At 44.7% G+C, this 144,179-nt stretch overlaps 1 long non-coding RNA gene across 1 annotated transcript; it reads right to left on the reverse strand.

Annotated features, from left to right (window-relative positions):
* Nucleotides 1-10,942: 10,942 nt before the first annotated feature.
* LOC132436642 (uncharacterized) lies at nt 10,943-99,279 on the reverse strand. Its single transcript, XR_009521825.1, has 3 exons — nt 99,177-99,279; nt 70,542-70,604; nt 10,943-11,016 (listed from the first exon to the last, which is right to left on the reverse strand). It is a non-coding gene; the product is annotated as an uncharacterized lncRNA (long non-coding RNA).
* Nucleotides 99,280-144,179: the final 44,900 nt, after the last annotated feature.

The raw sequence follows: 144,179 nt of genomic DNA on the forward strand, positions 1-144,179 counted from the left end.
TGTACGTAGAGCTGAATCACCTTGCTGTACAACAGAAACTAGCACAACATTGTAAATCAACTATACTTCAAGTTAAAAGAATAAAAAGCTAACGACCCCCGGGTCGGTATCTCCAGAACAGACTTTTCTTCTACTCTCCAAATATCAATGTCCACCTGCCCCCTGGACATCTTCCCCTGATGTTCTTCAAGCCCTGCTGTGCCAATGTAAGGGTCATCTTCTCTGTGAGGACTTTTCTGACCTTTCCCGGACAGATCTGCCCACCTGGTATCTCCACTGTTCTCTGTACACAACTTATCACAAGCCCAGTGATATGGTGCTACCCAATTTGCTTACATGCCTGCCTCTCCTTACCATTCCGGCAGCTCCTTGGAGACAGGGACTGTTTCTAGTGTGTCTCTAAGTCCCTAGGACGCTGAGCAATGTCTGACACAGTAGGTGCCCTGTGGGTGCTTATTGAATGGGTGAACAGATGAATCAATGAATAACTGAGTAAATATATGGTCCAACTTTACTTACCACTTTGGCTATTGTGTTTATTATAATTCACAACCAAGCGTCTAGTACCATTACATGACCCAAGGGAAATGAATTCCGAAAGTGCGAGGACAGCGTTCCTCTTTATTTCCAAGCTTGAAGTCAGTCTGAGCAGTAAAAATACAAAGAACTAGATCACAACAGGGTATGATAGTTATTTGTTTCAGTTCCTCGAATCAATTCAAACCCTGTTAATACTTAATTTAATTCCTTGGCTTCCCCCCCCACCGACCAGAACATTAACAGATATGTTATTAAGCTGTGGGGTCATCTATAATTAGTCATCTCTCTGTGAATTAAATTTTAAAAAGGAAAAGTAAGATCAAAGAATAATCAGATTTCCTATTTATACAGGACAACTGAGTTAAATTATATTTACTTTCTAAAAATAGATGATTTTCTTAAGAATCAAACATTTATTTGTATCTCAAGCAATCTCCGTACATCTTATGTAGAGTTAACAAATACATTCCAGGTAATAGTGTTACACATTTAATAAATGTAGCATGTACTGGATGGCGTTTGAGTGCAAAGCATCGAGCAAGCTCTTGAAGGCAAACAAAGATGGATTGAACGGGCTCTTCCCTAAAAAGGAGCTTGTGAACCATAGAAGGGTGTGAGCCTTGAGGGAAAGGCTGAGCAAAGCTGGCCACAGAACTTATATTTCAAAACACCAAACTGAAGCTTTGAGGCATTTTGAAGTCTTGGTCTAGTGGCATGGTTAATGGTGGAGAGGTCTGTTGGGTCTGAAGATAAAGGAACATGTGGGATAAAAGGCATCTTTACACCACACTTGCCTTATTAATTCCCCTCAGGCACCTGGAGTGTGTCCTTATTACCAGCTGCCACAAGCAACACTGTGCTGAGCATCGTTGCACCTGTTACTCTATGTGACATCACTGGCATGTGTACCCAGGATTGCTAGCTCACTAGAATGGCACTATCCACCCAGATAGCACAAAATGTATGAGATAGGACAATGGTTCTCAACAAGTTTTGCCCCCCAGGGAACATTTGGCAATGTCAGAAGACATTCTGATTGTCGTGCCTGGGAGGGGTGCTACCGGCCTCTAATGAGTAGAGGCCAAGGATGTTGCTAAACATCTTACAATGCACAAGACAGCCCTCACAACAGAGAATTATCCAGCCCCAAACGTCCATGTGCTGAGGTTGATACCCCAGTCAAGGTATCTTAATCTTTGGTCCATATTCCTTTCTGATGATCTATTGATAGACTTGAGTGACTCCGTGAACCTCCTGAAAATGTAGGCCCAATGTTATGCACGTGTGTTTATGAGGTATGGCGTGGTGTCAATCGTATCTTCCCTACCTCCTCAATTCATGTCCACCCAGAACCTCAGAATGTGATCTTATTCAGAAATAGGGTCTTTGCAGATGAAATTAGTTAAGGATCTCGAGATAAAATCTTCCTGGATTTAGGGTGGGATCCAATGTTGGGTGTCCTTAGAAGAAGGAGAGATGACACACAGATACACAGGTATGAAGGCCACATGAAGATGGAGACAGACAGAGACTGGAGTTACGCTGCCCCCATCAAGGAATGCCAGGAGCTGCCAAAAGCTGGAAGAGGCAAGAAAGGATTCTCCCCCGGAGCCTCCAGAGGGGGCGTAACCCTGCTGGCCCCTTGAGTTCACATTTCTGGCTGCCAGAACTCTGAGAGGAAAAATTTCTCCTGTTTTAAACCACGAAGTTTGTGGGAATTTGTTGCAGCACTGCTAGGAAACGAACACAAAGTATGTGCATTTTTACTGGGCAAAGAGTTTACTTTTTGCTTGCCCAACACTCTTTTTCTTTTCTTTTGTAACAGTATCCCAGTTTTCCTCCGACTCGTTTCGTCCGAGAGGTTTGGGGTGGGGTTGACCCCATCCCCGGTCACGTGACCCAGTGATGTTTCAGGATTAGACGTGGGGCTCCTCCTTTCAGCTCAAACTGCCACGCAGCTACATAAGGCTGCCTTTGTTGGTGGCCCTCTTACCACCGTGCAGAGAAAGCCTGCTGAGAATAAAGTCAACACAGAGGACAACACAGCCAACAGAGAAAAACGATATCTATTGATTTCATTGGAGACCCTGGGTCAGTCTGTTCTTAAAGATTTCATCTCTTAAACTTTCCTGTAACTACCCTCAGTCCCATACTTTTTTGGTTTAATCCAGGAAAAATTGGGTATTGGTCAACTGAAAGTAACTAAAAGGGTTCTGACAAATAGAATTCCCAGCTTTCATTGAAATTGCCATAGAGAGTCCCCTCAGATGTTTAGGAACCCCTAACCTTTTTTTATTATTGTTAGCAAAGTTTGTAATTCTGTGCTTAAAAGGACACTGTATGACCATAATATTAACTGGACATTCTCAAACCCAGGAATAGGGCCTCTTTGAATTATTGAATTTGGGATTCTAAAAAGTTTTCACAAGTTCCTAGGATCATGGAATATTAGAACTGAAAATGATATCAAAGATATCCTGATTTTTTTCTAAAGATAAAAGCATGGAGGAAGAGCTATTATACACCAACATTCCAGATCATTAGAAATATAATTTATCTCAAAGGTCCTTTAAATAAGCAATTTTCATTGCACATCTAAAATAAAATTTATTTAGAATGATATTTCTCCTTAGAACTTCTTTGGAATGCATCTATTATGTAAAGAAAGATGAGCTTGTAAATGGCACAATCAGATATTCAAATGAGAAGTGAAGAGGAATATTAAACACCTGCTTATTTTGGTCAACGTTCCCTTTCTGAGATGTCTGTCTGACTTCCCTGTGGTTTGTGACTCCGCCAGTGCGCTCAGAAGTTCCTTAATAAACAAGGTCAACACGTCTCCATTGCTGCCCTTCCTCTCTCCCCTGAGCACCCCCCTCTGGAGGAGTGCCCTGAAAACATTCACTGGAAAAAATGAAAATGACGGTGCTTCGGTCTTTAGCGCAGTTATGCACAGAACCAGTCCTGTGGATTCGGGGAGCACATCTCCAGGTTGAGCCACTTGTTCTTGGTGGCTTGGAAGGTGCAGCATTTTCACCCCTCACTCGCACACCTACATGAGGTCTTGGTAAGGGTCCCCATCGTGTGTTCCAGGTATTGGCATGATGGTGTGACCTCACTGATCCCCCCGACCCCTTTAACATTGTGAGGCGGAAGTAGCAGCATCTTTCTCTTCTGCTGGAATGAGGAAATAAGATGGTATTGGCTAAACCCATCCATCCCTTCTCCCCGACATTTCCCTAACTTGGGGGATATCTGATGCTCTCTTGAGCAGATCTCAGAGTTGACACTAAAGTAACACTGAAGCAGCTGTTCTTTTGTTCTGCTTTCTTCTGAAGAATGACCTTTAGATTCCGAGCAAGCTGCTGCACAATTGTGTCCTCATGCTGGGCAGGTCTGAGGGAGGAAATGGCGGGATAACTAGGCCTGTATCCCAATAGTTGAGTTCACCTCCACAGCCTTCTTAGGAACTCAGGGGGATTTCTGAAATTGACCTAAAACTGCAGCCAAGCTAAATAAGCCCCACAAGGACATGGATTTCAGGCGTGTGTGAAGGAATCTCAATACAATATTAACCATTGAAGAACCAAGATAAATCCTACAGAGGAGTTTCCCTGCACACACATTCTCTACCACTCCTACTGGTGATGTGTAGACATAGAATCAGAGGTCCTTAGATAGTAATAGTACCCAACCTATTCATCTTGCTTAAGACTGGACAAGTAAAGGGATCCTCCAATATGACAGAACTAATTGCAAAGGCGGGTTCATGCCAGGCATCCTGATTGTGATGGTTTTAAAACATGTCCCCCAAATTCTTTGACATTCCTACCATTGAGAGAGTGTCTATGTCCCCTCTCCTTGAATCTGGGCCCCGTGACTGACTGACTAATAGAACAGTGGCAGAAGTAAGTGATGCTGTAGTAGTTTCCCAGCACAGGAATTTAAGAAACTGGCAGCGTCTGCCTTCTGTCTCTTGGAACTTGCATTCTTGGAATCTAGCCACCATGTTGTGAGGAAGCCCAAGCAGCCTGCGGAGAGGCCCATGTGGAGAGGAATGAAGTCCCTGGCTGATAGCCCCAGCTGAGCTCCCAGCCGACAGAAATATTGACTTACCAGCCTTGTGAGTATGGTAACCTGGAAGTAGATTCTTCAGCCGCCCATCCCAGTTGGTGCCACATGGAGCAGAGATGGGCCTTCCCTGCAGATTGGTGGGTTAAATAAAGGTTTGTTTCTAGCATTTAATGGTTTTAAGCCACTATGTTCTGGGTGGTTTGTTATACGGCAATAAATGACACGAACACTCCCTGTCTGATACAGTCCCTATGAGCCCATCAAGCAGCATCTTTTCGGGCGTGGGAGCTGGGGCAAATGGCAAGGTGCTACACCGGTGGTTGTCACACTTAACCAGAGAGCAGCATGGCATGGGGAGCTTGTTCAAAATGCAAATCGCCTATTTCAGTAGCTCTGGTTTGGGTCCGAGTACCTGCATTTTGAACACACACCCCAGCTGGCCAAGAATATCGTAGAGTCATCAGTTAATTAGATTATAGTTACTCTAACGAAAGAGCAAGCTGGCTGGACAAAAATGCTTTGGGAAAATTACAGCTGTCCTGATCTACCCTCTCTCCCGCCTTCGTTATCTTTCAGCTTGAAGAAGACTGGTAGATGGCATTCTAGAAAGAGGGATAAGATATTACTTTAACCCACCTAATCACACTTGGTGAGACTTCATGGATTTGAATTCTTTCATTCAAACCCTGTGTGTTCAGAGCTGCCAGCCCCCAGCTCTGCCCTGTGTCCTCCCAGCTGCCCATCCCTTACTTGGGGCAGGGTATTCTAGTGGTTAGAACACATGCCCTCAAATCAGACAAACCCAGCTTCAAAGCCTGGGGGGCTTATTAGGCACGTGACCTTTAGCCAATGACTTCCCCTTCTTAGATCTCCAATTACTCATCTGTAAAATGATCATAATCATGTTGCCCGTCTCACAGGACCTCTGTGAGGAGTAAACGACTAATGCATGTTAGATGCTCAACACGGTGCCCGGCTCAATACGTATTTGTCCTATGACTGGTGTGAACCAGGGTCAAATCCCTTGGGCACATCTTTAAAAACACAGATTCCCAGGCCCCAGTCTCACAGATTCTGATTCAGTGGATATGCATGGGCCTCAGAATCTGTGCAAGTAATTCTGGGGTGCTGTCGGGTTTGGGATCCAGTGGAACACTCAGGGCCCATTGCTCTTGAACATGATGACTACCTTATACACTAAAATAATATGCAAGATGCTGTTCCATGCCAGGAGATTTGCATGCATTTTATGCACCCCCTGCGAGAACGAGGCTACCGTGCTCCTTAACCAACCTGAAGGACACAGGCCTCTGTGGACCACTCCTGTTTCTGTCCTCCAAAGAGGCTGGACCTCCAGCATGTCCAGGGCGCAACCTCAGGGTGAGAGATGTCCCTGGGCACCTCTGCTTCCCTAACCTTCCAGAGGCTTCACAGTAGCCACCTGCACACCTGACCCAGTTCTCGCCCACAAGATGGAGGTAAATGTCACTGCTGGAGATCTTAATTAATCATCTTTCTGTTTTTTTTTTTTTCCTTTTGGGTCAGACTGTTAAGTGTCTATCAAGTTGATGGTGCTCTAGGGAGTCTTTTGTTCTGAATAGGTGAAAAATTGTACCCACAAAAAGAGTTCCTCATCCAATCAATTCTCTCTAACAACTTTATTGATTAGCTGCAGGAACATTTTTCATTTATTAATTATGAAGAAGATGTCTCCGAGATTTTTTAAAGTTAACTATTGTAAGATTTTTTTTAATACTGAGTTAACATTGACTTGCCTCAAACTGCTTACCAGGGCACAGAGTCCTAAAGCAGGTATTTGGGGGTCCTGGCAAAGGAAGATATTAAAGTGCCTGTGAGCGTACGTAGTGGTCTGAATCTTCATTTGGGGCTGATTAATTGATTCCTTGAAAAAAAAAAAAACAAAAACACGGCTTGTCCTTTTCAATAATGTGTTAGCATCAAAATATCATCCCATTATGATGTCCAGGCTAGTGATGGTTAATTAATTAACTGCTGCCAGTTAAAAACACTGTTCAACCCAGGTAAATCTTTCATTTATTAAAATCAATTTTGATAATGGCTTTGCGGAGGGATTCAGGGGCAGAGTCAGGAGTCTTGACTGGCCCCTCCTTCCCTCCCTGCCGCTTCCCTTCCTTTCCCCTCTTCCTCCTCCCCCCATCCCTCCCCCTTCTTCCTCCAGGCCCCGCCCCCGCCGACCCGCCTGAGGCAGGTGTCTGTTACAGCCCCATTCTGCAGCGCAGTGCAGCGGCTCCCTGAAGTCTGCAAGCTGGCTTCCTCCTGCTGAGTTGTTCAGCTGAAAGCCTCTGATGGTGGGCAACCTTGCCAGCTTGATTCCCCAGGCTTCCTGAGGGGGCCGGCTGGGCTGCTAGGAAGTGAAGGAATTTGTACCTGGAAATAAAATTCTTGCTGCCCAGCAACCAGTAGCATCCCCAGCCCTTTCCCTCAACACACCAGTGCTGGACAAGGTTCATGTAAGTAACCCTCATCCTGGATGCAGGAAGGAAGGCATCCAGTTATCCAGTTTCATTCCACAGAGATCCTGCGTACATCAGGCTGGATGAACCAAGCGTTGTGGTGGCACAAACATGAATACAGGTCCACCCCTGCCCTCAGGGTGACTGCAGTCTACAGAGGGAGACTGAAACCTTCTCACAGTTCTAGCACAATGGAAGAACCCTCAAAGAATATATGTAGGTATTGGGTTGGCCAAAAAGTTCGTTCGGGTTTTCCATACGAGGCTACCAAAAACCCAAACAAACTTTTTGGCCAACCTAAAAATATATATTTATATATATGAATATATATGTATAGCTGAATCCCTTTGCTGTACACCTGAAACTAACACAACATTGTAAATCAACTATATTTCAATAAAAATTTTTAAAAAATAAATGAAGGACCCTGAAGAAGATAGCTGGTGGTTGGTGGGCAAGATCAAAGACAGGAAGAGATGCCCACCTCACCTCAAGTACTTCGGAGGGAAAATGGGTTTGATCCCAAGGTAAAAGATTATAAAAGGGAGTATTTCTCATGGGGAATAGGAGAGGGTAAAAATGAATCGTATTCTTGAATGTGAATGATCCCAGCGAAAATGAAAAGAGCGTGAGAGGCACAATAAAATAAAACAAAAAGCAAAACCCTGGGTGCGGATCAGGGAGCTCCGCACACTCCGTGGAGTGTGAGGTTAGGGAGCTCTGGTGAGAGTAGGTTGATCCACCATGGGATGGGGTGGGGTGGGGACTGAGGCAGAAGGAGCCTGGGTTCCCATAGGTCTAAAGAGAATCTCAAAAGCTCTAAACCATGTGTCTGGTGTAAGAAGAAAACTGGGGAAGGGAGGGAGCCAGGTTTGAGAAGGGTGATGGGGGATTATGGGGCTCTGGGGCCCATCTGTGTTCTCAGGCAAGAACCAGCCTCCCTAGTGATGGGAAGCTCAGCAGTAGGGAGACAGTGAAGGATGTAGGGAGCGTGTGACCATTTGAAACGGATTGATGTCGCCAGATAAATCGCACGTCAGGCTCCAAAAAGTACTTGCGAATGTGACCTTAGTACTGCTTTCCGTTGCTGAGAAATTAAGTAAGGAGGATAGGAAAATAGGGATTGGTAAAAGTCCTCATTTTCAAATAAAAAAGAAAGGGTAGATTCTAGAAACCTTAAACTTGAACCCTGGTAAAATTCCAGAACAGATTATTAAAAGGAAGATTGGGGGCTTTTAGAAATAAAGCCAGGGGTTCTCAGTAGTTAACATGAATTTGTGAATAACAAGTCAAACTAACCGCATTTCCTTTTTGATAGGGTTCTAGACTTGTGTATCACAAGTACAGCATAACTGTGGACCATCTTGATTCTAGCAAAACAACCAAGCCGTTCATGCTCCACATTCTTATGGGCAAATCTGTAAATTCTGGGTTCAATTCGGGCAGTTAGTTTGAATCACTATCAGCGGGGATTCTTAGGAAAAAGATCTTGATTATTCAACCCAAGGAGGAATTTAGTTTAGAATTCTGTTCCTAACCCTACCTAGTTCAACATTTTTCTAAAAGAAGTCAATGAAGGCACAAAAGACGTGCTTATCAGATTTACAAATATGACTCATGTCTGGGAGGGATAGTTAACACAGCCAAAGAACAAATCAATATTCAGAGTTATTCTGTGAGGTTGGAATATGGAAATAAACCAAGGGTATAACAGGACTGAACACAAAGTCTGAGTTTAGGTTAAAAAAATCAATAGGAAAAAAGGCACAGCATTAGGTAAGTATGACTTGGCAGCAGCCGACGTGAATACAAGGTCGGAGATTTATCTGACTGTAAAATCAGGACCAAGCGGCAGCGCAATGTGGCTGCTAGGAGAGCTGATGCAGTATTAGGCGCTGCCTTAGTCTGGGGACCCCCAGAAGCAGAGCCCAAGATAAGGATTCCAGTACAAGTAATTAACTGGGGAGGTGACCCCACGACACCTCGTCCTGTAGGGGGTGGACAGGAAAGGAGCCAATAAAGAGTGAGTATCAAGCCAGTAGCTATGCAGGTGACAGGGGCTTGACGCTGCTGGGACACTCGGTGAAGCATGGGGAATGTGCATCTCAGGGCCACCCCGGCTGAGAGGTGAGAGAGCTGTGGCATTTATACTCCAACTCCCATCGGCCGTTGACGGAAGGCCCCTGTGGGGAGTGCTCATTCCTTGGCACTTCCAGCTGGGCACAGTCCAAGTGGACTCTGGTACCCAGAGAAAGCCCTCAGGTGAAGACACACAGGTGCTGGCAGTGAGAAGTCAGACGGGCATGTACCAGCATGGTAAGGCTCAAGGGGGTGTGAGCTGTGCACCGGGAATATCTGCTACAGTCCCTAAGACTCATACAACAAACAAGTGTCTTTCTTGTTGGTCAACCATTATCTGGAACACTGTGTTTAATTCTGGTGCCGCATTAAAGAGGAATCTTGAAAAATGGCGTATTTCTCAGAGTACGGTCCCAAGACAATAAGGAGTTTGAGGACCATGACATCTGAAATGGAGCTATGGAGTCCCAGTTTGGACTTAGGGGTGGAGGATATATGCTTGACAGCTCCTGTTGGCTGTCAAACAGACATGTCCAACTCCACATGTCCATGTGGGAATTCAATTCCTCCCCTGTCTCCCAAAAAACTAGAACACCATGTTTGAAATAATTGTGCACAAATACAGAAAATACAATATGACCTGTATTTCCCACCAAAAAAAAGTGGTGATACTCTTGTTCTAAAGGGGTGTTGAGGAAGGGGAACTGAATAGATATGGAAGGCCGAAAACCAAATACCAAAATGTCATATATATATATATATATGTATGTATAATTTTAAAGAAGCACCACATTTTGATATTGAAGCAATTAGTTGAAAGAATATACAGAACTTGGACAAATTCTTAACCTGAGACCATAAAAGAACATGGGAATTCATTTACAAAAACTAAAACACCCCTATGGATGAACAAATAAAAGATTATTTACTATTTATGTGAGCAGACAGTATATGAATAAAGATCCCCACATACAAACATATAGACATACGTATAGATACAGTTAACTGTTAAGTATTCACTCACACGTATACACATACAGTAAATTATAGCTGGGTATGACACTATGGTGGTTTTGATTTTAATACCAGTTTTCACCTGATTGGTGAAAATAAATTATGACACACCCATAAATGGAATATGAAGCTGGGGAAGTCTCTAGGTATTGATGGAGAATAATCTCCAAGATACAGTTTGCTCTGAACAAGCAGTCTCCCTGCCATGAACACTGGTCCCGTGTTTTATTTGGTTTCAGTCCTGAAGGGATCCTTCCCTTCCTTTCATTGCTCCTGGATCCTGGTCAGACTACTTACTAAGCATGTGGCCTTGAAAAACATCCTTTAACTTCTCAGGATTCTAGTTTCCCCAAAATACCTTTGTCATAGGCTTACCGTGGAGAACATTGGGAATAAGAATGAGCTTTTGGGATTGAGAATTTGATTTTTTTTTTTTTTTTGAGTTGACCTGGGGAATAGAGAATCCAAAGCTGCCCCTAAAGCTTTTGTGGAAAGGAGCATTTATTCCTCTTTTCATTTACTGTTACTCTAGCCAAGGGACAAAATGTTTGTTCCTGGAATCCTTGCTTCCCCTGAGGAGGTTGTCAGGGATACAGTGACCTGGGCCAGTAGCAATGGACACGTAAAAATCAGAACAAAGGCAGGAGAACGGTACAGAGAAACAAAGAAAGCATCCAAGTCACCTGGGTTGGTACAGTTCAGGTCAGAAGCTGTGATAATAGCACTTTGGGAATCCCAAGGCAGCGTCAGGCGGGGAAGCTGTCAGCTCTCATCTAGGCTTGTTCCAAGACCTCCTGTGACAGTCAGGATGCCACTGCGAATTGAATGAACAGAAAGACACAGCGTGAAGACCAGACCCAGGAAACATCTTCCAAGAACGAGGGAGAACTGAGCCCATGCCAAAAAGCACACTTAAATGTCTAGGATTCACAAGGACAAACTCAAGGAGACCATCTCCCTATAACCAGGAAGAATTTGTTACTGTGCAAATCTAAGAAATTGAAGTCAATGTCTGAGGCAAGATGAAAAAATTAGAGTTGACCCTGATGATGGAAAGATTTTCACAAGGGTTTCATTGTTTAATCTGTTGCTGTCTGTACTTTCTAGAGAATGAGGTGGAAACAATATAGAGCAATTTGGTCCTCCTTTCTTGCCAAGTGGCTGCCTCGCACAGGGCTGGCGTTCCTGGCGGCTCAGCACTCTGGACTTTGGGGGATGCTGGTGAAAGGGTAACAGTACCTTGTACCTTACAAAGTACTTCCACATCAGTTATGTTAGTTGACCTCAACACCACTAAGAGAAATGTAATATGAGGAAACTTGGGCTCTGCAAAGTGACGTACATCGCACAGTTCGAAATGGACCACACCATGGACCATGCTACCTCTACCAGCCACCCCTCCATTCCTCAAATCCTCCTTGACCTACTCCCGTCTCTGTAGTGCCATTCATTCAGCAAAGGGATCTCAGGAAGCCCCATCCCAAGATGAAAATACCTCTAGGAGGATTATCACATGGATGACATTATCTGCCAATGAGGATGAGTTTATCCAATAGGACCCTTAGGAGATGAAAGACAAGACAGACACGTTCTGAAATAAGGCTGGAGAGAGTAGAAGAAATTTGGAGCACACAGCGCTGTTAAATACAGTCAGCGAATCCAGGCAAGAAACCCAGAGGAAACTCTGGGCAGCTGGAGAGCATTTTGAAGGCATGGAGGGACCCAGAGAAAATGGACAGAAAGGTCCCAAGACAAGTGTCACCTACGCTGAGGTTATATCTGGAGATGGTCCAGATCCCGTGACTTGTGGTAGGTCTTCAGTTTCAACACGGCCGGCCAGCTAGAAGGAGTGAAGAGTTGGGTTTGATTGAAGCAGACAAAAGGGAACCTGGATGCACAGAGATGACTACGGAAGAGGTCAGTTAGCACTGGAAAGAGCTCTCGGGAACTTTAAATCTAGACAGAGGCCATAATCCCAGGGTCTGGGGAACAAGCCCAGGCAGAGAGGAAGATGTCTGCAACCGTCTGTAATGTGGAAGCCTGAGTCTCAGAGGCTCAGCTGGGTGCCTAGCAGGGAGCACACTGGGCAGGTGAGGGTGAGTGGGCCACCCAGACCCATTGAAATGCCCCTGGAAATCAGGGTCCTGGGGTAGAGACTTGGGACGTAAATGAGCAGAGGTCTGGGCTCTGTTACCCAGAGTGCCAGGGATTAGAAGCCTGACTCAAAGTGGATGGGAAACTGGAGTTAAGATGAACAATATACCCTCTGACTTACAATTCCACTCCCATGAATTTTACTCTACAGATATTCTCATACATGTGGGAAATGGCATACATACAAAAATATTCACTGTGGCATTGTTAGTAATAGCCAGAGGTTGGAAACAACCTAAACATTGTCTATGCCATCAACAGAGGATGGCTAGAACAAACTATGGCCTACTCTTGTGAAGGAATTAAGCTGCAGAACTTCTATGCATGGATCTGGAATAATCTTCAAGGCACAGTTTCCTCAAAATTAGCAGAGCAAACCACTATGTACAGCAGGCACACAGCACTGTATTTCTTTTTGTAAAGCATGACTGGGGGAACCCTCTGGGCGCGAGACCTGGATGCCTGGGTTATAGGGTAGGAAGGAGATATTTATCAATACGTCCTTTTGTAAATCAGGGGATTTGTACTGTGTGTATGTATTACCTATTAAGAAAATACAGGCTTGGAAGGATTCGATGACAGGGAGTAGAATATCAGAGCCAGAGAAAAGAGTTAGCAAAGATGGGAGCTCAGGCAGAGGCAGGGCCAGTGTGTTTACTGTGGTGTGTTCCTAGCCAGGGTCAGAGGGAGCCAGAGAGGGCGAGGGTGAGGCAGCTCAGCCCAGGAAAGGGACACCTGACAGTAAGGAGTAAGGAGAGGGCCAGGTGACGAGGCAGCTCTCCAAATGCCCTCCTGCCCTGGAGATTTAGTTCTGGAAGGGAATTTTCAGATCACTCAGTCTAGTGGTTCCAAAATGTTAGTCTGCTATTTGACTGTGTCAGAACCAACCAAAGCCCTTGTTAACAAAATTCAGACAGGTGGCCCCATCATAGACCCCTGAGTCTAAAAGTTTTAGTTGCGAGTGGGAGCTGGGCCTTGGCATTCCTGCAGATTGTAAGTTCAGCCAGGTTGGGAACCACTGACTTTGACCATCCACCTCTCTCATAGCTCAAGGGGATTTCCAAGCAAGATAATTCTGGTGTAGTGACCACAGGTCAGTCAGGAGGCTTCACGTTAGTAACCACAAGCAGTGTAGTTCACCATCCATTGCAAAGAACACGGGTTCATGGTCACACAGACTATGTGGGAATCCCAGGCTTGCCACTTGATAGCTATGTCCTTGGAGATGACTTAATATTGTTATGCTTCAATCTCTTCTTCTCTACATGGATTTAATAATACTTAGCCCATAGGCTTAAAATTTAAATAGGATTGTATATAAATATACACGTATATCACCCACTTGTTATTACTATTGCTGTTCTATTACTGCTGTTGCAATCTCACAGGAAGATAATGACCTTGCTGAAAGACAAAGGACTGTCATCACAGGAAGAGTCAGAAATGGACCAACCAACTTCTGCAGCATCATTGAAGCCCAGCATCAAACCATCAGAGGAACCAGAGTGAAAAGTGGGCCCGACATGACATCAGTTTTCTGTGAGGCTCATAATCCCATGACTGCCTGAGCCATTTACAACTCCATCCTGGTGAACATTTAGTGCTTAATCACCCTCAAAATATACCATTCTATGCTGGTGGTGGGATTGTCTTGGGCTTATGCAGTGAGCCGCACTAGAGGGAAAAACAGACGGGTTCTGGATCTCCAGAGTACTTAGAGCGCTCTGTACTTTTTGTTGTATTTAACTGGGCTCCTGATCAGATCACTTTCCTAGGATTACAGAACGGAAGCCTGAGGTATTCATCTGATCTCTTTCTCTCCAAGCACCTAATTCCATTAATGAGCACAGAAGCACCTTCCCGGAGCGTTTAATGGGTTTGGGCTCAGAGTCACTTCAATTTCGCATCACGCCTGGCTGGCAGAGGCCCCGACGTGCAGGGAACTTGGCAGTGTAGGGCTTTGAGAAGCTCATCTTGACCCCTCTTTCTCAGGCAGAACTAAATTTTACCCAGAGGCCAGGCTCCAAGCAAATATTTCTTCAGATTTGGAACTTTCAGGAGAGACTTTATGTGAAGTGTGGTAGTTTGGTTGCAGTTGGGTTTTTTAAACTTATTCCTATTTTTTTAGGTACTGAAGAGGATGGAGAAATGGCTGAGGGGCTCCCTGAATCTGGCTCCGAGTGTAACTGGAGCATCGGGATGCCCTGTCAGGGTCCTCCTCAGAGCTCCTGTATTTTCACTTCATTTCTTTCCTCCAGAATCTGCACTTCATAAATATTGGAGCCTTTATATCTGAAGTGAGGGGAGAGAGAAAAATGAAGACTAAATGCAAGGAGACGAGGTGAAGAGCTCACCCCTGAGAGGCACAGAGAAGAGGTCACTGGGAGCAAGTCTCTGGGGATCGTACCCCACCCTGTCTTCACAAAGGGGAGGCAACAGACGCCGAGAGAGGTAGGGGATTCTGTGGCCAAGCAGGGACCAGGACCCAGATGTTTGAGACTGACTAGTTTGGCAAAGTCAGGAAGAAAGCCCTGGGCTGGGGAAAGGGGAACCAAAGCTGAGGAGTTAGAGCTAAATTTGTTGGCAAACCTGTCCCTAGGACTTTTTTCAAAAGCAATTTCTAAAATATCATTACATCAGTGTCTCACTTTCTATTGCTGTGTAACAAATTAACACAAAGCTAAACAGCTAAAAATAACACACAGTTATTATCTCCCAGTTTTTGTGAGTCAGGAATCCTGGCACAGCTGAGCTAGATGCCTCGGGCTTAAGGTATCTCAGAAGACTGCAGTCAGGACTTCAGCTGGGGCCATGGTCTCATCTGCAAGTCCGCCTAGGGGAGGACTCACTTGCGTGTTCACTCATGTTCCTGGCGAGACTCAGTTCCTTGTGGATTATTGGACTGAGGGCCTTAGTTCCTTGCTGGCTGTTGGTCAGAGGCCCCCCACAGTTCCTTGCCGTGGGGACCTCTTCATAGGGCAACTCATAACATGGCAGCTGGCTTCCATTGAAGCAAGTGAGGAAACAAGAGAGCATGGGAGAGTGCCTAAGACAGACGCCTGTCTTCTTACACCCTATTTTGGAAATCACATCCCATCAACTCTACTGCATCCTATTGTCTAGAAGCAAGTCACTAAATCCAGCCCACATGCAAAAAGGAAGCAGTGGTTCAAGGACATGAATAACAGGAGATGGGGATCATTGGGGGCCATCTTGGAGACTACCTGCCAGTAACTTGTGTTTTTGGTAGAAAACCAGAAAATGCAGACATGCTATACTTCATAGGCAATTTTATCATGAAGATTTTAACTACTTACATATTCTTTCATGATGTTTTATCTACACATATATGCAGTTTAAAACATGTATCCAACAATATAGACTCTTTGGGAACATATTCTGTTAACTCACGAATATATCATTAAATCTGTATCAATAAATATTGTTCTACGTCATTTTCAATGGTTGAACTTCTTTCATCATATATTCCATCATATGAGCTGTGATGGTTAATTTTCTGTGTCAGCCTGATATTTGGTGAAGCATTCTCCTGCGTGTGTCTGTGATGGCATCTCTGGATGAGGTTAACATTTGAATTCACAGACTGAATAAAGCAGATTGCCTTCCTTGGTGTGGGTGGTCCTCATCCAATCCTTTGGAGGCCTGAATAGAACAAATGGCAGGGTAACAGAGAACGCCCTCTCTCTGCCTATTTTTGAGCTGGGGACCAGTCTTCTCCAACATATGGACTTGGACTGGAATTTACACTATTGGCCCTCCTGGTTCTCAGGTCTTTGGAATTGCAGACAGTTGATCATGGGACATCTCAGCCTCCATAATTATCTGGGCCAATTCCTTATAATAAATCTTGAAAAACAATTCTAAAATTTGTATAGAACCACAGAAGACCCTAAATAGCCAAAGCCATCTTGAGAAAGAAGAACAAAGCTGGAGATATCACACTTCCTGCTTTCAAATTATATTATAAAGTTATAGTAATCAAAATAGTATAATATTGACACAAACCATATCCAAAGATTGGCTACACAGACACACGGATGAATGGAACAGAATAGAGAGCCCGGAAAGAAACCTTGCATTTATGGTCAATTAATTTACGACAAAAGGAGCTGAGAATATGCAGTGGGGAAATGATAGTCTCTTTAATAAATGATATTGGGAAAACTGGACAGTGACATGCAAAAGAATGAAACTGGAGGCTTATACCATACACAAAAATCAACTCAAAATGGAGTAAAACGTTAAATATAAGACCTGAAACCATAAAACTCCTAGAAGAAAGCACAGGGGATAAGCTCTCTGACATCAGTCTTGGCAACGGAAGAAGGAAACCATGAACAAATTGAAAAGGCAACCTATAGAATGGGAGAAAATATTTGCAAATCTGATAAGGGGTTAATATTTTAAAAAATAGTCATTTCTTGGTATCTCCAGGGGGGTGGTTCCAGGACCCACAGCAGATACGAAAATCCACAGTTATTCAAGTCCCATGGTTAGCTCTCCATATCTGTGGGTTCTGCATCTGTGGAGTCAACCAACCACAGATTGTAAACACAGTACAAAATGTTTACATCATGTAAACCTGATGTAACGCAGATATGAAGTGTTGACTACATATATAAAGAACTCACACAACTCAATAGAAAAAAAACAAAACAATCTGATTTTAAAATGGACAGAAGAACTGAGTAGACATTTTTTCAAAGAAGACATACAAATGGCAGACAGGTACATGAAAAAGTGCTCAACATCACTGATCATCAGGGAATGCGAATCAAAACCGCAGTGAGATACCACCTCTCATTGTTAGAATGGCTATCATCAAAAACTCAAGAGATAAGAAGGGTTGGTGAGGATGTGGAGAAAAGGGAACCTTTGTGCCCTGTTGGTGGGAATGTAAATTCATGCAGCCACTATGGAAAGCAGTTTAGAGGTTCCTCAAGAAATTAAAAATAGAACTACCATATGGTCCAGCAATTCCACTTCTGAGTATATATCCTAAGGAAACTAAATCAGTATCAAAGACATCAGTATCAAAACTAAATCAAAGACATAACTACACCCCCATGTTCATTGAAGTATTGTTTACAATAGCCAAGACATGGAAACAACCTAAGTGTCAATCAGTGGACAAATGGACAAAGAAATTGTAATATATATATACAATGAAATATTATTCAGCTATAGAAATAAGGAAATCCTACCATTTGCAACCACATGGATAGACTTTGAAGGCATTATGCTAAGTGAAATAAGCCAAACAGAGAAAGACAAATACTTCATGGTAACACTTATATGCAGAATCTAAAAAAAAGTCAAACTTATAGAAACAGAGAGGAAAGTGGTCGCCAGGGTCTGGGGGTTGGGGGAAATAGGGAGAGGTTGGTAAAAGGGTACAAATTTCCATTTATAAGAATAAGGATCTAATGTCTAACATGGTGACTATAGTTGATAACACTGTATTGTATAATTAAGAGAGTAAAACTTAAATGTTCTCACCAAAAAATAAAATAAAAATAAAACCATCAGTTGAATGGTAGAAAAATAGGAAGAAAGAGAGACAGACAATGAGATGGCTGGTTTTGCGGAGATTGTCCCCATTTGGGGCTTTGTAGGAATTCCCAGTTCACATGAGAAGTATCTATTGCAAATACGCACATTTAACTTCATGGCACACCCTGGAAAGTGCCACCTAAAGGCAATGGACCAAAGTCAGCAATTTCAGTTCAATTTCTGGTTCTATTAACTAGTCTTGTGACTTCAGGCAAGTCACCTCATCTCTCTGGAAATGAAATTGTGGAACCAGATCAGACTGAGTAAATATACAGCCCATAATTCCATCCTTGCATCTACAGCAGACACTGATAATTAATTGTTGCATTCTTGATGACCAGTCTACACAGCAGCCTCATGAACCTTAACCCAGGTCTCCGGGCAGACACTACCAGTGGCTAGAGTTGGCCCTCCAGAATGCCATCTTGGAACAAAATGATCCAGTGCCAATACTCCATGATCGGGGCTTCACCTCATTCACCTTCTCCACAAGAAGCTGGGATGATTTCATCTGCAGGGGAGGTAGCAGAGGCTAAGAGTGGAGAGGGCTCTTACATAGGACACAGAGTAGCTGTTCTCCTTCCCTCCTCAAAAGCCAAGCTGTTTTGGCAAAAATACTCTGACAAGGCACCAAACAGACCTGTGAAAAAGGAACCAAGAGTACTTTCAGGGGGCTAACTTCCTTCATGGGTTCCTGTCACATCCCAGGGGAACATGCTTTTGTTCTCTGTGCTGTTTGGGGTCTGAAGGAGCCATCAAGAGGAATAAATGATTGCCTCTTGGTCAACCATGTGGACCCATGACCAGGTGCTTGTCTCGGGGGAATGGCTGAATCCCTTCAGTCTTGGGGTCTCCAAAATGGGACCCCTTTGAAGGTAGAACTTGGATTTGGATCTAGGTCAGAAGGACAAACATGACTACCTCGCTGGACAGACGGTAGAGAAAAGCAAAGTTCTGAGGTTGATCATGGGCTGAAGATAGCTCTTCCACACCAGGCATCTGAAGGTGGTGGCAGGCACTCAGGAAGCTGACCAGACAGCCAGGTTAGGAGACTCAAGGTGGAGCCAAGGGAGGCAGGCAGGACCCAGGCCCAGGGAGAGGAGGGGCTGGGATCTGAGGGCTCGTGGACAGGGTGGGAGTGGTGAACAGGGAGAGAAACCAGGCAGGAAGATGGGGGGATGTGAGGCCAGGAAGTCAGAAACCAGGCCCAAGGGCAGGAGAGCAGGGAGGAGACCTCAGTGACAAGGACAGCGGCTCCACAGAGGGGCAGTTTCCCACTCAGACAGAAAACTTACTACATGCTTCCTCCCGGGATGGGACAGCTCCTGGTTGAGGGAGCCCTGAGCATGCGGTAGGCAGGGGCTGGGCAGGTAAGCGCCTGCCTTGCCTAAGTGGGGGAGCCAGGCTGGGGATGGGGGAGAGTCTGACTGCAGTGATTAGGGGTGGTGATAGCAACTGCTCTGCTGCTGCTCCTTTTTCAAACCTCTTCACAGGAGTACACTCAGTTTCAACCAGTGTGTATGACATAATTTTCGTGCCACTAACTAATGCTTCCTGGGTGTCTTTCAGATGGAAGCTGAGTGGCTCTAACACTATGGGGTACAACTGGGTAGAACTTGTTGAGAGAAATGGGTTACTGGCATAGCCTAATGCCAGGTTGATGCTGGAGGGAGAAGGTGTGTTCACTGGAGCAAGTAAGAACTTGGCCTTGAGAGTATCTAAGAGGGTTCAGACCGGGCCCAGGTTTTCTAACCCAGTGGAAAATGGCGACTCACGCAATAGCATATACAGCCATTTATAGAGACACCGAAACAATCTGTCCTGTGCTAAGTGCCAGCTGGTCGGTGTAACTTCAAGTCTTTGAATCACCACAGGTGGGCTGCCAAAAATCTCAGAGTTGAGTGTGACACGAACACAGAAAGCTTGACAACCACTGAAATGAAGTGACAGAGCCAGTGAGGGAAAGAAAAAGACCCAACAGGGGTCTTGACCCCACCAAGTTGGGTTGCTGGAAAATACAGATCAGCAAACGCAGCAGTTCTCAACTTGGCTGCACACTGGAATGACCTGAGCAGTCTTATAACTTTTGCTGCGTGGGTCCCACCCTCAGAGGCTCTGAATTTAATTGGTCTGGGTGGGAGTTTTCAAAGCTCCCCAGATGATTATAATGCGCAGCCCAAGTTGAAAGCCAATGAGCCAGCTGCACAGCACTGACTTAATCAGGGGTGGGAGGAAGGAAGGGGAACAGCAATCAGTTTTACCTTAATTTCCCTTTGCAAACTACTAAAACTGAGCGGCATCGCTGAAAACCCCACTGCTCTGGGAAGAAGTCATTATTGACTGGAAACAAGCATAGGAGGATTTCAGCTAAGTGGAAGAACTGATTTTCCCATGCTGGTACCTCCAAGAAAGGCCTTCTATCTGCCCAGTTAGGGAGCAGGCATCCCATCACTTCATAATTTAAACTTAAAGCCATCCCAGGAAGACGTGTACCATTTGCCCTATGTTGGTGGGGCTTGGCTCAAGTCACCAAATGGGTCTTCCCCATCTCACTTTTATATTTTTTATGGAGAAACTCAGCATTATCCTCCAGCCAAATGGTACCAATGGAGCATGTCCATGCCCGTACCCTCTTAATTTCTCACCCTTCTGTCTCCTTCTCAGAGCTTCAAAGACCACTAACTGGCCCCCTCTGATGTCTCTCCCCATCCTGACCTCACCTTCCCAGGTGACATAGCAGACGGCAGTTTCTTTCTCGAGTCATCAAAGTTTACTTGTCCCATTTCCCATTTCTACAGAGTCCTGATAAATGATTTCAAGTTGATGGGCTGGGAAGTGATAGTAGCTTACTGAGTAAGATATGGCACAGAACCTTCTGGACCAGGTGTTTCCCAAGAGGTTGGTACTAATTGAGAGAGACCAGGCAGTGGGATGGGACAGGGTAGGGAGTGATGGGGGACAAACAAGACTTTTTAACATGCCTCAGATGTCACAAGTGGTTTAACCTGCCCATGAGCTGCAGGAAGAAACTAAAGAAGGAGAAATGGGGAAAAGTTGTATGCATGGGGAGGGGGTGGGTAAGGGAGAATATGGGAAAGAAAGAAAACTGGAAGGCCAGTTTAGGCAGTGGTTGGAGTTTCTTGGTTTCTTCATGGAAAGAGAGTGAAACCATTTCCTCTAATGAGTGAGAATTATCCAATTAATCTATAAATCTAAGGGCTGCTGTGGGAAACGAGATCTGCAAAGAAATGCCAGGTTGGCATCTTGGGTGATGGGTGTAAATGTGTATGATGAAGCAGAAAATCTCTTCTACACTAAAATATCTGCAGAATAAATCAGGACAAGAATTGCCAAATTCTAATGGTACATTAGGAGCAATTTACTTTATCTTGATTCATTTCTTTGGAGGAAGAAAATTTAGATTTGGGGTTGAGTGCAAAAGTCTATGATCCTTAGTAGGCGTTGTTAATGAAGAAGAGAGAGGCTTTGAAAAGCAGATTTCTATACCTGAAGGAATTTATAAGAAGTTTCTTACTACGTCATGGAGGAAAAGGCTCAAGGAGATAAAGAACTATGGGGGAAAACAAGTGCCCTTTAAATAATCAGCTCAGGGGACTCAGGAAAAACACTGGAATGGAGAAAGGACAGGAAGCGTAGCAAAATGGTGCTGTGTTCTGGGACCTAACAAGGGGGCAGGTGGGAGCCGATGGAGTGAGGAGAGGAGGAAAAGAGCAAATCACTGAGGAACAAAGAAGTGGCCTAAGCACCAAGGCACAGAAGCAGAAAGGTTAGACAGGCTTCCATGAAATTTTACCAGAAGTATTCTTCATTTACATTGCACAGAAGAAAACCCCAGGAAAATACCATTCCTGATGGGCAAAGAGGGCAAGCAGGTAACCGGAGGACTCAAAATAGCAGAGGTTTTAATGTGTATATTTACTTCTGTCTGTACCAAAAGATGCTACATTTTGATGTAAGGTCTGCGGGTTACACTCAGAAAGCAGCAGCAACCAGACATTTTGTCTCGTGTGGAACCTGTTCCCAATAATTCTCAAGATTTCTGATCTGTCAGCCCCACCGTGGCTGCTGAGTACAGTAGGTTTCTTCTTTGAGTCTTCCTTCTTTAACCCTGGGTTTGTTTTCCAGGCATGGAGTCCCACCCTACGTGACATGGCTGGGACCAGTGTACCTGAAATAGAGTGGAGCATCCTTTGCAATAAGCTATCTGAAACTAAAACCACAGAGACTCACAACACTCAGTTGAATGGATATGGGGAATTGGCAGGGACCATTGGGGAGGGACCAGCAATTACTCTGAGCGTTTCCCAGGGAAGGGGCGTTACCTTGGGAGCTTCACAAAGAACAAACACGATGCCCATCATTTAGGAAGCAGAAAAAGATGACCGCATTCCTTACAGCCTGATAAGCTTAACCTGGTTTCCAGGGAAGATGCTAGAACAAATCATCAAGCAATCAATGTGCAGTCAGCCAGAAGGGGGCAAGGCCTGGGGAGCTTATGGACACAGCCGTGTGAAGAGTAAATCAAGTCGGACCAATTTAATTTCCTTCTATGATAGAGTGACAGTCCATGTAGATAAGGTGGAAGCAATAGATGTAATCGACCTGAGACCTCAGCAAGGCATTTGCTTCTGCCCCACGTGACAGGCTCAGTGACAAGTCCTCTTGCTACGGTTCAGGCCAGGGGTCAAGAACCCCAGAGCTGTCACACACGACGGTGGGAGAGCCAGCTCCTGCCAGGCTCGCCTGTTCTTCGCTCCGTTGCCTGAGTGGGTTGAGGTTCGTTGTCACACAATTTTATTTGATGAGCATTTGTTTTGTGCCTCCTGGGTCTGCATACTCTGGCATTTAATAAACGTTTGTTGAATAAATGAATGAATGCATTCTTAGGCACATGAGCTATGACCTTAGGAGACTGGCACCAGGGAGCCTAACCGCAGTCCACCTCCTCCATGGCAAACAGACAAGCAGAAAATACTCAGCTAATTGCTCCTCCATCCATTCAAAATACCAGAACACATTTTTATATTTATACCATATTGACATTGGGTATGTGCAGAGTAGAAAGCAGGATATTTCCTGCTGCCAATGGTTGCCATTTTTTTCAGAATTGAGAGAGATAGAAAGAGAGTTAGTTCCAGAATGGATTAGATGATCTTCAGATTACCCACCTTTGCCTGTAGGCGAGATGAAAGAATTTTAATAATGCAAACTATCCATGGGTCATAACAAATTAGCCTAAGTTGAAAAGTTGAAGCAGGCACAGAAAACAGCCTACTGCAATGGGGGCCCATGAGACAAAATTCGGGAATGAAACTGAACACGATTGGTCTTTGTCAAGATTGTAGGTAAGGCTAGAGCTAAATGGGACCTAAATGTAGTTTTCAACAGACCCCCGGATGGCAGGAGAAGCCATATGGCTTCAACCAATGGCATAAGGTGAATGCCATCCAGCCAGGAAGCAAACCTTCAGTGCCCCACAGAGCAGATCGCATGTGATTTCCAGCCCCATTTCTTTGGAGTGAGTGCAGAAAAAAATGGCTGAAAGAACTAAATGGTTGGGGAGATACCTGAGATACGAGAGAAAGGGCTAAAGCAGTTAACTAAAGAGAAGGCTATCAGGTTGTCAAGGGTCTAAAAGTGGTAAGTGAGGCACAAATAATTATTCTCTCCCTCCTCGTTGGGTTAGGAAAAAGGAAATGGAATATTTTATTTTTAAAATTTATTATTTTAAAAAATATTTTATTTTTATACAATTTTAAAGGTTACACTCTATTTACAGTTATTAGTAAATATTGGCTATATTCCTCATGTTGAATATAGATCCTTGTAGCCTATTTTATACTCAACAGTTTGTATCTCCCTTATATTGCCCCTCCTCCACCACTGGCAACCACTAGTTTGTTCTCTATATCTATGAGTCTGCTTCTTTTCTATTATATTCACTAGTTTGTTGTATTTTTAGATTCCACATCAAGTAATAGCATACAGCATTTGTCTTTCTCTGTCTGACCTATTTCACTTAGCATAATGCCTTCCAAGTCCATCCCTGTTGTTGCAAATGGCAACATTTCACTCTTTTTATGGTTGAGTCGTATTCCATCGTGTGTGTGTGTGTGTGCGCACGTGTGTGTGTGTGTGTATGCCACATCTTCTTTATCTATTCATCTGTTGATGGACACTTAGGTTGCTTCCATATCTTGGCAATTGTAAATGATGCTGCTATGAACATTGGGATGCACATATCTTTTCAAATTAGTGGTTAAAAAAAAAAATCTAACACCGTAAAAAAGTAAACTCAAAATGACTTAAAGACCTAATTGTTAAGACCAGATACTATAAAACTCCTAGAGGAAAACATAGGCAGAACACTCTTTGACATAAATTGCAGCAATATTTTTGTGGATGTGTCTCTTAAAGTAAAGGAAATAAAAGAAAAAATAAACAAATGGGACCTAATTAAATTTAAAAGCTTTTGCACAGCAAAGGACACCATCAACAAAATGAAAAGACAACCTATGGGAGAAAAGATATGACTGATAAGGGATTAATATCCAATATATATAAACAGATATATAAACAGTTCTTAGAACTCAACATCAAAAAATAAACAACCTGATTACAAAATGGGCATAAAACTGAATAGACATTTTTCCAAAGAGGAAAGGCAGATGGCCAAGAGGCCCATGAAAAGATGCTCAACATCACTAATTATCAGGGAAATGCAAATCAAAACCACAGTGAGATATCGCCTCACACCTGTCAGAATGGCTATCATCAAAAATACAAGTAACAAGTGTTGGTGAGGAAAAGGGAAACCTTGTGCACTGTTGGTGGGATTGTAAGTTGGTGCAGCCACCATGGAAAACAGTATAGAGCTTCCTCAAAAAATTAAAAATAGAATTGCCATATGATCAAGCAATCTTACTCTCCTCAAAAAACAAAAACATTAATTTGAAAACATATATGCACTCCAATGTTTACTGAGGCACTGTTTACAATAGCCAAAATATGGAAGTTAGCTAAGTGTCCATCAGTAGATGAACAGATAAACATGTGGTATATATACACAATGGAATATTACTCAACCATAAAAAAGAAAACTTGTCATGTGTGACAATATGGATAGATCTAGAAGATATTATGATAAGTGAAATAAGTCAGACACAGAGAGATACATACCACATGATTTCATTTATATGGGGAATCAAAAAAACAAACAAACAAAACAAAATGAAAAGAGACTCATAGATACAGAGAACAAATGGGAGGTTGCCAGAAGTGAGGGGGTAGGAGGTAGGTGAAATAAGTGAAGGGGATTAAGAGGTACAAACCTCCAGCTATATAATAAATAAGTCATGGGGATGTAATATACAACATAAGGAATAGGGTCAATAATATTGCAATAATTTTGCATGAGGACAGATGGTTATTAAACTTATCAATGTGATTATTTCATAATGTATACAAGCGTAAAATTATGTAGTACCTGGAACTAACATAATATTGTATGTCAACTATATTTCAATTCAAAAAATTAAAGAAAAAAACAAAGAAAGGAGAAAACTGTTGACTCCAAAATACACACAAAAAGGAAATACAGTTATAGCACACTACTCGGCTTGGCAGTAATCATAATCATAAAAATGTACACTTTGAATGTTGACTTAATCAAAAGTTGTGATGTAACTATACTGGGAGGATGGAAGAGGGGAAAGGGGGAGCAAATGAGAGCTAAATTGTCTTATCCCAAAATAAAAATCAACAGACAATATAAAAATCAGTCAAATCAAGAAGTGTAGTATAAGCATTTCATTTGAAGGTAAATAACTGAAAACAGCTAAAAGACTTTTAAAAAATGGCTGCCCGGGGAGCAGGACTTGAGGATAAGAAGGATCAGGGTCAGGGGCCTGCTGTTTTTTGATACAAGTTTTTGAGCACTCTTTAAAGTGTATGCATGTCTTATTTTTAAATGTTAACTCTATTTTTAGTGTTTTGAGAAAACTCCATACCGTTTTCCACAGTGGCTGCACAAATTTACATTCCCACCAACAGTGTATGAGGGTTCCCTTTTCTCTGCATTCTCACCAACTCTTGCTATCTCTTGCGTTTTTGATGATAGCCATTCTGACACTCACTTCCAACACTCACTCACTTCCCACAAAGCTGGAGACATGCCCTGGGAGAGGGCTGCTGTTAGAAACTTCCATAACCTGCTCGCCAGCAGGAAAACATCCCAAAGTACCAGGAAGATGACCTCTACCCACCTTCCATCTTCCCAAATTGTCCAAGTGCTTCTTATTGGTGGGACCAAATCTCTTCTCATACCCTAGCTACAAGGGAGTCTGGGAAATACAGGTTTTGACTTGCTGGGTTCCAGACAACACGAGGCAGAGACGGAGCTGAGTGCTGACCCATCACATCCAACACTCTGGTGATCTTTGAAAGTGTGGCAGGAATAACAGATTATGTGGGAACCTTGCCTTTTTATTTGGGGGCAGCTCCCCAAATGTTATTAAAGATGGTCTTTTCTCTGGGCCTTTCAGTTTCTCCATAGAAGAAGCCCTCAATCCCCATCCTGGACGGATAAGCCAGTTCTCAGCATCCTGGGGGCTGGAGGGGTCAATGCTCGGCGTGCCTCACCCTGTTCTCCCTCTACCTGAAGTCCCTGAGTTCAGAGTTTCAGTTTTTAACCTAAAAATTCATGTGGATGAATCTACTCCATAATAAATCTTAGTTTGTTTTAGTAAAAAATAATAATATTTGTTTTAATATAAAAATATTCTCTGCTGAACCTCTGGGTGAAATAATGCTCCAGAAAGCTATTCCATGTTTAATTTGTATTTTAAGAACTACTCCCTGATACATGGCCACATATCCCCCAGAGATACACATCACCCAGTTTGAGAAATACGGGCCTGGATTATTTCTCTAAGATTCGATGACTATTTTTCTCTTCTTAGTAGGTAGGTAAAAATGAAAAACAACAAGAGAAAGGAAGGGAAGCTTGAGAAGGAATGACCTCCCTCCTGTTTTACAAATAAATCATAGAAGGACAAAGCTGGAATGGAAAATTCAGAACAGTGATCAATATTTGGAGAAAAGAAACCAAAAGGCCGTGGTTTATTGCACGATCCATGCACGACGTGCAAGAAAGAAGCTAACTGTGAACACAGGTTTCCAGGGCTGGGAGGAGGTAGAGACAAATCCTTTTTTCAATGAAAGGAGCCAGTGAGAGCCTGCTGAAAGTAAATTCACTGCTTCTGGAAAAAGCCATAGTTCTGCTTTGGGAAGCTCCCAGCATGCCTTTTTTTTTTTAACTTCCGGGGCACTAAACACAGCAAATCATACATTGTTTTCTTCCAACCCTTAGACTGGCTGATGGGGACATGTCCAAGACACTACTCACTACCTTCTTTGGGTGTCAAGCTGGGCAAAATCAGTTGGTATAATTGGGTGAAAGAAAATGAAAATCAGAGCAGTGTGTAGTAAAGTGAAAAGAGAAGATGTACAGTAACTCCTTTGAGTAGGAGAGAAAAGGATGGAAATGTGAACGAGGAAGCTTAGGTCTGTGGTACCCTCTGGGGGCAGAGCACCTGGACAGACATGAACTCATCCAATCCTTTCAATGCTGTCTGATAGTCCCATTTTATAGACGAGCAAATGAAATCCGAGCAAGGTCCAGAGATTTGCTCAACATTACGAAGATAGAAAATAGTAGACCCTGGATTCAAACCCAGGACTATGGGCTTCCCTGATGATGATCATTTAACTACACTCCTATGTCTGAAAGGGAGGGGCTAGGAGGCTGGGATACTGTCCCAGCTCTACCACTAACTGGCTGTGTAACACTGAGCATGTTACTTAAATGCTTAGTTTCTTCATCTGCACAATAGAGATAATTATAGCATCTGCCTCACTGGAGAGTCAAGGGGATTAGATGATATAACATATGTAAAGTACTTAGCACAGGGCTTGGTGCCTATCAAGCGCTCAGGAAATGCTAGCTACTGTTGCTGTGCAAACACCTGGGAACTGTAGAAGAAAGGAGCATTCCAGGAAAGTACCAAGCAGAAGAATTCAGAATGTCACTCCAGGCAAGAGACTGTGCTAATAACATTTCCCTGCTTTGCATGGAATCACAGGGAGCTACATTTCTCAACCCAGCTGGCTTCTGTGTAGTTTGGGCCAATGCTATCAGTCAGAATCTCTAGAAAAACAGAACCAGTAGGAGGTAGATATATAGTAGATAGATAGATAGATAGATGATTGATAGATTTATCTCAAGGAACTAGTTCATGCAATTGTGGGGCGGGGCTGGAAGGTCTAAAACTTGTAAAGCGGGCTGGCAAGGCTGGCAACTCAGACTGGAGTTGATGCTGCAGTCTTAAGGCAGAATTTCTTCTCCTAGAAGTCTCAGGTTTTGCTTTTAAGGCCTTCAACTGATTGGATCAGGCCCACCCAATTTGTGAAAGATAATCTCCTTTACTGAAAGTCAACTGACTGTTAGCCACCGTTACTAGATGCTAGCCATGTCTACAAAATATTACCATAGCAACACCTAGATTAGTGTTTGATTAAATACCTGAGTACTCTAGCCCAGCAGTCCCCAACATTTTTGTCACCAGGGACTGGTTTCATGGAAGACAATTTTTCCACGGACCGGGGATGGTGGGGGGGAGGGGGTGGATGGTTCCAAGATGATTCAAGTGCATTACCTTTATTGAGCACTTTACTTCTATTATTGTTACATTGTGATACATAATGAAATAATTGTACAACTCACCATAATGCAGAATAAGTGGGAGCCCTGAGCTTGTTTTCCTGCAACTATATGGTCCCATCTGCGGGTGATGGGAGACAGTGACACCTGAAGCTCCACCTCAGATCATCAGCATTAGATTCTCATAAGGAGAGCGCAACCTAGGTCCCTCGCATGTGCAGTTCACAGTAGTGTCCCCACTCCTATGAGAATCGAATGCCTCCGCTGATCTGACAGGAAGCGGAGCTCAGGCTGTAATGTGCGTGACAGGGAGCGGCTGTAAATACAGATGAAGCTTCGCACACTCGCCCACCGCCCACCTCCTGCTGTGCGGCCCGGTTCCTAACAGGCCACAGGCCGGTACCGGTCCATGGCCTGGGGGGTTGGGGACCCCTGCTCTAGCCTAGTCAATGCGACCTAAAATTAACCATCATAGAGGCACAGCCAGTGTTGGGAGGTAGAGGAGGGGAGAAGCCAGGGCATGCCTCCCCATCTCCCCGTCTTGCTCTGTCTCAGGAGCGACTCCAGCAGCGACGGTGGGCTCAGCGGGCAGCCTTTCCATCTTGGACCCAGGTCCCTCTAAGCAGCCCCAGACAATGGTTCTAGCTCCCACCAGATGGCCTGGCTTCTGGTGACAAGTCTTCCTCCATTGCCTCCGTGGCCCTTGGTGGTAATGGCTTCCTGCTCTTACCAACCTCTGGGCTGTCTCCTTGTCTCTGCCTGGCTTACTTAGCCTCTCGTGTGTCACTGATGCCCTGTGTGGGATCTAGAGTGGCTTCTGCCTTGACCCTGACCGCATCAGAGGCCCTTCTTGTTAGTTGGGATGCTTGCCCAGCCTTTCAAGTTGCGCTGGTTTCTTAGGACTCTGTAGATGAGTTGTGGGGATGAATTTAGAGAAGTGAAGAAGACAGAGACAAAAGAACTTGTCCCATGACCTCACTCACAGCTGCTCAGTCAGAGCAACGCCAGATGGTGAGAGAGGATAAAACCATGGCGCCAACTTCCTGAGGGCAGAGGGGGGGAGATGGCCCTGGTCCAAGGGATTCCACTTACTTGTGAGTGTTGGCATCTGCTTCTCTCACATCAAGAGGGTCATCACCAAAGCCCTGCACGTCTCAGAGGGCAGCCCCACATTGCGCAAGCACCGCCCCTCCACTGCTCAAGACCTGGGTTATTTTGGGAGTAGTCTCTAAATGGCTGAGGCAAGTAAGCAGCTGCTGATCATGGCGTCTCTGGGCACCTGGCTGTTTCATTCTAGAAGCATCTGTCTGAAGACGTTGGGGCTGCCAGTGAGGAAAGTCCAAGAGCCTATGTCCCCCACACACAAACCCTGGCCCCTTTCCGTGCTTCAATGTTCTCCCAAACACTTAGCAATATCTGACGCATTGCACATTATGATTATTTATTTGCTTATCATCTCTCTGCCTGCTCAAATATAAGCTCCACCAAGGCAGGCAGTTTTGTCCCTGTGCTCTCGGCTTTATTTCTAGCGCAAAGAGCAGTGCCCAGCTCAGAGCAGGCACTCAGTGGGTGCCAGATGGAGCGACATCATTGCCTCTTTGATCCAAAGGACAGGACCCAGAGACCTGCATCCTCTATTAACTCTTAGCAGACATCCTGATAGAGTCCAGGGCACGGCCGTTCTTCCAGCGTGCCCCCCAAACACAGCAGCGCAGAATGGTAGGAATTTGGGAAAACATCCCCAATTCCATGCTGGGCAGAGACAAGGAGGGCGTGGAGAGAAGGACAAGGAAGAAAAGTAGTTTCTGTGGCAAGAAACACATAAGTCAGGGACCGAAGGAGGTGGCTGTAGACCCCAAGTCCCCTGCCCAGTTCACACGCCTACAAAGGGCTCGTGACACTCCTTACCCCCCTTCCCACCAGATAGAGCTGAAGGATGTCTGATGGCAAATACCCATCGCCTCCCCTCCCTCCTTTCCCTCCCCTTCCCCCTTCCTTTCCCTCCCTTGCCTTCTCCCAGCTTTAACGCCATCTGAGCTCTGTTCCCTTTCTCCTCATGTCATCTCTCTCGTCATCTCTCTCTCTCAGGCACTGTCCTTTCTTCAGAGTTAGTAGAGAGCAGGGTGGAGGGAGGGACCGAAGCCAGTGGGGTGGCCCACCCTTCCAAGCCCCTTGCTTCCCATACCTAGCAGGGCATTGCCCCTTGTGAACCACCAAGCCCAGAGATTTTCTAGTGACAGTTCCAGCAGTCACCGTGGCCCCAGGAGCTCCGCCACTTCCAGCTGAATGGAGTCCTCTTTCCCCTCTCCAGTCCAGACACCCCAGCTCCCCTGTTCAAGCCCATATCAGTGGCTCCAGATCAAAGTGCTCGACTTTTCATGGCAACCTTTCCACTCTCCAAGGTCTAGATCAAGTCCCACTTCTCCACTGACTCCAGCCCCCGCAGACGGATCCCTTCTCTGAAAGGGTGAATGCCACACCACCATAGCTCTGGGGGTTTTGTTTGTTCGTTTGTCCTTGAAATATATTTGACCTATAACATTGTGTAACTTTAAAGTGTACATGTTGATATGCTACATTTATGTATTGTAATATGATTGCTAGTGTAGTGATAGCACCTCTGTCACCTCACATAATTATTTCTTTGTTCTGGTGGAAATAATAAAGATCTAGTCTCTTAGCAAGTTTGATGATTAAAATACAATATTGTATTCACTTTGTATTTACTGTATTTATAGTCACTAGACTGGGCATGAGATCTCCAGGACTTGTCTATTAGTTGCAAGTTTGTACCTTAAACAGCATCTATTCCCCCTCCCTCAAGCCCCTAGTAACCACCAGTATACTCTCTGTTTTTACCAGTTCAGTTTTTTCGATTACACAGATAAGTGAGACCCTACAGCCCTTGTCTTTCTCTCTCTGATTTATCTCATTTAGCATAATGTTTTCAAGGTCCAGCCATGTTATCATAAAGGGCAGAATTTCCTTCTTTCTCATGGCTGAGGCTCTGTTTTTTTTCTTAGCTGCTTCTCCCTCTCTCCAGCCAACCCTAAAACCCTTTGCACACTGCCCGTCTGCCCCCAACCCATCACCTTACCCAGAGGAGGAAGCGCATTGGGCGCTCAACACATCATTGCTTCGTGCACCTCACCTCGGAGGAAAGAATTTCCTCCCAGCTCCCAGAGAGAAGGACAACAGAATAAAAGGCATGATAATACCAATAATATAGCCAAGGCTACCAGCCATCTGCACTCCTTTTAATCATTGTAAAAGTAACACATGTTTGTTTTAGAAAATTTGGAACATACAGAAAAGAATTTTTAAAAGCCACATCTATCCTGGTGTGTTTCCTGCCAGTGCAAATATGCACATGTTTTCAAGGAAATTGGAATCATAACACAGTTTTTTTTAAAATTGGAATATGAATATATTTCTATATTAGAATGCTCACAAGTGTAACATCATTTTTGATCCTTCTTTCCCTTTATTATTTTAGGGGGAAATTTTCCATGTTGTTAAATAGTTTTCATGTTGTTAAATATCTTTCAAAAATGTGATTTTTCACAGCTGCAAAATGTACCACCATATGGATGTGCCCTGCCCTATGGCCCTGTTGTTGGGTATCCCAGACATTGCCCGTTCCCTGTCGCCTCCAGGCCTGTGCTCCACCGTTTAGCCCCATGATGTGCCCACACAAAACAGACCCTGCCTGACGTTGACTAGCCCTTCCACCAGGCTCCCAAGCTCTCCCCCTTCCTCATTTATTCTGTCTTCCAAATGAAGCAGCTAATCCTTAGGACGTCCTCTGTCACCACTCACCACCCGCCACTCTCCCCCCACCATGGTCAGACTCACCCACGATGCTTTAATCATTCAGCCTTCTGGAAGGTTCCAAGTGCCCTAACACCCAGAACTGGGGCACATTTCTCAGTCTTGTCTTCCTGGCCCTCTTTGCCTCTCTGGGACCTTTGATCCCACCCTCCTTCCTGAATCCCTCCCCTCCCTGAGCCTCCAGGATGGGGCACTGCCTTTCTCCCATCTTTCTTTCTCTCCTGCGCTGCCATCTCCATGTCCCCCTCCAAATGCGGATGGACCCCAGGCCTTGTCCTCAACCCTCTTTTCTCACTCTCTTTTTCTTTTTTCTTTTTTTTGGCTGCACTGAAATGCTTGAGGGATCTTAGTTCCCCAAACAGAGATCGAACCGGCCTCGATCACCCCGTTGGTACGTGATAATGAGAGTCATTAAGCTGGGGGAATGGGAATCGCCTACTTGTCTACATGTGGCCCAAACTCAGCTCCTGGGCGCTGTCTCTAAGAGGCCTGAGCGGAGGCCTTCAGAGCGCCCTCTTCTGTTTTGGGAGGACTCACTCTGGACCTTGGCCGAGCTTGCTTTTATTTATGGGAACTCTCTCATAAATGAGTTTGGCTCTCTCCCTCGAGGGCTTTAAGGGGGCTGAGCAGAACGAGCTGGCACAACAGCAGACAGCCAGAGCACTGATTTCCACAAGGAAATGGTGTCTGGGTTCACTTTCTAGCTGTGTGACCTTGGCACTTGGCCAAGTCACTTACCTCTGGTGCCTCAGTTTCGTCGCCTGGAAAATGGAGACGGGATAAGGATTACATGAGTCATGCACATACATGTTCTAACATGCTTAGAACAGAACCTCGTGTGTAGTAAGCATTTACTAAATTTTAGCTATTATCAATGTTCAGATCCTTCTCTCAGGGAGATAAGGAGGTGAAAAAGGATCCTTGCCCCCTCTACTTCACCTCTGCCTCCAGAGTGGAGGGACCTGGGGATCAGAGAAGGATGTTATAGTCCAGATACATCAGGGAAGAGGGGGTCGGGAAGGTTTCTTTCCAAATCTTAGTTATTATCCTCCTCTCTTACGTGCATATCTGGAGTTATAGATATACAACTACGTCCCTGGTTCAACTCTCTGGGCTGTGAGACCCTTGTAGACCAGAACTTGCTATGCTCGTCTCTGTGTCTCCATGGCAACCTGCATACAATAGGTGCTCAACTTATGTGACAAATGGAATAAGTTAAGAAAGGTATTAGAAGAAAGAAAACTAAGGCCATAGAGGCTGAGGCTGAAGTCATCAATATTTGAAATTATTGACCAATCTAGGAAGTTAGCTTCTGAGTAATTATGAAGCTACAGCTGCTCAGACTGAAGAGAACAAAGAACTGTGCATTCTCAAACAATAGGCATTTTGGCTATTACCCCCCAGTGTTGATTATGAAGGAAGTAGAGAAAAAAAGAAAATAAAAGGGGAACGTTTTGGTGGACATGATTTTAAGATGGTAAAAAGTGGGCACCACTGGCTACTCTTAAATTAAGAACAAGGTTCAAGGACTCATCGGGCAGTGAGTCGAGTATTAGCTGGACAGAAAGCATCCGAACATGGTAACAGGCGAGATGGCGTTTGTGGAAACTCGTTTCCTGACTCAGGATTAGTGAGGTGGGAAAGAAGATATACCTTGTTATGGGCATCAGAGCAGGTGGCCGTCAGTGAGAGTCACCTCAGGGTCTTCTGGGGGGGCGGGTGTCCCTTCCTTTGTGGGTCCCTCTCGCTTGATGTTACCCCATCCCTCCAGTCCACTGGAGCCCTCGTGTTAAGCAAGCTTCCTACGTGGGGCTTCAGCTGGACAGTTAACTGTGCCCCAGATTCCCCCTCAACCTCCCTCGCCCCATTCCTCAGCAACCTGGCCAAAAGATATATTGCCAGCGTAGTGGGTTAAAGCATGCCCTTCCCTCAAAATTCATGCTCACCCAGAAACTCAGAATGTGACCTAATTTGGAAATGGGTTCTTTATAGATGTAATTAGCTAAGGACCTTAAGATAAAATCTTCCTGAATTTAGGGTGGGTCCTAAATCCTATGACTGGTACCCTTTTTAGAAGAGGAGAGGATACACAGACAGACACAAAGAAGAAGGCCATGTGAAGATGAAGGTAGGCAGAGATTGGCGTGATGCTCCCACAGCCAAGGAATGCCTGGGACTATCAGAGCTAGAAGAGGCAAGGGAGGATTCTTTCCTAGTACCTTCAGAGGGAGCACGGTCCTGCTGCCACCTTGATTTCAGACTTCTAATCTCCAGAACTAAAGAAAATAAATTCCTGTTGTTCTAAGCCATGAAGTTGGTGGTACTTTTTTATGACTGCCCTAGGAAACTAATACAGCCAGTGGGATGCTAGTGACTGAAAATGGGTAAATCTATTACCCCAGGAGTATTTACATTTTAAATCTAATTTAACTGGACAGCAGATGACTTTAAACACAAAGGAATGAATCTCAGCTGGTGTAGTGTCCAGCAGTATGGTGGGCCATAGGGCTTTTAGGTAGAGGTCCTTTCCAAGTTCATCATAAATTACTCCATGAAAGTAACCAATGCTCCCATCTCTATGGCCCGAGCAAGTGGATGTGAACCCGTTCAAAGGGTGGTAAAAAGTTAATGGACAATAATATTCTAGTTTCCCAAGTCATTGACTCATGTTTGCTTCAGATGAAAATTTAATTTCAAAGTGGAACAATTAAGGAAGTACGTAGAAATTGTACTAAAAATGGTTAGAATTATGTTAGGCAAGAAATCCGCTCTGTGATCTGCAAATATTGACTGATCTATTTTCAAAGCATTGAGGAGTAAGATATGAATACAAATGTGATGCAAAGCAGAGAGTTAACTCTACTTATGAACTATTCTTCCTCCCTTCCCCCAAAAATCAGCCCTAACTCCGATCAAACCTTTAGATCTAACTATGAATTACATTAACTATAGAGAAGAGAGGACCATATTCAAGGATACCTTGAGAATGCGATCAGCAATGCTTTTTCAACTTTAGCTGCATGGAAATCACCTGGAGGGCCTCGGGGGTGGGGTGGACAATTCTGATTCAGTAGGTTTTGGGGGGTGCCTGAGATTTTGTATTTCTAAAATCTCCCACGTAATTGATTGAGACCACACTTTGAGAACTACTGCTATGGAAGGTAGTTTTTCCTTCTTTTTTCTTTCCTTTCTTTTTTACTTGAGATATAATTGACCTATAACATTGTTTATTAGTTTTAAGTGTACAACATAATGATATACATAAATATGGCAAACTGGTCACCACAGTAAGTTTAGATAACATCCATCACCACAGAGTTACAAATTTTTTTCCTCGTTGAGAACTTTTAAGATCTACTCTCTTAGCATCCTTCAAGTATACCATACAGCATTATTAACTATAGTCACCATGCTGTAAATTAAATCCTAAGGGCGTATTTACCTTATAACTGGAAGTTTGTACCCTTTGACCCCCTTAACCCATTACACACACATATACACACACACATACCCCGCCTGCCGCCTGCCTCTGGCAACCACCAATCTGTTCTCTTATCTATGAGTTTGGTGTTTTGGTTTGTTTAGATTTCACATATAAGTTACATCATATAGTGTTTGATGCTGCTCTCTCGCTCTTTTAAAGAATTCTTACCTTTTAAAGATACTGCAATATTTATGGATGAAATAATAAGATGTCTGGGATATATTTAAGTACAACTCAGGGAGGGGGTAGGCAGAGGGTATAAATGACACAAAATCTATGACAAAGGAGGCAAGAATATACAGTGGAGAAAAGACAGTCTCTTCAATAAGTGGTGCTGGGAAAACTGGACAGCTACATGTAAAAGAATGAAATTAGGACACTCCCTGACACCATACACAAAAAGAAACTCAAAATGGATTAAAGACCTAAATGTAAGGCCGCACACTATAAAACTCTGAGAGGAAAATATAGGCAGAACACTGTTTGACATAAATCGCAGCAAGATCTTTTTGACCCACCTCCTAGAGAAATGGAAATAAAAACAAAAATAAACAAATGGGACCTAATGAAACTTCAAAGCTTTTGCACAGCAAAGGGAACCATAAACAAGATGAAGAGACAACCCTCAGAATGGGAGAAAATATTTGCAAAGGAAGCAACTGACAAGGGATTAATCTCCAAAACATACAAATAGCTCATGCAGCTCAATATCAAAAAAAAAAAAAAACCACAACAAACCTCCCAATCAAAAAATGGGTGGAAGACCTAAACAGACATTTCTCCAAAGAAGACATACAGATGGCCAAGAGGCACATGAAAAGACGCTCAACTTCAGTAATTATTAGAGAAATACAAATCAAAACTACAATGAGGTATCACCTCACACTGGCCAGAATGACTATCATCAAAAAATCTACAAACAGTAAATGTTGGAGAAGGTATGAAGAAAAGGAAACCCTCTTACACTGTTGGTGGGAATGTAAATTGATACAGCCACTATGGAGAACAGTATGGAGGTTCCTCAGAAAACTAAAAATAGAACTACCATAAGACCCAGCAATCCCACTCCTGAGCATATACCTGGAGAAAACCATAATTCCAAAAGACACATGCACCCCAATGTTCATTGCAGCACTATTTACAGTAGCCAGGACAGTGGAAGCAGCCTAAATGTCCATCAGCAGAGGAATGGATAAAGATGATGTAGTACATATATACAATGGGATATTACTCAGCCATAAAAAGGAACGAAATTGTGCCACCTGCAGAGATGTGGATGGACCTAGAGACTATCACACAGAGTGAAGTAAGTCAGAAAGAGAAAAATAAATCATATATTAACGCATATATGTAGAATCTAGAAAAATGGTACAGATGAACCTATTTGCAAAGCAGAAATAGAGACACAGATGTAGAGAACAAACATATGGACACCAAGGGGGAAGGGTGGGTGAGATGTATTGGGAAATTAGGATTGACATACGTACACTACTATGTATAAAATAGATAACTAATGAGAACCTACTGTATAGCACAAAGAACTCTACTCAGTGCTCAGTGGTGACCTAAATGGGAAGGAAATCCAAAAAGGAGGGGGTATATGTATACATATAACTGATTCACTTTGCTGTGCAACAGAGACTAACACAACATTGTAAAGCAACTGTACTCCAATTTTTAAAAAAATGGCCAAGAGTTGATCATTACTGAAACTGAGTAATGGGGACATAGGAATTCCTTATGCTATCCTCTCTACTTTTGTATATATTTGAGACTTTGCATAATAAAAGGTTGAGAATAAATAAATCAAGCAGAGGGTCATCTTTAGATTCATCTATATGTATGCAGGGCCCATTGTGTGCAGCAGTTTTACACGTATTTTATTTAACTGTCGCAACACAGTTAGCCCCTTATTATGGAGGTTCAGATGGACAAAACAACTGGCTGGATGTCAGGCCGCTAGTGAGTGGCAGAGTCGGGAACTCACATTCAGGCTTTCGACTCCAAGTACGGTGCTCATTCCATTGCGTCAGTGGTCATCACCTAAGAAGGCAAAGGAATCACCTTGGGAGCTTATTTAGAATGCAGATTGCAGTACTCCCCTGAAAGTGTCTCCTATCCAGAAGATTTGGGGTGAGGCTCAAAAATTAGTGTTTTCATAACTCTTCCGGGTGACTGTAATGCAGGTGACTTAGAGGCTGCATCTAGAGAACACAGTCTTCAGGGTCGAGCCAAATGGAATGAAAGATGATAGGAGATGCGGCCTTCCCAGAAAGACAGCTGAGTTCTGAAGCCCCAAGAGAGGATTCTACCCATCCTTGCCTCCTGTAGGTATTGGGGTGATGAATCCTACTTTGGCTGGGTTTCTAGGCCCTTCCATAAAGGCTAAATGATTAAGGCTGTACTAAGGTAGAAAAGGCAGGATTCGAATCACCTAGAATAGTCTCCTCAAGGATGTAGAGCAGAAAGGCACGTTTAACTCAGAAACAAGCACCAAGTACCAGGCATCTCTTAAAGGAGCAGCTTCCCAAGGTGGTAAATGCCAGCTGCTTTCCTCCTTTGCCACACAGAGGGATGAGTTCTTGCCTAATTCTAATCTTGTCCGCTGATGCCTGCCAAAGCCTCGAATGAACATTCTGGAGTTCTCTGTCTTCTCTTGGAAATGCTGATAGAGCATCTGGTGGGGCGAGTGCTGGGGGAGGATGTCACGAAGTTTCTTTTGAGACTTGGGGAGGCAAAGTTGACTCCCCTTCCAATACCCCACGTCCCAGTCAGAGAAGGCTCCTGGGACCCAGTCTCATTTTTGCTAATGAGAGGGGTTTAGAAGGCCCAATTACACCTTCTACCTCAGTGGTTCTGCCCGTTAGCTACATATTCGAATGATCTGGGGAAATCTAAAAAGCTCTGAAATAGATAACCAACAAGGACCTATTGTATAACACAGGGAACTCTACTTGATACTCTGTAATAACCTGTATGGGTAAAGAATCTGAAAAAGAATAGATACATGTATATGTATAACTGAATCACTTTGCTGTACACCTGAAACTAACACAACATTGTAAATCAACCGTACTCCAATATAAAATAGAAATTAAAAAAATAAATGCACTGGGAAACCAAAAAATAAAAATAAATAAAAAGGGGCATCCCTGGTGGCGCAGTGGTTGAGAGTCCGCCTGCTGATGCAGGGGACACGGGTTCGTGCCCGGGTCCGGGAAGATCCCACATGCCGCGGAGCGGCTGGGCCCGTGAGCCATGGCCGCTGAGCCTGCGCGTCCGGAGCCTGTGCTCCGCAACGGGAGAGGCCACAACAGTGAGAGGCCCGCGTACCGCAAAAAACAAAAAACAGAAAACAAAAACAAACGAACAAAAAAACCTCTGAATGCCTAGACCCCGTCCCCCACTCCAGACCATCATATCAGGATAGAGGCAGCGGGACCCAGGTGTCTGTATTGTTTAGGACTTCCCAGGTGATTCCTACGTGCAGCCAAGGTTGAGAACCACTTCCAGTAATTTTAACGATGCCACCCGCTTTGAGACATGGCTTCCTGACTCTTGGTACCTAAGTTCCTTGAGGATGAGGACTACACATCCCTCCACTCCTGTATTTTCCTCAGCATCCAGAACCACTGGGTGTAGATGCTATCCTCAACAAACACTTCATTGATTCAAGAAGTATTCATTGGATCTACTGTGTGCCCAGATGTGGGGAATATAAAACCATTCATAATACACAGTCCTGGCTGAGCAGAAACTGGCAATAAAGTTGGGAAACAAGATACGCCAACATAAAAGTTAAAATAATAATGAAAGAATTAAAGAGCAATTCAAGATATTTTGCTGCAGTTGTTTGTGCCCTGGCTGAGGGGTTTCAGAAGAGAGAGCAGTTACTGGGGTGATCCCAGGAAGCTTTATCTACGAGGATATGAAAGATTTGGGCAGTGGAAGGAGAGAAGAGAGGGAGAGAAGGCTTGAAGATAAAACTTCTCCAGGTAGGTGGAAAGGCCCACACTCAAGACTCCATGCCGAGCTTCATGAGGCCAAGTCCTCCACTTCTAGAACACACTGGCATTTTAGGAAATCTTGTTTTTACTTCCTAACTGAGAACCTAGAGCATGTATTGGAAAGAACACTGTACTGTGAGTCATGAAACCAAAGGTAGATGGTCACATCTCAACCTCTCTTGTCCTCTGTCTCTATTAAACAAGAGGTGGAAACTAAGAGAAGTTTAATGCCCTCTTTCCATATGAAATTCTGTAATTCAGTTCCCAAGACCGTGAGGCATAGATTCTATTTTTATAATAAACCTTTCTAAGGTATAACTTATACACAGTAACTGCACCTAATCTGAGTGTATATTTTGATGAGTTTTCAAATATATATACCCATGCAATCACCACCATAATCAAGATGGAGGACGTTTCCATCACTGCCAAAATTTCCTCTATGTCCCCTCCCAGTCAATTGCCACTCCACCCACTCCAGCCCCAAGTAACCACTGATCCACTTTCTGTCACTGTAGATTAGATTTGTTTTTTCCAAAGTTAAATGTAATCACATAGTCTTTTGCGTCTGGCTTCTTGAATTCAGCATAATGTTTTGAAATTCATCCATCAGTATGTATCAGTAGTTTCTTCCCTTTTAATGCTAAAGAGCATTCCATTGAATGGATATACCACAATTTGTTTACACGTTCATCTATTAACAAAAATTTGACTTGCTCCCAGGTTTTGGCTGTTATAAATAAAACTGCTATGAACTTTCATGTACAGTTGAACCTTGAATAACGTGGGAGTTAGGGGCACTGACCCTCCATGGGGTCAAAAATCTGTGTATAACTTTATAGTTGGTCTCCTGTATCCACAGTTCTGCCTCCATGGAGTAAACCAACTGTAGACTGTATCATACCATAGTACATATTTGTTGAAAAACAGCTGTATACAAGTGGACCCATGCAGTTCAAACCCATGTTGTTCAGGGGTCAACTGTATAAGTCTGTGTGTGAACATATATTTTCATTTCTCTTGGGCAAATACCTAAGACTAGGATTGCTTGCATGGCTGCATGGTGAGTATATACTTAACTTTAAACTTTTCCAAAGTGGTTACACCATTTTGCATTCTCACCATTTATGTATGAGTGATCTACATGCTCTGCATTGTTGCCAAATTTGGTATTGTCAGTCTTTTTAATTTAGCTATACAGGATGTGCTTTTTTTTTTTTAACATCTTTATTGGAGAATAATTGCTTTACAGTGTTGTGTTAGTTTCTGCTTATAACAAAGTGTATCAGCTATATGCATACGTATATCCCCATAACCCCTCCTTCTTACATCTCCCTCCCACACCCCTGATCTCACCCCTCTAGGTAGTCGCAAAGCACTGACCTGATCTCTCTGTGATATGCAGCTTCTTCCCACTAGCTATCTATTTTACATTCGGTAGTGTATATATGTCCATGCCACTCTCTCACTTCGTCCCAGCTTACCCTTCCCACTCCCCGTGTCCTCAAGTCCATTCTCTACATCTGCGTCTTTATTTCTGTCCTGCCCCTAGGTCCATCAGAGCCTTTTTTTTTTTTTTAGATTCCATATATATGTGTTAATATACGGTATTTGTTTTGCTCTTCCTGACTTACTTCACTCTGCATGACAGTCTCTAGGTCCATCCACCTCACTATAAATAACTCAATTTTGTTTCTTTTTGTGGCTGAGTAATATTCCATTGTATATATGTGCCACATCTTCTTTATCCATTCATCTGTTGATGGACACATGTCCTGGCTATTGTAAATAGAGCTGCTATGAACATTGTGGTACATGACTCCTTTTGAATTATGTTTTTCTCAGGGTATATGCCCAGTAGTGGGATTGCTGGGTGATATGGTAGTTTTATTTTTAGATTTTTAAGGAACCTCCACAGTGGCTGTATCAATTTACATTCCCAGCAACAGTGCAAGAGGGTTCCCTTTTCTCCACACCCTCTCCAGCATTTATCGTTTGTAGATTTTTTTTTTTAACATCTTTATTGGGGTATAATTGCTTTACAATGGTGTGTTAGTTTCTGCTTTATAACAAAGTGAATCAGCTATACATATACATATGTTCCCATATCTCTTCCCTCTTGCGTCTCCCTCCCTCCCACCCTCCCTATCCCACCCCTCCAGGCTGTCACAAAGCACCAAGCCAATATCCCTGTGCCATGTGGCTGCTTCCCACTAGCTATCTACCTTATGTTTGTTAGTGTATATATGTCCATGCCTCTCTCTCGCCCTGTCACAGCTCACCCTTCCCCTTCCCCATATCCTCAAGTCCGTTCTCTAGGAGGTCTGCGTCTTTATTCCTGCCTTACCCCTAGGTTCTTCATGACATTTTTTTTTTCTTAAATTCCATATATATGTGTTAGCATACGGTATTTGTCTTTTTCTTTCTGACTCACTTCACTCTGTATGACAGTCTCTAGGTCTATCCACCTCATTACAAATAGCTCAATTTCGTTTCTTTTTATGGCTGAGTAATATTCCATTGTATATATGTGCCACATCTTCTTTATCCATTCATCCGATGATGGGCACTTAGGTTGTTTCCATCTCCAGGCTATTGTAAATAGAGCTGCAATGTAGATTTTTTGATGATGCCATTCTGACTGGTGTGAGGTGATACCTCATTGTATTTTTGATTTGCATTTCTCTAATGATTAGTGATGTTGAGCATCCTTTCATGTGTTTGTTGGCTATCTGTGTATCTTCTTTGGAGATATGTCTATTTAGGTCTTCCACCCATTTTTTGATTGGGTTGTTTGTTTTTTTGATATTGAGCTGCATGAGCTGTTTTTATATTTTGGAGATTAATCCTTTGCCCATTGCTTCATTTGCAAATATTTTCACCCATTCTGAGGGCTGTCTTTTCATCTTGTTTATGGTTTCCTTTGCTGTGCAAAAGCTTTCAAGTTTCATTAGGTCCCATTTGTTTATTTTTATTTCCGTTCCTCTAGGAAGTGGGTCAAAAAGGATCTTGCTGTGATTTATGTCATGGAGTGTTCTGCCTATGTTTTCCTCTAAGAGTTTTATAGTGTCTGGCCTTATATTTAGGTCTTTAATTCATTTTGAGTTTATTTTTGTGTATGGTGTTAGGGAGTGTTCTAATTCCATTCTTTTCCATGTAGCTGTCCAGTATTCCCAGTACCACTTATCGAAGAGGTCTCTTCTCCATTGTATACTCTTGCCTCCTTTATCAAAGATAAGGTGACCATATATGCGTAGGTTTATCTCTGGGCTTTCTATGCTGTTCCATTGATCTATATTTCTGTTTTTGTGCCAGTACCTTACTGTCTTGATTTCTGTAGCTTTGTAGTATAGTCTGAAGTCAGGGAGCCTGATTCCTCCAGCTCTGTTTTTCTTTCTCAAGATTGCTTTGGCTATTCAGGGCCTTTTGTGTTTCCATACAAGTTGTGCAAGTTTTTGTTCTAGTTCTGTGGAAAATGCCATTGGTAGATTGATAGTGACTGCATTGAATCTGTAGATTGCTTTTGGGTAGTACAGTCATTTTCACAATGTTGATTCTTCCAATCCAAGAACATGCTATATCTCTCCATCTGTTTGTATCATCTTTAATTTCTTTCTTCAGTGTCTTATAGTTTTCTGCATACAGGTCTTTTGTCTCCTTAGGTAGGTTTATTCCTAGGTGTTTTATTCTTTTTGTTGCAGTGGTAAATGGGAGTGTTTCCTTAATTTCTCTTCCAGATTTTTCATCATTAGTGTATGGGAATTCAAGAGATTTCTGTGCATTAATTTTGTATCCTGCTACTCGACCAAATTGATTGATTAGCTCTAGTAGTTTTCTGGAAGCATCTTTAGGATTCTCTATGTATAGTATCATGTCATTTGCAAACAACGACAGCTTTACTTCTTCTTTTCCAATTTGGATTCCTTTTATTTCTTTTTCATCTCTGATTGCTGTGGCTAAAACTTCCAAAACTATATTGAATAATAGTGGTGAGAGTGGGCAACATTGTCTTGTTCCTAATCTTAGAGGAAATGGTTTCAGTTTTTCACCATTGAGAACGATGTTGGCTATGGGTTTGTCATATTATTATGTTAACCCCTTTATTATGTTGACGTAGGTTCTCTCCATGCCTACTTTCTGGATAGTTTTTTATCATAAATGGGTGTTGAATTTTGTCAAAAGCTTTTTATGCATCTATTGAGATGATCATATAGTTTTTCTCCTTCAATTTGTTATTATGGTGTATCACATTGATTGATTTGTGTATGTTGAAGAATCCTTGCATTCCTGGGATAAACCCCACTTGATCATGGTGTATGATCCTTTTAGTGTGCTGTTGGATTCTGTTTGCTAGTATTTTGTTGAGGATTTTTGCATCTATGTTCATCAGAGATATTGGCCTGTAGTTTTCTTTTTTAGTGGCATCTTTGTCTGGTTTTGGTATCAGGGTGATGGTGACCTTGTAGAATGAGCTTGGGTGTGTTCCTCCCTCTGCTATATTTTGGATGAGTTTGAGAAGGATAGGTGTTAGCTCTTCTCTAAATGTTTGAAAGAATTCGCCTGTGCAGCCATCTGGTCCTGGGCTTTTGTTTGTTGGAAGATTTTTAATCACAATCTCAATTTCAGTGCTTGTGATTGGTCTGTTTATATTTTCGATTTCTTCCTGGTTCAGTCTTGGAAGGTTGTGCTTTTCTAAGAATTTGTCCATTTCTTCCAGGTTGTCCATTTTATTGGCATAGAGTTGCTTGTGCAATCTCTCATGATCCTTTGTATTTCTGCAGTGTCAGTTGTTACGTCTCCTATCTCATTTCTAATTCTGTTGATTTGAGTCTTCTTCCTTTTTTTCTTGATAAGTCTGACTAATGGTGTGTCAATTTTGTTTATCTTCTCAAAGAACCAGCTTTTAGTTTGATTGTTCTTTGCTATTGTTTCCTTCATTCCTTTTTCATTTATTTCCCATCTGATCTTTATGATTTCTTTCCTTCTACTCACTTTGGGGATTTTTTGTTCTTCTTTCTCTAATGCTTAGGTGTAAGGTTAGATTGTTTGTTTTAGATGTTTCTTGTTTCTTGAGGTAGGATTGTATTGCTATAAACTTCCCTCTTAGAACTGTTTTTGCTGCATCCCATAGGTTTTTGACCACCCTGTTTTCACTGTCATTTGTTTCTAGGTATTTTTTGATTTCCTCTTTGATTTCTTCAGTGATCTCTTGGTTATTTAGTAGTGTATTGTTTAGCCTCCATGTGTTTGTATTTTTTACAGTTTTTTCCCTGTAATTGATATCTAGTCTCATAATGTTGTGGTCGGGAAAGATGCTTGATACGATTTCAGTTTTCTTAAATTTACCATCTTCATCTTCATTTATTTGGTCTTGTAGGTTTTTACCTTGCTCCTTCGTCTGTGACATATTTTTTTTGTCATTTCTTTTTTGTTGTTGTTTTTTTTTATGGGTGGTGCTGTATTCCTTTCTTACTGGTTGTTTGGCCTGAGACATCCAGCACTGGAGTTTGCAGGCAGTTGGATAGAGCCAGGAATTGGTACTGAGATGAGGACCTCCAGGAGGCCTCACTCTGATTAATATTCCCTGGGGTGTGAGGTTCTCTGTTAGTCCAGTGATTTGGACTCGGAACCCCCACCACAGGAGCTTGGGCCCGACCTCTGGTCTGGAACCATGATTCCGCAAGATTTGTGGCATGGTAAAAAAGAAAAAAAAAAAAAGAAAAAGAAAGAAAGAAAGAAAAGAAAAAAGGAGCAGTACAATATCAAAGAATAAAAAACAAAATAAAATTAGGAAGATAAAAAATATATTAGGAAAAATAAAACTTTAATTGAAACAACCTGTTGCTGGGGGTTCCTCCCGTTCCCTTAGGGGTCCGTGGTCCCCCACCAGTGTCTGGTGGGTGTCCTAGTTGTGCAGAGACGCGAATTCCCTCTCCTCTTAGTACACTGTCTTGACTCCGCCCCCTGCAGGATGTGCTTTGATCTTAGACTTTAGGTTATCCCTACATAGCAAGGGACAGAAAGGCTTTTCAGCAGGAACCCTGTATTATGTTGCTTGGTCCTAGGATTAGTTTAGCCTTGCAAAATATAGGTGTCTCAGTGTTCTTCCGGGATCAGAGACACTGGTCAGTTTCACTGGAAGTTAAAGTGATCCTGTTGAGTTGACTCAATCTTCACCATCCATAGTGGATAATGCTTTAAGTTCCTCTGCATTCTGATTTCAGAGGCCCAGCACCCCAGCCAGGGCTTCCCTGGTCTCTCCCAGAGGGCTCCTGACACATTTTTAAGGAAGAGAGGCTGCCTTTAGCTACCAGGATGCTTTTGTTCCCATTTGTGCCAACATCTTCATTTTATGACATGTTTTAATGAGGGAGGATAAAGGGAGAAAATGACTGCCAAATGTTTCTGAAATGGGTCTGAACAATAATTACATTCTGCAGTGAAATGACAGAAACTCTCCACCCAATATGCTTTGGAAAGGCCTGGCAGGAGAGAAATATGTGTTCCAGAAAGCACAATTGAACGAGCACATTTTAAAGTTCTAACATAAAAAAAGATGTCTAAAACACCTAAAGAAAACCAAAGTTTAACACTCTCCTTCCACTTTTTAAAAGGAATGAATGTGGATTGAACCTCAGTAAAGAGTGTGAGTGACCAGCCCTGTCGAGAAGTGGATTCCTCCCATGCTGGATTCTAAAACAGTAAGGGAAGATGACATGGCCTATCCAACCTCCTCAACCCTGGGGGAATTTGACTGAGGGACTGTGGGTTGGATACTGTGGAATCCAAAGATAATGGTGCTCCATAGGGCAGCCCACTCCCCCACAGCCAGACCACAGCTTGTCTGCAACTAAAGGCAAGTGCTGGAGGAAATATGAGCTGTATCTCTGGTCTTGGAGAGTGGTCCCCAGGAGGGACAGTGCTGCTGACACTTTCATGGAGAGCTACTGCACACATCCAGGGGTCCAGATGCTCCCCTGAGAAGGCATGGCACCTGCCTTAAAAGTCCAGCATTGGGCTTCCCTGGTGGCGCAGTGGTTGAGAGTCCGCCTGCAAGTCCAGCATTTTCTCTTAAAAGTCCAGTATTTGAGTCCCCACCTCTTTGAGCCTTATGCAATTTGAAGCCAGGGCCTAGAAAGCACAGCCACCCACAGAGCCCATCTCATTTTGCTGACAGTAGCCATTCTCCCTTCATTTACTTATTTACCACCACACACACACCCCCAGTAAGATAAGGTAGTTCATGGAAAACACACATTTTAAAATATAAACATCAGATATAGGCAAACCATTTTGTAATAGGAGGCCAAGTGTGAATGTGTTCACAACTACAGGTCGAACTTTCGTACCTTTCACTGAAGTTCAATTCATATTTTTTCTTTTGAAAAACTATAGAGGGTACATGGGATCCCTCTATAATATTTCATACAACTGCATTAGAATCTACAATTATCTTCAGATACAAAGTTTCATTTAAAAAATACCAAAAACAAATGGAAGGGGCAGGATCCTAAAGAGATTAGATGATGTACGGATTTGGTTTGAGATTCGGGAATGGCGAAGTGAAAAAGGAAATGGGATTATTATAAAGTCTTTGCTCACATGATTACGGAGGCCAAGAAGTCCCAAGAATTGAGAATCAGGAGAATTCATGGTGTAGGTCCCAGTCTGAGTCCTAAGGTAGGAGAAGGCCCCAGCTGAAAGTCAGGCAGAGAGCAAATTCTCTCTTGTTCAGCTTTTTGTTAGACTAAGGCCTTCAACGCATTGGATGAGACCCACTCACAATAGGGAGGGCAATCTGTTTTACTCCCTCTACTGATTCAATCTCATCCAGAAACACCCTCACGGACACACCCAGAATAATGTTTAGCCAAATATCTGGGCACCCCATGGCCCAGTCGAGTCGACACAAAAAATCAGTCATCGAAGTTACTTCACATCTCCGTGCCTCGGTTCCTCGTCTGTAACGTGGGCACGATGAGAGCACCTTCCTCACCCAGTTGGAGAGAAGTTCAAGAGAGACAGAATATTCAAAGTCCTTAGTAGAATGCTTGGAATATAGTATGTGCCCCAGCTCCCAAGAGGGGAGAAGTTGGCAAGGAGCAAGGAGAAATTGGACACAGGCTTCCTGAGCTGACTCACCTCTAACTTGCCTCCAGGGCCCCTTCTCTCCTTCTTTCTCTTCCTCTTTTTGCAGCAGTTCTAATACCAACATTTGAAAAGGTTCTGATTGCTCAGAGTGACACTTCCTTTGCATCCCTTTGCCGGCAGCCTCTCTTCATAGAAAGTCTAATTGTTCCACCAAGGACTTCTGATCGAGACTCAGGCAGAGTGAGGGCTGGGCGGGTCTCAGGGACTTTATCAAATGTCTGCTACCCTGACATTTGATATTGTGGAAACGGATTAGCTGCCTCCCTCACCGTAATTGCTGTTGACAAAACACAAGAAGCCCGAAGGCATTCCCCCCATGCTGACCCAGCTCCCCCGCACTGCTGCGCTTATTCAAATGACCACGGCATAAAATATCTCCGTGGAGACAGCGAGGCAGCAGCATTACAAGGGGGGATTACATCTTACAGCGCAAACGCAAGGAGGCAGGAGGCGGTGGCAATGGTTTATGTGAAAGAAGCCTCCCCTTTACACACAAATATCTAAAAACTATTAATTTGGGGGCAGCAGCAAGGAAGAAATACATGAAAGGAAAATTGATTTCTATTTAAATGGTATGTTTTCGTCACCTTTCTTCAGAGCCTAAGCATCCGTTTTTGAGGACCTGTGCTAATTGATTTCAAATGCAGTTCAACGCCATCGCTGTAGAATAATAAATCTCAGGGCAAAGAGGCTAAGGGGGAACTTGAGCGGAAGGGGAGGGGGATGTAACCTGTGGCCTTTAATAGGCGTGTCTCTGTCATCCTGGGTGAGCTCGAAGCAGTCCCCTGACGGGTGCCGGCAGCAGGGGTTGCTCAGTTGTTTGTGTAATGGACAATCCCTCGAACTTGAAATCCTCCTACTGATCCAGGGAGTGTCCATTTCTGGGTTACACCTGGGGCCCGGGTGGCCACACCCAGGCACATGCCATCCCTCTTCTGAAGGACTGAGGCATTCTTGAAGCCACTATTCCACTCCTCCTTGCAATGCCTGATGCCTTCTTTCCCTGGGGCCCCCTCATGGGCCTGTTCTTCCTGGCAAGCCTCTTTCTTATGACCCTCTCCTTCCTAAACTGGTGTCCCTTCCTCCCCAGGGGGCTGTCACTTTGAGATGCAAGCAGCTGAGCTGGTCCCTGGAAGGTACAGAGACTTGCTAGAGACCCAGACGTCTACCCCGGGTGGAGGGATGAACCTCAGAAAGAGGTGGGTCCAGGCTCCATGGCTGGTCATAGAGGGCAAGTGGAGCGTTTGGGTTTCATCCTGGTGATTCCCTCCCTGCCTGTGCTGGAGCCTTGCTGTTGCTCATCCCTGGGAGAGGTGAGGACCGAGGGCACAAGGGCTGGGATGCAAGCCTGGATAGGAAGGACCAACAAGGGCTCTTGCTTACTCAGTGGCCACGTGGCAGCTTTAATGTTGTTTTCCTGAGCAAGAATCTAGCCAATAAGGAAGAGAACCACTAACCTGTCAAAACGCCCTATACAAAGGAGCTGAACAATCACAAGAAAGTGATGCACCCATTCCAGAAAATAATTCATGGGGGACAGGCCAATCCCCAAGCCCTGTGTCAGCAGGTACCCTTACTAGGAAGGAAGGAGCAGGTAGTCTAGCGAATCTGCAGGGGCCAGAGAGGAGCTGGGGCTACAGACCTGTGCCCACCTGTACAACGGTTGTGACCTGGTGGGGTTGTATAGGGGAGAGCAGTTAGATTTGTGCAGGGCATGATCCAACCTGCATCAGCATCAAATCCTTGTAACTCCCCACTTTGCATTCCAGGAACTCTGCTGGGGCAGAACTACTCCCAAGAAGAACTGAACTCTCTCCAAGGGTTTTTCTCCAAATGACTGAGATCAGGAGTTGATTTCTGAAAATGGACAGCCCTAGCCAGGATCTATGCACATAAACCAGAAGCAACATCTATGTAAGATCAAAATACAGCATCATTTCATTCAGTTTGGGCACAAAGGCAATTAATCCAAATTTCCACTGCATAGACAAATGATCCCAAGACAGACTAAATTATTGATGGACTTAATGGTATCTTTTTTGTACAGATATGACTTCATTCTTTATGATAAGCATTTCAGTAGTTATATAAGTACATTTAATCTGCCATGTTTTCATCCCACTGAATTCTCAGCCCACATAAATCACTTTTAAAATTTTTACATTTTTTTCTTCCAGTTTAATTGAGATATAATTGACACATAGCACATAGTAAAAGTGCAAGGGGCACAGCAAAATGATTTGACTTGCATACATCATGAAATGATTGTCACAAAAAGTTTAGTGATCATCCATTATCTCATAGAGAGACAAAATTAAAGAAATAGAAAAAACTTGTTCTCCTTGTGGTGAGAACTTAGGTTTCCCTCTCTGAACAACTTTTATATGTAACATACAGCCTGCTCATTATATTTACCATGTTGTACATTACATCCCTGGTACTTCTTTATCTTAAAAGTAGAAGCTTGTATCTTTTGACTGCTTTCGTCCAACTCCCACAGTTGCTTCTGTTTACGGCATCAAACGAGCTAGGTCCTCATGTCCCACGTCTCTGTCTCTCCCCATTACTTTCACATTCATTCATTCATTCACTCATTCATTCAGTCTCAACCCTCACTTAGCTCACTGTTTGGTGGGTGAAGCCAGACATGAAACAGATGAACGTTTCTTCCTGTGTTGTGAGGATATGATAAGGGGGATTTAAAGCAAAAAGCCCTGGCGACTGGCTAAGCCGAGTCAAGCTCTCATTTCCCCTCAGTTTGCCCATCTCCCACCTGCCAACCCCCCATGGGGCCTATTGATTTCTGACACGCCTTGATGTAAAATTACACGTCGTGATATCATTCAGGATAATGCTGACAAAGGCAAAAGGGGCCCCTCTGGCTCCCACTGAGAGTTCCTTCCCTCAAACCCACCGCCAACCAGAGCCAGTTCCTGAATTACATTTACAGCTGGGAGGATGCAGCAGCAGCAAAGACACCCCACGGAGGGAGGAAGATAAATAAAATTGCAATCGGGCCCATTGATCTCCCCTCTGATGAATTTAATAGGGAAGTGGAGAAACGGCAGGAAAAGCCCTGCCATGCTGCTGTTTAACTCACTTCTGAGGGCAGGGGACGTCCCTAAGTAAATTGGCCACACTCCCGCTAACAGTCCCTGGGTGAGAAACTCCTGACTCTGCAGCCCCAAAACAGAAGAAAAGGAGGCGGGAAGTAATCTGGAATAGGAAAGAGCAGGCATTAACAAGCCGGACTTAAAATACGCACTAGGTGATTAAGGGGCTTAGGCTGGTATTATCTGTGTGCTCTTCCTCTGAAAGCTACGAGGGAGGCTGAGACCCGGCAAGGCGCACTCCCTGCTGCCTGGGTAGAAATGCACAATGACTCATCTTTCTCCAGGCAAGAACTAGCTGGCACCGAGGGAAGGTCTGTCTGCCTTTCCTCTGTACTGGGTAAAGTACAGCTTCTCATCATGAGGACCAACCTTTTCCCGGCAGAGCACAAGCCCTGTTGCCTTTCTGCTCCCAGTTCTGTGCTATGACGGGGTGGCTGAAACTCTGAGTCTGTCTCAGGTGTCCCCAGTTCCAAATTCTATCCCACTATTGTCCTGGTGGGAAAATCCTCCATCTTGGTGTAGGCACCCCATGATAGACTAAACATGACAGCAAGTCTGGGGGTTCTCCATGATGAACTGAGGCAGGAAGGAACTTGGACCAGATGTCGCTGAGTTCATCAGAGGCAGCTCTTGGTCCCCACCCAGGACTACTCAGAGGAAGAGCCCACGGGTGTCTCCCGGTTGAGCAGCGTCCGCGAGTGGACAGGACTGGGCCTCGCAGAGAGAGAAGGAGAGGGCTTTGACCTTGCTTCCTAGGGTCTGCTGCTCCCCTAGCCTGGCCACCTGCACTCCTCACTCCCCCTGGCTGAGGCCCCCAGCGTCTTCCTGCAGTTTCCTGACACACGCTCCGGGAGCCCCACCTTGGACCGCTCACTCGCCCTCTACCAGGCACCCATCCAAAGGGCAGTCAGCATCGTAACCACAATCCAAGCCTTGAGCTAAAGGGAGGGAGCTCTAACCAAGGTGGACGGGGTGGGGCTTTCAGACATAAGAGGACATTTTTGGAGGCCTGGGCCTGCTGGTGCTGCAGGAACCACACCGCATGGCTAATCCCCTGTGTGAGGCCTGCCTGGAGGGACCTGATGTGCACGGAGCTTCGCTGTGGTTGGACTCTGCCCAGTCGCCTAACCCTTGACCCCAGTGTGGCAAGGTGGCACTGACAGTACAGGCAGCCAATGGACACAAAACTCCAGAATGGTACAGCATTATAGGAGGCCCCCTCCTGGGTGCCCCGAACTTGTTTTGGGTTCAGGAAATCCCACACTGAACTGTCCTCAGTAGGTAAAACTGTAAATATCTGCACACAGCTCTCCTGCCACCCCTGGGCTCAGGCCCTCAGTCCTTCCACTGTCTTCATGGGCTCCAGACCTTTTTCACCCCAGACCTCAGGTTTGCTTCAGGTTGTCACATTCAGAGCCAAGTGTCCCTCCCCAACATGCTAGAGAGAGAGTTCTTTGGGATGAGAGTTAAGAGACTTATGGCGCTGGTCTCTGCAATTTGTTCATCTGGAGAGGAGATGCTTCCTATTTTTCAGGGATGGGCAGCCATCCAGGTGAGTGTTTTTTTCTGTATCTCCAATGTAATCCAACTCGATTATATCAACAGGTATTTACTGGGCATCTATTAGATGCCAGGCGCTGGGATGACAGTAATAAACAAGCTGAATTAGTCTCCACCCTCACAGAACAAATAGTCCAGAGGATGAAAGGGGATACAGACAGGGTAACAGAACACTCTAGGACAGTGTGATAAGGACATTAGCAAGAGAAGCAGAGGCTGCAGCCAAGCTCCTGAGCTCTTGATGGAAGTCAGGAATGGAGATGAGCGGGAAAGAAGCAACGTCTGAGCTAAAACTTAGAGGATGAGCTGGGGTTAGCAGGCAAAGGGGATGGGGGTGGAGAGGGCCACAGGAGGGAGGACGAACACGTGCAAACATGGAGGCAAGAGGTTACTGGGCATAGTGGGGGCTTGGATGATGGATGATGGGGGAAATGGGGAGAGATGAGGCTGGAGGAATCAGGAAGGTACAATTCACAAGGGACTTAGCAGACTGACTAGGGGTTTGGGCTTCATCTCTCCTATGGGCACTGAGACGCCAGTGGGAAGTTTTAAAATGAGGAAGTGACAGACTCAGATCTGCGCTTGAGAAAGATCTTTCTGACCCGAGGGCGTGAGCAGAGGGCGGAACTGGAAGCAGGGAGATCAGGTTGAAGGCAACTGCAGAGCCCAGGCAAGAGAGGCGCCGGAGAGCATCGGTGGGAACAGAGACAAGGAGGGACACGGGAAAGTGACTGGGAAGGACAACTGACGCCCTGATTGAGAGCTGTGCTGCCATTCGCTGGAAGAGGGGACCCAAGAGCTGAGAAAGTCTCTCAACTGTAAGCCCAGATGCTGGTGTACCCGTGTGACCTGTGCCACACCAGGCCCTAAGGGGAGTACACAGACCCTGAACTCCTTGTCATTGGTTGTTGCATCATGCTCTCTTTTGGGTCCCCAACATCTGGCACATAACTGGTGGTGAAAAGCATTTATTAAATGCATGCACGAATGAATGCATTGATACATGAATATAAGACAGAATCTCTAACTTCAAAGTTCTTTGAGTCTTATTGCAAGACAAGGTGATCCTACATCAAACAATTAAAGAACAGCACAAGATAGAACATAATTAAGTTCTAAATCATCTGGTTCAGGCTGTAAGTGCTGGAGTTTCAGAGAAGAGAAAGATCCATGTGGGCTGGAGGAGTTAAGGATGGCTTAAATATAATTCCCCAACATTACAGTACCCTGGAAACAGCAGTGCCGGTCTTAAAACTGAAGAGAGATGAAAGCCAACACAGACAGCCTTATTTACCCAGTGTTGTACAGCAGACCACCATGATATTGGGGGACTGAATTAAGATCACTGGCCTTGGGAGGTTAACACTGTTCAAGTGGACTTATTCCTGCACGATTAATAATGGGCTCTGACGTAGTCCGTTCTCATTGTATTCTTTTTTTAAAGATGCTTTTTAATTGAGGTAAAATCCATGTGACATAAAATTAACCATTTTAAAGTGTACAATTCCGTGGCATTTAGTACATTCACATTATTACGTAACTACCTCCTCTCTCTGGATCCAAAATATTTTCATCACCCCCCAGAAACCCTGCTCATTTTATACCTGAACCAGCAAAGCAATATGGCGGACTGGAAGGAGCCCTGACATGCAGGGCCTTGAGTTCCCACTGGGGTCTATGATTAAGTTACTCAAATCTGACCCAGGGCAAGTCACCAGTGATTTCTTTCTTTCTGACCCAGGGCAAGTCACCAGTGATTTCTTTCTTTCTTTTTTTGTAAAAAAATAAATTTATTTATTTTATTTATTTATTCTTGGCTGCATTGGGTCTTCGTTGCTGCATGCAGGCTTTCTCTAGTTGTGGCGAGTGGGGGCTATTCTTCGTTGCAGTGAGCAGCCTTCTCATTTCAGTGGCTTCTCTCGTTGTGGAGCACGGGCTTTAGGCAGGAGGGCTTCAGTAGTTGTGGCTCGCAGGCTCTAGAGCACAGGCTCAGTAGTTGTGCTGCAGGGGCTTAGTTGCAGCACGTGGGATCTTCCCGGACCAGGGCTTGAACCCATGTCCCCTGCATTGGCAGGCGCATTCTTAACTACTGTGCCACCAAGGAAGCCCACCAGTGATTTCCAGACCTCAGTTCCATCATCTCTAAAATGGGGATATTTGATTAAGATGATATCCAAGGCCTCTTCTAAATTTACAACACAGTTATTTTAAGTACAGTTGTCTTTCACATTTGAAGATAGTTGGCATAAAAACAGATTTGTTGGTTGACTGTATTATGCAAAAAAAAAAAAAGAAGCATGGTGAATGTCTGTAAGTATGTGTGCATATTTTAAAGGGCAGAGATGGGAGGAGGGTGGACTAGCTGAGGCTAAGATGGAACCAGAGCCACGCATTGGTAAAGAGAGTGGAGTTTGGGGAGATTATCTAGCTGGCTCTTGCATTTTTTGTTCACTTGGGTATTTTAGTGTTTAACTCGTGGTCGACTCTGAACTGAATTCAGCAATTGGGTTTGTTCTAGAGTTGCGTTAGGTGCTACCACTGAGCTGTGTTTGTAGCCTGAATAATTTTATATCTAATCCCAAGGCTAAAAATGTTTTTGTCTTTCTTCCTGCCCCAAACCTTTGATGACCACTTTTCTTTACCAGCCTCTCTGTGCACGCCTCATGGAAAGAACATGTTTCCAGTCTTCTAAGTAATTTCAAACTTATGCGGAGTCCAAGAAAATGCACAGAATCTCAAAACTAATGGCGCGAGAAAAGAATGATTATATGCGGAGTCTCCTGGGTTCACGGGGAGTCTTCTAAAATTCAGTAGCTATCTGGAGGTACTAGACCATTGCCAACATTTGAAGTTCAAGAATGGAGAGGTTCCCTGAGCGTGGGATTGCTTCCACACGCTGCTTTGGGTAAAGATACTAAAGGTAAGTCTAATAAAGTGAGCCTAGAAGCCACAGGGTTGTTATTGCGAGGGTCCTCCAAATCATAAGAACAGTAAGTACAATCAAAGGCAGAAGAAATAAATACATCGGTGGTTAATAGGACAGATTTTGGTGCAAGGCTGACTGGGTTTGAATTCCACTTTATCTACTTACTAGCTGGGTGATTGGCAACTTACTTAACCTCTTTGGTGTCAGTCAGCCTATGCTAAATTATGCTGCAGTAACAAACAATTCCCAGATCCTAGTAGCATAAATAAACAAAAAAGTTTTACTTCTTTTTTATTTCTTTTGGTTTTTTTTGGCTGCGCTGGGTCTTAGTTGCAGCATGTGGGGTCTTTGTTGAGGTGTGTGGGATCTTCACTGCAGTGCGTGGGCTTCTCTCTAGTTGTGGGGTGCAGGTTCTCTCTCTCTAGTTGAGGCATGTGAGCTCAGTAGTTGTGGTGCATGGGCTTAGTTGCCCCACAGTATGTGGGATCTTAGTTCCCTGACCAGGGATTGAACCTGCGTCCCCTGCTTTGCAAGGCAGATTCTTTACCACTGGACCACCAAGGAAGTCCCAAAAGTTTTATTTCTCATTCACTATGCCACCTCTCTACTCTGGTACCCAAGCTGAGGAACAAGCCTCTATCTGGGTGGGACATGCTAACTTTGCAGCAGAATGAAAAGGGAAATGGCAGAATCACGTAATGACTCAAAAGTTTCTCGTCAGAAGTGGTTTACATCACTCCTATCGTATTCATTGGCCCAAGCAAATCACACAGCCAAACCAGGCTTCAACAAGGCAGGGAAGAGCAGCAAATACTTGAGAACCATACAATCTACTGTGAAGTTATCCTGTTTTCCCATGTGTAAAATTGGAATAATAATAGTATTTACTTCTTAAGTTTGTAATAAGATTCAATGGGATAATAGTTTTAAAGTGCCTAGCATGTCGTAAGTGCTAAGAAAATGTTAGCTATTGGTATGGCCTTGCTGATACATATCTGCAAGTGGTTTTCATTTAAAAATTTTTCTTATGAAAAAATAATCAGAGAAAAATACAGCATATCACACAAGCAAAGAGAAAAAGAATTAGAATCACTTTTAACCTGACTGTCAGTCAGGTAAGGAAAATATCATAAGTATTTTGGAGTATATCTTTAAGACTTTATACGCACAATCACATCACATCACACACACAAACACACACACAGATGTAGGTGACAAAAATGAATTATAACAAGTTGTATTATAATCTTTTTTTCCATCTAACTGTAATGTAACCCCCTTCATGATAATAAAAATATATTCAATCCGTGATTTTAATCAGTTTCATAGTATTACATTCTTTGTATATAACATTTTCCTTCAAAAATACCATCCACTTACTATTCAGGATATGTAGATTTTTAAAATAGTGTTTCCAAGTATTTGGAACTCACTCTGGTTAACAGTGGTTTGCTGCTCACTCTGCCCCATCTTTTCACAGTTCGGTCTTCTCAGGTTACATTTTTAGAAGTGGAATTACAGGTATCTTCCCAAGGCTTTTGACATGGATTGCCAAAAGGTCCTCCAGGAAAGCTCCAATTTGTAAATTTCACTAGCAGTGCAGCTCTCACTAAATAAGATTCCTTTTTTTTTTTTTTTTTACACTTTTTGCTATCTTAGAATCTAAGGGTGGCAAATGTCATCCCAGTTGCTACTTTAATTTACATTCCTTTGATAACAAATAAGGAAGAAATTTTCCTACAGTTATTGGCTACTTATATTTCTTCTCATGTGAGTATAACTGTCTTTCAAATATACTCAAGAACTATTGTGATTTTCTTTTAAAGATTGCACTAAGTCAAAATGATCACAAATATTAAATGACACCTAGTAATTATTGTACATTTTGTTAGATTCAATAGTGGTATCGTAGTTCTGTAAGAAGTTGTCCATATTGTTAGAGATTCTTACTGAGGGACCAGCAGTGTATGGGTGTTCTCATTTTCCCACTACCTCACCAATGCTTGATACGGTCAGTCTTCAAGTTTTGCTTTCCTGGTTGGTGCATAGTGTATTACATATTACATTGTGGTTTTAATTTGCATTTCCCTTTTGGCTACTGAGTTTGAACACATTTTTATATATTTATTGACCATTTAATCTTTTGTGAAGTATCTGTTCAAGTATCTTGTTCATTTTACTATTGGAATATCTGCCTTTTTCTTGTTTTGTGAGAATATCTATATGTTTTCTACATATAAGCCCTTTGTCATTTATAAGTGTTGCATATATTGCAACGGTGGCTTGCCTTGCCACTCTGAAAACCGTCTTTTGATAAGTAGAACTTCTAAATTTTAACCCAGTCCAATTTATTAGTCTTTTGTTTCATGGTATAGTTCTCTGTGTATCCTGTTTAAGAAATCTTTGCCTACCGTAAAATCATGAAGTTCTTTTTCTACGTTATCTTTTCGAAGGTTTTGGTTTCCCATTTAGGTCCCTGATGCATCTGGAATTGATTTTTTTGCTTAGTTGTCAAGGTTTCCTGCACCAGGTATTTAAAAAAACAAACAAACAAACAAACATCCTTTCCCCTGGTCTGCAGTGCCATCTTTGTAAAAATTGCAGTGTCGGCATATATGCGTTTGTTTCTAAGCTTCCTATCTTGTCGCTTGGCCTATTTGTCTATCCTTTTGCCAATTCCACACTGTCTTAATTAGCCTAGCTTTATACATCTGGATATCCAGTAATAAAAGTTTCTCTGCCTCATTTTTCTTCTTTAAGTGTCCAATCCCTACAAGGGACTGTATATATATTACTTCTGGGGTTTAGCCCTTTGGGTCCTCACTGTAACATGTGGTGGTGTTTCGGAGCCCCCCTTCCTTGCTGTGCCCCCAAATTTTATCTCGCAGTCATACATGCTCTACTCAGCTTCGTGGCCGCTCTCTCTTGAAACAAGCAGGTGCTTCTGTGGACAAACTAGCCCTCCCAGTGCCAGGCTCAACACTCTAGGCTTCCTTCCTCTGCTGGTTCTTGGCATCATGATTCTTCAGTCATGTCCTGTGAGCCCTCCAATACCTCAAACTGGTATATTTTAGGTTATGTCCGGCTTCTCTAAGTGAGAGGTTTAGTCTGAATTATCTAGTCTGCCATTACTGAAGACAAAATTTCTAACCCTTTTAACACTTAAGTATATTTGGAAATGTTCACAATACAATAATTTTTTTAATGCAAAAAAAGAAAGGAATCTCAAATCCACAGGACTTTGGGTCATTACATAACTCCTGCGTCATTAGCTACCAGACATGACTGCACACCATTGAAGTGCTAACACAATGTTCTGATTCTGGCCGAGGTCCTCAGATTGGAAATGCCTGAGGCTCACAGATGCCACTGGAACAGAGGCAGGGTCTGGAGCCACACCTGGAGATGGTGCCAGCTGCACCAGCACTTCTGACATTTGACCAGCCCAGACAGGTTAGGCAACTCGGTGCCAAGTACTTAGAACTAAGAGGGAAAAAACGCTTAACTGACTGAAGTTTTTCATTTTCAAAGGACTTCTCTGGGCTGTGTCAGAAGCACCTCATATAGATACCCATGTCACTGTGCGAGGTCTTTTGATATTCTCATAGGCGGATTTTTGTATGCAGAAAAGACTGTTTCAAGTTTTGTTTTAGAAATAAGATTTCCAATTTCTTACTAATGGATGCTAACATTTAATGGGTTCTTATTATATAGCAGGGACTATTCTAAGAGCTTACATCTACTATCTTATTTAATGCTCTATTAATATTCTGCTATTAATGTCAGCATGTCCATTTTATAGGTGAGAATACCGAGGCACAGTCAGGTGAATCTACCAGCCCAGGATCACACAGCAATTCAATGGCAGTGCCGGTTTTAAACCCTGGCAGCTTGGCTGCAGCAACAGTAGAGCTATGCTCCACTGTTTCTCCTTAAAGAGCCAAATTTGAAAACCTGCTTCTAAGTTATGCTTCTACAATTAGCTTATAAATCTCATTACTATGTGTAAGTCTAACACATTTTAACAACCACTTTAAGGGAGACTTTGATGCATGGTTGATTCAATTTATAAACTTGGTTAATTAAATTCCCTTAAACATTTTAAACTGCAGTTATAAATTTACTATGTTCTCTTTCCTTTTTAAGTACCTCATCTGACGGATTTAACAAACAAAACCCTCCCAGCTACTTACATTCTTATAAATCTAATAAATTAAACTTCTGAGTGTGGTGAACCCTAAGTTCTCCTAAATGTTTTAACCCTGTATGTTAATTTTATACAATCTCCATTTAAGAGCATAAGCCTCATGAATCGCTCAGTTCCCATTTTAAACTAAGATTACGAGGCTGAACTGTTTCTACAGAAGACAAATTCTCTTCAACTTTTGAAAATTAAAATACCAAATATGCAAAGAATTCCCTGATATGAAAATATCAATGCTACCAATTTGATTCTTTTAAACATTCCTATTTTTAATTTTAAAAACTTCTGAGTTAAAACATGCCTGCACTCTAAGGAAACAATTTTGTCCTAAACAAATTTGGAGGTTACCTTCCCTGGCTTTTTTTTTTTTTTTCTCTCTCTCTCTACTGGAGAGGATTCTTAAATGACCAAGGGTGTTAACCAGAATTTGACCAGACTCTTGTTTGCAACTCCAACGTCCAGGATAAAGCCATGTTTGCAGTCACCACTCCTGGCTTTCAAAAGTCCAAGAATGGAGTGGGCATGTGGTCCCGATTCTCCCGGGGTTATGATTTTAGCTAATTTTTAAGTCATGCAGTGTCTATAACCTCTCCTCAGGTAACCTCATATTTGATTGGGTTCAATAATCTATTTGCTACTCCATTCCATTCTGATCCATTTTTTTTCTTCTTCTCTGTTAGAACTATGCAACTTGTATGGATATTAATATAATAACTGATTGAATTCTGTGTGTCTCCAATGGCTATGTCTGACTCAAATTATAACTTCTGCAATATTCACGCATATATACGCAACACTCACCCACACACCCCAAGATATTTTTTTTTTTTTTTTTTTTTTTTTTTTTTTTTGCGGTACGCGGGCCTCTCACTGCTGTGGCCTCTCCCGTTGCAGAGCACAGGCTCCGGACGCGCAGGCTCAGCGGCCATGGCTCACGGGCCCAGCCGCTCCGCGGCATGTGGGATCTTCCCGGACCGGGGCACGAACCCGTGTCCCCTGCATCGGCAGGCGGACTCTCAACCACTGCGCCACCAGGGAAGCCCACCCCAAGATATTTTTAGGCCCACCTAGTATCCTAGACAAACTATTGACCAGTTTTGAATATCCAAAGAATCGTAAGTCTAAGCATTTGCTTAGGTGAGTTCTAAGAGAAATGAATAAGAACATTTGCATAAATTAAATGTGAAGATACTTGCTAAAGAAACATGGGTTTGATTGAAGATTTGAAATGAAATTTCTCACTTAGCTTGGGAATTGCAAATCAGTTGGTCTCACAATCTCCACCCATACCCACACTCGACCAGGAAAATATTCCCTTTTTGCTTTAAGACTTTTAAAGACAATGTGAAGGATTCAGAAGTTCATTTTCTCTCCTCCAGACTCAACGCATAAGCCCCCTGTACTTGCATTATCATAAAGCCATGGTAATTGCTTGAACATGTTCATTTATCCTGCAACGTGCTGGTTTTATCTGCCTGTATTTAAAGGACTGAAGGGGTGACAGGGAACAGCTAGAGAGAGCAGTTTGGTCTGCGAATGCAGAGAGCCTGAGCTCAGAGATGGATGTGTTAGGACTCAAGTTTTCTTGAAATGGAGCAGCTCACTGCCTGGCTGGTACTGAGTCTACTCTGCCCTCTCCTTTCTCTCCTCCCTCCTGCTGGGGCTTCCCTCACCACTAGCTCTCACACACTCTCTCTCCCTTCCTCCTTACCTGCTCTCTGCTCTCTCACCTACCCTCCCTCAGTCCAGAGACTGTAACCCTGCAGAGAGTGGTAGATAGACAACCCCTGCTCCATCAAAAAAAAAAAAAAAAATCTTATTACAATTGCTACAATCAGAGCCAGGAGCCGTTTGAACGCCCGTATTGATAATCACAGCTGGGACTGCATAAGCAAAATAAGAGCTAGTGGACAGTCAGAGACCATGGAAAACCCATCGATTGTTGCTGTGGCTTCTTTCCATAGCACAGAATGAGCGTGGAAGAGCTGAACTCTGGGTAATTTCGAGCAAACAATATGCTGTGGAGCGTTATTTGTAGGCCCTGAAAATCGAAGTGGAACCCCCAGCTCCCCGTAGAACATGCTTCGTTAGTGTGGAACAAAGGGCTGGTGCTGGCTGGGGACTGCAGTGCAGTGGGGAGGGGGGATGCAGCAGGTACAGTGGAAGCTCAGGGAGGCTGTGTGGACCAGTCCCTGCACCAGAGAGGACTCGGAGATACAGGAGAGCCACCCTCCTTTCTCAGTGTAGGGGCTGCCATTCATGAGGTCAAAGATGGCAGCCCTGATGCTCACTAGCTGGGTTAGCTTCTGCGGCCTTCCATCCAAGGGTCCTGGGTTCCCTTCTGCCTCCAGTGCAGGGTTCTTATGAGGACCAAGTATGACTCAGCGATGTAACAGCATCTATTTCATATGCATTGATATGATTTTAGAGATCTGCCTAGCACCATGATGGGGCCTAAGTGTGCATCAGGGACCAGCATGGTCAGGCCCCAGAGGAAACAGATGGCACCGTCAGTCAGGGTATCTGGGGGAGAGCTGAGGAAGGGACTCTCGCAAAGAATGGACAGGGTTAAGGGAAAGCAGCAAAGCAGGGCAAAGCACCAGGGGTTAAGCCCAGCAGAGAGAAGTTCCAGCCCTAGGTCCAGAGGAGGAGACAGGTTCCCGAGCTTGGAGAGAGCTGCAGTTGTAGCTGCAGGAGAGGGCTGCCCCACAGAAGCTGTCGCCTGTGTTAGGTGAACTCAGTTACTCCAAAGGATGACCCATGCAAGGAGGAAGTTGGGGTGGAGGGGTGAGTACCCTGACTTCACTCTCATCTCAGCCTCTGATCTCCCGGTAGAGACTTGTATTGGCCTGGCCCAGCCCAGCCCGAAGCCAGAGGACAAGGAAGACCATCAATGCAGACCTCCTGGGCCCGCCTCCCAGGACCAGAGCAGGTACAGAAGCATGGAAAGTAGTTCTGGAAATGGCCGGTACAGCAGCCCTGTTCCGTGTCCCTAGCCAACCCTAAGCATTACTCTGATACTTATCCACTCACAGGTCATTTGTCCACATTAGACTCCTTGGAAACAGGGCCTATACTGACTGCAGTGGATTCAACAAGTAAGAAGTAGTTGGAAGGTTCGGGGCTGCTGGAGTAGGTCCCACAGGAACAATGTCAGAGCAGGCTTCTCTGTGAGTCTCTTGGGCTTTCTTTTATGTTGTCACCTCATGGTGACGTGATCCAGGCATCTCAACATTCTAACCTCAGTACCTAACATGGTCCCTGGAACACAGAGGATGCTCAGTAAATCAGGAGTGAATGAAGGAACGATGGCCCGACCACCAGCTGGAGATGGTCAAGGGCAGAACGCTTCCTTGGCCTGTGAGCACAGTCCTCTTAGGAGACTCTGAGCAGAGTCTACCCACTAGTAGAGCTCAGAGACCTTCAGGAGACTCAACCTGTGTTGGCGAAAGTCACTGCACCAGAGGCTCCCCTGCTGCGCCCCTTCTATCCTGAGCATACCGGCACCAGGACAGCTGAACTCCACGCAGTCTGCTCCCACTGTGTCCCCACTGTTACCCTGAGCTCCTGAGAACAAACCCCACTCTCATCCATCCTTGTCACTCTCATGCTCAGCTGAGTAACAAGTAAGTCCAACCCCCGTTTTACAGGCGAGAAACTGTCTCAAGATCCTTGTTTTCTAGTGCAGCAGATTCTACACAATCCTCCTACAGAGAAAACAACCATAGGCTTCAGGCCTCGGGGAGAAAGGAAAAAACAGTCTGCTCCCATGGTCTCCCCGCTCCCAACCTTTCCCACCATCCCACAGCCAGCTGCTTGGAAATACAGGCCTTTCCATGGGCTCTTGATTCTTAAAAGAAGAGGAAGAAGAAGAAGGGATGGGTGAAGGAGAAGAACTAGAAGAAGAAATCATGCCCCAAACTCCTAGGTTGATTTAGAGGAGCCCAGATATGTGCCTCACATACCAGTTCCTTCAGCCACGGGCCACACTGACCAGATCACTCCTCGGGGCAGGAGGCAGGGTCAGAGGGGGACCAATGCCCCAACCCCTCTTCCAAGTTTTTCCAGGAAAATGTTAGTTCCAAAGAGTGGATACTGGACCTTCTCTTCAAACCATCAATTCACAGGATTCTCCCAGAGAGGAGAGCAATAGGGTAGAGCCAAATGCAACAAAATGACATTTGTCTTGAAGAACAAACTTGCTTCATTTGCACTGCAAAGCATTTTAAGCAATGAACTGGGTTACTATATTGATTAACTACAAGATCACCCATAAACAACAAACCCAACATAGAAATGCATTTCTATATCACATCAAATCTAGGCTGGTGCAGGGCTCCCATCTCCTGCTGTCCTGTTGGCTTGTCATTTCCAGGGTGTTTATTTTGTCCATATACTTCTGAGTGATTACCAGCATGTCTGTACAACTGCCAGCAGGAATGCTGGGGAGGGGAAGGCAAGGGCACACCCCTCCCTTTAAGGGGAAGACTTGGAAATGTACACACTGTTATTTCCACTCTCATTCTATTGGACACATTTTAGTCACACGGCAACCCTTAGCTGCAGGGGAGGCTGGGAAATGTAGTCTTTATTCTCAGTGGCCTTGTTTCCCAACCAAAAATTATTTCACTCTTTAAGAAGAAGAAAAAATATTTTTAGGGACAATTACAGTCCCTACTGTAGTTGCAAACATAAAAACATGTATGTGTCACATACAAATACAGATTTTAAATTTCTCTTTAAAAAGTTGAAGGATCTGACAATATTGGGAGATACTGCTATGGGGTAAGAATCAGCAGGACTAAGTAAAAGCTGAGCCAATGGGGCAAGGTCTACCCCAGTTCCTACCTGGAACTAAGGAGAGTCTGGAACTGAATGATGCCCTTAGGGGCAGGGTAAAGTAACAGTTTGGATTAATCCAACTCCAAGAGATTAACCCTTTTCTAGTAGAGGGTTCTACTACACAGCTCACTCTCACCACCATCTGCACATCAGTGCTGTAAGAACAAGAGTGCTTCGAATCAATGTTAAACCAAAGAATTCATTCATTCATTTTCTTCAACAAACATTATGTGTGTACCTACTTTGTGCTAGTCCTGGTACTAGGCCCAGGGACACAAAGAAGAATATGACACAGACTTTGTCTTCCAAAGAGCTCTTATTTTTTTTGAAACATTTATTTTGGGGACCCTCAAGGTATTTTTAAAATTAAATGAGTTCCTATATTAAAATATGTGAATCAATCCTCCACTGTGAGCTCATCATAATAGGAGGTATCAGGGACATAGCTATGTAGTTTAAGATAAGACCCAGTACCTGATGACAAACTAGAGAATAAATAAATAGTCCCGAAGGGTTTCACTGTGGGGAGTTTTGAGGCATTTCCTCCTACCGTCCTTCTTCCCACTTTCCCAAGTGTATATTTTCAGTACGGAGGACGACATGTTTTATGGATTAAGAAACCATGTTTTCCTCCCAAACATGCAGCACATTTCTTCTCTTAAAGGTTAGCTGCTTCAAGACAGAAGACATTTCTCTGGCAGTTCCATTAGTTTCCACTGGTGGTTGAATCATCGCCATTGGGGTTGGGATGGTCATAGCACATCGTTCTGTAGATCATCACATGACAAGTCTTTTGGGCTAGAACTTCAATTTTGACTGTATCATCAGGTAATCTACTTCTGACCCATAAGTGAACTTGGAGCAAGTATAAGAGGAATGACACAGGACCAGATTTGTTCTGATTCCCTTGGCACGGACTTGGCGAGATAGAAAAATGGCAGACTTCCTTGTCTCACCCCCTACCCCTACCTGGAGATCCTCCACAAGTTCTCTACTGTTCAGTCACTCTGAGGACTAGTTACAAGCACTGCTTTGGGATCACATAGCTCTGAGTTCAAATCTCAGCTTTACAGCAAACACGCTGGGAGATTTTGGAAACATTACTTAATCTTTCTAAAGTACAGCTGGCTTCTGTCTAAAATGAAGATAATTATGGTAACAATACAAGATTGTTGATAGGAATCATTCATTCATTCAACATATTTTGAACTCCTACTATGTTCTAAGGACCATGTTCTAGCACTGACAGATTCCTACTTTCATATAACTTATATACTAGAGAAATAAATGAGTTAATGCCTGAAAAGGGTTAAGTCTGGTGCCTGAAATGTGGTCAGAGCATTATTATAAGGGAAGTTAGCAAAAGTGTCCACTGTGTTCCAGGAGTTTGAATACCCCCAGGGTCCAGGGAAGAGACTAAAGAGAAAGTTCTACTGCCTGAGCCCTCAGAGGGAAAAACTTCTGCCCACTCATTCACGCTTAGAGTCTACGGACTCCATGTGTTGCCCACAAGAGGTCTTGCATCTTACAAGAAGATGCCTAGAAATTCTGAAGAACAGAGAGCCCCGATATATATATATATATTTATATATATATATAAATATATATATATTTTTTAAAGCAAACAAGGAATGCTTAACCTTATGCATAAAATACCATGGTGAAGCTTCAGACACTGAGATGTTTTGGTAAGTAAGATATTTGGTGGCAGGAGCTTCCTAGTGCCCTCGGATCACAGTCATAAAGGTAACGACCCCTCTGCTTCCACATAAAACTAAACCCTCCTTGACGCCTTATCCCAAACAGGATACAAGGCAGCTTCCCTCCCTCGGCCTTCAGGGAAGTTGGCCCAAACGTGGAAGCAAGCCTACTGGCATTGCAGCTTTTCAGTGCACTGGGGGCATCTGCATGCCAAGCTGGCTCAGAAGCTATTAAAAATGGAGAAGTACCGAGAAGCAATTCTTGGTGGGCGCAGGTGGGAGAGGGTAGGCAGAGGCTCGTTCCCAGCCCTCCTCTCTGCCATGGGAATCACAAGCACATGAATAAACAACATGGGCCTGGAACAGCAATGCAGGGAAAGGATGAACCCGCTTTTGCCTGAGGCCCCATGTACCAGCGGCCAAAGATTTCCAGGAACATCAAACCTGCCTGGCTGGCTTCCCTGGAAAAGAAGGGAGTCCCGAGAAGTGGGCAGAGGTGTCCTGGCCCCCAGCCCCTCGGTAATAATCAAGATCAGCCCCAAGCAGAGGGTGTCAAGTGGGTCTCGTATTTATGACGATACCAGCAGGGGAAGAGCCGGGAGCAACTGGCCCTGTGGTTTATTAGTAGATCAGCCGCCCAGGTTGGCCAGAAAGAGGGTCCAGAAAATTAAATGACCGACACAACAGACCTAAGAAAGGGGAACAGAGTAGACCACAGCACCTCCCCTCAGAGCCTTGGGGTTCCTTCAAAGACCTCTCGCATTTTTGCTTGGTTTGAACTTAAATGTTTTCTTTAATATATTAGTTTAAACGGGTTTCATTGATTATCATAAGATAAATGATGTCACTTTGAAAAACATTTTCTCTCTTTCATCATTTTAAATAAAGGGGACAATACATCAAACGGCAAAAACTCTCCTCAGGTTGGGGTTCTTTCTGGGCCTATATATTTTGCAACATAAATTTTTCAACTCACTGAAAAGAGACACAGAATGGGAAAGAAAAATGTAAGGGGGGCTTCACTGATGGCGCAGTGGTTGAGAGTGCGCCTGCCGATGCAAGGGGACGCGGGTTCATGCCCCAGTCCGGGAGGATCCCACGTGCCGCGGAGCGGCTGGGCCCGTGAGCCATGGCCGCTAAGCCTGCGCGTCCGGAGCCTGTGCTCCGCAACAAGAGAGGCCACAACAGTGAGAGGCCCGTGTACGGCAAAAAAAAAAAAAAAAAAAAGTAAGGGTTCCCTCTGCTCTTCTTGTCAATCTCCTTGAAGTTGAAAATCCATCTTGCCTGGCCTGATGCAGGCTGATTGCCAAATTGGGTTGCTGTCGCCTCACTTTCCTACTTATTTAGCTTCTTGAAGGGTCTCCAGGCCTGGCTCGAAAAGGGCCACAGAGGGGTTGAAATGGGCTTTTTCTTGGGTCGATGCAGGTGGGCCCGAGGTTACCTTGCCCACTGTATCCATGGCAATCATTTGCTCCCAGCAATGAACCCCGTCTCTGCCATCGGGCCCACTGGACAGGGGTGCTCCCGCCAGGGGTCGAATGGCCAACTGTCTGCTGGACTCTTGCACACCAGTCACCAGTCCCTCAGCCATCGGGGTTGGGGAGGAGTTGAAGCAACTTTTTCTTAGGTGCCTTGACTACCTTATCTTATTTGAGTCATTTCCCAGATGCCTGTCAGCTATTCTGAAGACAAAATTGGGGAAATGGCTTCTATTCTGATGACATAAAATGCCCTTAAAGGCAAAGACTTCAGTTCATACCAGATTTTTGTATCCAGCCTTCAGGAGCAGCTGTGGCTCCTGGAGCAGCTGTGCAGTAGGACGCAGTGCCCTGAACTTGGGCCCAGGAAGCTGGAGTGTGAGTCCAGGAGCGCCCAGACCTGCCACTAACTTATCACATAAACCAGGCTAGTCACTCACACTGCTCACGCTGCAGGGAGCTGTTGCGAAGACCAAATGAAACCATGATTCTTTCTGGCCACAAAAGATTTGAGGAAACAGCTCCTGAGAAAACAGGACTTGGGGTTGAGGGAGCAGCAACCAGGCCCTAATGGTCTTGGAGGTACAAGAAGAGCCTCCAGGCTGGGACGCCCAGCTTCCTCCGAGTGTGGGTCTCACATTCACAGCACAAGTGTGAACACTCAGGAAAGTCTTCCGTAGAAGTTCTAGAAATGTCATACACGTGGAGTCACTTCCCTGCTCAAAAGCTACCCATGGTTCCAAATACGTGCCAAGCTGCCCGCCCAGGCTTCCTGCCTCCTTTCCGGTCAGACTGGTCTCCTCACCGCCCCAGAAGACGACTTCCACTCCCCCACAGCTCCCCCAGAACACCCTCCTTCTTGGGGCCCAGATTCCCCTCAGCCTCTGTCTGGGGAGCCCGCTCTCAGCAGCCCACTCCACCTGGACCCCTGCTTTGGAGCTGACACTCACCATCACGCTCACCAGGCAAAAGTCAGGTGCTGCCCTCATGGGAGGGTTTTCTGAGCTGTGATTTCAACTCTTGGATTAAGATTTAACTTTTTCTGAGTTTTTACCTTGTAGGTAAAAGCCAAGTAGGTTGGACGCTTTTCAGGGGGGCGAGAACTGCATCTAATTCATCTCTGTATCCCCTGGCAGACAGTACGTATTTAATCAATGTGCCTGGAGAGATCAATATGGAAATCTTTCCATCTCTAGAACTTTGTTCAGACCCCAAAGAACAGAAGAGAGCAGAAGACAGTCTCCCTCAGTGACCTGGTGGACAGCTCTCATGGGCTGTGACTACAGGCCTGGAAAACAACCCTGTACCTCAATTTACACCCTCCTCCCCAAGGCCTGAAATGACTCTAAGTGATGTCCCACAGGTCACATAGCAGGTTTCACAGAACCAGTGAGGTAAAGCCCGGCCGAGAGCCTTAGCTCCCTCCCCCTCCTCCTTCTCTCTCTCTCTCTCTCTCTCTCTCTCTCTCTCTCTCTCTCTCTCTCTCTCTCTCTCCACTCCCCACCCCCATTTTCATCTACCCTGACATAGGCTGTTTACCTACACCTTGATGTAGCTTAGGAATATCGCTAATGTTTACGGAGCGCCAACCGTATGCTCGGCACTGTGCTCACGACTTCCCACGTGCTATTTCACGGAATCCTGACACCAGCCCTTTGAGACGGCTTCTAGTTCCCACTTTAAAGGTACTGAAAACAGCAGTGAAATCGTTGCCCAGAGTCACTTAGGTAGGAGATGCAGGACTTGGCCCCCTTCGGCCTTATTCTAAAAGCCTCTGTATTTAGATTCTTCCTCTTGGTGGGGGAGGGAGGCAAGGTGGGATGCGTGAACCTGCACTGTCTTCATCTTCATAAAGTCCAGGAGGCAGGATGCAACACTCCATTGTGGTTATCCCAGAGAAGACCAGGAAACCAAAGCCAACCCCGGCCGCTCAGGAATCGGGAGCACAGCGTATCCTTATCCACACCCGAAGGGGTGAGTGACAAGCGCATGCAGTCTTATAGAAACTCTCTCTACTACTAACCCACAGAGCATGCACCACGTCCATTCACTCACTCGTCTATACAGCAAATGTTTCCTGAGCATCTACTATATTCCAGGCCCTGTGCTAGGATCAAGGGGTAAAAAGTAATCAACGCCTGGCCTTGAGGAGCTCACTACCTAGTGAGAAAACAGATACGCAGACACACAATTACAGAGGCGAATCCAGGACTGAGTGGTGTTTGTGGGAGCCCGGAGGGGGGAGAGACCAGCTGGGCGGGGAGGTCGGGGGCCGGCGGGGGGGCTCCCGCACGGCCGCCGGGGTTCTGCTTTCTGTCCTCACAGAGCTTTATGCATGTTCACATCTGATCCCCCCTGCCTCTGCCCATTTCCCCACCCTCTTCCCTGACCCTGACAGATTCCACCCTGCTCTCCAAAGAAGGGAAGTGTGACTCACAGCTCAGATGAAAAGCTCTGGAAACTCCCACAGAGAGCAGCTCCGAGTCTCCTGGAGCAGCAGAGGTGTGGGAGGGATAAGATGAAAGGGAGGAGGGAAGAGTGGGGAGGGGAGAGATCCTGCAGCCAACCACGTACCTGGCTCTCTCTGGCTTTCTCTCTCCCTCTCTGTGAATCTCCAGAATGTGTAATCTCTGACCACTGCTGGAAACAAACAAAAACAACTGAATGCATTAAATATATATACACACACACACAAATATATGCACATACGTATATATACATACACACACATATCAGAGCCTCCGGCTTCCCCACCAAGCTCAGTGCCCCTTATTCTGTCCTCTCTACGCATACCCCAAAATGTTCAAAACCCCAGCTGGAGGTGGTTTGGGATCTTATTTGGCTTTAAGCCACCGGGAGCCCATCAGCAGGCTTGCCCAGTCCCTTGTCTGAGAAGCCATTATGGGAGAAGTTAATTCAGCACAGCCAAGTTCAGGATGATGGAGACAGATGAATCAATCAAAATATTCATTTATATTTGATGAACAAGAACTTTAAATGAATGAATGAATAAATGAAACTTTACCGAGGCCCTCCTATGTACCAGGGCCTGTGCCAGAAATGTTTGAGTATAACTTATTTTAATCCCCACACTAACTTTATGAGGTAAGGATTATTACCTTCATTTCAATGGCCAAGATTCTGAGGGTCAGAGTGGGTAAGTTTCTTTTCCAAGATAACATAAAAATGCTATTAAGTGGCCAAACTGGAATTTAGTGGATTCTCCATTGTTCCACAGCTGAAACTGCTCTGTCAGATGGTAGGCGCATGGTGGAAGTGTAAAAAATAGAAGATATAGACTTATATTTGAAGAGCTCACAGATTGGCAGAGAAGGAGAAAATGCCCTTCAGGTACAATGGGAATTGGAGGGCAAGCACAGAGCATATGATGACGCATGTCACGGGGATTCAGGAGGAGTGCTTACTTCCTGCCCAGGGTCTAGCAAATGCTATGTGGAAGCACAGAGCTCTGAGCTTAGAACTTGGTGGGTTCTTAACGAGTGCCAGGTTGGTTTGGTACAGGTCTAGGTGGATCAGTGTAGGAGCAAAAGACAGCCCAGAAACAGGCCCATGGGTAAAAATAGTTTACATTAGCTTTTCAAGTTAGTGGGCATAGGATGACTTTTAGTCAATAACTAGTTTGGGGACAACTGGCTAGCAATTTGCTAAAAAGAAAAGCTTTGTACAGTACCTAAAAATAAATTCCAAAAGAATTAAGGATTTACCCTGAAAGAACTAGGAGAAAATACAGGTGAATATCTCATCTTAGAGGAGAGAATTTTCTAATTATGTTTGCAAAGGAAGTTTTACAAGTAAAAGAACAGATAGTTTCAACTCCATAAAAATTTTAAACTCCAATGTAACAAATCAAGTACTGTTGAGGTTTAAATGATACACAACAAACTGGGAAAAACATGAAACAAATGTGAGAGATAGAGGTTAGTATTCTTAAGCTAGAGGATGCAATTATAATCAATAAGAAAAGAAACTTCAATTTTTTTAAAAAATCATCAAAGTATACCAACGGCATAATTCCCAAAGAAGAAATGCAAATGACCAATAGGTTTATGAAAAAATGTTCAAATTCACTAAATATTTAAAGGCAAATTAAAATTTTAAATTGTAACAGTGAGTGCATTTTACATTTTTTCATTTTATTTTTTTTTGTTAAAAAAAGTAAGTATATTTACATGGTCCCCAAATCAAAAAGCAAAGAATACAGTGAACCATTTTCCTCCCACCCTGTCCCCCCATCTGCCTGGGGCTCACCACACCCCAAACAGGCAACCACTGTTTGCAAACAAAAAGCAAAGAATACAGTGAACCGTCTTCCTCCCACCGTCCCCCCATCTGCCTGGGACTCACCACACCCCAAAAAGGCAAACACTGCTATGAATATCTGTGTGCCCTTCCAGAGTTTATATACATATACACAAGCAAATATGCATTAGTATTTATTTTCCTCCCTTTTAAATAAAATACAGCATTATATATATACACATACATCCACAGTTTCACACCTAGCTTCTCCCTCTTAACAATATATGCTAGACAACGATTAATATGGGTATATTAAGGACTTCTCTATATAGCATTACATAGTTTTTTATTGTATAGATGTACAAGAATTTATTTAGATGGTTTCCAGTCTTTTACTCTTGCAAACAATGCTGTAATGAATAACCTTGAACATATGTCATTTCCCAAATATGCCAGGGTGTCTGGAGAATGAATTCCAAGAAGTGAAATTACTGGGACCAAGGGTATATGTATTTTTAATTCAGGAAATGTTGCCAAATTGCCTTCTGTAAGAGTTTTACCAATTTACACACCCACGTAAAATACATGAGTGTGCCTGTTTCTCCACAGCCTTGCCAACAGAGTGTGATACCAAATGGATGAGTAAAAGGTGCTCTCTCACGATAGTTTCAATTTGCATTCCTCCTGTTGTAAGTGAGTCTGGGCATCATCCCATATATTAAATAACCATTTTATCTCCTTTCCTATGAAATGTATGTTTATGTTCTTCAAATTGTTCCCAATATTTTCTTTATAGGATAATATCTAGGGAGTATCAGAGCACAAGGACTCAGACACAGACTATAAATAAGGGTCAAAATTGATTTAAAAAAAGTCTTATTCAGGGGTCATTTGGCACATATATCAAAATCCCTAAAATGTAAATATTCTTTGACATAAACTCCATTTGCAGAAAGTTATCATAAAGAAATAATCAGGGACTTCCCTGGTGACGCAGTGGTTAAGAATCCACCTGCCAAAAAAAAAAAGAATCCACCTGCTAATGCAAGGGACAGGGGTTTGAGCCCTGGTCCAGGAAGATCCCACATGCTGTGGAGCAACTAAGCCCGTGCGCCACAACTACTGAGCCCACGTGCCACAACTACTGAAGTCTGCGCACCTAGAGCCCGTGCTCTGCAACAAAGACAAGCCACCTCAATGAGAAGCCTGCGTACTGCAACAAAGAGTGGCCCCCGCTCGCTGCAACTAGAGAAAGCCATGCTCAGCAACAAAGACCCAACACACACAAAAATAAATAAATTTATTAAACAAAACAAAAAAGAAATAATCATAGGTGTGGAAAGATGTGCACGTGATCCTCCAAGCATTGTTTATGTCAGAAAACTATATAGAATCTGCCTCTCTCTGGATTCCCTTGGGGGCTCACTTATGTTTCTCTCTGCATCTTTCTGCTTTTTTCTTTAACCTGGTTTTTCTGATGCCTGTCAATGTCAATCACTGATGGTTGCCTCAAAATGGTTGCCCCAATATGGCAACCTCAATAGTCAAGACAATCTGCATTGGCTAACAGTGTTACATCAGGGCCAGTGCTGGCAACTAAGTGAGCCAGCCTCTCTGAATCTCAACTCCAAGTTCCTGGGAGAGGGAATATCATTGTTTCGGGAGGAGTCTGGGGCCAACTGTGGGTCTAGAAAATTGCAGTCTCTGGGGGAAGGGCTGCCATACTTCAATGGTGATGTTTGATGAAGAGATACTTGCCTAGCAGCTCTGAAAATAGAGCAGCGCCCTGGCAAGTAGAGCTTTGGGGCATCAGAAGCATGCATCCATTTACCACTTCTACCTGAACACGTGCCAGAAGCACGTGGACCCTTCTTACCCAGAGCAGGTAAGAAGGGTCCAGACCACAGATGTCTGAGGAAGCAAGATTGGTTCAGTGAGCAACAGTCGTTATTTAACTTATTATAATAATTATTTCTTCAGGGCTTCCCTGGTGGCGCAGTGGTTGAGAGTCCGCCTGCTGATGCAGGCGACACGGGTTCGTGCCCCGGTCCGGGAAGATCCCACATACCGCGGAGCGGCTGGGCCCGTGAGCCATGGCCGCTGAGCCTGCGCATCCGGAGCCTGTGCTCCGCAAGGGGAGAGGCCACAACAGTGAGAGGCCCGCGTACCGCAAAAAAAAAAAAAAAAAAAATTCTTCAATTGGTTGGCATTTCAAAAACAAAGTTCATCAAACTAAGCCACAGTTCCTGTGATTTCATGACTGAACCAGCAGCCACTTCTTATGACGAAGGAAGAACACATCTCAGCCACTGTATGCATACTTGTAGTGAAAACATACTCTTTCCAATGTCCCGAGAGCATTCTGAACCTGCAAAACCTTCATGCCGCTTTCGTTTTGTGAATGCCAAGAGGAGGCTTGCACAATTTCTTTGTTGGAGGAGAAAGAGCCCCTGGTGAATTGATGATTTTCTCCCAATTTCTCCTCAGCCCGGGGGACAAATTTGAGAGACATTTCAAAGTTATAAGACTTGGTGAGTAATCCGACGTAGTAGACAAAATAAAAGAGAAAATTACTCTCTGGGATTTCTAGCTTGGGAACTTGAGTAGATCACACTAACACGGAATAATCCAGAGTGCAGAGAGTATCAGAGGCAGAAATCAATGTAGGGACAGGAGCAGAAGTCAATGGAATGGGCTCAGTTTGGGTCATGTTGATCTTGAGATAGTATCCGTCTACAGATGCTACAGGTCTGGAGATCTGTAGTGAGTCTTGAACTGAAATTTCAGCCATGGAGTATTCTAGTTTGGGTTCCTCCCAAAGGAGAACCTGAGACACAGACTCGGGTGCAGGTAGTTTAGTTGGGAGGTGATGCCACAGAGCAGAGTAGAGAAAAGTGTAGAGGGAGACAGGGCATGAAGAAAAGCCAGTAAAGTGTGCTATTGAGCGGCTTATGTCAGTGGGCAACTGGAGCTCAGTCTCACCGGAGATTCTCTGCAGTCACATGGTAGTAACCACTACAGAGCTATCCCTCTAAAGATGGGAAGCTGGAGGATTTATCCACTTACCACATACCCATCGGGTGAGGGCTGCACCCAGGAAGTGTTAACTCTTCCATGCTTCCTGCACTCAAATTTGGCCCTCTGCAGCGTCAGAAAAAGCCCTGAGGCAGGAGAGTGAAGTGACACCCAGAGCATTCTTATGTGTGCATGAGCTGTTCAGCACAGGTGCACTAAGATCCAGTGGGCTGAGGAGATGTGGTGCGTGTACATAGAGCATAGGCTACAGGAGTCAAGAGGATGTGGGTCATATTGGACATCATGGAGTGGATAAAATTGGTGAGTCTAGAGAGAAGAGAAGAGGCACACAGACAAAACCTCAGGACCCAGAGGAAAGGAAAAGGAGTGCTCGGAAAAGGAGGGTGATCAGGACAGTGTCGCATCAACCAAAGGAGACTCAGGAGGGAGAGATCAACAGCACCAAATGAGGGCTCGTTGAGATGGGTTGAGGTCATCGCTGATTTTGGTGGTAAGAGTGGAGACAAAAGCTTCATTTCCTCTGGAGACTAGATGTAATTTGAGGAAAGGGAGGTAGAGAGGTAAAAATGGTACAGATGAACCTATTTGTAGGGCAGGAATAGAGACGTAGACGTTGAGAACAGACATGTGGACACCGCGGGGGAAGGGGAGGGTGAGACAAATTGGGAGATTAGGTTTGACATAAATACACTACCATATGTAAAATAGATAGCTAGTGGGAACCTGCTGTTTAGCACAGGGAGCTGAGCTCAGTGCTCTGTGATGACCTAGATTGGGGTGGGGGGGAAGCGGGGAAGGAGGTCCAAGAGGGAGGAGATATATGTATACATATAGCTGATTCACTTCATTGTACAGCAGAAACTAACACAACATTGTAAAGCAATTTTACTCCAATAAAAAAAAAGAAAAAAAAAAGAACTTTGGTTTTAAAGACAAGGGGAGATATGCTGGTAGCTGGGAACGTGTGGGTGGGAGTAGTGACATGCTGGTAAGCTTTAACAACCAGTTCTCAGGACACCAAAAATAAAGCCCTGATTTGTAGCATTTGCTGATGTCCATAGCGTAAATGCTCATGGCTGATTTCAAGCTACCAACATGATGTCAACTGTCTTGCAAAATTCCTGGTATTTTAACAACCAGGTCTTGTGAGCTGGTAGGAGTTATCTCCAGCCCACCAATGCATGGGAGTTAAAAAGTGTTGTTGACCAGCATTGTTGTTAATAGAAGAAAAGCCCATGGAGCAAGCCATGGAGAGGGAGCTATGGAAGATACAGGAGCAAGAGTACAGTGAAAATTTTTGGAGCCAAGTTCTGAAGGGGATGAAATAAGCACAGTGACCTTGGAATGGAGTAGAAATATGATTGAAGGCCATGAAGAGTTTGGAGGTACAATGTAAAGTGCACGCCTTGCCTGGGGTCGGGGGGCGCTTCCATTTTTAATAAAATAAATAAATATTTTTATAAATTAAAAAAGATACACCTGGGAAACCACAGACCTGGGTGTGATTACCAGCTCCACAGCTTACCCCTGGGGAAATTGGGGTAAGTCACATAACCTCTCAAGCCTTAATTTCTTCACCAATGAAAATCAGATAAAATGCCTACTTCAGAGGATTCTCATAAGGGTTAAAGTGGTAAGTATGTGATCGTGAGTAGCTGAAAATAACAGCAGCTAGAGTTGGTTGAGCACTTAACCTCATGCCAGGCACAGACTTCCTGATAGTCTCATTACATCTCCCCAGTAACCCCATGAGAGATACTCTTTAATAGCCCAACTTAACAGGTGACAAAATGAGCTCAGAGAGGTCAAGGAACTTTTCTGAGTGCAGAGAGCTAGTACTTGATAGAGTTAGAATTTGAACTTGAGCAATTTGGCAACTATATCAACCACGACGCAAACCTGCTTCCCCCAGTATCTGGCACACAGAAGCCAGAAAGTGACAATGTTGTCCCTTTCATGAGAAGGGAGAGCAGGGCTTGGAAGAGCTCACAAGTGGCCCAGGAACAGTGTTCAATTAGAGATGAATGAAAGAATTGTTGCACAGTTTTCACAAGTGAGGTCAGAAATCACAAACTAGTCATGGTGCCGATCAACATGGCCCATAAATGCTTGTTGAACTGAATGAGAAGCTGGCTTCCTTCCCATGAGTCAGTTCTAACTGAGGTGCTGGAGGGACTAGGAGACCCTGAGACCCTAAGTTGGGGAGAGCAGGGGAGACACAGAGAGGCATCGTTGGCCAGAATGACAAGCAGAGGTTTACATGGAGATCCAGTGGGTGCAGCCCAACAGTGATTTTAACAACATTCACAATCAAACCTATTCCCACATCCATGTCAGTGTAGCCAAATTGTATTTCCAAAGACCCAATGGTCTCAGCACCTTTCCCCCAAAGTTTGGGATGAGATAAGAAAGGCAATTCCTTGAGTGTTCTGGAAACTTGAAGCCAAGACACTGACCCAAATGGCTGTCACCTGGTGTCAGAGAGCTAACAATGGTGGCTGGGTTCTGGACACCTGGCTGTGCTTATCTCTAAGTCGACTCAAACCCTGGTAACCTGACCAGATTGGCCACTCTGGGCAGCTTCTTGTAAGACTTGAAAATCAGAGAGATCCACAGCACAGAGTGTATGGCCTGGACTCTGTGCTTCCTGGAGAAGTTGTCTGCTTCCCACATGAGAAGACAGTCGAGGACTCAGAAAGCCACCTGGTTTTCTGTGCAGCTGTAGATGGTGTGAAGGTTGCAGTTTTATTTACTGCTCAGGCATCTGGTAAACCAAGGCCAGTGTTTCACCTAAGAGCAGCCATCAGGATAAAATGTCAATAGGCCTCATCTTTGCCTCCTGGCAACAAAACCCTTCGCTGGCTCATCTTCCACGGGGAGTGGTTCAGGAGAGCTTCCAGCCCACGGGCTTTGAGTGGTAGGAGTCACCTCTCACATCCTGTAACAAGGAGATTGCAGGCAGGCCCGGCAGCTGTGAGTATGACAAACTGTCTCATATTTTTTAATGAAAAAATGATGCTTCATCTTTATAATGACAGAGAACATGGAGGTGGCTTACAGTAATATATGCCCTTTTTAATACACGGATCGTCATCTCAGGGCAATGGCAGCATGAAGGATGGAGCCGCAGACAAAAGGTTAATAGAGCACTGGGCCTTTTTTAATTGAAAAAAATGACTGAGGGACCCCACAGCAGACCGAGTGGTAATAGTATTACAGACTGTAAGTACCGTTCCGGAAACTTACTATTCATCCGGGGGGAGAGCAACGGACACCAGCACATGTCACCAAGCCTCAGCATGAGGGGGAGTCCATTCCCCAGGAGGTTAATAAGCAACACAGTGTTTCTCAAAAAGACATATACTTTTAAAAATACACCTCTCCCTTTTTCATTGTTCTTAATTTACTATTACTTCTAAGAAATAAACACACCATGTGTTGGCACAATTTGAATCAATTCTTCTCTGTCAATGTATCTGACCCAGATTTAGTCAGGTTTTCCAAGGCTAGTCTCACTCTGGGCAAAATTTTATTTTGTCAAATATTTTGACTTCAAAGAGCACTTTGTAAGAAGGATCCAGCGTGGAAGAGAAAACGAGTCATTTGTGACGGGCTCAGGAGGCACAGATGAGATAATGAGCGAGGAAGTGCTTCGAGGGCGTGAACACATAAACATGAACTTCTCTTTCGGCGTGATCTTCATGTAACTGCATTTGTTCACATTAAGATTTTCAAACTCTCCCGGGGTGACTGGAAATCTGCAGCCTTTTAAGTCATGTGGTACGTGGGGCTGAGTCCAGGAATGGGTCATGGGAATGACTCGGCCCAAAATAAACAAGGGGTTTCCATTTAACCTTGAGCTTCTCAAGTGCTTCACAACCAAACATGTCGAGCCTATTCAGCGGAGGACGTGGGATCTGACTAGGCAATGGAAGGGTTAGCCATGGAGCTGATGATGGAACACAAAGGGGCCTGTCACAAAACTGCCGCAACTCTGGAAGGACTGATCCCTTCAAGCCTACTATGCTTCCGCACCCCTCCTGGCTGACACCCTGTTACCTTTTACCCCCGTGAAGAGGAATGAAGTGATTAGATCAGCAAACATCAGGAGTCTCCCCCCTGCATGAAATCCAGGCAAAGGCGTCACTGTAGCCGATGTAAGGTGGGAAACAGAGGTCTTCCCAGCAAAGAGCTTCCAATCCACACACAATCACTGTGACTTTTCTGGGTCTTCCCAAGCCCCAAAGAAGCAGTTTCCTGCCCTGAGTTACCAGAGCATGTACGCTCAACAATTCTCTTGCCCACAAACAGAAATGTTTCTAAGGGACAATCCTGCCTCTTAGAAGCTGAGTGAGAATTCATTTACACCCATGATAACTCAAAACGTGTCTGCTAAATACCAGGCTAGAAAGGTGACTTTCTCAAAGGTCTTTACCTTTCTGAAAGTGACGTGGGGCATCTAGTAAAGATCATTGCCACCAAGCGTAACCTTGCACAAGGCTCCTTTGCCATGGTCCAGCAGGTGTCATAGGACACACAGCTGCTCTGTGGCTGTCTCACCTTTATTTAATAGAAATATTAGGATTTTCAAAGGCAAAGTAAAATCAGTTTGCCTGTCTACGTTCAAACAATGACGCGTCTTTAAACTCCAGTCTTCTCTGGCTTTGTGTATCTCCAAAAGATAAATGGATGTGGGAGAAAGGCAGTTTAGTTCTTTAAGAGATTAAAATATCATGTTGTCCCCTGAAGCCCCCCACTGTCTGGAGCAGACAGGAATGGGGAGCAGAAGGTTTGACAACATCTGCATGGACATTTTGGGGCTGGTTGATGAGGGGTTAATTGGGGCTAATTTGAAATGCACAAGCCAGAAACATTTTCCCTGGAGAACCTATGACAGCATCTTAGCTTCCCTGGCTGAGAGATGACGGCTCCCAGCTCCTTGTCAGTTCCTCCGGGGAGCTCAGAGAAATGATATGTACATGAACCCAACAGAAAACATAAAAATAATAAATGAAACTAATAATGCAAAAAGGGTTGGGGAAATAAGTAGTCCCTTCTGACACGAGCTGTGCCGGAAGCCTTGGGGAAAGAAGGCTGGAATATTAAATGAAAGATGTAAATTGTAAAAATTGGAGCTGTAAATTTTCCTTTAGAAGAAGAGGGAGCCAACAGTTCTGTTCAGAGTTAACTGAGCTCACAGGAGCTGGTTTCCAGTTCAGGTTCAATCCAAGGAGGTTCAGTCCCTTCCCTCCCCCAAAGAGGCAGGGGCTCGGGAGCAGGGAGGTGTGGGGAAGGAAATGAAGGGCGGCCAAACAGGATTTGCAACGTGCCCTTCTAGTTAAACAGAATGTGCTCTTTCCATGGGGGCTTCAGGGGCAGCAACTCCTTGTTAAACCCCTCCTTTCTCAGCAGAGGTCTCCTCGCCATTGCCTCCTCTCCCCTGAGACGGCCAACCAAGGAAATAATGCCACAGTGGCCAGGTGGGAGATCTTGACAAGGAGGAACAGAAAAACCTAATGAGGCGAACCAGCTCGAATCTGATCGAAATGTATTTCCAAGTGATTGCAGCGCCACAGGATGGAAACATGAAGATGCTCTGTTTTGCTCTAAAAAGAAGGAAAGAAGAGAGGGAGAATGCAAGGACCCACTCGTAAAGAGAGGAGACTGTTCTCGCTATTTATTTGTTTGTGTTATGATTGTCTGATCTCAGTCACAGGGCTGACAATTTCAGCTAGCTGGTCATTTCCAGCTCAAAGCTCATTGGGAACACTCAGACATTCTCCACACTGCAGCAATCCAGAGAAGCCAGATCCTACCTAATTCCATCCTTTATTTGAGGCAACTTTGCCACACCACCCACTTCTGAACCCAGCCTGGACTCGCCTCCCCCTTACCCACCATCCTTTCTCTTATTCTGAGTAGATGGAAAATGTAGGCCTTGGCGCTGTGGGGTCAATGACAGAGACGCATGGTCCCCTGGAGGCCTGGTCCCTCAGTACTGCTCCTTTGGTGTTGATCCGAGATACAAAGTATGAAAGCAATCCAGAAGTGACAACACTCTGGTACGTTATACCTTCCCGCACCTCCAAAGTGAGCATCAGTATGATGTGAGGGAGAGACCTGGGTGCCACCAACTCAGTCCAGGATCTTCATTTATGACTGTATTATTCATTCAGTAAATATCTACTGAGCCCCAGGCACTGGGTCTACAGCAGTAAGTGGAGCAGATGTGACTGACGATCTCAGGGCGCTTTGCGCCATCAACATCCAGTACCCCCTGAGCACCTTGAAGCGGGGGAGGAGATATGATTCCTGCCCTCCAAAGGTCTCCACCCAGTTGGGGAGATACACCCGGGACACACAAGTGAGGGGAAAATTCTAAGACAATGCATCCCCATTTCGCAGAGGAGAGGAGAGGAGCAGGGCTTGACCAACATAAGTGGTGGTGCTGGGGCCGGAGCTCTGTCTCTGTTCCAACACCCTGGCGTCTGCAGAACCAGAGCAAGATCCCGCTAATGCTTTAGGGGCTGGTGGCTGCAGTGACTCCACCTTGGCCTGCACCTCCTCTGTGCACCCTGCCCCCCAATCATAGTGCAGCCCAGTGAATCCTCACTGACCCACCGGTAGAGTCCCTGTGGGTATCACCACAACCATCCTGGCATAAACCAACTGTCTTAGTGTCCTAGGGCTGTTGTGACAAAGTACCTCAAACTGCATGGGCTAAAACAACAGAAATTTATTCTCTCATAGTTACAGAGGCTGGAAGTTCAAAATTAAAGTGTTGGCAGGGGCTTCCCTGGTGGCGCAGTGGTTGAGAGTCCGCCTGCCAATGCAGGGGACGCGGGTTTGTGCCCCGGTCCGGGAAGATCCCACATGCAGCGGAGCGGCTAGGCCCATGGGCCATGGCTGCTGAGCCTGCGCGTCCGGAGCCTGTGCTCCGCAATGGGAGAGGCCACAACAGTGAGAGGCCCGCGTACCGCCAAAAAAAAAAGTGTCGGCAGGGCTGTGCTCCCTCCGAGACTGGGGAGAAGCCTTCCTGGCCTCTTCCTTGCTCCTGGTGGCTGTCAGTCCTCGACCTTCCTTGGCTTGTAGACGCAACACTCCTATCTCTGCCTCGTGGCATTTTCCCTGTGTGTCTCTGCCTCTGTGCCCAAATTCCCCTCTTCTTAGAAGGACACCAGTCCTACTGGATTAAGGGTGGATTAAGGGGCCACCCTACTCCAATACGCCTCATCTTAACTAATTATACTTGCAATGATCATACTTCCAAATAGGTCACATTCTGAGGTACTTGGGGTTAGGACTTCAACTGTTGGTGGGGGGGGGACGCAATTCAATCCATAACACCAGACCATACCAATAAGCTTGTCAAAGTTCCCTCAAGGAAGCTTCCAGAACCACCGTGCTGTAAGGGAGAAAAGAAACAGCCCTCATGTTCCCTTTTCTACCATGATCACTGTGTACCAGAAGGTGCCCTCAATCAATATTTACTGAATGATTCTTTTCAGTCTCCCGGTATCCTCACCCCAAACATCAACTGCGTCTCGTTTTTTGTTGCTTGTTTGTTTTGGCTGCATTGGGTCTTGGTTGTTGTGCACGGGCTTTCTCTAGTTGCAGCGAGCGGGAGCTACTCTTCGTTCTGGTGTGTTGGCTTCTCACTGCGGTGGCTTCTCTTGTTGCGGAGCACAGGCTCTAGGTGCGCAGGCTTCAGTAGTTGCAGCACGTGGGCTCAGTAGTTGTGGCTCACGGGCTTAGTTGCTCTGTGGCATGTGGGATCTTCCCGGACCAGGGCTCAAACCCGTGTCCCCTGCATTGGCAGACTTCTTTCCCACCAGGGAAGTCCCTGTATCTGTTTTTAAAAGCAGAGAATCACAGTGGCTGCTAGTCTTTCAAAAGCATAAAGTCCCCACTCATTTTCCCCTCCAATATTTATTATACACACACTCTTTGAAAGGCACTGTGTGGGCTACAGAAATTTGTTAATGTGCTTCCCTGAAGTAAGGATGGCGGAGATAAAACAAGAAAACGCTTCGTCTTTGGCATGCCAAGATTTTTAACTCCTGCTATCTCCTCCCTGAGAGAGAAGTGGAAACTTAGCATGTTTTTGAATCATGCACTCTTCAAGGACCTGAGTGCAAAAGCGAGTTCCTTAGCCAGCGAGGGAGCCCGGCCACCTACCTGTGTGATTCTCTTCCTGTCAGTTTCTATGACTGTACTGTCCCCAATGGGAACAACTAGCCCCATGTTTAATGTGGCTATTTAAATTTAGCATTAAATTAATTAAAATTAAATAAAATTACAAATTCAGTTCTTCAGTTGCACTAGCCACATTTCAAGCGCTCAATAACAGGTCACTACCCTATTGGATGGTGTAGATATAGATTTCCATCACTGCAGAAAGTTCTATCGAACAGCACCAGTCAATGCAGTCACTGGAGCGAAGGGGTGAAAACACTGATGCTTTGTAAAAACAAAACACTTCCATAGGAAAGTAAGTGCTTGAAGAGATGGGGAAAGGGAAAAGGAAGTGAAGATAGCTCTTGAATAGAAAATCCAAGTTCTGTGGAAGCAATTATCCATAGTGATGAGTGGAAGTTATGATCTGGGCACCTGTGAAGGTCCCGGGCACATCCTTTGTGAATGTCACTGGCCCACTATGTATGCATTGGGCCCTGCAGAAAGTGGCAAGTACCACAAGAAAGGGAACCTCCAGCTGCAGCGGGCACGCCAAGCAGAGAGGCACCCTCTGGCTGTAAGAGCAGGGAAAAATTTATGGAGAAGTGGCATCCAAGATGGACCTGGAAGGTTTGGTGGGGTTCAGACCTGCAGAGATGAAGGAAGAGCATTGCGAGCAGAAGGGACTTGTGATGGGAGAGACCCTTGCTGTGTTCCCTAGACTCAGAGCAACAGGGAGAATAGTGTTTCCTTCCTTGGGCTTCCAGGAGGTACTTGAGCAGGTACCTTTACATTAAAAAAGAAACTCATAAGACAAATGATTGATACTGACACATATGTAAGACACAAAAAGCCTACAAATGGTTAATAAGATGAGATAACATGAAAGTTTGGAGTCGGATCCCTGTCTCAGTGGCCCAGGCTTTTTTTTTTTTTTTTTTTTTGCAGGGCCTCTCACTGTTGTGGCCTCTCCCATTGTGGAGCACAGGCTCCGGACGCGCAGGCTCAGCGGCCACGGCTCACGGGCCCAGCCACTCCGCGGCATGTGGGATCCTCCAGGACCGGGGCACAAACCCGTGACCCCTGCATCGGCAGGTGGACTCTCAACCACTGCGCCACCAGGGAAGCCTGGCCCAGACTTTTAATGCTCTTCACAGCCCTCAGTTCTGCAAGTACCTTCTCAAAGGCTGTAGGAGTCTGAAAGCAGAAGTGGCTGCTTCTCCAGCCCTGGTCCACCTCGGGGATGGACTTGACATGCCAGCTCCTCTGGGCTAACAGGAAAATACTAACATTGACCAAAGCAAATGCTTACTGTGCATTTTACCAGAAGCCATGCTCTGTGCTAAGCTTGTCTGCTGGGGGACCCTGGCCCAGCCACGCTCTGTGCTAAGCCTGTCTGCTGGGGGACCCTGGCCCTTGCATTAAAGGTGACATTTCCTTGACACCCAGCCCCTTCTTTCAAACCCCAAGTCCTGAGGATTTCTGTGACTTCCCTCTGCCCCTCACTGTCCCATCTCTGGGCCCTGGGCCACCTGGTCCCAAGGCTGCTACCCGTTCACCAACGTCCACTAGGGATCAGCCTCACCAATATTTCTAGAATGTTCTCCAGATAGAGGCGGCTTCCCAGTCCTCTCCCTCTACTTAGCAGGACAGTTTCTGCCTCCTCTGAAATGACCGTCAGTATCCAGGCTCTGGCTGTTCAACCCCAAGTGAGCTAATCAGGGGATTCTTTCCACATCAGAGGGTTTCCCTGTACCTGCTCTGAAGAAAATAAAATGTTCTCCATCTCAATTCATATTCATCATACATAATCTTCCCCAGGGCCCTCTGGAGAGAAATAATTATTGCTGTTATTTTGCAAATGAGTAAACTGAGATTCAGAGAATTTAAGTGACACGATAAAGGTTACGGAGCAGAGAAGTGGTGGGACCCATTCATAAACACAGGTCTGCCTGGTCCCAAAGCCCCGAGCCTGACCCTCTACCCCACTGCCTGAACTGACTCCATCAGAACCTTATCCCCTGGCTGCCTCAAGGGGAATGGAGACAAACCAATCAAAAGACAGTGGGGTTTACAAAAGCTCTTTCCAAGCCGTTTACAATGACTGGGAAAATAGAATTCTCTAGAAGACATATAAGATGCCGATTGGCAAGAATTCTAATGAGCCTACAGGCTCTGCCGTGCATATCTGGGCTGTATCTATTGCAGGTCAGGAATGAGGGAGTTATTCTATCCGTGAATCAGAGAATAATTATTGTTATTATTTAGCATTGATTAATTGTTCCTCCAGCCCTCTAGGCCTCTCCACACAGTTCTCAGAATATAATTAAGCTTCCAGGCTTGCCCAGGCCTTGACATTCTGGGTAAAGAGCTGCACTGAGAGCCCTGCAAGGATGAGGCAGATCTCAGAGCGGCTGGGAGAGGGACCACAGAAGGAGATGGCCCAGCCCACAGCGGCACGCTCATCACCCCTCGCCCCTCCTGGCCGGTCTCACAGCAGCTCCAGGGGTCACGGCGGTGACTCAAGCATAAGGGCAGAAATCAAAGACCTCCCCTTCCTTACAGAGAAAACCAAGCAGGCTCTGAGAGTTTTCCACATTGAGAACTTCGGGAAATGCATAAATATTGCATAACTGCTAATGAGGAAGGGCTCGCTCTTCAGGGGTAAATACAGCAGCCAACATCGCGGCTTCATTCGCAAGGGCCTGATTAAATGTAACATTGTAAAGGGCTCCGAGCAGTGAATTTTCATCCTGACATCCAATAACACTCCCTGACCCTTTGGATATTGTCCTCCCCAGAGGTCAAAAATATGAATAAATTATGGTTCTGACAACCTTGACACTGAGTAGAGGTGGGATGAAAAGCTCTCTGGGAGAAAAAATCTGACATTACATTTGTGATCACAGAGAATAAAGGAAAATCCATATCCTAATTTTGCTAAATTTAGGCTTGTCGGGAAGAACAGAGACTAACCTTTGACGTGATGTTTATTCAGGAGGCCAGGGGCTCTCAGAGCTCACAGCCAAGATACATCCTCCGTCATTCGATGTGAGGTGGGAGTTACTCGTTCCCACGGACAATTTTTATCGATTAGAAATGATCAACCCAGGGAGAATGCCATCCAAAGGAGTTGGCTGCAAAGCAGTCTTGTTAAATAGTTAGAAGTGCCGCTTCCTGTTAGGTCAAATGTATGTCCAGAGCATGGGGCTATCCGTTACCTGTGAGGAGCCTCATTTACAGACAGCAGAGCCAGGACAATCAGCCTGAGATCTGCTAAGACAGGAATTTATAACAGTTGGGCAAAGGAAGGTTGTCTCTTATTTTAGCTTCTGTCAGTGGGTGGGAGAGGAGTGGAAATCAAGGCCTGAAAGGAGAGGAGTGAATTACTCAGGTGGCCTTGGGGAGATGGCCTTTGGGATGAAGGGTAGAGGTCAATGTACAGCCCCATCCATCCATTCCTCTGAGCCTAAAACCTACCTACCGGATTTGTCATTAAAGCAGCAGGGAATGTGCCAGGCAGAAGCCCTGCACCACTCCAAAGGCTCGATTGATGGCAAGAGAGGGATAAGCAGACGCCCTTGTCCTTGCACATCAAGACCTTGATTTGACCGTGTCGGCCGTGGCACGGTAACCTGTCCAGCAGCCGAGGTGGGCTCCCTTCTCTACTGAATCCAGAAGGGTCCAAATGCTCATAGATGGAGAGCCCAGAGCACCGTAACCCAGCTATTCATGGCCCCATTGGCATTTCCATTTCACAGAACAATGAATTGATTTGATTTTGTAACACAACATACTTTATAACTTTATGGCTTCTATCATTCCTCTTGCTTGCTATACTTCCTCTAGATGCTTCTAAGCAGTAGAGGGCAGTGATTAAGCATCCAGGCTATGGAGTCTGACTACCTAGGACCTAAACCTGGCCTTACTTCCTGGGCGCAGTGGGCATTGTGGTTTGCCATCCAGAGGTCCCTTTCAGGACCAAGGCACTCTTTTCTGTAGCTGCAGGGAGCAGTGCCATGCCAAGCCATTCCGCAGCCCACGGCAAGAGGAAAAATCAACGCTACTGATTTAAAATTTAAACTTAAATTTTTGAGAGGTGTTTTTCCATCATGCATGGTTTCACTCATTGTAATTTTTGTATAATTTTGCATTAAAATATTGTTTATCTTGGTTGCTGAGGCGTGGCAACCCCTGACATTTTGCACCCTGGGTGAAGGCGCCTCTCTTCTCTCCCCCCCCGGCCTGGCTCTGGCAGGAGTGCCGGCTGCAGATGCCTCAGAGCTGAGCACCTCTGCAGGAATAACCCTGACTAGACGGAGCTGCCTCACCCAGTTTACACCCCTTGGATATGGGGAGCAAGCAGCCCACACCCAGGGCGTGGCTGATGAACAGCTTCGAACGCATGACCCCCAGAACCAGCTGTGACGACCCCGAAGAGCCGTGGGATCAGCTCTATTGGTTTCCTAGAGCTGTCACTGCAAAATACCACAAACTGTGCAGGTTAGAACAACAGAAATGTACTGTCTCACAGGTCTGGAGGCCAGAAGGCAAAAACCAAGATGTCAGAAGGGCCAGCCTCCCTCTCAAGGTAACAGAGGTGGCTCTGTTCCAGGCTGCTCTCCTTGCTTCTGGTAGTTCCTTGCCCTGTGGCAGCATAACTCCAAGCTTCACATGGTGTCCTTTTTTCTAAGAACACCGCTCACATTGCCACCAAGGGGCAGGCTACAGGCCACCTGCAGGGTTTTCTGAGTGTCAGTGCGTGTGAGTAGGCCCGGCAAAGGGTGCCCTTTGGGTGTGAGGGATCGTTTTGTCATACATGTAAATTTCGGGGCACTGCTTGGATGTGCTTACCTACTCTCACCTTTCATGAACCTGAAGAGTGGAAAGAAGGAAGAGAAAAACCAGAGACTGGATTAATATTTTTATCTCATTTATTCCTTAGGAACACCTTCCACAGAGATCAGGAAAATGAAGTTGCCCTTGAATTCAGCATCGAAACTCTTTCCATCTGATAGGTCCCAAAGTTTCCATCCTCCTACCTTGTGGCTTAATTCCTGTTGCCTGTTCCGGGTTTGGTGTGGGTTTTGTCATACCTTCTCCTCTACCACTTCCCCCTCTGCCTCGACTTCAAGCTAAGTTCTTGGTCCACGGCTTTCCCTCCTTTGCACCATTCTGACAGCCCAAGATTAGAAATGTTGGGTTTTGTATGAACTTAGTCCTGGAGTTGATCTCTGGAGAAAATATTGCTCCCCAGAGCCCTTCACATAGGTGCCGTCTCTGCCTGTGGGAAGGGTGGTTCTCCCTGCCTTTCCTGCTAACTCTAAACCCTAAGACAGAAGGAAGCCAGGTATCAGTCCCAGGTTGGGCCTCAAGACACCCAGTTCTCTCTGGGAACAAAGCGAATTTGCATAAAGAACAAACATTCTCCCTTCTAGGGGAAAACGGATTCCTCCAAATCCCACCCCAGCCTCAACCCAGACCCCAGGAGCTCAGTCCTCGAGTTCGGGATAGGAGGGGACACACAGTCACTCCCTTGGTCCAGCTGTGCCACGTACTAGCTGAGTGACCTTGAGGAAGGAACTTAATCCCTCTGTGTTTCTGGGGCGCCATTTCTACCATGGAAACAATGCAGTGGTGTTTACAATTTTATCAGGGCTGGATTCTAAAGTCAGTGCCTAAGGAAGGACTCACTATTGGTCGGAGCTTCCCTTGAAAACCCCTTAAATTGGCCACAGTTCAGCGACAGAGTCTCCTTTCTCCTGGTGGAGATCAACACAGCATGTCTCACTACACAGATCAGGGTTTCTTCTGGTCATCAAGAGAGTCTAGCTGGTTTATCTTCAGAGGTCAGGTTATGTGGAAAATGGCTCTCCCAAAATATTATAATTACATTCTTGACAGCTCACACTTTGGAAGGCACTTAGGAACTTAATCTGATGGGGGAGAGAAGGAGGTTTATGTCTCCTGTCTCACCCTTGTTCCACACAGGCCATCTGCCAGTGGAAATATGATGGAATTAGTCAGCCCTCGGTACTTAATATCTCTCTCTCTCTCTCTCTCCAATTTGTTATGGATGAAATTCTGTCCCTCCTAAAATTACGTTGAAGTGCTAACCCCCAGCACCGCAGAATGTGGCCTTACTTTGTGCCACAATCTTTACAGAGGCGATCAAGGAAAATGAGGTCATTAAATGGGCCCTAACCCAGCATGACTGCTGCCCTTATAAAATGGGGAAATTTGGATGCAAATACACATACACAGGGAAGGTGACGTGAAGACACAGGGCAAAGAGAGCCATCTACAAGCCACGGGATGCCTGAAGCGACAAGAAGCTAGGAGAGAAGGCTGGACCAGATTCTCCTTCACAGCTCTCAGGGGGAAACCAATCCTGCCAACACCTTGATTTCAGACTTCTAGCCTCCAGACTGAAGACAATAAATGTCTACTCTTTCAGCTACTCATTTTGTGGTACTTTGCTATGGCAGCTCCTAGGAAACTAATACACAGTTGGATCTGCCCCAGTTAGATGTGCCTTTGATGAGACTCCCCTGAAATACCTTCTTCAGAGGGTTTTTGTGAGAATCACATGAGCTAAGCTCTGAGTGCAAGGATTAGTTCTGCACCTAGAATCCTCAGTGTTAGCTCTCACTATATTACTCCTTTAATTCAGGTAAAGATACTGGACTAGGAACCCTGAGACCTCTGGTCTTAGTCCTAAGTAAGTGAGGAAGAAAGGCACGTCTGCCCGGGCCTCAGTTCTTGGCAAAATGAGGGCTTGAATGGATACATTTCCTTCCAGCCCTGACACTCTGGAGTTCCGTGACACTACAGGACACGAGTCAAGTTGCCATATTAGAACGTCAAGGTCTGCTTTGACCCTGAATGAGACAGCAGGCAAGCATGCCTGTAAATATTTCAGGGTCATTGTGTGCTGGTCCAGAGGCTGACACACATTGACCTCTTTGGGTTTGCTGTGCAGAAACCAAAAAATCAAAAGAACAACATTCTGTGTCTTGAAATTGAAACCTAATACCTACCCTTTCCCTTCTGGTAACTGCAATTGCTTTGCTTCTCTGGTTTGTGATGTTTGTAGGGAAACGTTGCTTTTCCTACTGACTTACATCTTTTTCTAAATAGAAAATGTAGAGCCTATTATATTCCCAGAAGTGTTCAGCTGGGTAAGGCCAAGGCATTGGAACCCCTTCTCCTGAGGTAGCCCTCACCCCATAGCCCCAAATCACCACCATGTTCTATTCATAATACTGCTGCTTCCATACACCTAAGGACCTCAGCAGAGCCAGCTACATCATCAGCTGGGCTAAGACAAGAGGAAAATGCAGCATCCTGGCCAGGAGCAAGGCAGTCAGTCTCCCTGCCCCTGCGCAGATGGGCAATCCCCAAAGGTTTGCAACTTCCGCACTGGGATGTGCTCAGGACCTGGATCGGGGGTGAATGAGAGGCCCTGCCAACCCAGCCCAGGGTGGGGATGGCCACCACCAACCCCAAGGTGCTGAAGGGCACACGCCTGACCCCCACCCTCCCTGCGTCCACACTCAGGCCCTGCCCGAGGGCAGCAGGAGTACCTGGGCCTCCCCTGTCAACACCCAGGCAGAGAGTGGCAGTGTTGGAGAGGGAGAGAGAGGAAGAGGGCTTGCTGAGCAGGGCCTTGGGTGCCAGGGTACCAGGAAACAGGCAGCTGAGAACCTTTCTGGGGGCACAGAGAGGCCCCAGAGGTGTATGGTGCTTACCTGAAGCTCCAAGTGCCCTGGCACATGTGCCACTGTCCCATCGGACTTCACTTATGAAACACAAATTCAAAGACAGAATGAGTAAGAATTTCAAGACTCAGCATCCAGAGATCATCAACCCCCAAGTGCAAGGCCTTTCTGGGCGTAGGGCCCTGGGTGGCTGTACAGCTACGTGCCCAAGAAGCCAACCCTAGACCTAAGGTGCCCGTTGTTCAAAATAAAGGTCAGGGGCTTCCCTGGTGGCACAGTGGTTGAGAGTCCGCCTGCCGATGCAGGGGACACGGGTTCGTGCCCTGGTCCGGGAAGATCCCACATGCCGCGGAGCGGCTGGGCCCGTGAGCCATGGCCGCTAAGCCTGCGCGTCCGGAGCCTGTGCTCCGCAATGGGAGAGGCCACAGTGGTGAGAGGCCCGTGTACCACAAAAAAATAATAATAATAATAAAAAAATAAAGGTCATTCGAGCTCATCCCTTGTGAGCTTCAGAGCAGTGGCGGAAAGAGAGGAGTGGGCTTTGGAGGTGGGCCCGGCCGCAGTGCCCACTCTGATTCTCCAACTGGTCCTCTCGTGCCCCGAGGGATCTGTAGATGGAGATCCTGTGCATCCGTGACGGCTGTCCTCAGCGAGGGCTGAGTAAGTGGTAGCCGTCCCTGACAGAGTGGTGGGTTTCCAACAATAATGCTTTAAAGAGGCTGGATTCTACCTTATAAGGTGCCCCTGTGAACCCAGTAGGAATCCAAGAAAAGGAGAGGGGAGGAATCTAGACAGACACAGAGGAGAGACTGCCTGAGGTCAGCTTATAAGGGGCCGGGGTGGAGCAAGAGAATGCCATGTTTCTATTTAGGGAGTGGTGAAACCTTAAGGCAGGGCTTATCACATCGCTCTGGTCTCTAAAAATGAAAAAAGCTGGCATCCTGGTGGGGGTGGAGGGCGGGCCTGGGGGCTGGGACAGTGACCAAAACCCATCAGTCACGTGGGGAAAAATTAAGCTTGTTGTCTGTGAGTTTAAATATCCATTTGAATATAGCCAAAATGCTTTGGAATCTCGTGCTTGGAAGTAATTATGGTGATGGACTTTGCATTTTGTCGTACAATGCAGTTAAGAGATAGGGTTTCGCCAACATCTTAAGTCTATTTAGAGCTCCGTATGGAAGCTGGCCGTGTTTTCCATGACTCTGATGAGACTGAATCTCATTCGTGGTGCCCTCCTGCACCCGGCACACTGGCTCTGGCCACACACTCCAGGAAGCAGGTAAGAGCCGAGGGGCCAGAGGACCTGCCCAGCCCGCTCTCCCGTGACCCTGCAGCACTTTAATACATCACCATTGTGGCCCCTGTCACCTCTGACAGCACATATGATTTTAGCTGTCAGGCAGCTGACAGAAAACAAAACATAATTTACAGCCAAATTCAGCCTGCAGAAGCACACACCTGGCTCTCAGAGGCTGGAGCTCAGGAAACACACCCAGGGGCAGGATTTTGCTGGCCTGGCTGAGTGGGTGAGACCCCCCCGCGCCCGCCCCAGGCTCCTCAGTGTTGCTGTGAGAGGAAGGGGAGAACAGAGATGTAGTTACTGTTTCTGACAGCTCTAAGTCTTACCAATAAAATACACTGAGAATTTTATGACTAATAACCATTCTGCCATAATTACACTGTTAGCAATAAATTCCCTACTGAAACAAGATCCCCCCAGCCTTTCTACCTGCTCTGCAGACTGAGTCCTCTAAAATGACACTGGGGAATGTCCTTGTGCCCTTGGAGAAGGACACAATTTGAAAGTCCCAAATTCTCAGGCTGGTTGCTTGGGGTTGGCAGGGATGAGAAGGGGCTGGGACAAAAGATCTGGGAGATGATAGAAACCCAGAAATGTCGAGATCTGTTTTCAGGCTTGGTAATGAGCTCTCAGAACTGAACAGATGAATGTATGTACGTAGGAACACGTAGGCGTCCCAAAGGAGGCAAATTGAATCAGAAATACGTAGGATGAGCCAAACCGAGATTAGACAATAGGAAATCTAAGCTGTCTGTGAAAATGGAAGATGTTGCGCTGCGGATTATTTGAAAGGCTGCTCATCAGCTGTGCTGGGGCTCTGGACACTGATGCCCCAAGAGAGGGCTTCTAGTCTGGTTTGTTCTTAACTCCCTGTGCGACCACCATTCAGTGCAGGGCAGTGATAAAGCACAGCTGCTGGGCCCGTCAAGGGTACCCAGGTTCAGATCCAGGTTCATCACTTACCAGCTCCGTGACCTTGGCCAAGTCATCTAACCTTGCTAAGCCTCAGCTTTCCCCTCTGTTAAACGGGGATGAAGCTATACCTACTGCAGAGGGCTGCAGAATTCAATAAGATGGAGTATGTTAAGGTGCAAAGCAGGACAGGATACAGTAGCTGCTCAAGAGATGGTGCTAAGTGTGCTACATAACAAGCAATGACTGAGCATCTACTGTGTGCAGGCACATAGGATCACGTAGGGGTCAAAGGTTTGAGCCCTACTTTCAGGAAGCTTGACAGAAGAACAGATAATACAAGGCGAGAAGAAGTTAAGATCCATGCCAGTGACATCTGGACAAGTCACCCTGGAGTTGAGCAGAGGAAGGAAAACTTTAAGTCAGGGAAGTTGTGCATATCACATAATCGATCTGTTCATTCTTCTCCCCATCTAGAAAAGGGAATCGTCATCCTTTTTTCTCTTACCTCTCAGAGGTGGTATGAGGCCCCAAACAAATTATAGACATAAACCCATGTTGGAAAGTACAGCACACTCTATAAACACCAAATGAGGATGAGAAGGGTGATGATGTAGGGACTTGGTAAGAGTGAGAAGGATTCTTGAAGACTTTGCAGCTTGGTGGTTTATGAAAACTATGATCAGCTCTCAGGGGCTCCAAAGGCACAGAAGACAGCCTGGGCCATAAGAACCGTACCAGGATTTCAAATTCCCCACTCCACTCTAGTTCAGACTTCTAACAGACACACATTCAACTGCTTAAACACTTTCAAAGGGGAAGTTGAAAAGTCATGCGGACGAAGTGGTACAAAACAAAAACTTGTCTTTCTGTGGAATCTTCTGCTATGGAACCTCCCAGGAACTCAAGAATGTAGGAAAATAAGAAACCCAAGTACCGTCTGTAGCAACCAAACCTTGTGATGGCTCTGGTCGGATCACAAGTTTGATCACCAGTAGCCTCAATTTTATTAAAAATATGTCCTCCTGTTTGTGTATTGCCCAGTAAAACGTCCACGCTTATTTATGTGTGTCTGGAAGAGGTAAGGAAGGAGAGTGTCCATTTGTAAAGACAGCATAGACACAGAGAGTTAATTCATTTACTCCTTGACAAACATTGAGGTGTTCCCGGCTTGTGACCCCCAAAATTCATACATTCAAGTCTTAAGCCCTAGTACTTTAGAATGTGACTGCATTTGGAAGTTAAAGTAAGGCCATTAGGGTGGGCTTTTATCCAATACCACTGTGTTCTTATAAGAAGAGGAAATTTGGACACAGACACACTCAGAGGGAAGATGATGTGAAGACACAGGGAGAAGATGGTCATCTATAAGCCAAGGAAAGGCCTCGGGAGAAAGCAAACCTTGATCTCAGACTTCCAGCCTTCAGAACTAAGAGACAGTGAATCTCTGTAAGTCACCCAACCTGTGGTCCTCTGTAGTCACAGGCCTTGGAGATACAAGGAAGAAGACCGTGCCCACCTCGGAAGAGCTCACCATCTCGTCAGGGAAGCAAAGTCTTACAAACACAGCATGACTGAGGCTGGGCTAGATGACATAAAGAAGAACACGACTGCTTGGTACTGGGGGGTATTGGGGTGTGCACAAGGGCGGACTCACGCAGACGGCCTCTGCCAAGATGACACAGATTGAAAACCACAGTGTGACCTGGCTCATTCCTCAGTCCCAGTCTTGTGCTGGTCAATCTTTAATTAATGAATCACATATCTTGGTGTAGCAGGTAGGTTATTGACTTACTGGACTTGTCCTTTTGGGAAGTAAAGAGGCATAAATTCTTGGGGCTACGAGGTCTCTTGGAGTTTTCTAATTCCATCAGGCAGCCTGGTGAGAGGTAAAGTCAGCTGCCATTCTAGACAGCCAGTCCAGGAGATCAGGAATATCCATATAGAGACAGCAGCAAGGCAAATGGAGGAAGGGAAGGAGGGAGGGAGGGAGAGGGAGGAGGGGGAGGGAGAGAGAAAGAAAGAACCTTTGCTCAAATTTCACACCGCTCTAGAAATAAAGGCTACATCCATAGCTGCATCATGTGGATAAAGGTGATTCTTAGACCATCTTGGTCTACAAGGAGCCAAACAAACAGGGAGAGGGTGGCCTGGGGTCTCTGCAATCCTCCTGGACAGCAGCCTCACCCAGACTCACCCAGTAGGAGAAGGTGGTGTGTCTCAGGGAAGTGAAAATGGACGCAACCAGAGCTTTGAGTCCCACCCCTCCCTGACCACAGGCCAGGAGACTGTCCCCCTCTCTCCTGAAACTAACATCTGGTCCAGCTACCTGCTATCAGCCAAGGCCAGCCCCAGCCATCATACGTACACTTGTTTCAGCCACCCATACCTGTCCCAGCCAGCAGCACAGACTGCAAGCTCACAGGGAGCCTCACGGCTCATGTAGCCAGTGGTCCTAGATGGAGTGTGTGAGCAGCACGCGTGGGCTAGTTAAACACACAGATTCTCAGGCCCCATCCCAGCCATCAGAGGCTCTGCAGCAAGGGCCAGAAGCCACATTTTCATCAAGACTGAGCGATGCTGATGGGCCACACTTGGAGCAAGACCCATGCGCAGCATCCTTTGAAATACAGATGAGAAAGCTAAGGCTTCAAGAGGTGCTGTGACTTAACCCAAGACCACAGAGCCAGCCAGTGGTAAAATCCATCAGAACTCTCATTCTGACCTGTAGTAACAAGAATATCAACTCAAGACTGTTAATTCAATGTCCATGGGGCCGGCCTGTTCCCCACGCCCACTGCCTCTCCTCACTTCCCAAAGTCTTCTTTACAAAGACGGAACAAAACCAGAGATTAGAACTCAGGGCAAGAATTCTCTGAATGAACGTTGCAAGCACTCTAAACCTGAAAATATCTATGTCCATGTCCTTTCTCTGGCCCCCTCCCTTTCCATCTCCTGTCTGAGACAGTGAAAGACGTTCTCTAAGTGGTTGTTGGAAAGAGCAAAAGGCTGGTACAAGACAAATAGTCAGATAGCTAAATAAACTTTGAAATTCAAATGGATACTTTTAGCTCAAATTAATACACTGTGTAATTAACACTTGTGCTTCTATCAACCTGTATTTATGACCGGGTAGTGCCATAAGCCTTACCTCACAAAAGACCATTTTATGCACATCCGTTTAGGGCTGAAAAAATAATCTTTCAAGATTATCAGAGGAATCCAAGGGGGAGGTGATTTCTCCCCTGGTGTGCTTGAACTTGGGAAGACTTTCAACATAATGGTTGACATATAAAAGACATTTGTAATAATTACTTAGGCACTAATGACAGTTTGGACAATAAGAAGCCTGGTTCCAAAGTTCTTTGACCAGCAGTGTTTGCTGTGACTAAGGCCCATGTAGACGGCAGGCGTCAACTTTGTCTAACCTTTGCACTTGTAATAAAAATGCAATAAAGTAATTGGTTAAAATAGAGACATGTCTGATAAAGAGTATTTGCTTTTTTTAATAACTGGTTAAAATAAGAACATATCTGATAAATGAGTTTATGGGGGGGCGGAAGGCCAGGCCTTACTAATTAGTTGAGATTCTGTTTCCTACATAGATTCTTTCTTTGCCTCTTTGAAGAGAAATGGAGCAATGAAACAATGAAAATGCTCTACAGCCCTGACCAATAGCATGTGTGCTCCTCAACTAATAGAGAATTGTTTACATGCTGTAACACTTGTTTTAAAATTCCCTTGCTTCACAGCACTAGAAAATACAGACTTTGATGGCATATTTAATCACAAAACTGTGGTTCCCATCAGGACGCCGATATACTTTGACCTTATTTGCCATAAAGAGGACACAGAAATGCAGGAAGGAGACTCTCTGTGTCCTCCGGTCTCTTAGTTCATTGCCATCTATACTTGAGTTGAAAATCCATGAATGTCTTGATCTTATTTCCCTTGAGAGTTTGCTCTCTATCAGGTCCCTATTTAAAATTTCCAACTTTTAAGTAAAATTTTATTTCTTAACAATTAAATATATAAAGGATGACATTTGGTATAATTATGAGCAGACCAGAATACAGTATACACAGCAATAGTAATAAGAATGACAAGGACAAGGGTACCATAAATAAGCATGCATTGATTGTGCACCCTTTTGTGCCCCCCTAATAACAGTTAATGAACCTGGAAGGCAGCCATACTGGCTCTGGGCACTATAACATGGAGGCCCCCGTTCCCAGGAATTGATGCTCCCTGAGCTGCTCTGGGCTTGGCCCTAATAACTGACTTTCATGGAAGTATTTGAGGTTAACATCTTTTCCTGCTGGCATAAACTATCTCTTCCTGAGAGGCTCCCAACCTTTGGCCAATTTGCGCGGAGCTACAGACAGTGAAACAATTTGGGAGGACTTGCTCTTTTGGTAAAGGACCCAGCAAAGGGAGAGAGAGAATTCCTGAGTTGTGGCACCACGTGCCCTGGCTCCCAAGCCTGGGAGCGTAAAATAAGGGCTGCAGACAAGATCAGTCCTCACCTTTGTAACCAACTGGTACTTACAGGGTGTCTGCATAGATAGAACGCTCTCCTGGGAGGAAGCATATCACCTAGATATGCCTGATACTTCCTAATCCAACTGTATCATGCTCTACCTTCCCCTCACAGAAACAAAGACTTATTTTTTAAGACTTCCCTACCTACAGAGGAATATCAATTAACCAGAACCCACCTAATTTGAATCTTTGGTTAAGTGCATATTCCCCCAGAAAAAAAAAAATTTAATAATTATAGTAGCAAACATTTGCGTAGTACTTACCATGTGCCAGGCACTGTACTAAGCACTTTACATTTAAACTATTTGAAACAGGTCCTATTATGATCCCAAGGTTACAGATGACAAGTCCGGGTCTCAGAGAAGTCACCACATCTAGGTCTGCAAGACCGCAGAGTGAGCACTGATGCTCAAAACAGAGTGCCTTAAGCCAGCACAACCCTCAGTTAGTAAAGATTTGATTCTGGCCACACGACTGGACTTTTCAAAGCCCAAAGAAGACTTAAAGCCTTGGGAAAAATCTGAAAATCACGTGTTAAAACAATGTGAACTGAATGATGAAACTTCAATTGTCTCAGAAGTTAAATGAATTTGTGTCCTCCATGAATTCCCCAGTTCTCTCCATTCCCTCTACATCACCCTCCCTGGCCCTGTGATTCATCCCTCTGGGGATTAAAGTGTCCCCAGCATCCAAGGTGATTTCTACCAGAAACGCTCCCATTTTCAGGGACTGGAGGATTCAGGATATAGGTGTCAAAACAGAGCACCGCAGACCTCCAGAGACCGCTGGAGCTATAGCACCACCCTGCTGCCGAGCTGGCCTGAAAGGGGGGCTCAACGATTACTTTAGTTGACTCCCAAACGACTGGGTTCTATTGTCTCCACTGCTAAGTGTTAAAAGAAGTGGTCTGAGCACTGTGGGGCTTTTCAAGGCATTACCTGGCCCTGAAAGAGGTAATGGAACTGTTTTAGAACCAAGGAGAATAACTAGGGCTGTGAGGAGAGTTGGTGGTGTTGTGTTAAAAGAAGCACAGTCATTCTCTATTCCTTCCCCAGTGAGCACAGAAACACACTAACGGTGTCCATCAATATTGGGTTATGTAATATTAAGGCACATTTACTGAGCATTTACCATGTTCCAGGCCCTATTCTAAGTCCTTTACCTGTATTATATCATTTGAGACAACAATCCCATGAGGTAAATTCTATTATTTCCCATTTTATAGACAGAGAAACTGAGGTACAAAGAGGTTAGGTAACTCACCTACAAATAGTAGTTGTTGGAGTCTTCAACCTCAGGCAGGCTGACTCCAGAGCCTAGGATGAAATTAGGGGCTTCTTTTTAACTGAGGGACAATTGTGCTGTGGTTAGTCACTCTTGTGTTAAAAGTAAATGTTAAGTCCATAAGAGACAAACATTCGACCAGCTTTCTGATAAGGCTGGAATGTCCAGTTGCAAATACACGAGGCCAGCCTCTTCTGGGGAAATGCAGGAAAATAAGAGGAAGGAGTTGCTGGAAGCTGGAGGGTAGAACGCAGATCCGTGATGATCTGGTCCGGGTGTTGCCCGTGGGTTGCCCAAAGCCCTCCTGAAATGCCTCTTCCTCCTACAGCATGGTGTGTGCCAACTCCTGAAGTTTCGGGCTCTATGGAACTAATCTAGGAATTCCCCTAGCTGATGTTCAGTGTTAACCACATTTTTCTGGTCTATAAATCTGACAGTGGAGGGAAGGGCTGCCCGGGGTCACTATCCCAGACTCAGGCCCTTGTGTTGGGCCTTCAAACTCTCCTTTCAATCCCAGTGCTTGGGGTGGGGTTCTGTGGCATAGCTCAGCAATGGCAGCTTGCTTGTGCTGCTAGAACTTTTTCACTTTTCTTGATTTGAGTCGTGATCAATCAAGGTAAGTTCTGGAGTCAACATCTTAATCCATTCAAGTCCATCTTAATCCATCTTAAATCCATTTCCCAAACTGTAAGTTTGCACAAATGGTTAAAATCCAAAGGCAGCACCTACATTAAAGATTGGCATACTCTACCCAAAGGATTAATTCCATGGGGGTTCCTTAAGAAAATGTTACTTCTAACAGCTGATGGAGCAAAAAGGACAGGGAATATATATCCTGGGTGACACACCCAATTCAACCATTTTCAACAGAGATTTCTCAGTCTCTGAACCCCAGACAATGCACACACCTCTATTGTACTTTTCTCTGTAGCCCTTGTTCCCCATTATGCCAATTCTCTGACTTCTGCGTCCGAGCGTACCGTTAATAACTGCCGATAAAGATACAAAGGATAACAGGTGACCTCTACACAATTCTAACTCAACTTGGGGAAAAGCCAAGAATTGAGTCAGCCAGGTTCCTGATCTGCCCCCGCACGGAATTACCAATTTGGCTAATACTATTTCCTAAATTAAATTGTCCTCACACTGAATTGACCAGCTCCGGCATCAAGCAGGACATGAAGAGTATATTAGGAGGAGTTCTTGTCAGCAACTGGGTTAGGTTCACATATAAATGTTCAGGCCTTCGAATGAAACAGTCCTAGCTGTAAAATGTTTAACTCAACCACTCAGAACCATGTCCCTCTGTGAATGCTCTGAGTTTGTGAGCCTTTCAACAGCACAACTGTTCCACTGACCTATTTATTTCCAGTGTTGGGCCCCTTCTGCAGCTAGGGAAGGAGGAGGCTGTTCTAGCCACAGTAGCCTCGTGATCCTAAATCCTCTTTTAGGAAATGGCAATAATCAAAACGCAGTTTCACTCATGTTAATCCGTTCACAGAAACAGGAATCAGCTCATTAGGGAGTCAGTGGCGAGCCACAAAGAAAGAAACGGCAGGTCCTTCTTCCCTAGGCCTCTGCGTTTCTGGCTGGCCTCTCTGGGATTCTCCAGGATCTAAATGAGCCGCATGAGGGCTCCCAGAGGTTTCCTGGAATGCTGAAGCAGGTGGAGAATCGCAATTAGGTTCAGCTCAAGGCACAGACACAAAGACAGTTTAAGTTCAAAGTGCTTCCCCACCCAGGCAGTTGCTCAGGTGGCAGTAATTGAGGACAGGGAGAAAAGTGACAGGTGCTGGGGACACCAGCCTAACAAGAACAAGCTCAGACTTTGGAGATCTGCAGGGCAGGTGAGCATTGCTCATCCTCTTTTCAGCAAAGTGCAAGGAGCTGCTGTAAAGTGAGCCGGTGACAAACCTGGATATGGGGCTTCAGAGTGCAAAACTGGGTGTAGGTCCAGACTCCTCTCCTCTGACCGGTCCGGGGCCCCTCACAAACTCTACGGGCTGGTTTGGATGAACAACTTCCCTTCCTCCGTACCCAGCATCCCTAGACATCAAAGGACATCACCATGCCTTTGCATTTAGACAAGGTTGGGAGAGTAACACCAATGCCATCCCTTTACACCTATAACCCATGTGGCCTGGGAATTTGCCTCTTGGGAATTGTGGTCCTAATTTAACCTGAGTCATGGAGAGGCCATGAAATTATCCTTTGCTCATCAAGGCAAAGCCAAAGCTGATTCGAGACCCAGAGCATGTGGGGCTGCAAAGCTACTCTTCACCTTCTTTTTTAAGGAGGAAAATAATTGCACTGCTCACACGGTTCCCACTCATCTCAAGCCGACAGAAGACCTTGAAGAGGAAGAGCCACAGAGCTCAGAACAATGGCGTGATCCCCTCCCTCCCTAACCTCTGCTCTCCGCCACCCCTTCCTTCACATTCTTTCCAACTAAGCAGATAGTGCTTTTGAACTATTAGGAGTCCTTGACTGGTTGATTCAGAAAAGTTAACTTCACTGAAATAAACTTTCCCTCTAGAATCCAAACTGTTAGCAGACTTTTGTGAGATTTGATCCTTGGAAGCCAGTATCTGCTCTATCCCACGGAATCTCCATTGACATGCTATGCGCAGACTGTCAGATATTCCCCTTCTATGTTGGGTAGACGACCGAATCAGATAATTATCTGTACCTTCCTTGATTTTCACAGCTTTAAAGCTCCCTGAAAGGGAGAAGAATCCAGAGAGTTCGTGGATAGGAGCTGGGCCTGTGGACATTGAATGGAAAGAGCCTATAAAGGAGGAAGGAACAAGAGGGATGATTCATAAAGCCCTTCCCTGTTCAGTGTTCCCTAATTCCATGATGTTTTTGAAAGGAATGGCCATCTGAAGTCTCCCAAGGATTTAGGACTTGGGCATTCAGATGCTTCTTAGGAACTGGATTTAGAACCAAGAACTAGGCTTCAAAAGCTGACCGGTGAGCAGAAGAATGAAGGTGAATTGACAGACAGCAACATCTTTAGAGTAATTGGAGGCAATTATCATGTAACTTCTGATTCATCAAGGACCCAGCCACCAGCACTAAGACTTTTAAAAGGAATTTTAGACTTTTTCTGTTTAACATGAAATTGTAGACAGAAATTGGTGTCATGGTCTACGTCCCTCTACTACAAATTAGCAGGTATCCTTTGCTCAAAATAGCCAAGGCTTTTGTTGTGGAACCAAAATTGATCAAAGGTTACTGCAATCTAAAAACAAAAGAAAGGGGGAGAGAATTCTCCAGTTGCCTGGTTGCTAAGCAACCAGTCTGTTCTGGTAACTGGGTCTGGGGGTCTTCGCTTTCATTTGCTGCTGACTTTCGCTCCGTATATAATATATACCAGCATGTTTATTCTCCTGTAAATGCCCAGCAAATAAAAAGCGATAAAGCCCTTTTACTGAAATTATTTCATGTGATAAAAGCTTTTATCCACATCACTGGTGTGACTGACAATACCATACCAGCAAGCTTCCCGAATTAGTTCTTGTTCCGCTATTGTACTCCTGGGCTTGCGTTCTTTAATAACAGAAAAAGAGCTACAGTTTTATGTAAGCGTTCTACAGTCTGGCATTACAGCTCCTCAGTACCAGTGATTAAGATGTCATGTCTATTTGAGGCACATCCTCCTTCTAGTTGCTGTCAACTTTCTAGAGAAACTACCTTTCACATGATTTTTCCCCCCTTAAAAACTTAGGTTTGCCTTTAGAATTAATCCACAGGAGAGAATTTGAATGAGTTATTTGCCCATTCTGAGTGCGTTTAAGGAAATCCAAATGGTATTCGATACCCTTAAGACTTTCTCAAAATGTGTACCAAAGATCACTTACATCAAAATCAAAATCTAGGGGCCAGGTCTGGGAATCTGCATTTTATCAAACACCATGCCCCTCTCCCCACCAGGTAACTTGGATGCACACTGAAATTTGAGCACCACTGCCTGAAAGGTTTTGAATGTTTTCATCTGTACAAATTAATCAATCCTGGGCAAACCTGCATTTTGAAATCAGGGCTGGGAGGTCTCTATTTGGGCAAAGGCTTAAAGAATCCTTCAGAAATGTCCGGTTCCTATAATTAGTGTCTGTGGGCTCTGGCAATCAGGCTGGTCACTCCCTCGCCTGGAATGGATGGCAGCTCACTAGACAGAAGCCTTAACAGCAAAGATGGTCATGCAAGCAGGGCTGGCCACGGTCCACAAGCACAGTAGGGGGTTGCTTGTTGGTGAGCTGTGCTGCTGGTCAACCCCATACGCCCTTTAATTAAAGATGTTACTTTTACCAAATCTTTACTGAATCTTTACTAAAGATTAGTACCCCAGAGTGTATGTAACAGGTACAAATTTCCTAAATCATAAACTCAAGGGTTCTTCCTCTAATAGGATTTATTTCTCAATGACTCATTTCCACCTGATGGTCAGAAACTCAATCTTATTAATTTCAGGAGAATTCTCAAACTCAGTGAAGTCACAACCATTTCAGGTCTAAGTCACATTCAGGATTTCCCACCCTCCCTCATGCCTTCTGCAGCTGATCCTAAGCTCCAGGGGAGGAGGCAACAGGGCTGTGCAATGTCGCTGCAGCCCAGTAGAGGTGGGAATGACTGCCTCTCAGCCTTGACCCATCTCCATCCCTGTTCCTCTGTAGCCAAGTCATGGGTGGTCTGCTCATCCTTCCTGGTTCTGGCCACAAGAAGGCCCCTTACAGACTGGCCCACTCTCTCCCTCCCAAGGAAACCCAGGGATTGCTGGCCCTCTCCTGCCCGCACACACCTCATCTCACCATTAACTCCATTCCACCGCGACCCCACCCTGACAGCTGGGAGGATGAGTCTATCAGTCTTGCTGAGACCCTGGGCTTCATCCTAGAAGTGAGTCACACAGGTCCTCTCCACCCTCAGATTTCCAAATTTAAAAGGGAATTCCAAGCAAAAGGAAGGGTCATTTCCCTACTCTGAACCTAACACCCTGTCTTCTTTCTCATCAATTTCTCCAACCCTCCTCCTCCAACCTAGAAGGTTCTGCCTCCTTTAAGTGAAGATGGAAAACAGGGATGAAGATGAGTGAGGAGTAAGCAGAGGAACTGCAGGAATACAACAACCCACAGAAGATAATACTTCCTGTCTCATCACATCACATCTACGCTGGGTCCCTGGCACTATGTAGGTTTACGGGGCAAAAATAAAACATACACACAGTGTGAACGAAAACACCTCTGAGTTTACTATGACTTTTGGTTAAGACAGAGCCCCTTGGTTAAATATCCGGTAAAGTGCCTCTGCAGTAGATCTCAATCTTTCTTATTTTGCTTTCAAATTGTGGTAGTTGTTGAGACTTTGGAAATAGTCTCCTAATTGATTGTCCTAGTCAGGACCACCATGGTTACAAGGGACAAAGCTCTGCCTCCAAGTGAATTAAGCTAAAAAGGGGACTATTGACTTGAATAATGTAGACTTGTGGAGGTTTCAGGCACAACTGGAACTGGAACCACAAATGATGTTGTCAGGGCTCCGAGTATTGCTGCCTGACTGCAGTCTGCCTACTGTGCTAGGCAAGACAGTTGCTGGCAGCCCCAAATTCATATCCCCCTGGTTTAGCAATCCCAGTGGAAACAGACAGGAGTTGACATAGCTCTGGCGAGAAAAGTTCCGGGAAATGTTCTCACTGGCTTCGCTTGAGGCATATTCCCCACTGTGAACTAATCACTGGGCCACTGGACAAGAAGGAACAGGTTCTGCTCAAGGAGGAGGAGCTCTGTGGCCAGCTGGGAAGGAGCCTTCTGGTAACTAATGACAAATGTCCACCACCCTGGAGACCTCGCCATGACTCTTTCATCCCTTTGCACCAATAGAATCACTGTCCTAAAGCATGAATAAATGCTCGTAATGTCTCACCTCAATAGTCACGCACCCCAGTGTTCACTGCAGCTCTATTTACAATAGCCAGGACATGGAAGCAACCTAAATGTCCATCAACAGATGAATGGATAAAGAAGATGTGGCACATATGTACAATGGAATATTACTCAGCCATTAAAAAGAATGAAATAATGCCATTTGCAGCAACATGGATGGACCTAGAGATTGTCATACTGAGTGAAGTAAGTCAGGCAGAGAAAGACAAATATCATATGATATCACCTATATGTAGAATCTAAAATAAAGGCTAACAATGTAGCTAATAAAGGCTAATTCGTACAAAGGCTAACTTGTAGCTAATAAAGGCTACAAATGAACTTATTTACAAGACAGAAATAGAGTTACAGATGTAGAAAATAAACTTATGGTTACCAGGAGATAAGGGGGGTGGGAGGGATAAATTGGAAGATTGGGATTGACACATACACACTACTGCATATGAAATAGATAACTAATAAGGACCGCACAGGGAACTCTACTCAGTACTCTGTAGTGGCCTCTATGGGAAAAGAATCTAAAAAAAGAGTGGATACATGTATCTGTATAACTGATTCACTTTGCTGTACACCTGAAACTTACACAATGTTGTAAATCAACTATACCCCAATAAAAATTATAAAAAATAAATAGTCATTCCTACATTTAATAAAGTTTTTATTGAACACCAGCCATGTGCCAGTTGCTGGCTAGGTCTTAAAAATAGAGATGAACAAACAGACAAGGTCCTCCTTGGAGGGAGCTTACTTTCCTCGGGATGCCCTCACAAGCCTTGCCTCCTGCTGTCTCTCCAGCCCCATTTCCTCCTCCATCCCTCCAATCCTGCCACAGGTGGCTGGGCTCCTGTATCTGTCTCCAGGCCGGTTGTGTTACACCATCAGTCTGGACCAGGTTTGCTCATCCATATATACATCTAAACATTTCTACCACCTGCTCTACCTTTCACACCTGACTCACCTGCAAGCCCAGCTCAAATGTCTCGTCTTCCTGAAGCCACCTCTGATCGCCCCACCTGAATTAACTGTTCCTCCCTCTGCACTTCCACAGCACCGGCGTTCTTACCCAACTTTCGCACATCTTCCATCTTGTCCAGCATTCTGACTGTTTGCATGTCTGTTTTCTCCAATCGATTGCAATCACCAGCTCAGTGCTGGTGTCCACTAAATGCTACGTAAATGGGATAGCAGTGGCTAAGCAGAAAGATATTTCAGTGCTCTCTGCCCTTCAGTCTGCCCTCACCTTGGCGATTTTGCTGGTATCGAGCCAGGCCATTGTGCGACACACACATAATTACAATACACCCCTGAGGGTCTCTGGTTAAATAAATGTGAATGCCATCATCAGACTCCCCACTACTAAATATACTATCCCATACTTTGGTGGCAAAGCGACGTGATGACCCAATGTGAAGTCAGGTTTTCCCCGTTGTTTGGAATTCCTGCTAATATCCATGGCTGAGAAGGATGTTCTTAGTCTAGAAAACACACAGCAGTTGGGTCCTTCTTCCACAAGTGACTGAGGGGTACCATTTTAAAACCTGCCCTATCATCCCCATCACTGAAGAAAGGGTACTGCAGTATAAGAAGAGGTCAGAAAGGGGTGAAGGGGATCAAAGGAATAAACTTCCAGTTATAAAATAAGTCACGGGGATTAGGGTACTGCATGGCAACCACAGCTAATAATACTGTCTTGCATATGTGAAAGTTGCTAAAAGACTAGACCTTGAACGTTCTCATCACAATAAAAAAAAATCTGTAACTATGTATGGTGACAGATGTTAACTAGACTTATTGTGGTGATTATTTCTCAGTATATACAAATATTGAATGAGTATGTCGTACACCTGAAAGTAATATAATGTTGTATGTCGATTATACCTCAGTTTTTTAAAAAGGGTCAGCATTTGGGCAAGGGCATCCTGTCTAAGCTACTCATTGGGAAAGGAAAATGAAATGCTTCCCCTCCCTGATCCAAGGGAGGCAACTGCATGACACTTCCTTATGAAAACGGAGGTGTCTGTAGGAAGAAGAGAACGTCTTTACGTAAGTCAGGTCTGAGAAACAATCTCTGCAAAACCTCCTGAAAATAAGGTCCCCCTGTCTCTCCAGACAATCCATGTGGTCCTCCCTCTCCTCTACTTCCTTGGCTGTGAACTTGAGTGCATTTGACCATGACCTGGCCTCCCTCAAGACTCTGTGAAGCCAAACTGGCAGTGATATTCTTCATAGCCAACACTTACATGGCATTTCACACTTTTCAAAGGCTTCCACGTACAGTTGCTCATTGAATTCTCAGAGGAAATGCAACTCACCCTAGACCAGACGGCCAGTTTGAGGTGGAACCAACTAGAAGCCAGTCATCCTGGCTCCTGGATCAGTGAGGGCTCTTCCATTGGAACACAGGCCTGGTACTCTCTTTGCCCAGGCAGCCAGCATGAACACACGACTGACGCGTGGGCTTGCACACGACTGGTTGGTGCAGAACCACCATTTCCCATCATTACTCTTCCTTCAACCAAATCAGGAGAATTTTTATTTAAAAAATGGCATTTCCATAGGCAGGGTCAGGGGCCTACACAATCACAACAACTTACACTAACAGGCATCAACCTTGTTCCAGGCACTGGGCTGAGCCCATGATATCCGTTATCTCTAATCTTCTTCAACCCTGAGTAGTAGATATCACCATCTGTCCTTCATAAACAAAGAAACTGAGGCTCAGAGAGGTTAAGCCACAAGCCTGAGTACTCCCAGCTAGGATGCGGTAGGACCTCCCACCTGGAATCAAGATAGCTCTACTTTGAGGTCAACACACTTCCCCTAACACTGGATGTGCTGTGATTACACGGGACATACTTGTCAGGTGGTCTAAAACCTCTCCCTGCAGGCCACTCCTTTAGGCCACACCGTTACCTTCGGGAGGCTACTGTTCAAGTAAAACCTAGTTTACCTACGGTAACATGACACAGACAAGTAGGGGTGAGGAAGGCCTTGAGGAGCTGGAACGTCGGGCAGATGCATCGTGACAGAGGATGAGGGCTGCTGGAAGGTGTCGGGGTTTGGCCAGGTATACTAAGATTCCACTATGGGACCAGGATCCCAGGGGTTAGCGAGAGACATCTGGAAACAGAACATAGTATGGGCACTGGGAAGGAACAGATGCAGGCAGCTTCCACAGCTTCAGGTTTGCCTTCAGTCAGCCTTCTTTCTCAGCATCAACCTTTGGACAATTTCAAATCTATGGCTACAACATTGCTCCTCCCACTTCTAACAGGCTCTAAGAGCCGCTGGCTCAGAAGTAAAAGGAATCCTCTTCCTCAGTGGATCCATGACCAGCGTCCCAGAAAATGTCCTGGATGCGTTGCAAGCAGCGAGTGGTTTAAACAGTCTTTGCATTCGTACACAGCCCTCTTCCATCATCATCTTTTATGCGGCATTAATTATTTTTCCTTTTCTTTCATTGAAAAAGCTTTCAACCAGGGAGGATCCTAATTAATTTGAGGCAAGAATAATTTTTCCTACATCTTGTTGCTTCCAGTCCGTGATTAAAAGGAGCAATTTCAAAATGGGCATCTTCAAACCTCGCATGTGATATTGAGTGGTTCTGCTAAATAGCTTTTAGATGTACTGTTCATGTGTTATTTTGATGAGAGCTGGTGATGGTGTTAATTTCTGATAGAACACTATAGAATGCTGGCTTCTCTTTCTGACTAATAGATGTCTTTGTGCAGAGGGAAGAACTCCAGCACCTCATTCAGTCAGATTCAGTTATTTTTTTCCATAATATCGCTCATGGCCTCTCCTCTTCTGTAAATTCCTTCACAGCTTGCCTTGGGATGTATTGTTTCACATACACATAATTGATCTTTCCAACTGAATTGTAGCCTTCTTCAGAGTGAGGCCAAGCTTTTCCCTAACATTATACGTTGCATTATCTTGATCAAAAGTACCAAGTATTCTGCTTGCTTGAATAGAAAAAAGAGATGATTTGATTTTAAGCAGAATCGTGTATATGTTTCACAGCCTTCGTAGGGCCCTGGCACCAGAAATGGAAAGCCATTCTGACCCTGAGGTGAGCATGCAGGATCGTGCCATGATTCAAATTTGGGTATCAGTTGGCACTTAGAGGGTTATGAGAGCCGAGGGTATAAATGAAATTGCCTAGGGAGGGAACATAATGTGAGACAGGAAAGAGAGCCTTGGATGGTTCTTGAACAATACCATTTAGTGGCTCAATGAGCGCCCGAAAGGACAAGGAGAAAGGCTAAGACAAGGAAGAAGAACACAATAGCCCACTGCATTGGAGAAAGTGTGATCCAGAACAACTCAACTCTGTTAAATGCTGCTGAGGAGTTAAGCGAAGGAGAGATGTCTGTTAGACCTAGATGCACAGAGACCTTAGTGAGAAACATTTCTGTGCAGGGATGGGGGTGGAAGCCAGGAGTGGGTGAGGTATGAGCACCAGGTGAAGAACCAAAGATAGCAAATATGATCGAGGAGAAGTTTGTCTGTGAAAGGGAGGAAAGAACAGGGTGACAGATGAAGGGGACACAGGATCTGGAGAGGTGTCTCTACCAGTTTTAAAATGATTCCATCATAGAAATGGGAAAGTTCAAGACGTATGATTACAGAGAACATCCTCTTTAAATATGTACACTCCTCTCCCCAACCCCCCTCCACACACATATACACGAGCGATAATGTAGCCATCAGTGTACGGTTTACCTGGCAGGAAAATTCTCCAGATAAAAAGGTAAAGTCCAAAGCTCTTCCTTGACATTGATATACCACCCAGCTATCAAGGTTGGCCAACCAATCACATAATGATGTTTGAACCCCCTCTTCTTTGAGGCATAGGGGTCTCCTTTCACGGGAAATGACGGCCCCCATCCCCTAATGCAAGGATTCCTAGTGTTTATATGGCCTTTGCCCTATGAAATCTCAGAGGGCTAAGTTCCACCAGGCTTCTAAGCCATGTGCTTTTTGTCTCTTACAAAAGGACCACAGTACTCCTGTGCGTTTTTAAACAGTAGTTTGTACCATCTATTCTAAGTCAGACAGACAGGCCTGGGGGCAGGGAATTGCGACTTGCCATTGACAATGGCAGAATTGGGCCTGGACCCCATATTCCCCCAAGCAGGCCAGGGCCTTTCCGCAAAACAAATGGGCTGCTCCATTCTCCCCCTCCCTAGGTGACACTGGCTTCCTCCTGGACTCACAGAGAACTTTAGCTCGCAAAATAGCTCAATAGGTTACTTTGCCATGCCGCTGCCAGGCCCACCATTTCACAGGTGAGGAAACCAAGGCCCAGAGAGGGTGAATGACTAAGGCAAGTGCACCCAGTTATATCTAAAACCAAGTCCTCCCAACCTCAGGCCAGCGTGCTTGTGTCTGCAACATGAGTGCACATGTGTGACAGACAGACCTGGGTGCATCCCAGCAACGCAGGAGAAGCAAAGACCTCCTTTTCTTAGAAATCTGACCCACTCCCTTCAGACCCCTCAAAGCTCTACTTAACAATCCTCCAAGCACACAAAGCCATTTAAGCCATGTAAGTAAAACTAAATCTAGCTTATTTTTTATTAAATGAGTGAAACTTAACTTACGTTATTTCTTGTAAATGTCTCTGATAAGCATAATAGAAATTTAAGTCATCTTCCAAAAAATGGTATAAGATAATCACTTTTAATCAATCCCCTGCCACCTGGAAATCCCCACTGTAATAACGAATCATTGTAAAAGTTTAACTGCTTCCTCATTTACTTATACTTTATAAGCTGTCCTGTAATGTCATGCCCCTGAGTTTCACATCAATTTTGAATTTGGAAACTCCCAGTTCAAGAACTATTCTTTTATGCACAATAAACTCTTACTAAATACTATTTTACTGATCTGGTGGTTTTAATTTTGCTATTTCTGGATTTCTGACACTTAAAAATGTTAAAACATATTTTTAAGTAACTCCCAAGCTAGAGAGGAAATACAAGCAAATTACAAGCTATTTATAACTCGAAAACAAAAGCACTACTTGGCAAAATTTATGGGATGCAGCCAAAGTGGTACTGAGAAGCCAATGAATAGTAATAAACAAGTTTATCAATACAAAATATAGATTGAAGATAAAGGGACTTGACTTTCAAATCAGGAAGAAATAACAACAAAACAACAAAATAATCCAAGGGAAGTAGAAGGAAGGAAGTATAAAAGAAAAAAAGAAATTATAAATTAATCAATAAAATAAAACTGGTACATTGATGAGACCAACCTTTGGCAAGTTTGACTAAGAAAGAGAAAGTACTTGAACACATGGTAACTGAGGAAGGCACGAAGCTAAATTTCAGCCTGAATTTCAGACACAGAGCAAGGACTGTGCAGTCTCAGGCGAGTTCCTTAACTTCCTTCAGTACAGGCCCACCATCTATTAAGTGCAGATAACAAAAAATCCTGCCCCGGCAGCTGCTGTCAGAAATAGATGAGACAGCATTTGCAAAGACTCAGCACATTGCCTGGCTCAGCGAAACCGAAAATAAACACTAGCTATTATGATGTCATTTTAACGTCATGGACTTAAACATATACAGCAGTAACTCTCAGTCCTGGCTTTACATAAGGATTACTTGTGGTAATTTTAAAAAACTCTTGTTGAGTGACTATTTCTATTATTAGGGGCAATCTGATTTTCTCATTGAAGAAATAATTTTTATAATTCTCCAAAGTATATTGTCAACACAACTGTGCTTCGTGTCCTCAAACTTGGGGATGTCTGATTTTGTATTCTTTTATTCTTTTTTTCCCTGGATAGTCCTTTCCATGAAAAGCTTCAAGATTGGGAAAGTCTGAAACTGAAAATTTTTTCAACTTTTCCTTTCTTTTCCTTTTCCACTTCCAAGAGTCCATATTCAATGGTTAGTTTGAGCAACAAAAATTTTAAAAAGGAGAAGCTGTCTTAATTTGGGTTCCCCCAGAAGCAGACCCTGAGACAAGGATTTGAGTGCAAGTGGCTTATTTGGAAGGTGATCCCAAGAAGCATCAGTGGGAGTGCAGAAAACTGAGTGAAGGAAGGGAAGGAAGCCAATAAGGTAATGTTGCCACTGTGGCATGTATTTAGAAGTCAAACTCCTTTTCACTATTTGCAAGTCAGGGTAACTGTAATGTCCCCACCCATCTTTTTTTTTAAAGCTATTATTTTCTATTTATGACAATATACTAACCAAGAAGAGAGAGTCAATCAATCACAAAACCAGCAGAATACAAACTCCTAATGAGCATCTTGGGGTTGAGACTCTCCCTTTCATTGAATAGAGCATCGCCTTGGATTCAGATAGGGGTTATCTCTGTTTTCTGAAATATAATAAGAAATGAAAGTAATAGTAATACTGTGATTTGTAGGATCCCTTTAACTTTCCAAAGGGTTGTCATATTCACTTATGCATTCATTCAACATGCTTTTACAGTGGCGTTACATTTCATAAGGAGCAGTAATCTCTAAGAGTGTGTAAGATAAATGTGAACCTTAAAAATTTCTTAAATAACCTAGAAAGTACCATATACATGGTCTGTGCATTCACCAAGGAGTTGGTTTGCATTTGGACACTATATTGTGTTAAAAACATGCATCTTTAAACACTTGGCTGATAATCACATTTGGCACAATGAGATGCTCATTCTCATGTGCTCAAGGGGATGAAAACTAACAAGAGAATAGCAGGTTCAAGTCTGTCGTCTCATACTCTCTCTCTAGAGCAGGAGTCCACAAACTTTTTCTGAAGAAGGCCAGATAGTAAATTTTTTAGGCTTGGCAGTCACTGTTACAAGTACCCAACCAACTCTGCCATTGTAGCAGGAAAGCAGCCACAGACAATATGTAAATGAATGACTGTGTTCCCATAAAACTTCATTTACAAGGACAGACAGCAAGCAGGGTATGACCCACAATCTGTAGTTGGCAGACCCATCTTCTAGTTGTCCACCCACTGCCTGGGATTGGTAAACAAAACCACAGGCACTATTTTTCTGTGGGGAGGGAGATGGTTTTCTCCCTCCCTTTCTGTGTGGCTAAATTTACAAAAATTAAATAAACAGATGATGCAAGTCTACTGGACTGAACATCTTGTCAGGAATGATGCAGGGTGCTAAGACTAGGAAAGACAGCCTCCTACCCTCACAGAGATCTCAGGTGTGGAAGAGACAGTTAACTGCCCACCAAAGACTAAGACTCACCCTTTCATTGAACAGAGTTGTCTCTGGTGCAGCTGCCCAGCCAAGGACTGTGGTTCCCAGCTTCCTTTGCATCTCGGTGGAACCATGTGATGATTCTCACCAATGAGATGTAAGCAGAAGTAACACGAGTCACTCATAAGCCAAAAGAGTTAAGAAGCAAGTATGCATTCTCCATACATTCATCCCATGTTTTCTGGCTGGGTGTACAAGACTCCAAGGATCCAGGGGATAACAGAGCCACAAGATGGAAGGAACCTGGGTCCCTGAATTCTTACATGAAAGTGCTCATCAATCAAGTAATTGATAAATATACAACTATTGGGCTAAGGCTCTCAAACTTGAGGGTTTTATTCATCATGGTCACTAACTTTACCCTAATTCACACAACAGTCCGGCAAAGAACAGAAACTATGAAAATTGTCATTACTCAGTGTGATAAGAGCTACATTAACAGTGTGCTATAAGAGTACCAAAGAGGGAATGACGGGAGGGAAAACTTCCATTAGAAATTCAAGGGATATTTTTATCACAGAGTCAGTGGGCACAGAAGGATTAGCCCATCTGATCTTCACCAACAACCCTGTCATCACAGTTTGACATATTAAGACTGAGATTCAGAGCTATTGGCTTGGGCAAAGTCACTGCACCAGACTCCTGGCTCAACTCCAGTTCTCTTCCAGTGTCTCTTTGTGACACTGTCTCAAACCTCTTTTTGGAGAAGCACAAACCCATAATCTGGACAACTGACTGGACCTCCCGGAATAGGGTTTAACCAGAGCTACTTCGCCGGCTCCTCTCCACACGACAGTTCATGCCCCACTTCCAGAAGTGATCCTGCCCAGGGATTCATTAATAAGCCAACTCCTTTCCTTCCTCAGGGGCCAAGCTAATCAGAACAAGTGACCTTGGGCAGTGTGAAGGGTCTTGTCCCCGGGCAGAGGTGCTCCCTGATGCAAAGCCCACCACAGACACTAAGTGACCCTCTCACCATCCGACAGCAGCCTGGCAGCATGGGAGTCAAAAGGCAGACAACAGAAGGGAGCATGGCAGGGAAGAGAGAGGGGGAGATATTAACTGCTTCTATTTTTTACTTTGACATATTAAGTAAAAGAATTTTAATACATCTGCACACACTAAAAAGCCAGTTCCCAAATGCAGCTCTTCCCCGCACCTACATTCTTCCTGCCAAGATAAAACAGCTCACACATCACCTTGCTTTTTCTTTTCCTTGAGCATCTCAAAATAAGATTTCTTTTTTTTTTTTCCTTTTGAAGCAAACACCCCTTGACTTAGGGGCCGGAGGGGTGGTGCACTGTGAACTACAAGATGAATTCACACACCTTCCCACACAGTGCTCTCCAGATCACAGGGCTTGTGCCCATTTGAATTACGCTGAAAACAAACCCATCTCCTTTATACTCATGCAAAGGGATGATTTCAGATGTTTGGCATCAGACAAACCTAGAATCAGACAAAAACTGGATCTAAACCCATAAGTCTGTTCTAAAGAGCAGCAGAATTCAACCAGAGCAGATTGAATTAAGATAAACAGCTTTAAAAATACATTAACTTTAAATTCTTTCTCCCCATCCTACTTCTCCCCTGTTTGTATCCACATACACAAACCTGTTTGACTGAATAAACTTAAAACTAGCTAGAATGCTGGCAGGAGGGTACATTGGTGTGACCTTTATGGCTACAGGTGTCAAACACCTTTAAAATCTACATTCCCTTTGACCTAGTAATTCCACTTCTATGAATTTATCCTAAGCTTGCATGCTTACGAGAATGTCCATCAAAGAATTTATAATAGCAAAACAAAACAAACAAACAGAAAAACACTTAAACAATAGATAACAATAGTTTTCTGGACTACAGTGCATTTCTATAAAATGGAATAATATGAAGTCCTTTAAAATGGTACTGTTTGTGATAGAAAAATGTTAAGTAAAAACCAACTTATAAAACAGTATGTGTAGAGTATGTATATTAGAAATGTATATTTCGGCATTGGAAGGTCTGGAAAAGATGCACACCAAAATATTCAGAGTAAGTTATCTTTGACTCAGAGAAATTCACATGACATGAAAAACAATGTTTGTTTGCTTATCCATATTCTCTCATTTTTCATTAAACAAATATTACTTCTTCTACAAAAAGTAATGGAAAAAATAAATATATGAATGAAACTAAGTGTAGTGGCTCTAAAATATTTTTGATCACCATAATTCCAACTACCTGGGATGGCTGAATTCTCACTAACCTGTCAGCAGCTATAGCATTAGAGCAGAAATGGCTGGTGCGAGCTATGCTGCTAACCAGTATTCAAGCCCCTTGTTCTGGGTCTGAGCTTCCAAGACCCCTCATCATGACACTTCCATGAGACCTTATAACATAAATATATATTTTAGAATGCAGGTACAGTAATTGGAAGATACTTCTAGTCCATTCTTCCCCAGATAGGTGGAGAAAGAGAAACAAGAGCCCTCGAGAGAGGGGTCTACTGTGGGTTGTTTGTTTTGCAGGAGGGTCAAAGAGAACAAAGAATAACCTTCACTCGACAGGTCACTGATGGATGCCCTGGCCATCTGAGAAAGGCCCGGAGTGCCTTGGATCCTGGGAAGTCAGCCAGGACCTGGCTGACAAGGAGGGCTCTGCAGCCTAGAGGCTCAGACATGGGGCTGCCCCGCAGCAAAGGCTGGGTTGGTGGCGTTAAAGAAAGGCTGCAAGATTCATCTGTTTAATCAGCGAGCTCCCAGATGATGCCTGGAGTTTGATATGGATCATTCCAGCCCCTCTCAGATCGATCAACAAGTATTGATTGAGTGCCTACTGTTTGCTGGGCTTGACGCTGGGCATTTTGGGAGATGCAGAATGAGTAGAGAACAAGATCTCTGTCCTCTTCAATTAGCGCTACAAGCCCATATGTAACATAGTGGGAACAGCCTGAGTGTGACAATGTAAGGTACAGAAATGCAGAGGACGGGGCCCACTGAGATCAGAGGGCCAGGAGGACTTGAAACAGAGGTGGACTTGAGCTGGAGTTAGGGGTGGGAAACATCACTGGTTGAGGGAATATGAATATGTATTAGGGGAACACTAGCTACAGTAACAAAAGACTCTGAAATATCAGTGCCTTAACACAATAGGAGTTAATTTCTTGCTAACATAAAGGCCATTGGGCAGTGGGGATGGATATGGGACTCTTCTCCATACAGTCATTCAGGGTTCCAGGCTGTGAGGGGTTCCATTATCCCCAATACATGCCTTTCAAAGCTACTCAGAGCTTCAACATCCACCCAGCAAATGGGGAGAAGGTGGGCAAGGGTCACGTGGAAGGTTTATATAGTCCAGGGTCGAAAGGGGCTCACATCCCTTCTCCCACATCCCATTGGCTTAAAGTCAGTTTACTGCCCCACCTAGACGGCAAGCAGATGAGAACTATGATGTCTGGTGGGTCAGCCACTTTCCAGCAACAACTCTCTGAAAAGGGAAACACAAAACATTAGTGGAAAGTTAGCCACGGAGGACAAAGGTCAGAGGTCGGCCCAGCACAGCAGCATGTAAAACTCAGGAGACAGTCACAGTGGAAGAGCTAGAGTCTGATATGGACTACTGAGACCCAGGTCAGGAGGAAAGAAAGAGCAAGGTGTTTTAGGGCTATTTACACGGTGATGACAGATCGTAAGCCTGGAAATCTCCATCCAGGCAGAGACGAGCCTTGGTGACCAGCACTGTGGGGTTTGGGGACTGGAATGACTTCAGAGAGGGCCTGCACTCCTTGATGCCACAGTGACAATCTCTTAAAATATCTCAAACAGACCCAACACCCATCTTAGTTATATGCTTGGCCAGGAGGGCCAAGGAGTTAGCAACCCCTTCCTTAAACATTGTTTGGATCTTAAAGAATGTTCATATTCCTGAAGGAAATCAAAGAGAGGCCAGGAGAAGCTCAGCTGGAAGAGGGGGTTCTAGGGAGTCCTTAGCTAACCTGTGAGAACCTCGTGAGTGGATTTTCAGGAAAGCCCAGAGCACCCTACCCTGAGGCTGTTGGGGGTCTCTGCTCTAAAGGCTCACAGGGATTGAAGTCCCACCCCATCCCAGGGCAAGAGAGGGGATGAGGTGCTATCCTAAAATTCCATGAATTCATATAGTTACATTGTTTTCCAATGATGGCACTGTGGACAGTGGCCTTAGACAAGTCATGAACTTCCTCAGGCCTCAGCTCTCCAAGAGACAGATGAGTCTGACACCATGATCTCTATTTAAAGCCCTTCCAGCTATAACGTCCTGTGCACGTGAGTTCTTTCCACACAGGAAGTGACATATGCATTAATAAGATCTTAGGAAGTTTAGAATTCAAAATTAGAAATCAAAACAGGGGGAAAGGAAAAGAAGAGGACCTTAGAGATTGATAGACTAACATTTCCCCAAACATGTTTCAGGAATGTTAGTTCTTCAGACTCACAATAGGATGTGTGTATACATGTGTGTTTGTGTGTATATATTTATCTATCTATCTATCTGTCTATATCTATATATTACATATAGATTATATATTAAAATTATATATAACTTTTTATATAAATTATATATTAAGATATTTTAAATGATATATAAAATTTATACATAAATATATAATTATATATAAGATACAGACTTATATAAAGATAAATATATCTCTATATATAGCACATAGATATCTTTACAGTATATATTCCTATCTCTTCACCTGTCCATCTATCTGTACGTCTATCTATCTATCTATAGTAAGGGCTGACATCCATAAAATAAGCCAAGCACTCTGCAAAGAATTTTTCATGCATTCGTTTCTTTAATCCGCTCAGCAACCCTGTTATCAACATCATCCCCATGTTATAGATTTAATGATGTTTTGAAAGGCTGAGCACTGTCCAAGGTCACAACAGTTGTATAAGTGGAAGAGAAAGGTGTAAACCCAGCCATGTCCGACTCTTGACTTTGCGCTTTCAGCCACCACACTCTGATGCTTCCTGAGGGCTCTTTGGTCAAATCAGTTTGGGAATTGCTGGGTTAAACGAAGTTAAACTGGTTTGTTGCTGCAAAAGTTCTCAGAGCCCTGCCTCACTATTGCAGTGTGCATGGAGGGGGCATGATGGTGATGAGCACAGATTCGGAAGCTAGAGCCCAGCTTTACCCCTTACTGGCTGTGTGACCTTGGGTACATCACTTAACCTCTCTGTACCTCATCTGTAAGATAAGAATAACAACAGCAGCTGCTTCACAAGGATTGAATGAGTTAATACGTTTTGATACCAAGCCAAGCACTATTTAAGTGTTGGCTATTGCTAGAATGAGCTGTGCTGTCAGCCACATTGATCCTGGAGCCCCATTTTCACAGAGCATCTCTCAGGACAGTGGCTCGGTCTGGACCATCCTCATCACTTAATGATAAGGAAGCTGAGGCGATAGGTCTGGCTTAAGGTTTGAGAGCTGGTGGGGTCAGAAGTCCAGTTCCCAGACTCAAAGCCCAGGCCAAGCTCCACAGATCCACCCAGCCTCTCTCTGGCAGACTGAGACATTTTCTGCAACTCTAGTTATAACACTGGAACTAAAGAGAAAATCACACAGCTCCAGCCTGCTTTCCCCACTGTGGTGTCCATCCAATGCCCAGGGCAGGGACTTGTTATCACTCAGAATGAAAGGGGCCTCGCACTAAGTTTTCTGCAGCTCCTGCCTCCCAGGGGGCTGTCTCTCTTGCAGCCCCACTACTCTGGCCTTTGAGCGACCTGAGGCAGAATGGGACTGTCCACCAGGAGTGCTGGGTACTTGCAGCCAGCAGCACTGACATCGCATCAGCAGCTGGGGCCGCTAGGGCAGCCCGCTCCTGTCCTAGCACCGCCCAGAGCACCCCTGGGAACTGGGAAAGGAGGATGGAGAGAAGTAATCCCTCTTGGGCTCTCAGAGGGAAGCATTTTAGAAAATAGAAAGGATTAAATGTGACAATGACCATAAATCGCAAATAAACTCAGACAGGGGTTAGGAGGAAAACCATCCTGTTTGGATGATGCCCCTTCCATTTGTGTGATTTCTTTGCGCATCTCCATGTGTGTGTATCTCACTGCTCTGGTCTGGCAAGTCTTCAGAGCGGTTGGGCTGTGTGTGTGTGTAAAGAGAGAGAGAGAGATTCAGAAGAGCAAGCAAGCAAGAAGGAGGGTGGGAGGGAGAGCCAGAGAGAAATCTAGGAGCTTCGGGGCCCCATCCTGTAGTTCTTCCTCAGCCCAATGCCCTGTTTCATCTGCTCCCTGCTGTTGAGCTATGCCTGCCTGGTTTCAAGGTCTGAGATCAGCACCCAACCTGCTATCCTCTCCCATCCTGACTGTCCAGGAGACAGCTCATAATTTCAGGCACAGGGCCCTCTTTTTTGTGCTGAGAACACTGAGCAATTTCCTGGACCAAATGCTCAAGTGAGCACCATTTCCACTTAAAGAGGAGGATCCCATGGGCTCCCCGTCCACCGAATGGCCTTGGGAAGGCTCTGCAGGCATTGGCTTGGTCAAGGGATGAGAGTTAATGGACTTCACGGAGTCTGTGGGTCCCCTCAGCTACTCTTGCCCACCTTCAGGGGCACACACGTTGAGAGGGGTCTGCGAGGTGCTGAGAAGGAAATCTCTCTCTCAGTTCCGCCAACCAAATTCAGCCTTCACGTGAGATGCTCCGTATAGACAAACTGACACAATTCATTAGGCACTTGCTGGCTCCTTCTCTTGATTCCAAATCAGAGAGCATTTTTTATATACTAAACCAAAAAGTAACTAAATATGTACAGCTTATTCATTGTCTTCAATACACTCAGGAGGTTTTGACTGAACTAAATAGCTTTACTATTATCCCTCCTTTTACTATTTTATGCTCTGTGTAGATTCAGGCAGAGCATGAGCATAGCATATGGACAAGAAAGATGAAAAATGGTAAGAACCACTCAGCTTGCCCAAAGCATCTCGTATAGCTGTTAAGTCCCCTTATTACTCATCTCTCCCAAGAAATGTTTACGGATCAGCAGCGTCTACTGATGGTCACAGCTGCAACTGCTGAGGGTCATTTATTAAACAAGCACTTACTGAGTACTTACTAAATGCCAGATACTATGTGAGGCACGAGGGACCCAGCTACAAACAGAAGGATACCGTCAGTCTCTGCCTCTGGAGTCGCCATCAAGGGGCTCAGGAGCTGAGACCATAAGACCCAAACAGGACACCGAGACCCACAGAGGAAAAGAGATTTGCCCAAAGCCATCTTGCACCTGAGTGCAGGATCCAGAGCGGAGATCCAGGTCCGCTAGCCCTAGGCCGGGCTCCCCCTCAGCGTGTGCTGTAATGGAAGGAAGTGTCCTCGGTCAGCTCCTCTGTGTCTGTGACACATGGCTGCTCATAGGACCATGACAATGGAGAGCCAGAAGAAAGTCACATTTGACGTGGCTTCTGCCCTCTGTTTGCGACCTGCACATGCAAAGCAGGTCACCAGTTTCCAAAGGGCAGCTGCCCAGGCTCGCTAATTATACATAGATATTTAAAAGAAAGAAAAGTCCTCAAAATATTCATAGATAGAATTGCTTAAGAAAAAAATATCTTTCTAGACCAACAGATTGGCTCTCTTCAGATCTCAAGGAGTTTACAAGTGAATTGGCCTGAGGTGGAGGTCACAGTGGACCTCAGCACAGAAGTCACTCCTTTCGAATCCCTGGTCCCTGGTCCCCCAGGCCATCAGTCTCGCCCCCTCCTCCAGCAACTCAGAGCAGGAAATTAGAGAGGGAACCAGAGGTGAGCCAAGATGCAAGAGGGAAGAGATATGGGAACATAGGTATATGTATAACTGATTCACTTTGTTATAAAGCAGAAACTAACACACCATTGTAAAGCAATTATACCCCAATAAAGATGTTAAAAAAAAAAGAACAAATAATGACACTAGCTAATACTTATTAGGACCTTCCGTATGCCTGCAGTTTTGTTACTTTCAACATGTCATTAGGATCCCATTACAGCCTGGGAGGTGGGTGTTAGTTCCCCCTATCTTACAAGGGAGGAAACTGACTGGGATTTTCCTTCCACTTACTCAGCCAGTAAGTAGCAGGACTTGGCTCCAAACCTGAGTCCATCTGACTCTAACGAACATCCTTTGTCCATCACACAGCAATAAAGAGGAGGAGTTTTCCTGGGAAGAGGTGATGGGAACAAGGAAGGAGCATCATTAAAGTGAGGGGTAAGGGAGAAGGCTCAGGTGGTGAATCAACAAATGTTTAATGAGCACATGCTACACACAGGCGTTCTGCCAGGTGTCTGCTGGGAGGACACCAAGGAAATCGGTCCCTCCTGGCATCTCCCACCCCGGCACGGGTCCAACGTTCACCTACTAGTCAAGCCAGGAACTGGGGCAACACTCATGACTACTCTCTGTCCCTTACCCCCCACTTCTTGTAACTTCCACCGTCTTGATCCTTCTGTGTGCCATCTGTTTACTCTGCTCATTTGCAAAATGGGGATAGTCAGGTGCCTACTTCATTAATGCAAAAGTAGGTAAAGTAATTAGTACAGCCCAAGGCACACAGCAAGTTCTCAGTGATAGAACATAGCCAGAATAGTCACAGAAAGTTCCCAGCTCGATCATGTTAGCTGTCACTATCGTGCTTTCTTTCCCTGCACATTGAAATGATGGTGAAACTGACACTTGAGTCCTCAGAAAACAAGATCAAATACAGAGAAAACTAGGGGTGGGTTTGTGGCCAACAGGGCTATTCTCTTCTGCTAAATACACCTTGTGGTGTCAGGTATCTGCATTTTTCCCGTGCAAGATCTTATTTTCCTCTTATCTATTCAGAGTTTATAATTTCTTCCAGACCTAAATGAAATACAAGCTTTCTAGGAATGGGCTCCCTGAAAAAGTATCTTTTAAAGCAGCAATGTACAATAGAAATATAATGTGAGCACATATTTAGAAATTTTTAATTTTATGTAGCCACATTTAAAAGATAATAATAGGGCTTCCCTGGTGGCACAGTGGTTGAGGGTCCACCTGCCGATGCAGGGGACATAGGTTCGTGCCCCGGTCTGGGAGGATCCCACATGCCGCAGAGCGGCTGGGCCCGTGAGCCATGGCTGCTGAGCCTGCGCGTCCGGAGCCTGTGCTCCGGGAGAGGCCACAGCAGTGAGAGGCCCGTGTACCGCAAAAAAAAATAATAAAATAAAATAAATAAAAGATAATAATAATTATTGTAATATAAAATTTTTATTTAATGCAGCATACTCAAAATATTATCATTTCATTGTCTACTCAATATAAAAATTACTAATGAGGGATTTTACACTCTTTTGTTTGTACTAAGCCTTAAATACCTGGTGGCTGTTTTAAACTCACAGCACATCTAAATTTGGACTAGCCACATTTCCAGTGTTAATAGCCACATGTGGCTAGAGGTTACCATTTTGGACATTGCACCTTTGGAGCAAGCTAAGACTGTTGCTTTAAAGACCAAAACATCTCCTGCATTAATTGCAGACGTGTGTGTGTGTGTGTGTGTGTGTGTGTGTGTGTGTGTATCATTAGAGTAGCAGGTGGTCTGGCTAGTCTCTCTGCCCCCAGGGATTGTGTGAAGAAGTAGCCTGCTTCTAGCCAAAGCAAATCACACAACCCATCTAAGGCCCTGGTGATAGTGCATTCATAGAGTTTCACACCCCAGCACACAAACAGGCTCTGGGTAAATAGGCTTTTAAAACTATCTTCAGGTGTGTAACCACCCCTGCCCAAAACCAGATTCATAGAGACAACACTTCTGCATCCCAATACTCCCTTTTAAATAAGCACTCAGATCTCTCACTTTCTCTAGCTCCCTGGCAAAGACACAGTTCTGAATAATTTATTCATCTTTTACAGGTTTCCTGAGCACCTACTGTATGCTGGGCACCATGCTAGATGAATAAGGTATGGCTCCTGGTCTCAAAACTGTCAATGAGGGACACAAGTAATATTAGGACCAGCCTCTTTTTCCTGATCTTTTTGGAATTCCAATAGGAATTATCATGAATAGGTCCCAGAATGGGAACTTTCCTGACTGCCTGGCCTGGGAGCTGGCCTCTGCTCTTGGCTTGGGTTTCATTTGTTCATTTGCTATACATTCTCTCCCCTCAGGAGCACCTAAATTAGCTGCCTTGAACTACCTCCATTGCTTAGTTCAAGGTCACAGGATGTGTCAGTTCCCCAGGGCCATCCAGGTAACCTGAAGAAGGGATGCTTATCTAACTGTGTCTCTGACCCAGGCTGGTCTGGACCCTTGGAAGATGCAACTGCCCTGTGGAAGCTGAGATGGGGAAGCCTGTGAGAGGAGCAAGTTTGGAGGTGAAGGTCAGTAGTTCAGTTTCGAAGATGACAAGTGGAGGCGTTGAGATGGCTACGGAATATATGAGTCTGAAGTTCAGGGATGAGAACTGGGCTAGAAATAGAAATTTATGAGACATCAGCATATAGATGATATTTAAGCCCAGGAACTCAGATAAGATGACTGAGGGAGAGAGAAGACAGAAAAGATTAGAGGTCCAAGGACTGAGCCTTGGGGTATGCGAACATTTGGGGGCTGGAGGAATGATGAGACCAGCAAAGGATTGTGAGGAAGTGTAGTTCACAAAGTAAGAAGGAAGTCAGAAGAGTGAAGTGACAAAGACCCAAGTGAAGAAAACGTGCCACAGAGGAGAGAGGGATACACTGAGCAAAGGGGATACACTTTAGTTCTGTGGCAAATAAAATGAGGACTGAGAATTGCTCAATGGTTTTAGCAACGTGGAAATCATCAGCAAACCTGATGAGAGCAATACCTTTGGATTGTTGGAGGCAAAAGCCATATTATAGTGGATTCAAGGCAGAATGGAGAATAGCTGTTGAATACAGCAAGTAGAGACAACCTTTCAGAGATATTGCCATGGATGGAAGCAAAAAGATGAGGCAATGGCTAGAGACGGACAAGAGTTTTGTGTTTTAGTAAGAATGTAAGAAATTATAGCTTGTTTACATGATGATGGGAATGACCCAGTAAGGAGGGGGAATTTTAATAATGCAGGAGAGAGAAGGCTAATTTCAGGAACTATGTCCTTGAATAGAAGAGAGACGATGGGATCTAGTGTAAAAGTTGAGATTTGGGACCAAAAGAAACACAGATTGCTCATCCATAGCAAAAGGAGGGAAAGCAGAACTTTCTGGTGTCAAAAATCAAGAAACAGCAAAATTAAAAGCACCAAATAAATAAAATAGTACTAAGAGTTTATTGTGCACGTAAGAACAGGGAGTTTCGCAACTCCCATTGTGAACTGGGAGATTTCAAGTTCAAAACTGATATGAGGGACTTCCCTTGTGGCGCAGTGGTTGAGAATCTGCCTGCCAATGCAGGGGACACAGGTTCGAGCCCTGGTCCGGGAAGATCCCACATACCGCGGAGCAACTAAGCCCATGCACCACAACTACTGAGCCTGCGCTCTAGAGCCTGCAAGCAACAACTACTGAGTCCACGTGCCACAACTACTGAAGCTTGCGTGCCTAGAGCCCATGCTCCGCAACAAGAGAAGCCACGGCGATGAGAAACCCGCGCACCGCAACGGAGAGTAGCCCCCCGCTCACTGCAACTAGAGAAAGCCCACGTGCAGCAACAAAGACCCAACACAGCCAGAAGTAAATAAATAAAATAAATAAATTTAAAATAAAAATATATAATGAGATGTCTTTAAAAAAAACTGATATGAAACTCAGTGGCACGATGTTAGAGGGTGAGGAAGTGGTTTCCGCTTTGCAATAATTGGTTATTACAACGGAGGTTTCAAGATGACAGGGGACTGGTTAAAAATGATTACCTTATATCACTTTAGGAAGATGACTAAAGTTTCTCTTATGATCATCAGAGACATTTACAAAAAATAATCTAAGTTATGTTCCACTTTTGTTCATTAAATAAGCTTGATTTAGTTTTGCTTAGGTGGCTTAAATGGTTTTGCATGCTAGGGAATTTTCAAGTCTGGTCTCCATTTTGTATTTAAATTTAATAATTCCCCCCTTTTGGCCATTCTCTGAGCAGGCTGAAAGTATGACCAACTAGCAGGGCATTACTCTCAGTTACCACTTCCAATATAGTCAGGCCGAAGAAAAACATAATCACTGTTTCCACTAGCTGAGTCATCTGGACAGAGGGTCACGTCATCACTGTTACCATCATTGGTACGGTCATTGTTGAGTTCTTCCAGTTGTCTGATCCTGGTGTGTGAGTGGCTGCCTAAAAAGGCATTTAAAACCCTTGAAAGAATACAACGTACTAGAGAGGTTAATATGACAACTATAAAGAGAATAATAGCCAGGGATTGAAAAGTTCCCTGGAACAGAGATTCCCAGGGGCCGGTATTTAGCCAATTAAATAAACCAAATAGGTTACAATCAGATTCAGGCTTTATCTTTCTAAGTCAACCTACATTTTTTTGGGTAACGTGTAACTGGGTTTCTTTTTTTTTTCTGAGTTATTTAGAGAGGAACACATGATATACGAGTAGTCACTTGTCCTCATGATTACTTGGGACAGGATAAACATGAGGGGATATTTTATTTTAGGAGGTGATCTTACAGGTGAGCTTCCACATAAATAAGGCCACTATATGGTGTGGTCAATCAGGTAATTTAATAAAGGCATTTCTATGGAAATGAAAGAAAAACAAAGCTTAGTAGTTGGAACAAATTATAGACTCAGTTTCTGAGTTTGGAGAGCAGCCAGTTGAGAACATTCCTAGATTTGAGCTCGAAGCATCTTTAGATGGTGGAACGAGGAAAGCAGTTTCAATCTGATGGATTTTCCTTCTTTGCAGTTTGACTGCCTTTGATGTGTGTGCTGGTGAACTCTCTTGGGTGGCCCACACAGCAGCAGGCATGAAGCTTGTCCATATACGATCCACTGTGGTGGTTTCTCTGAGGTTTACAGGTAGATGGCAAAACCTCAAAGACAATGGACAGGACTAGAATCCGATAACAGGTACACTATAGTTTTTCTATTAAAACATAAATTTTTTCTATAGTCATCCCGTTTTTATCAAAGATAATTACAGTGAAACTAATTTGTCTGTAAAATAAGTCTCGATCTATTAAATGTGGCTTGATTATTTACATAAATTTAGCAATCATAATGATTCTACTCATATTCTCAAATATGACATTCCGGTCAAAGCTTTGGTACTATCCAAGGGGCTTTGTTGGCATAAAGTCAACCTCAGTCCCCTAAAATTGTCTGGTAATAGGGAATCTCAGATTAGATCTTAAAAAGTCTCTTTAGACTAAGAAGCCAAGTTAAGGATTTGTCTAATTGTGTCTTGTTACAAAGAGAACAGATTCTTATTGAACTTATATAAATACATATATTGCTCTTTTATAAGAAGAGAGAGCAAATCTTTTGAAATCTTCTGGAAAACCCAAGTTAGTTTGAAGTCAAAAAGAATTCAGAATTTGATTTGGGGAAGTTCGTCAAAAATGTCAAAAGATTTAAAACACTTGTTCAAACAGGATCACAGATAACTGAACTAATACTCAGTTATACATTCAACCAAAGTGACAAAAGATTTCAAAGGCAAATACAGAAAGTTACATAGTCGTAAAAAACAAAGAAACAAACAAACAAAAACACCTAGATTGTGTAAACTTGAAAAACATTTGGGTTAGTTTCTACATTTCTAAGAGTTTTAGGAATACTTAATTTATATAAGTACTTATTTGTATTCAAGCCAATTTAGTAGTGCTCTTTTAAAAACATCCCATATATGTAATATACATACATAAATATATATACACAAACATATAAACAGACACAGAGACCTTATAACTTTCATTTAAAATTTTTTGCCATGTCTCAAGTACAATAATACGAAACTCAGAAGAATCACTGGATCCAAATCGTGTTTCTGGCAGAAGGACTAAGTTAAGATTAGCTGCTCAGATGCCAAAGATTTTTACTACAGATTTTTTACTTGCATGCTGTAAGGATTTTTTTTTTTTTTTAATTAGAGAAGCTGTTTTTGGAGTCATTTTGTCTTTTAGAAGCTTCTGCACACCGATCCAAGAATGCATTTTCCGAAAAGCCACAGGACCCTGTCCGTATTCAGTGTACAAACAGGAAGCAGGAGTTTTTAAGGGAGAAAGAGTTTGGATCCGGAGGAACCCATCTTTGTCTTTAGATTCCCTAAGATGTTTTAACTATGAGAGACCCTATTTTTCAACAGCCACTCCAAAACACAGGGAATCAGTGTTTCTTGCCTTTTGAACAGAATAGGATGACTTACCAAGAAGCTACAGCAAACAAAACATAAGTACGCACAATAAAGTCGGGGCACTCAAAACGCAAAGGGAGCAGAGCTCGGATCCAAGAGAGACCTGCCCCCAACTTCAGGTCGGTGAGAAAGCAGTGACCTCAGGGGCTCCGTGGGAACCAGCACCTGGTGGCCCAACGGCCTTGGAGTCATTGGCGACCTTTTTTGACTCCTACTTCTGATGTCAGAAATTGTCAAAAATCCAGAAGTAGCAAAATTAAAAACGCCAGTTCAAGAAAACCGTATGAGTAAGAGTTTATTATGCATATAAGAACAATTCGTGAACTAGGAGCTGTCAAATTCAAAACTGGCATGAAACTCAGGGCGTGATGTTACAGGGTGGCTTATAAAGTGAAAATGAGAGAGTTGCTTAACCTTTACAATATTTGGTTATTACAGTGGGGGTTTCCAGACAGCAGGGGATTGGTTAAAAGTGATTGTCTCATACCATTTTAGGAAAATGGCAAGTTTCTTTACAGCACAACTTATAAAGTAAAAATGAGGAACTTGTTTAACCTTTACAATGATAGGCTATTACAAGTGGGGTTGGGGACAGCAGGGAATTATTTAGAAGTGAGTATCTCATACCATTTTAAGAAAATGATCAGGTTTCTTTTATGATGATCAGAGGCATTTAAAGAAAGAACCTAAGTTAAGTTTTGCTTGTGTCCATAAGCTAGATTTAGTTTTGCTTCTGTGGCTGAAATGGTTTTGTTTGCTCAGGGAGTTTTCAAGTCTGGTCTCCATGTTGATTTTCACGCTGGGCACAGATGCGTGTTGGTGGATGGATCTGATAGTGAGAATGCGCGCAGGCTCTATTCTGATGGCTTCCACGTTCTCAGTGAAATAGCGAGCCAAGATCATCAACCGTAGTGTACATGGGGAAGGTTTGAGGAGAGAGAAAGTAGAAATTCATCAAATGTGAAAGTGTAAGTGGACCCAAGAGATGTAGTAGAACTGCCCACTGGAAGTTAGTGGGCGTGAGTTCAAGGCCAGGGGCTGTGTGTATCTCTCCTGTCCTGTTCAGCTGCATGAGTGCAATTACAGGGCAAGGGGACCGTCGGATTTAACCAGGGCTGGAATTTTGAGAGAGAAGCTAGCAAGGGGAGCACATACGTAAGGGTGTAAATATAATTATGGGGCCACAGAACTGAAGGTGGGTAAGGAGGGAGTGCGGCCATGATGGGAGGAGATGAGGGCCAGAGAGAGGATGGGAGAGGCTCAGTCAACTGCAGGGTCTGAGTCAGGGTTACTTCTTAGATTTGGGGAACAGACAGAGTGAAATGAGTAGATGAGATGTGAGGTCACAGAGTAAGATGACTGGAGACGAGGGGCTGGTGACTGGTAATGACAGTCAAGGGTATGACTTGGGAGGATGGTAGGGTGGGGTGAGATGGATTGGAAGCGGAGAGGTCAAGGAGCAGGTGGGCTAAGGTAGAAAGGATCCTCTACCAAGAATTATGGCAGGAAGATCGGCTAGGGTGATGGCCAGCAGGAGGTAAGGGCTTCAAGAACAAGGGGATGTGTGCAGGGTTGGCGAATGTCAGCAACGTGGAGGGGAAGCGGGTGGTAGAGGAAGACGGCGCAAGATCAATGCCAGGACTTTAGGGGGCAACGAGCCTAACAGCCAAGCGCACAGGCCAGAGCCAGCCTGCCGGGGTTTGCATCCCAGCCCGGACGGTGATTCTCTGTGTGACTTGCCGTAAGTCATGTGACCTCTCTGAGCTTCAGTCTCCTGGTCTGTAAATTGAGGATAGTAACCAAGCTGAAACACAATGGGGTTGTGAGGACTGAACAGACCCCAGTCCATGGCGAGTGCCACCCAGGTGTTTGTCATTGTCACTATGAGGGAGGCTGTGGATATGGACGCCAAAGCACAGAGCAGCATTTATGAAGCAGTACAAGGTCATTCAGCTCGTAAGTTGTTCCGGGACCGCCAACCCAGTCTGTCCAGCTCTGAAGCACTGGAGACACTACTCAGATGATAATGGAAGATAGTTACAGTCAGCACAGGTGACAGACGTGACGCTCCCCTGGCCCAACGAACTGTGAGCTGAGAGTCCTTTGCCCCCTTCTCCCCTCTCTGTGATCAGACACCCTCTCCACGCAGCAGACCTTCCCCTCAAGGCCCTGGTGCTCTCGGGAAAGCACCTGACATTTATCCCTGCTGAGATGGGAAGGACTTGAAATAGGATGCCTCGTTCCCTCAGACCTTGGCTTTGACACAAAAGGAATCAAGTACCAACGATGGATTTCCCTGATGAGAAGGGGGTCCACTGGGGATGCTGCCAGGCCTTCTATAGTCCCCTTAAATCCCCGCCCTGCCTTTCCTCACGGCTTCCTCTCGTGGCCAACACTGGCCTTGCTGAGCAGCCTCGGTGGACAGCTGTGAAGCCCCTGATCCCAGGGTGGGTGGCAGCAGTGGGCAGTAGCCCCGGAAGGTCAAGAAATGGGGGTCGGCCATTGGAACAGAGATCCAGTGGCCTTACAGGAAGTCATATGGACCCAGAGACGTGAAGCCACTAGCCTGAGGTCACATAGCTGCTTGCTGGTAGGCAAGGGCTGTGACCAGGTCATCTGTTGCCCAGCCCTGAGGTCTTTCCACAGCCCCACACTCAGGGACAGACTCGGGAACTGACAGCCAGACAAGGACTAGGGGTGTCATTAACCACATTTAAAACACCTTTTTTAATGAAAAGTCGTGGCGATGAGCCTTCCCCCTCACTTTGCTACACTGAGAGTTTTGTCATTGCACCATATGCCACAAGGACCAAGTATAGATTTTTGTGACAAAATTAGCAAGGCTACTAAAGACTGTTAAAGGAAATCATCAAAAAGCCGGAGTTAGAGGCAGGGCAGCTAAATTGTCCTCCTGTGCTCTGCAGCACGTCCAGACCACCCATCCAGGCCACCCATCCACCATCACTTTCCCACGCCATGCTCCCAGGTGGATGTGGCCTGGGACAGAAGAGCAGACAGAAGAGCATGATGGAGAAGGTGGGGGGAGAGGGGGAGGGATGATAACAAGCACGTGTCATATCCTGCTAACTATGTGCCAGGTGCACTCTGCTCTCCACAGCCCTTTGAAGCAGCTATTGTTATTATCCCCATTTCACAGATATGGAAACTGAGGCACAGACAAGTAACAAGATTGAAAATAAACCAGATCCTGGCCTAGGAAGATCGAAGAAGCTTTGTCCATCACGTTCACATTTTTCCCTCCTAGCTGGTGCCGACTTCAGTGCATAAACATGCTCAAGTGCTCCATTTTAATAGAAAGAGTTCCTTCACCTTGTCCACAGCATGCTACTGCTTCAAGAATTTTCTCCTTCTGCCACCAACTTGCTTGAAAGAGAAACAAATCCTCCCCATTCCTGCTTTCTTGGCTCCTGATACCGTGTCACTTCACGCAGGCTTCCATCCCCCCATCACACCCTTACGATGACTCCAGTTGAACTCCTAAGGGTTGGAACCAGCGCTCCCTCCTCCCCAGTCGCCCTCGCTCTCTCCGTCTCTCTCCTGAGACATCACTGACCACCCCTGACCTTGGCACACCCTCCTCCATCATCGGTCACACCTACATCCCCTTCTACCTCTCGGAAACTTAGCCTCAGTCGCCTTCACTAGCTCCTCTTCCTTTGCCCACCTCCTAACTAGCTCTTCCCCAAAATCCCAAGAAGGTTTTTGGGCACAAACATTTGGGCAGTGGTTCTCAGCCCTGGTGAGACATTAGAATCATCCACCCCAATGCCAAAGGCTCTGAATTCATTGGTCTGGGATGCGCCCATCATATATTTTTTTTTTTTTTTTAAGTCCTCCACACAATTCTAATGTGTAGCTGGGGCGGCAATTCACTGATATAAGACACTCTCCACATCTTGGAGGAGGGGGTACTGGGGACACACTCAGGTAAGAGGAAAGGGCAGAGGAAGTCCCAAGAGGAAGGCAGAAGAGGCTGGGGCAACTTTACCCCCACTCGAAGGGGGTGCCTGATATCTGTCCTGCTTCTGGTTCCTTAAGCCACTTCTAAATCTTTCCACTTCTAACTCTTCCCTAGTAAATCCCAGGGAAGCACCAAGCTCAAAGCAGGCTGCTAGGAAGGAAACAGGGAGTAGAATAGCCCAATTTCTCCTCGTTAAGACAGCACCATAAGAATCGTTTTATTGCTTTATTTGGAGCTTGATTTTTTTATATAAGATCAGGCAAAAATGGTCGTTAGTATTCCACACAACCACAGAGGTGACCCTTGGTATTCAAGGAAAAATAACATAAAGCAACAGACCGTTCACATTAGAATCATGTTCGATGCTACTTTTTTTCCTAACAGTCTTTTCATGATTCAAATCATTAAATGGGGAATTCCATTCCATGAGGAATCAGTGAGGCTTCATTCCAGGAGCACGGACTGGCCATCAGACCGACCTGAGTTTTAGTCCCAGCTTGGCCGCTTTCCAGCTGAGCCACCTTGGACATGTAACTTATATAAAGGTCACTCAGTTTACTTGTCCGTAAAACGGGGATCATGACACCCACCTCCACCACACCACAGAGCGGTCGTGAAGAATAAATGAGTCAACAATAAATGTTAGTCCTCTTAGTTGAATTTTGAACCTTGAATGTGACTTTTGACCTCGAACCCTGACTACACACTAAACATTCTGTGATACCAGTTTGACACCATCAGTTTCTACCACTAGCACTTAGGGTGTCCTGTGGCATCAGCCTCATTTGTAGGCAGTCTACGGGGCCACCTGGCAGAAGACCCATCTGCCAAAATATCTTCTCCCAGCAGTTTGCCACAGTGCCGGGAAGCCCATCGTTACTCACGTGACGGGACTAGAAAGCAGCGTTGTAAGGTGGGAGGGGACCCACACTGGGGTCTAAAGAATTAAACTGACCCCAGTTCTACAAATTTCTAGCCGCGTGACCTCAGGCAAACAATTTCACCTTTCTGAGTCTAAGGGTGCTCTGCCCACTTGCATATTATGGCGGGTCAGATGAAACTGCGTATGGCGGGAGCTCTGTCAGTGTCAGAAGAACCATGGAGAACGTGGGGACGTTAACCTGACATCTCCATTTCGATTTTTCAAAGGCACCTCAAACCCAACAGGATTAATACCAAATGCATGCCATCCTGAATCCACTCCTTCTCCGTGGCTCTCTGCATCTTCCAATGGCACCGCCATCCATCCGTCCACATGGTTGCTCAGGCCAGAAACCCAGAAGTCATTAACTCTTTCCTCTCGCTCACCTTTCTCATCCAGCTTATCACCAAATACAGCCAATTTTCCCTTAAAAATATCTATGTCTATGGACTCCATCCACTCCTCTCCACCACCACCTTAGTCCCAGCCAATACCACTGAGATCTCATGATACCCCCTCTCTCTGTCTCTCTCTCTCTCTCTTTCACACACACACACACACACACACACACGCACACGCACACGCATGCACACACACACACACACACATTAAAGCTGTTAACAAGGCCTCTAAATGCTTTTGAGATAAAGACCAAAGAAATCCTTACCGCAGCCTGGGCCCTGGCCTGACTCTCCAACTCCATTTCTTACCATTTTTCCACCTTCAGCACTGGTCAGCCAGGTGGGGCTTCTTCCCATTCCTAGACACCACCGTGCCTCACGGCCTTCCCACATGCCTTCCTTTTTTTTCCTGGACACACTCCACTCCCTTCCCCTGATTAATTCCTGCTCTTCCTGCAGATTTTTGCTCCCAGCACCGAGTCACCACTTCCTCAGGGAGCTGTTTCCTGACCTCCCTGACCACGTCAGTCCCCCCTGTTATCCTTCCTGTGGCCACCACCATCTCTCCTCTATAGCACCCAGCATACTGGAAGTTTTATATTTTCTTGTAAAAGAGAATGTTCTGATTTCTTGCTGACCATTGTATTCACAACATGAAGCACAGTGCCTGGCACATAGCAGGAACTTTATAAATATCTGTTGCATGAGTGAACATGGTTCACAAAGGCAAATTTGTAGTCAACTCTTAAAAGCAACAACAAACCCTCAGGTTCATTTCTACTTTTTGTTAAATTTTTTTTTTTTTTTTTTGCGGTACGTGAGCCTCTCACTGTTGTGGCCTCTCCCGCTGAGGAGCACAGGCTCCGGACGCGCAGGCTCAGCGGCCATGGCTCACAGGCCTAGTCGCTCCGTGGCATGTGGGATCTTCCCGGACCGGGGTACGAACCCGCGTCCCCCGCATCGGCAGGCAGACTCTCAACCACTGCGCCACCAGGGAAGCCCTGTTAAATAATTTTTGAACCTCTTCTGGGCCAAGACTAGTTTGGTGCCTGATGGAATATCTTTATGCTAGAATGTCTGAAATGCTCTCCCATTCCTCTGAGCACACTTAGGCAAGCATGTCTGGTACAGAGAGAGGGTATCAGATGATTTGCCTTCCCCAGCACCCGATCCTGTTTCCCGGGATCTTCCCGGTGGCTGCTGATGAATCTGCTGACAGCTCTTCCCTCTGGCTTAGGAGCCAGACTTGCCCTACGGAGGGACTCAAGCTCTCCTGAAAATTATCTGGCTGACCTCTGCTCTTCCTATTTGTAAAATCCATAACCAGTAACAGAGCCAGGAACAAGGTTCTGCCCACCGAGGCCTGGGTGGCAGGTGGGGAGCCTGCCCCATCAGCTGGGAGATGATCCTTCCGTCTCCTGTGAGTGGACCCCTGGGAGCCCTGAAGGGAGCCCAGGTACTTCTCCCTGCATCCCACCCCAGGGGGCAGTGCTCAGATATGGCAATGTTTGCGAGAGAGATTTTTCCACAAGAAAATGAGCTTCTGACCCAATGAGATTTAAGCGGACAAAAGATGGAATGTGCTATATTTTTTCTCCTAAGGTCCTGCATGTCACATCCAGCAAAAATAGGTTACTCGTACTGTGGTACCTATTGTCGAAACGTTTATTTGTACAAAAGGAAATGCGGGGGTCGGGGCAGAGGCTAACTGGCAAGGAGGGGGTTGGAAAGGGAAGGAGAAATGAAGGAAGAAAGCAGAAAGAAGGGAAGAGTAGAGAGAAGATACAAAGAGAAAGAGAAATGATGGAGGGAAGGAAGCTCATTCAGGGGAATTTTTTTTATTAAATTCCAACCCAAGGAAGCTGTGTACACAGGCTCCCCGTTTTCTCCTCCTGAAGCCCGAAGGCAAACCAAGATGCTGTGTCAATTATAGAAAAAATCAATGAAGATACTGTTCAGGAGTCCTTTTCACCATTCAGCACGGATGGTATCCTTCACTTTCTAGCACTGATTCATTTACTTTCAGCCTCTCTGGGGGCTGCTGACATATTGCTGTCTCAGAAGAATCGGAAGCAAAATCACCTTTGTTTCTTCCTGCAACTCATTCCTCTGTACGCTTTGTTAGAGGAGTTATGTGACCTCGCTAGGCCGTAGGGCTGAAGGGCGAGACCTCAACGGATGAAGCTGAGGACTTGGGTGCCTCCTTCCACCAACCTGGCATCCCCTCTGAGGTGTCCAGGGCCCCACAAGGCCTCCAGCCTCTAGGCTGAGAACCTCTCATAGTTTCACAGCCCGTTCCCTTCACTGTATCTGTCTGGATGCTAATAAATTAAAACCTACCCCAGTGCTAGGACCCTCCCAGCTCAATAGCATTAAGGAAGGAGGCTTCTTAGAGAGATAAAGCCATACTCCAAAGCAATGGCATTGATGAAGGAGGTGTAGGCATTACAACGCGTGAAGAACATCCCAGACGCAGGCCTTGTAGGTAAGGTATGGCGGCCACCTGTGTGGCTGAAACCCACCATTACAGAGTCATTCATTTGAATAAGTAATACTCTTCTCCTTTGGGTCTCTTTAGATTTCAAACATTTCTAGGGAGGTCAAACCTTCTGTCCCTGTACCGGTTTCCTCTTGCTGCTGTAACAAATTACCAAAAACTTACGGCTTAAAACCACACAAACTTATTCTCACAGTTCTAGAGGTCAGAAGTCTAAAGTGGGTCAGCAGGGCTGCCTTCTTTCTGGGGGCTCTAGGAAAGGATTTGTTCCTTGCTATTTTTAGCTTCTAGAGCTGCCTGCATTCCTTGACTCATGGCCATCTTCCTCCATTTTGAAAACTGCATCGTAGCACCTTCCGATCTCTGTCTCTCTGTCTCTGCCTCTGTCTCTGTCTCTCTGCTTCCATCATCACATCGCCTTTTCTGACTCTGCTTCCTTTGTCTCATTCTCTGCCTTTGACCATCTAACTTCCCTCTTATGAGGACTCCTGTCATTTCATTGGGCCCACCCCATAATCCAGGATAATCTTCCCATCTCAAAATCCTTAAATGAATTATATCTGCAAAGTTATTTCTGCCATATAAAGTAACAGATTCAAAGGGTCTGAAGATTAAGATATGGACATTTGGGGAGAGGCATTATTCTATCTACCACATTCCCCAATATTTCATATGAGTGAATGATGCAATCATATTTCTCCCCAGCTAGGTGACAGGGGAGATCAGGGAAGACACTCAAGAGCTGGGTAAGAGAAGAACATTAGGTACTAACAGGGGGTAGAGAGTGAGGAAATGAGAGGTGGAAGTGACACAGTGTTGACTTCAATAGCTTTTTTCCTGATTTTACATGACTAATATTCAAGGAAAAAAGTACTCAATAGAATGGACCCCATTCTCCCCAGATGATGCAAGAAAATAGATTTATCAAATTCTGGTATTTCTCTATGATGAAGTATTACTCTGACTAAAATAAATAAATAGATAGATAAATAAATAAGAATGAGCTACTGGTACATACAACATGATTGAATCTCAAAAATATTTTGAGTGAAAGAAACCACACACAAAAACTGTATTCTGCATGATTCCATTTATAAAGAGTTCAAGAACAGGAAAACTAATACATGGTGGAAAAAATCAGAACAAGTGTCTATGAGAGGTGGGAATTTCTTGATGGAGGCATAAGGGAATGTTCTTGGTGATGGAAATGTTCCAAGTCCTGATGGGGGTTGTGGTTATACAGGTGCATACATTTATCAGATTGTACACTTAATGTCTATGCATTTCTCTGTATAGAAATTTTACCTCAATTAAGCAATTGTTTTAAATAGTGAGGAAACTTAGAGAATAAATTGAAAGACTCAAGTATACATGTGCTCAAACTTCTAGAAGAAGGGAACTGAGGAACTGATGGCAAGGCAATATCCAAAGAAGACATGGCTAGGAATTGGTGAGAGATGATGAATCCTCAAATTGAGGGTATATACCAATTGTCAACAGAATAAACAAAGAGAAATCTCCACTTAGACACAGCATAGTGAAAATATAGGACATTAAAGACAAAATCATAAAAGCTGTAAGAGAGAGACGAAGGTAGAAAGAGAGAGAGAGAGAGATTAACTACAAAAATATGCTCACTAAACTGACCTCAATCTTTTCAACAGCAACAACGGATGCCGTAAGACAGCAGGACAATATCTCTCAAAGTGCTGAAGGAAAATGTAACAAAAAATATGTACTCTGCTAAATGATCATGAAAGAGCAAGGGCAAAATAAACACATCCTAAGTGTACAAAAAATGAATAATTAGTTTTTACCACCCACACTCCCTCTCTGCATAAATCACTTAACAGGTGTTTTTCAGCAAAAAGAAAAATCAAACTAGAGGTAAGATGTGGGCTACCCAATGAACTCAGAAATTATAGAACACATTGGCAACTTTCATTAAGTAGTAACTATAGTCAGTCAAAGAGACATTTCGCTTTTATTTTAAAAGGTAAAATAATTTGAAAGTAATATAATTAGTGTTCATTGCAGAAAACTTGAAAAATACAGAAAGTTCTAAAGAAAGTAGAAACCACCCACAGTCCAGCATCCAGAGGATCACATCACTGTTTCCACTGACCCTGTATTTGTCACTGACGCCCTAACCCGGTGCATATTCTTCCCCAAGAATATTTTGAATGACATAAATTATTACATTGCAAGGTTGTTACATAATGGATAAAACCAATCTGCCTTTTGATTTGTCTCTATTTTACTTTTCCCATAACATTGCTATAAAGATCCGTGCGCATATATTTTTCTATGAGTCACTTTTCATTATAACAAATCTCTAGCAAAGACTCTTCTAGGAAATTCTGACCACTGCCTTGTTGGAGCGGATGGACCCTTTAATTACTCTCAAATGAAAGGCCTTGGAGAAGTGCAAACAGCCCTGGAATGACGATGCCAAGAATACACAATGGGAAAAGATAGTCTCTTCAACAAATGATGTTGGGATATCTGGATATCCACATGGAAAATAATGAAATTGGACCCTTATCTAATACCATACACAAAACTCAACTCAAAATAGATTAAAGACTTAAATGTAAGATGTGAAACTACAAAACTCCTATAAGAAAATATAGGGGACGATCTTCACGACATTAATCTTAACAACAAATTCATGGATATGACACAAAGGGCACAAGCAACAAAAGCAAAAATAGACAAGTGGGATTACATCTAACTGAAAAACTTTTGCACAGCAAAGGAAATAATCAAAAGAGTGGAAAGGCAACATGCAGAACGGGAGAAAATGTTTGCAAACCATATATCTGAGAAAGAGTTAATTTCCGGAATATATAAAGAACTCCTATAACTCAACAGCAAAAAAAACCTAATAACTTGATTTAAAAGTGGGCTAAGGGCCCGAACAGACATTTCTCCAAAAAAGGCACACAAATGGACAACAGGTATTGAAAAGATGTTCAATGTCACTAATCATCACAGAAATGTAAATAAAAACCACAGGAAGATATCACTCACATCTGTTAGGATGGCTATTATCAAAAAAAAAAAAGACAAAAAGCACTGTGGAGGATACAGAGAGATTAGAACCCTTGTGCAGTGTGGGTGGGAATGCAAAATTGTATAGCCACTATGGAAAACTGCATGGAGGTTCCCCCCAAATTAAAAACAAAACTCCCATACGATCCAGCAATCCCACTTCTGGGTATGCATCCAAAAGAATTGAAATCAGGATCTCAAAGAGATATTAGCACTCCCATGTCCATAGCAGCGCTATTCACGATGTCAAGATATAGAAACAGCCTAACTGTCCATCAACAAATGAATAAAGAAACTGGGGCATGTATATTCACTGGAATACTGTTCAGCCTTTAAAAAGAAGGAAATCCTGTAATAAGTGACAACATGGATGAACCTTGAGGACATTATGCTAAGTGAAATAAGACAGTTACAGAAGGACAGATACTATATGATTCCACGTATGTGAGGTATCTAAAATAGTCAAACTCATTGAAACAAAGAAAGGAATGCTGGTTGCCAGAGGCTGGAGGGAGAGACAACTGGGGAGTTGCTAACCCATGAGCATAAGATTTCGGTCATGCCAGATTGATAAGTTCTAGAGATCTACCGTACAATACTGTGCCTAAAGATAGCAACACTGTGTTCGTACACTTAAAACTTTGCTAAGAGGATAGGTCTCATATTAAGTGTTCTTATCACAATACAATTTACATTTTTTTAATTATAAAAAACGATGTTATTGTGAATCTGCCTCTGCCACTAACCAGCCAACTGCTTCCCTGGGCTCCAGGAGGCTCCTACGTGACAATGGCGTTAGGCAGAGGATTTATCAGGTCCTCACTGCTCTGACCTTCAGTGATTCTACAGCCCAATGAGCAGCCCTGACCCTATCTAGAAAGAACTCTTCCCTCCCCTAGAAAAGGCCCTGGCTCTGACACAGTGGAAACTTCTCCCTAGTTCCAGCTCCCTGGCCAAGTGACACCAAGCAGCAAGAGCTGCTTGCAGAGAGGTGAGACTGAAACCACACGCCTGGGTGGGATCGGGTTTCCCTGGCAAAGACTGACCCTGACGCCCAGGCTCTGCTCACGGCCTGGGTTGCTGTGTGGGAGGCCAGGGCAGCTCCTCTCGAGTTCACATCCTGGGGCAGAAGACGGCCTGTCTCCGCCTCTGGCCCTTCACACCAAACAGATCCACGGGCAGATGTTCTGGTGCAGTGCTTCCCACAAGCAGATGCCAGGGAGGCAAATCCTCTGGGGTCTGGGAAGAGGCATAAAAAGATCTGCAGGAAAAATCTGTTTTCACCTTTAAAATGCATGTGCTTTTTGTATTTTATTCCATACTCTTTCCATATTTATTTTAGTGTAAAAATCTTTCCCTCATTCTTCAAGTAAAATTGGTACCCCAGGAAAATGCATTTCTCTTGTGCTTTAAGTACCCCCAGCACATACGACACCTCCCATGGAGGGTACATACAGCTCAGTCAGCGAAGCAGGGGGTCCCTCAGGACTCCTCCCCCCACCCTCTGTGCTGGCTCTCAGCGCCTGCTTCTGGTCCCCAGTTGTCACTCCTGCATTTATACCTGGTCGTCTCTCAGGCTCACAGCCTTGGCAGTTCCTTCAACCCAGACACACACCCCCCCTTAGTTCTAAAGGACGCCCTGTTGCTGTCCTTAGACCCACAGAACCCTACTTCCCAGCACCAGTGAGGAGGGGGCATTTCTGACACCACCTCCCAAAATTCAGTGCCCAGGGGACAATGTTGGATCAGGACACCCTGGCCAGACCCCACCCCCCAACATTTGTATGTAGATAAATCTGGCCAAAGAGAACACCTAGGGCAGCTGGAGAGATGAAAAATGGGGTAGGGTGGGGCAGAGGGTTGAGCAGAGCAACAAAAGAACAACTTACGAACTGGGATGCTGCTGGGAGAGGTGTGGTGGCAAAACCGCGCGGCAGGCAGCCAGCAGCCCAGATACCTGTGCCGGTTGTCTCTCCAGGGGCACCAGGGTGTTCAGTTCCGGTGGGGAAGGGCTGGCACCTCCCACTAATGTTGGTCCAGGCAGAAGCTGACCCACCTCTCCAGAGAGAAGCCAACCCAGCTATTTGGGCCCTTGGGAAAAACCAACTATCGGCATATTTTGCAAAAACATTTGCTCAAAGCACTGATGCCTTAGAATCATGTTTCCTTCCCCCTCTACTCCAGGAGCGACAGCCTGGAATTTTCCTGATGGTTTCAGCCAGGAATTTCCAAAAATCAGTGGTCTCCAAAGTTTTTTGATCATTCATCTCTGTTAGTAAATATGTTAGATGCACTCTTAATATATGTGTATCTAAAAACTTATAAATTATATACAATGGTACCTATATATTTGTACATTATAAAGCATATTCAAAAATAGGCATCTTTGAAGGATGAGTTGAAAATTAAATACAAATAAAAGATCTAATGTTTCTTTCTCCAGCCAATTCTCTGGTACAATCCAGGTTGGAGGCCACAGCTATAAGCAACCTCGTTGTCTGTTACTCTTTTGTTCTTTAAATTTTGTTTGAGGTGCTGTGCTTCTTTTCAGCCATTAATCTCAGACAGGAATGTCTTTGTCACCTGGATGAATGTGTCTGACAGTGGGAAGAAGAGATGAGAGGATTAACTATCGCCCTCAACTTGAAGGACCAGCTACACGTTCTACAACAATTCCAAGTGCCTAAGTGACCGCTCTGCACTGGCCCTGTGCTGGGTATGGTGGGCCAGCCAGAGCACAGAGTCTGCTCTCCGGAGCACTCCATCTCCACTGCCCTCCGCTACCCAGAACTCAGATTTGGAGCAGCCAGGAAGCAAGAGAAGTGATGGACCACAGGGCGATGACAGAAGAGCGGAGAGGTCCTGGGGTCTGAGCCAGTCTCTGAAGGATGGTCAGGACACTGACATGTGGGATAGGGGGAAATAAGACTCCCAGCAGAGGGGCTAAATGTCTCCAAACATTTAATAAGATATGCCTTAAGGGGCGGCCCTAATGAATATCCTGTCCCAAAGTCTGCTGGAAACAGGAAAGCACAGGAGGAACATGCCGCCACTTTGAATCAGGCCTGGACTCCAGTGCTGGCTTTTCCACCTTCTGGCTGTGTGACCCAGAGGAAGCCACTTCACCCCCTGAGGCACAGCTATCTCGTCTGTTAAATTCAGATACTATAGCTCTCAGGGTTGCTGCGAAGTGCAGAGAAAATCACACGCATCAGTGTCCACTTCGGTGCACAGTGAATGTGAGGTCCCTGTAGAGAACAGTGCTGGGGGATGCCCATGGAAACAGGAGTCCCTCTGGACTGACCATTCATGAATGTATGCCACACCTTCCTGACCAATTTGTATTTTCATTCTGGCCCATCTTAAGGCCCAGCGAGTGACCATCTGTGTTGCAGTTAAGAACACAAAGTCAGAAAGCAGACTCCCTCAGTCCAAACCCTGCTCTCCCATGCGCTGCTGCACGCCTGTGAACAAGCCCCAACTATCTCAGCCTGCTTCCTTATTAAATGGGGATGGATGCGTTCATTCAACAAGTATTCGTTTTGCACCTGCTGTGCACCAGACACTATTCTGGCACATACAACAATGCTGAGGATACAGCAACGAACAAAACAGATAAAGATCCCAGGTCAGAATATGTACAAGATGAGCCTGGATCATCGTGTCACCCCAGAAAACAAGGCAGCCATCCGAAGTCCTGTCAAAAGATCTTGGGACCCAAACTGAAGGGGCTTCCACTAGCTGAGGAACAGCATCAATAAGACTAATGCTGGCAATGGATTGAAGCACATCACATTTGTAAAACTCCATCAGTTCATACTCATGGGTATTTCCAAATGGCCACATTATGATGATGCTAGATGTATTATTCTGAAAACTGAAAAAAATCAAGCATTTAATTCAACTTTCCTAAATGAGCTATATCTCAAGGTAACTCAAGAGTTGATGCGGGGGGCTTCCCTGGTGGCGCAGTGGTTGACAGTCTGCCTGCTGATGCAGGGGACACGGGTTCGTGCCCCGGTCCGGGAAGATCCCACATGCCACGGAGCGGCTGGGCCCGTGAGCCATGGCCGCTGAGCCTGCGCGTCCGGAGCCTGTGCTCCGCAACGCGAGAGGCCGCAACAGTGAGAGGCCCACGTACCGCAAAAAAAAAAAAACAGTTGATGCAGGGATGTTTCACTCTACAGGAATGTTCTGGAAAGTAAAGAAAAGCAATGATAAAATATCACCATCTTACAATGCCCACTGAGTCCATAAATCTGGGCATGATCGTCAATGGCCGCTCACACCCCACAAAAGAGATAACCGGACACCACGTGACTCCTGACACAGAGCACCAATGAAGTACTGCTGGCAAACAGCCAAAGACCAAACCTGAATCTGAAGAAGCCTCTGGGTCTCACTCCCAGCTTGCAAGAAATACAGGGGACAGAGGAACATGTTAAATGACATGATGGGAATATAACCAGCAAGATCCAAGACAAACCACCCAGTTTCTTCAACAAAAATTACCAAGTAAGAGGGGTGAGAAAGAGGGAGGGGGAACCTATGAACTGAAAAGAAATAATCACATGCCATCTATGGATCTTACATGTTCTGATACAAACAAACACACTAGTAAGAAGTCACTTGTGTGTTTGATGGGTACAGAGTTTCAGATGGGAATGATGACAAAGTTCTGGAGAAGGATGAGGGTGATGGCTGCACGATGTAAATATACTTAATACCACCAGGCTGCACACTTCAAAATTATTAAAATGGTCAATTTTATGTAATGTATATTTTTACCACAATTTAAAAAATCATTTGAGACTATTAGAGAAATTTGAACACTGACTGGATATTCAACAGTATTAAGGAATTGCTATAGTTGTATTTTATGTGTTCTTATATCTTAGAGATACATATGGAAGTATTTACAGATTAAATGGTATGATGGCTGTAATTTGCCTCAAATTAATCCAGTGGGGTTGGAGGGATGGTGTAAATGATACAAGATTCAGCAGGAGTTGGTGATTATCATAGCTGGATGATGGCTATAAGGGATTTATTGTATAATTGAAATGTTTCATAATACAAAGTTCTAAAAAATTATCCCTTCCCTCCCAGAGTTTACATGTGACTGTGGGAAAATAAACAAATAAGTAAAATATGTAGATGGTGATGAGTGTTACGGAGGAGAAATAAGCCAGGAATCTAGGAGGAAGTGCAGGCTGGAAACGTAAATTTGAACATTGTCAGCACATGTAGGTATTTAAGGTCATAAGACTGGTTTAGTCCATCCAGGGAATGAGTGTAGATACAAGTTAGTAGTCTGAGTTCTAAGTTCTGGGGTTCCCCGCAGTTGAGAGATTAGGACGATGAGGAGAATCCAGCAAAGAACCGAGAAAGAAAAATCAGTGAGGAAGGAGGAAAACTCACAGGAGCATGAAGTCCCGGAATCCAGAGACAAAAGTGTTCCAAGCAGGGAGTGATCGTCCGTGTCAAATGATGATAATGGCCCAGTAAGCTTAGGACTAAAGATGGACCATTCGATTTAGCAATAGGAAAGCCTGATTAGAGTGGGTTCTGGGGAGAATTGGAGACATCAAAGCATATAACTTTTTTCAAGTATACAACACCACTGTTAAGTGTAAGGCATTGTATACT

This window comes from Delphinus delphis, chromosome 13 (genome assembly GCF_949987515.2).
Source record: "Delphinus delphis chromosome 13, mDelDel1.2, whole genome shotgun sequence".
NCBI lineage: Eukaryota > Metazoa > Chordata > Mammalia > Artiodactyla > Delphinidae > Delphinus > Delphinus delphis.